The 140,060-nt window shown below is 53.2% G+C and overlaps 3 protein-coding genes and 2 non-coding genes across 11 annotated transcripts; 2 read left to right on the forward strand and 3 right to left on the reverse strand.

Moving 5' to 3' along the window:
- The first annotated feature begins 5,470 nt into the window (after positions 1–5,470).
- Positions 5,471–88,203, forward strand: GDPD5 (glycerophosphodiester phosphodiesterase domain containing 5). Of its 7 annotated transcripts, none has more exons than XM_045555443.1 (17): positions 5,471–6,251; positions 37,084–37,166; positions 47,505–47,681; positions 62,508–62,611; positions 65,955–66,048; positions 66,716–66,775; positions 73,542–73,640; positions 73,931–74,024; positions 74,414–74,559; positions 78,498–78,580; positions 79,746–79,896; positions 80,449–80,667; positions 81,219–81,376; positions 81,667–81,814; positions 83,182–83,264; positions 85,990–86,102; positions 87,236–88,203. In XM_045555443.1, the coding sequence occupies exons 3-17, from the start codon at positions 47,565–47,567 to the stop codon at positions 87,382–87,384; spliced, it is 1,818 nt and encodes a 605-aa protein (XP_045411399.1). In that variant the 5' UTR covers positions 5,471–6,251; positions 37,084–37,166; positions 47,505–47,564; the 3' UTR covers positions 87,385–88,203. The 7 variants fall into 7 exon arrangements, with proteins under 7 accessions (XP_045411399.1, XP_045411404.1, XP_045411403.1 ...); XM_045555445.1 differs by lacking the exon at positions 5,471–6,251 and adding an exon at positions 6,573–6,655; XM_045555444.1 differs by lacking the exon at positions 5,471–6,251 and adding an exon at positions 35,051–35,115.
- Positions 88,204–89,900: 1,697 nt separating this feature from the next.
- KLHL35 (kelch like family member 35) lies at positions 89,901–101,068 on the forward strand. Its single transcript, XM_045555450.1, has 7 exons — positions 89,901–90,050; positions 92,770–93,651; positions 94,810–94,994; positions 96,762–96,880; positions 97,519–97,707; positions 99,599–99,787; positions 100,704–101,068. Exons 2-7 carry the CDS (start codon positions 92,771–92,773, stop codon positions 100,890–100,892), a joined length of 1,752 nt encoding a protein of 583 aa, XP_045411406.1. The 5' UTR covers positions 89,901–90,050; position 92,770; the 3' UTR covers positions 100,893–101,068.
- A 12,039-nt stretch (positions 101,069–113,107) lies between these two features.
- RPS3 (ribosomal protein S3) lies at positions 113,108–119,065 on the reverse strand. Its single transcript, XM_045555451.1, has 7 exons — positions 118,968–119,065; positions 117,675–117,805; positions 116,802–116,895; positions 116,223–116,317; positions 114,379–114,566; positions 113,712–113,908; positions 113,108–113,182 (listed from the first exon to the last, which is right to left on the reverse strand). Exons 1-6 carry the CDS (start codon positions 118,995–118,997, stop codon positions 113,715–113,717), a joined length of 732 nt encoding a protein of 243 aa, XP_045411407.1. The 5' UTR covers positions 118,998–119,065; the 3' UTR covers positions 113,108–113,182; positions 113,712–113,714.
- LOC123643107 lies at positions 114,011–114,156 on the reverse strand. The gene has a single exon (XR_006736669.1). It is a non-coding gene; the product is annotated as a small nucleolar RNA SNORD15 (small nucleolar RNA).
- Positions 117,980–118,127, reverse strand: LOC123643108. The gene has a single exon (XR_006736670.1). It is a non-coding gene; the product is annotated as a small nucleolar RNA SNORD15 (small nucleolar RNA).
- Positions 119,066–140,060: the final 20,995 nt, after the last annotated feature.

The following is a 140,060-nucleotide window of genomic DNA, read 5'->3' on the forward strand; positions in this document are numbered from 1 at the left end:
GTTGGTTTTCCTGCTTTTCGTCCTTGGTGGGCTGCACTCCCTCCCTGGGGCCGCTCTCCCTCTCGTCCCAAAGGTTGTCCATGCCCAGGCCGTGGCGCCAAGCCTTGGCCCTTCTCCTGAACTCCAGACCTGCATAGCTCCCCCAGGGCCCTCAAACTCACATGCCCCCAAACCACGTCATCACCTTTCCCCACCCCTGCCACCTCGGGGGGCCCCCCACCCAGGAAATGGCCACCCTCCACCACCAGGCCGGGCCCCCGCTGGGCCCTGGAAGTCACCCCCGGGCTCCTCTATCTCCCTGTACCCTCCACGGACACAGTCAGTAGTTCTTGCCTCTTTCCCTGTAAATGTTCTTGGATCCCCCCACCCACCTGGACTGGGCCTAGGCTCACACCCTCGTCCCTCCTTGTCATCTGGACTCTTACAGCAGGCCCCCAATCTGTCTCCCTGCCTCAGTCTCTTCTCCAAACAGCGGCCAGGGCGATCTCTGGAAAGCAAATCTGGCCTTGTTATCCCTGCTCACACCCTCCCCTGGCGCCCTCCACCCTCAGCACAGACGCCAGCTCCGGGACCGAGACCTTGTGTGACATGTCCCCCCACCCACCTCTCCAGCCACGGACTTTCTTGACCTTTCTGCCTTGGCACTATGGAGCTGATTTTGGCCTCCAGACGTACACACTGCACCTCGAGCCTCGTGACCGAACACTGACCCTTTTACTCCTCACCATCGTTGAGGGGCCACTATTTCATTCCCTTTTACCCATGAGGAAGCTGAGGCTCAGAGAGGGGAGGGGACGGGGCCAGGATGTGCGACTGGCTCTCAAGCCCACAGAGTCACTCCCCAGTGTCCCACGTCCAATGTGTGCTCCAGCCCAGGCAAGTGATTTTCGTCACCAGCCGCCCCCCTGCCCCCATCCACGCCCCACCCAACACGCACCCTCACCAGAGCCACCGCACTTTAGGCCAGGCTGGGGCTCAGATGCTCACCCTGCCTGGGTGCCCTGGGCCCCCTCAGGGCCCCGCCTTGACCTCCTTTGGCAATAAATTGGGCCATAAAGTTTCTCCCGGGTGTGCTGGGGTGAGCGTGGCCACAGCCCCTACAGTCCCACCATACGTCAATTGAGGCCACAAGGCCACTGGGGCACGGGAAGGCCAGGGAGGAGGAGGGGCCAGCAGGCTGGGGGCCCTCTGGACCTGTGTGGGTGGTGAGGAATGGGCTGGATTCAAGCCAAGCCTCCTGCTCCCCTTCCCCCTCCCCGCTCGTTAGTGCTCAAGTCCAACGTCAAACCCCATCTAGCATGGCCTCCGTCTGCCCTCCAGCTCCGTCTTATTGTCCGACTCTCACTCAGGGCTTATGTGTCTCAACACTACCCCAAGCGCTCTACAAAAATTAACTCACTTAATCCTAAATATCCTACAGGGAAATACTGGGATTATCCCCACTTTACAGATGAGGAAACTGAGGCACACAGAGATGACAGAGCTAGTACTTGGCAGTGCCAGGATTTGAGCCCACGCCATGTGGCTCCCGAGTCTGTGCTCCAACGGTTCTGTTGTGTGACCTGTTTCTCCCTTTCTCCCGTCCCATGTCACTCCTGTTCCCCCACACACCTAGCTTTTCACCCATCACCGCCCACTTTCAAGCCTTTGTGCTTAATGTTCCCCCTGCCTAGAAGACTCTTCCCTTCTTATTTTGACAAGTTCTGCTTATCCTCAGATACCCGTGCTACCTTCCTGTGAAGTGGCCCTTGACAAAACCTGGCCTTGCCCAGCTGAATCAGGCAGCCTCCTGTTCTCAAAGCACTTGGTACACACCTCTGTGTGGAGAGCTCTGGGACTGGGAGCTCCCTGGTGACAAGGGTGGGTTCTTCCCTGACTGTCCCATCCCTCGATACCCAATGTCTGGTTTAAGACTTCACCCAGCTCAGGAAACGGTGGTGAATGAGGGCTGGAGATGCACAGTGCTGGGGCAGGGAGAAATCGGACTCCATCCTTTGCCCTCTAGAAGCTCATAATCTGGTAGGAAAATTGACCCATCAAGAGCACTCCAAGATCCAAGGGGATCAGAGTTCCAAGAGAGGCACAAAGGGCCTTCAGTGTCACAGGCTTCAAAGGAAGATGTGATGCTTCCCACTGGGTGAGTTGGGCAGGCTTCTCAGGGAAGGCAGCTCGTGTATTGAGCCTTGAAGGACGGAAAAAATCCCCACTGGCCAAGTGGGGCACATGCAGGCAGGAGAGACAGGAAGAAGATTCCAGGCTGGCAGGGACAGCGGCAGAGAGGTAGGAAAGCACAAAGCATTCTGAGGGTCCGATGAGCTCAGTGAAGCCCACCCCACCAGACAGGGAGCAGCAGGAGGGCAGGGCCATACCTGCTGTCACCTAGCACAGGGCCTGCATACATGGGCACACTGGAAGGATTTGCTGGAAGCAGATCTCGTGGGTTGTGAAGCCTCATACAATTCAGTGGCCCTCTTTAAGAAAATGCAAAATTACTAATTTAAATGTAGCACGAAAGTGAAGGTATATCTGCAACGAGAATGTGAGTAGCTGCGTTTGACAGCCTGGCGGCCCGAGCTGCAGCTGCAGAGCTTCACTGTGAAGGTGCCTCTGGAGGCAGGAGGGCAAAAGGGTCTTGGGGACAGTGGGGTACAAAGCCTCGCCTCTGAGCCCGTGACCACCCTCCTGGATGGGACAACACCATGGCCACCTCTGTCATGCTTCATGGGTCTCCCCAGCCACAGAAAGGCTAAATTCCTCCAATTCAGAAGACTCCTTCCCCTCTGGTAGGGTGGCCAGAGGGCAGATGTGGGCGTCTGATTGCCGGTCACCTTCTGGGCATGCCTCCCCCCAACTCGGGAGTCATGGAGGGTTCTTGAAAAGCTCCTTTTCATTCTGACATTCTGCTCATCTGACCCCTGCTGAGGAGCCTCTCACAGCAAGGGCGGCCAGAGAACTCCTCTCTGAGAGCCTCATTCATTCATCTCCTAATGCTGAGGCTCACAAGGGCAGGCCAAGTACCAGGCTGGGCGGTGGTGGGTGGGGGCACCTTGCCATGGAGGTGCTCCTGGCCCAGTGGGAGGGAAACTAGACATGGAAATAGATAATTATAGGACCTTCAAGCAGAGGGAGCCCACATCAAAGGCCGGGGGAGTTCAGGAAAGCTCCTTAGAGGTGCTGACATGTGATTTGAGAGATGGAGCATTCATTCAACAATTATTGGCCAGGTGTGGTGGCTCATGCCTGTAATTCTAGCACTCTGGGAGGCTGAGATGGGAAGATCACTTGACGACAAAAGTTCGAGACCAACCTGAGCAAGAGCAAGACCCATCTCTACTAAAAATAGAAAGAAATTAGCCAGGCAACTAAAAATAGAAAACTTTAGCCAGGCATGGTGGTGCACACCTGTAGTCTCAGCTACTCGGGAGGCTGAGGCAGGAGGATTGCTTGAGCCCAGGAGTTTGAGGTTGCTGTGAGCTAAGCTAACACCACGGCACTCTAGCCCGGGCAACAGAGTGAGACTCTGTTTCAAAAAAATAAAACAAAAACAAACAAACAAAAAAACTCATACACACAATTATTTTTTTTTTAATTTTATATATATCTTTTTACCTGCTCCTCTTCCCACCCACAGTTATTTACTGAGCACCTACTGAGTGCCAGGCTGTGTGCTAGGCTCTGGGGATACAGCAGTGAAGAGAATGATGGGCATTTGGCCTCAGGATTATTCCCTTCAGCCCAGCAGGGAAGCAGGAATGAACTCCAGAGAGAAGGGGAGCAGCAGGAGCAACCACATGGAGGAGACAGAACTGCATGGAGACAACTCATCTTGCTTGTGGACGGAGCGAAGCTTGGTGGAAGGGGAGAGGGAAGTAAGTGATGCGGAGATGAGGCTGGTGGGGTTGGCAGAGAGCAGTAATGGAAGGGCTGGAATGCCAGGTTAGGGACTTAGAGGCTTGATCATGCTGGCAACTCAGAACCACAAAAGGTTCTGAGCGGAGGGAAAAGTCACAAGGTTTCTTAGCACCATCACCAAGTTCAACAGGTAAGGCAAAATTGCCTCCTACCAGCCCGCAGGCTCCAGCAACCAGTGCGAGCTTCCTGCGGCCAACCTCCCCACCTCCAGCCCCTGGGCCTGGCTAAGAGAGGGCACCCCCACGCCCCCAGCCTGGACTTCAGCCTCCAGCTCACCCTCTTCCTTGTTCTTCCAACCAGTCTCTCAGCCCTGAGACTGATGCAGTTTCCCCGCCAGGAATGCCCTTCCCTCCATCCTCTGAAGCCTGGTGCCTGCCCAGCCCTCACTTGTTTCCCGGTAAAGTAGCAGCACCTGTGTTCCCCTTTTACAGATGCGGAACCAGAGGGTCCGAGAGGGAGAGTAACCTATTCAAGCCACAGGGTTTTGCCCTAGAATGCAATCATGATGGGTGGACAGAATCCTGTGCCAGCTGTGTGGTCTGGGGAACATCACTTAGCTTCTCTGTGCTTCGGTCCTCATCGGTGAAATGGGGTACCTTCCGCAGACGGTGGCGTGAGGCTTACAGAGAAGCTGTACTGTGCCGCCAACAGGCCCAGCCAGTGGCTTTCACGTCGCCCCCGCGGCACATTCACTGTTCATTCATACATCGAATCCCTCCAACGCCGGCTCCTGTGCAGGGCCCGTGCCGGGCGCCGGGGACGCAGAGACACATTGGACACAGCTCCTGCACCCAAGGCGCGGGGCGGGGCGGGAGCAGACGACACGCACATCACGATTCGAGGCGTGCGTCGTCCTCACCCGCTTTCGACTTCACATTTTTAAAACTTGTCGACGATGCTCCTCCCTGGGGACCGGCGCTGGGAAGGGGGAAGTGTGGAAGAGAGATCCGCTCTCGATTTTCAAAAACTTATGTTGCACGGCTTCCTGGAATCCGAACATTTCACAGCACCAACTCTCAGCCCGCGCGCTCAGCGCCGAGGGGCAGCACGGGGGCGGCATCCGACCACCCCCAGGTGCTCCAGCGTCCCTGGGACGTCCTACCGCGGGTGTCCCACGTCGCCCTCGCCATCCGCGACCCGGCTTCTCGCGCACGACTCCTCCACCCCCCACAGCAGTCCGGATGCCCAGTCCCAGACCTGCCAGGCCCCGCGCCCCTTCTCCCGTGCCCCTTCCCCCGTGCGGATCCGTAGGTCACCCCCGCCGGGCTCGGCTCTTTAACCCCACCGGCCCTTTGTCCCCGTCCAGCCGCACCTCCTCCGCGCCCGCCCCTCCCTCTCCGGGGAGGAGCGCGCGTCCGCAGAGCCCGCCCCGTCCCACTCTCCGATTGGCTCCTGCCGCCCGGCGGCGCGGGGCCCGGGAAGGGGAGCGGGCGCGCGCCCCGCCCTTGCCCGCAGCCCGACGGGGGCGGGGCCTTCCCTGACTCCGCCCCTCCCGGGCGGGGCCGCGCTCGCTGGCGCTCCGGCGCTGGGCGGTGCTGCCTGGGCTCGGCTCCGCTCCGGCTCCGGCTGCGGCTCCGGTGGGGGTGGGCGGTGGGGATGACAGCGGCGGTGGCAGCGGCTGCAGCGCGGGGCTGAGCGAGCGGCGAGCGAGCAGGGGGAAGAGGAGGAAGTGGAACCGCGGCCCGGAGCTCGGGAGTCAGCCGCCGCGCCGAGGTCCGCCCCGTTCTGCAGGGCGAGCCAAGTCCGGACCCGGGAAGACTTCCCCGCGGGGCTCCGGTCGCCGCGCCTCCCCGCCGGCGCCTGCCCTGCCCTGCCCTGCCGGTCCCAGCCCCGCGCTCCGCACCCGGACACTCCCAGCGCTGCTGTCCGGGACGCCCTGAGCCCCAGCCCTGATCCGGTGCACCGGGGCGGGACGCTCCTGCCCATACGGGGCCGTCCTTGCGGGTTCGTTCTCAGCCTTTCTATCCGTGAGAGTCGGAGCCCCCCGCCCTCCGCCCCGGGGTGAGCCCAGGGTGGCCCCAGGCCCTCGACTTGGGCGCAAAGGAGCCCGGACGCCCCCAGCCTCTGGCTCCACGAGACCCGAACCTTCAGCTGCCTCCGACCGAGTGCTTCGGGCTTGGACCCCGCGCGAGCGCCCGGGAAGCCCCGGCCCGGGTCCGGCGCTCCGCAAGGGATCCCAGGCGGGCAGGACTGTCGGACCGAACCACTGGCCTGGTGCTGCGAACCCAAGCTGCCACCTTCCTCCTACCCTGGCGAGGGGCTCAGCGCTTTCCCCGAAAACGACACAAGGGCCCCTCTTGCCCCTGCAGGGCGGGCAGGAGCGAGAGCCGAGGCTGCAGGTGAGAGTCCCGGATGCGGGGCAGGAGCCGTCCCTGACCCCGTCGCGGCAGCGCGGCGGCCGGCTGAGGGCGCGCAGGGGGCACCGGCAGAGGCTGGAACGGGCTGGGCGAGGGTGCGGGAAGGGGAGAGGGAGCCGAGAGGACAGGCACTTACTGAGCGCCCATTGTGTGCAGGTCCGCGCCCCACCCGTGCACAAATGGTCCCTCATTTAAGGCTCACTGCTGCTCCCTCTGATAGGTGTTGTGTATTGTTATGGGCGCTTACGGATGGGGAAACTGAGGCTCAATGGGCTGAATGACCCTCTCTTTTCGCTGCGCGGGTGAGACGGGGAGGAGGCAGAGGATGAAGAGTGGAAGAAGCAAAGAGTGAGGGGAGAAGCCGGCAAGCAGGACCGGGGATCAAGGTGGGGCCACTGGAGCATCTGAGGCTGAGGAGGTGTCTTCTCCTTGCCTCCCGCTCCCTGGCCATGTCACCTCCCAGGAAAGGCGACCCAGAGTTGAAGGCAGAGGTGGGAAGCTTCCTAGTTCCACAGTGTGTCTCCCTGTGGGCCAGGATGGGAGAGCCGCTGCTCCTGGGCCTGTGACAGACTCCAGGTCTCTAAGACACTCTGGAGGTCCTGAGCTGCCACGTATCTGACTCGCTGTAGAGGTCCCCAAGTCACAGCCTGTCAGAGCTGGAAAAGACGTGGCCCCTCAGCACTCACCCAGCTCACCTCTTCCCATTACTAACGGGAACACTGAGGCCCACCCAGGGGGGGGGTGCCAGTTGCCCCAGGTCCTAACGGCAGTGAGTTGGCTGAGCCAGAAGCAGACTTGAGAAAACCTTCACAACCCCTTTCAAGGTATCCACCCCCCTCCTCAGTTAGCATCTTCTGGGTGGGCAGCTGAGGTTTCCTCCACTCCTGATGTGAGGTCAGGGTGACCATGTATGAGGCGTCTGTGTGGTTGGTGCTGGGCCCTGAGAAATGTCAGCAGCCCCAAAGCCTTTGGCCCACATGGAAGGTCCGACCTCAATCTCTGCTGAGCAGGGGAACCTGCAGGACACCCCTGGCCCAGGAGAGGAGGGGCCTCTCAAAGTCTCAAGGCTGGGGCTCACTGAGCTGAGGGCACAGTCCCAGGTGAGGTGTCCTGATTCCCGGGCCGGGGCTCCTCCTGCTGCCCCTGGGGGCCAGCCGTATAGGGCAAAGGGTGTTGGGAAAGAGCCCTTGGCGAGGACTCCATGGGCTCTCTTCTGGGTGGGGAGGGGGAGGGGATATGGCCTTGGTCTGGGCCCTGTGGCCTTGGCTGGGACTAATTAACCCCTGCTGTGCCCAGCTCCCTGCAGTTAAGGAGAAACCACCTTGGAAAGCTCCTGGAAGGTGGCGGAGGGTGGCAAGAGGTCAGCTGAAGACTGGAAGCTGAGTCCTGGGGTGAAGGGTTTGGGGGAACCTGGAAGAGAAGATGACTTAGGGGCTTGGGATTCCTCCTCCCCTCAACCTTGGTCTGGGGATTCAAATCCTCGTAATAATCCTTGCACCTAAACAAAGCTCCTGTTTGATGAAAGTTTCACACCTGTGATCTCATTTCATGCTATGGTGGAAAGAGCCCGAAACCTGGAGTGTGGCAGGGCAGGGTTGGGGAGTCGCCAGGGACCTTTCTGATGCATCCATGGTTCCAAGCCCCACCTGTAAAATGGGGTCAAGGGAGGCTGTGCATTACCTGCTCAGATAATGGGGTAATCACATCTGGCAAACTGTCAAGTGCTAAGGGGGTTGTTGTGTTCGCAAGACTGGGCTTGTTATTAATGGCTACCTTGTGTGGGGAACTGAGGCTCAGAGAGGTGAAACCATTTATCCAGGGCCTTTGAGTTTGCTTCTGGACTGTTTGAGTGCCGGCTGCTTACCAGGTGCCATGGCAGTTACGCAGATGGGCTAAGCAGCAGCCTGGAACCTAAGTAACTGGTGAGCCTCAGTGGTTAAGTCAGTCCGGTGGGCATGAGTCTGCTCTGCTTCCCACCAGGCAAGTGGCACTGTGCAAATCACTTCATTCCTCTGAGCCCCAGCTTCTCTGTAAAATTTGAATACCTCCGTTACTAGGCTGTGATGTGAGGATTAAGTGAGATACAAATATACAGTGCCTGGCCAAATATTCCATTTCCTTCCCTGTGAAGAAAAGGAAGCTTGCATTTTGACCAGGAAGTCTGGGGAAATTCTCAGACTTGCCTTAGATTAGAATTCAGACGACTGTTGCGGGGTTAGAGACCTGGATTTGCTCAGCTCAGGCTCTGTGTGGGTCGGATTGCCCTGTGCCGCCTTCTCTAGTCTCAGGGCCTTCTAGAGTCTGCTTGGGTACACTGACAAGGGGCTCTGGATTCTGACACCACCCCCAACCCTGTTGGCTCCTGCTGGGGAGTTGTGGTAGGGGGAGCTGGTGTCCATTCCCTTGGCCCATTGTCTGGCCTCCCTGGGCACAAAGGTGCGGTGAATAATTTATTGCTCCCCTCAGCTGGGAGGCAGGCTAGGGAAATAGCTCTGTGTTCAGCTTGCGTCTGAACCCTGCCAGAGGAGGCGGTGGCTCCTATCTGTGCTGTTAGCAGTCTCCAGTGTGATATGGAGTGTATTATGGGGGGATAGGACAGAGAGAGGGTGACCGACCCATTGTCACCTCCAGCTCGCTCCTGCTGTGAGGGCCAGAGGGACCCACAGGCAACAATGGGAACCGAGCTAGCTGTGGGCCTGCCAATTTAAAGAGGTGAGGGGCAGGAGTAAGAGTGAGGATTCAGAGTGGGAAGGGGTGGGGGGCCCTTGAGGACTGGAGTAACCAGGCACGTTGGTCAAGGAGGTGGGTGTCTAGGCAGGACGAGAGGCATCTTGCTGCAGAGTAGGGGTCCTGACATCCCTTCAGTGAGAATCCTGGCTGTGCCACCTAGCCACTGTGAGACTATGGGCAGGACACCTGACCCTGCCAGGCCTCTGTTTCCTCCTCTGTAAAATGAGGGTACTGATAACCCACTTCTCAGGGTTGTTATGGATGACCACGAGGTCACATGTGTAAAACACGTGGCACAATAGGTACTCAGCAAGCGGGTGTTTCATTGTGAACAAAGACATGGATTGGCTAGGCCAGGGAGATGGTGTGACATGCCGAGGGACTGGAGAACCCCAGGGTGATGAGCCTGGGTGTGTGGGACTGGTGAGGGGTGAGGAGTAGGGAGGTGAGCAACCAGGTAGGAGAGGGCCTTGAATGTTGGGCAGAACTCACATTTCAGAAAGCATCATGTAGTCCCCATTTAGAACCTTCTGTGGCTCCTTGCTGCCTGTGAGATGAAGACCAGGCCCGTAGCCCTGGCATTGAGATCCTCGCCCACCATAGCCACTGCATGGCCCTCTGGCTCGTTGCTCCTCACTCACTGTCTCCTGAACACACCCCGTGTGGCCCATTGCTGCCCCTTTCCTGTGGGGCTTCTCCCATCAGAACCACCATCCTGCCTCCTCTGCTCACCTTGCCATCTGTCGAGGCCCAACTCAGGTCATAAACTGAATGTTCCCCCAGAAACATTCCTGGATTACCCAGGCTTCTGCTCATGTCCCCTCTGAATCTTTAATATTTAACAGTAATAGTAATAGACAATCCCTACCACCCATACCACTTTGCAATTGGTAAAATGCACTCACACACTCATTTGATACTACAATGATGATATTAACAATAGCTAATACTCTTGAGTACTTACAAGCCAAACAATGCACTAGCTTTGCAATCTCATTCACACTAACTCTCAGAGGTAGCTACTGTTATCCCCCAGAAACTGGGGTTCAGAGAGTTCCATTATCTTGCTCAAGGTCACACAGCTAGATGGTGGGGAGCAGGGAGTCAAGCGCATTTGTTTGAACTGGAATCTGTGCTTAGGAGATGTCCTGTCTCCTCAGCTCCGCCCTAGTACCTCGAAAGCATACTTTGCATGCATAAAGCCTGGACACACGCCTTCCTCTCAAGGCTGAGGAAGAGCAGTGCTGGACGGAGCATGTGGCATGGGCAGGACCCAGGGATGGGGAATCTAGGCCCTAGATCTGCACTGGCTGGCTGTGTGACCCCTCTCGGGGGTCCTGTTTGCTTGTGTCTGTGGGGAGCGGGTGGGTCTGAGCTCCCTTGTAGCTCCAGCTTTCTGCAGTATCCTGTGTGACCCTGGGAGGAGGAGACCACAGCACCAGGGCCAGAGGATATGGTGTAACAGGCAGCTGTGATTTTTGGCCTGGCCACTGTCTGGGCCAGCAGGCTCTGTGGGTAGCTGCTGCCTCACCCCAAGGAGGGTGGTGGCCTGGGCTGCAGGCGGCATGGTCATTAGCTGGCAGAGACGACCCTGTGATTGGGAGCTGGCTGGGCCAGGCCAGGTTGGCAGGACCGGAGGCAGGCTGGCCTGGCCACAGTGGGGTCACTGGCGGGGCAGCTGGCAGGACAGCCGGCTTCTCCTCCCTTCGCCTCCTTCAGGGCGGCAGCAGGCACACACCAGGCACCAGCGCTGTATAGGCCAAGGCTTGCCCTTTCTCCTGCTGCAGTGTTGGAGGGAGAGAGCAGTATGAAGAGTCCAACCAGGCCCGAAGTTGCTGCCTCCTAGGAGCCTCCAGGATTCCTCCCAAGAAGGTGGCATCCAGCCCTCCTCTGCCGCTGATCCCCAGCCCATGGCTCGCTGACTGTGGTCTGTGGTCGGGGTTGTATGGGTCTGCTTCCCTTGCTGGCTTGTCAGAACCAGATGCTGTGCCACCCCAACCCTCCCCTCCCCTCCCCTCAAGTGCCTAGCAGTGTGGCTGGCACAGAGCAGCAAGCCCTGGGTCAGGGAGGCATGGTAATAACAGTGTTGTGAGGGTTAAATGAGAAGAAGGGGTGGGTACCTGTCCAGGCTTGGCACACAGGTAGGCACTCCATCAGGATGAGTGCCCTCGTTTGTCCCTGCATTGGCCTCGTGAATGAGTGACTCAATAAGAAGCAGATTGAAGAGTCCAGTGAGTGATGCCGGGAGGGAGGGTGTGCCAGGTGGCAGGGAAGCCTTCCCTTAGGAGGACTCCTGTGTGTCAGACGGGGTTTGCACAGGTACGATTCCTGCCGCCTTCCCAGTGCACAGCAGTGTGTGAGCAGGCACTGTTGGCCAGGGAGGGACCCCTAGCTAGGCTTGGGGCAGGGAGCAGGATTAGGATGTCTGGGGACCTGGGTTTTCCTTCTTAGGCCTTAGCAGCAGAAATGACCCAGTTGGGAGGAGCCGTCTGGTGACCAGCTAGCAGATGCTGGGCAGAGTGTGTTCTTCCTTTAAGGGAAGCAGCATTTATTTGGTCTCCCCTCAACACACACACACACACACACACACACACACACACACCCTGCAAAATATAACATGATTAGAGATTCTTATCTGTGCGGTAAACAGACATTAAACAGATAAATAGGGAGAAGTGGGCTCCTGAAGCAGGGGTCCCATTGATATCTGTGGCTGGTGGTATTGGGCAGGGCTTAAGTGACTTGGGCAAGTGATTTAACCTCTCTGGGCCTCAGTTTACCCATGTGTAAAATGGGGGTATGTATAGCACCTACTTCATAGGATTGTTGTGAGGATTAAGGATAAAGCACTCAGAAAAACTCCAAGCAGAGAATGAGCACTCAGTGAACGTTAGCTGCTGGTGTCTTTATCTCCGGCACCTAGCCGAGGAGCCGAGAGAGAACAGGTGCTCGCAAAGGGAGTTTGGAATGAATCCCAGGCAAAGGGCAGCTGCTCTGTGGAATGAATGAACAAACAGCCTAGTAGGAAGGGGAGGACACAGAAGCAATGACAACGCAGACTGTGACAGGGAAGGCCAGGGGCTGGGCTTGCCCAGTGCTGGCTGGGGAGGGAGTCAGGGAAGGCTTCCTGGAGGTGGTATCATGAGCTGAGTTTGGACCGCTGTGAAGTCAGCACTGTGGATGAGCTCAAAGGAGTGGTTCCTCTCCAGAGGTAGCTGGCAAGGGGGATAGCTTTGGCAGACCCCAGCGCGGCTCAACTCCATAGGCCTCTCCCTTCCCACCACCCCACGCTGTGTCCCCATCTGTGACTTTCTGCTTGAGGGCATGAGGAAGGCAAGAAGGCAGGTGGGGAGGAAGTGTGGGGCGCTGGTCTGACAGGCCCAGCTATTCCCAGGCTTGGGACCAAATCTTCCACAGAGAAGGATAAACAGGCCTGCTTTGAGTTCTTTTATCTCCTTGCTCCCAAGGCACGCCAGCAAGCAGAGGGGGTCTTCCAGCATTAATCCTGCAGCTGTTTAGCCTCTGAACGAATGGACTCTTTAAAAAAATGCCACGAGGAATTTGTCTCACCCTGCCTCCCACCCAGGAGGCTCAAAGGGAAAGTTCTCTCCCACTAACAAGGGAGCCTGGACCCCCCAAGTGTCTTAAAGGCGGCTCACCCCAGGGGCACTCTGAAGTCAAGGGTCCCTTCATGCTGCCTCCACTTTTTCCCTCATGCTCCCCTAGGGCCCTGGGGATGCGCTTATATTTTGCCTGGCTTCTGCCTGTCTCGTAAAACGAGGTCAGGGTAATAGATCCCTTCTCTTTAAAGAGGGGGTGAGGGCCGGGCATGGTGGTTCACACCTATAATCCCAGCACTTTGGGAGGCCGAGGCAAAGAGAGTCACTTGAGGCTGAGAGTTGAGACCAGCCTAGGCAACACAGTAAGACCCCCTTCCCCCATCTCTATTAAAAAATAATAAAAATAATTAAGTAAAAAGGGGTGGGATGGGGGAGTTTCTGAGGTGGGAGGGGCTGCAGTGGTATCCAGACCCATGGCTTTCAAGCTTTGCTGTGTGTTAGAATCATCTGAGAAACTTTTAAAAGTCCTGCCTGGACTTCACAATCTCTGCAGTAAGACCCAGGCATCAGAGGTTGTTAAAACTCCCCGGGTGATTTCAATGTGCAGCCAGGTTTGAGAACCGCCTGGTTGCGGCCCAAGATGGTACTTGTGTGTCCCTAGGACAAGGAGCTCATTCCTTCCGAAGCTGCTCCTTCCTCTCTGGGACCTCCCTACTTGGAGAAATGAGGACAGTGGAAAGACTCTGCAATCCAATAAACCTGGGCACCAACACTCTGCTCCCTGGGGGTCTTCTCAGAGCCTCAGTTTCCTCATCTGAGAAAAAGCGATAACAATAATCTCTCTCTGAAAGGGACATGGAGGCCAAATGAGGCCGTGCACTGAAAGCACCAGCGCGGTGCCTGACACGTCATCAGTGTGCAGTGAAAGGTTGCAGAAACAGTGGCCGAGCCACGCTGGACTCAGACCCTGATCTCCCTGCCCCAGCACCCCGGCACAGGTCTCTGAGCCTGGGGCTGGTGGGGCAGGTGGGGCTGGTGGGGGAGGGCTGATCACCCAGTCCTGGGACCCTTCCCACCGTCCCCTTTCTCTCTAAGGGATAAGATGAGAAAGCAAGCATTTTGTTTTGCTTGGTTTTGCTTTAATGGTCAAAGTGTCAGACTGTCCTTAACAATGAAGCCTTGTCTGGATCTGCTTGTTTTTCCAATCTGGACACCCAACTGCACCGCCCACTTGGGGCCCCTGTCCCACCTGCAACTAAAGAATGTCAGAGGGTTTTTTTCCCACCCCATCTAGGGGAGGGTTTCCAGGGGACATCGGAGGCCTCTGTGCAAGCCCTTACCGATAATTGGCCCCGCTTAAGTCAGCCAACTCTCTCATGAGCCAGTTCCATAAAATTATTTCAAGGTAGTTACAAGAATAGGTTTTAGAGGCAGAAAGATTTGTGTTTGAGTCCTTGCATTGTCACATACTGCTAATACAACCCTGGGTGAGTCATTTTATCTCTTTGAGCACCAGTTGTCTCTACTGTAAAATGTATAAATAGGATGTACTTCCTTGGGTTGTCTGAGAAGCAGATGAATTTCTTGGTATGTGAAGCCCAGCGCCTACCAGATAGCAAGCACTCAAAAGCTGCTGGCAAGTGCTCTTGCTGCCTCCTGCCCCGCCCTTCATTGTCTGGTTCCTGCTCTGCAGCCTCGGCCAGGCCCAGGCTGAGATAGGGGACGCCTGCACCCCTTCAGACTGCTGTTCTTTAATAAGAGCAGAGACGGCTCTGAGGACTGTTCAGGGGAAGGGGTCACTGGTGCTGTGCTCAGTCTACTTGCTTGGGCAGAGCCAGAGAGGGTGTATTAGCCCAGGGGGACGGGCTCAGGCACTAGGGGGGTGGCAAACCAACAGGGGATAGCGCAGCACCTGAGGGCTGGCAGCAGCTGGGAGCAGTTACCACCCAGGGCGGAAGGAGCCAGGGGAGGAAGTGGTCAGCTACAGGAGCGGGCTGTGGCCTTCCATAGAGGGACCCAGTCAACTCAGGAGACCTCGCAGGGGTATAAACCTCAACTATCCTTCCTCCAGTCCCCTGTTTTTGCTTCCTATTGGGTGCACCTCCCTGAGTGGCACAGAGCTTGGTGCAGTCCCTGAAGGCCAGACCCCTGGGGCCCCAAGCAGAGTGGAGAGTGGCCCCAGAGAGGCAAACCGAAGGCATTCCTCACCCTGTCCATCCAAAGCCATGGAGTCCGCTGGACACACCCACCTTAGGACACAGTTCAAGGATCATCTGTTGTTACTCGAGCATGTCCCTTAACAAAGGGGCTCTCAGCCCCCACCTCAAAGGTGAATCGAAGCAGCCCAGCTGCCACGGGCCTCTCGGGGAGAGGAGTTCTGGAGGACCCGTCTCTCCATCTCTGCCTTCTCCCCCAAATGAAGTTGCCTGTGGCTTCTGGGGTGGCCTTGCCAGAGACAGCCTTGTCTCCAGAGGAGGGCAAAGGTCACCAGTAGGCTTGGGTCAGGTAAGCGCAGGTGCGCAGAGCAGCGGCCCCAGCCCTGCCACAAGTGGCCCTGGTGTAGCCACTTCACACACTTTCCTTAGAGCAGGGCAGTCATTGCCATGGCTCTGGGGACAGCTCTGGGCCCATGTTGGCCTCTGACCCCAGAAAGGGCCATGCCACACTGAGCTGAGAGGGCCCTCTGGGAACCTATGAAGGCCAGGTAAGAGGAGTATGGGGCTGGGCAGGCCTGGGACAGGGGGTGCCAGTGAATGCTAGAGGGCCCTGTGTTGGGGAGTCTGGGTGTGGGGTGTGGGGCCGGCATGGGGTTCCTGCCAAGCAGGGGGCAGGAGGCATCCTGGTGTCCTGGACCTCAGTGGAGGCATGGTCAGGGATCAAGACAGAAGGTGTGGCACTTTGCATGGAATGCACCTGGGAGGCCCCCACGGGGTGATGTCTGCAGGGACACAGCCAGCAGGAAGTCCATTATGCTGCAGCTGGAATCCTCTTCCTCTTGTTGGGCACTCTGCAGAGGCAGACTGAGCTCATCCTCCATCCAAATGTGCCCCATCAGTGCCTGCAGTGAGCAAAGCAGGGGATAGAGTGACCGGGTATTGATTTTCACACTGGGCTTAGGGGCCCAGCTGTCAATGGCCAGAGCCTCCTGACCAGGCAGAGTGTGGTGGGTGCATCGTCCTAACTCTTCACACTGTTCTTCTTCTCTCTACTTCATCAGTGCTCCAGAAGGGGTGACTCTGGGGCAGTGGAGACAACCCTGGGCTGGGCCTAGAAGGCCTGGGTCCTGGTACCCCCTGTCTTGCTTTATGGCCTAGAGCCAGGTGGCAACCTCTCTGGGCCACAGTGGGCCCACAAGGATGTCTGTGCTCTGGGTCCCAGGTCTCTCCAGGGAAGACATGTGGAGTTCTTTGTGAAGACCCTTTTCCTACCTCTACCCTGCTCGGACCCTGGCCAACCTGGAAAGAAGGCAGAATAGGGGTCTGCTGGCGGCTGGTGGTAGTAGGAGCTGAGTCCACCTCTCAGGCCAGGACTCCCAAGGGTGGGTCGTGAGTTCAAGGTTAGATGGGGGATGCCTGGTGGGTGGGGTAAAACCACCCTCCTCAGACCAGGGATTTTGAGAGCCTGGTCTCTTCCTACCTGCCCAGCTGGACTCATGCAACTGAAAGGCAGTCATATTTGTTGAGTCCCTCTTTGGAGGAGACCCTTTCCCACATGAGATCTGCTTTAACCCCTCATTTTGCAGTGGGAAACTTGGGGCTCACAGAGTTGAGGCGACTGGCCTGAGGTCCCACAGCCCATCAGTGGGGAGTGGTGAGGGTCCCTGGAGTACCTCTCATGGCCCTGGGGCCAGGCCGAGCCTTCTAGGTCCTCAGCAGGGGTGGAACACAGAGTCAGGGCTCATGAGCCAGGTGGTCTTCTGCTCTGGGAGGGGGTCCCATGGGTGCCATGGGGAACCCTGCTCTGTGGGCTTTGAGGGGTCAGCTGGGGCTCGTGGGATGGCCAAGTCCCTTTCCCTGGAGGAATTTGGCCAAGGAATGCCAGAGGTTGAGGGATGAGGAACCCAGGAGTTCTGGGCTGCGGCCAGTTCTGAGAGCCCTTGTGAACTTCAGCATTTGGTTTCGTGGAGGAATCAAGGCTTGTTTCTTGTTGCCTTTGGACACAGAATAGTTTAGCTTTACAAAGCGCTTTGATATCTGTGATATCACCAAATCCTCATGGCAGCCTGTGAGGACGAAGCATGGGACTGCTTGAGGGCAGGAGACAGTGAGCTCTGAAATCACACACCTGGGGTTACCTCCTGACTCAGGCAAGTTAGTAACCAGCCAAGGCTCAGTTTACTCATCTGAGAAAGGGACGGTTTACCCCACAACAAATAGTTAGCAGCACCTGCCTTGCTGGCTGTGCACAGGAGAGAGAACGTCTATAAGTGCTGGTTCAGTGCCTGGTGCCACATAGTAGTTTTTGTGATTTTTATCATCAGCCCCACTTTATAGAGGAGAAGATGGAGGCCCAGAAAAGGACGGTGACTTGTTTGAGGTCACATGGCAACTTAGCTTGGTCCTCCAGACTTCCTGTCTGTGGAATTTTTTCAGCACCACCTCCCTCTTTATACTCAAGTGACCTGACATCTCATTTATCCAGAATCTTTTATGCGTGATGCAGTCTGATGTGGCCTTGTGTCCCCAGTGCCTAGTAGTGTTTGCCTGGCACACAGTAGGCACTTTAAAAATGTTTGTCCTATGTTGATGAATTGGTATAGAGCGCAAGAAGCATTTTTCCAGGCAGCTAAGGCTTGTGTCATGCCCTAAAGGCTTCCTTCTGCTCCGTGTCCCTTTAAAAACAACTGATAGTTTTGGTTGGGAATCTTTGTGCAAGGGATCAATCACTTCCTTCTCTGCACAGTGCCAACACGGTTAACCAGGCAGGAATGGGTCTTCTGAACCCCGCCTGCTTGGCTGGAAGTGCCGAGACTCGTGGCCCCTGCACCGGATGACCCTGTGCTGCTATGTGTTCAGCTCTGGTTGCTGGCTCTTCCCACCTGTCCCTCATTCCGCTGCCCACAGACCTACCTCCAGAGCCTGGCACCTCTTTCTTCTCCCGTATTGTTGTGTGTGTGTGTGTGTGTGTGTGTGTGTGTGTGTGTGTGTGTGTGTCCTTCCTAATATGCTGCTTTTACCAGTTGGGGGCTGAGAAATGGAACAGTTGGCCTTATTGGAATTGGTTCATTGATTCATTCATGCCTATCCACCAGCCATTGGTGAGCCTGGGCCTTGCTGGGGATTCCATCCATCCATCCATCCTTACTGAGGGCCTCTGCAATGGCTTGTGATCAATCAAGACATGACCATACCCTCCTAGTAGTGCACGCAGTGAAATAATAATGCACATAGCAAATGCTGGTACAGGACTCAACAGTTTATAATCTGCCTCTGCTCACATTACCATGCCGAATCCTCACAGCAGCTGTGAGAATAACATCATCTCCATTTTGCAGGTGATGAAAGCAAAGCTCAGCAGGATGAGGTCCCAGGCCCATTGGCCAGCAGTGAGCACAAAATTGCTGTGGGAACTCACTCAGGTCTCCAGCCTGGCCTGTTCCTTTTCCCTGCTCTGTTCTGCGTTTTGCAAGCTGTCTGATGCCACATTCATTTTCTGCTTCTGTAAAATGGTCAGCACAAAGAAGTGTGGCCTTGGCTGGGTGGCAGCCACAAACACCCTTTGGTGTGCAGACCTTGTCCCGAAGTGGACCCAGGTGCATCCTTTAGTCCACACTTCCCAAACTGTGCCTTGAGGAACCCTAGTCCGTGGAATGGAAATGGGTTCTAGGACGCATGTGTATATGAATCAGGGATCTCCAACAGGTGGCACAGTGTCCCGCCAGCCTTTCCTAAACTCGTTTGAACATGCAACTCCTTTGTCACAGAGCAGGGTCTGGTACTAATAATCTAGAGTGAACACTTTGAGGAGAGCTCTCAGGTGAACCCTCACCTAGCTGTTTTGCATGTGGAAGGCTCCAGCTAGAGCTAGTTTCTTGGCCCAGGACTGTTCCGCACTTTGAGAAAGTGTCACAGGAAACACTGTCTAGCTCCAGGATAGACTTGGGAATAACGGTGGAACTTCAGGCAGCAGGGGCAAGTGGCAGGTGGAGATATTTTTATTCTTTCATCCATCAAACGAACATATCTCAGGTGTCTCCCATGTGCCAGGCACAGAGCTGACACTTGGAAATGCCAAGACAAGTCTGACTAAGACGCCTCCATTTCATTTTCCTGTGCCTAGCAAGCGTTTTTGAAAGAAAGAGAAATACAAGCCATAAAAGGAAGAAGTGATCTGTTAATTGCTGCGGGTCGTTGTGGTGGGTGGGTAACAGTCACTCAATTCGGTGGAGCGGTGCCTACTTTGTCCCAGGTCCCGAGGGGCAGAGTGAGGCAATCCCGAGGTGTTAACCCTGTGCGGTGCACACATGTAGCAAGGGAGGCACAGAGGAGGGAGGGAAGGAGGGCGGGCGCTGCCTCCTGTGACCGTCAGCCCGAGCTTGGGGGGTGAGGCTGTGCAAGGAAGAGATGGGGAGAGTAGGGGTTGCAGGCTCTAGCCAGCTGGGAAGGGCATTCTGGAAGAGCAACAGCCAGAGCAAAGGTACATCTTCAGGACACTGTAAGAGCCTGTGAGATGGGAGCAGAGGGAGGAAAAGTGGGTGGGAGACGGGCCAGGAGAGGCTGCAAGGTGGGTCACGAGGGGCTGAATGCCAACTGAGCAGGGGCCCGCCCTACTGGGGGCGCCTTGAGAGCCTCTCACATTCACCCCAGTTTCCCCAGCGCCTGCTGGTGCCCAGCACGTGTTTGTGGACTGACCGGACTCTCCCGCGGTGGGACCTCAGACAAGTCCTTCCCCTCTGTGGCCTCGGGTTTCATGCTCATGGTCAGGCGAGGTCGCCTGGCACACCCCCTCCTGCTCTGAGGAGCTCTGGGGGGTTCTGGTGTGTGTGCAGGGAGAGACCTGACCGCTTCTCTCCTTACCCCGCCCCTGCCGCGAGGGCCTCTGGCTGCCCCAGCTGGGCAGGGCCAGAGCACCCCGGCGAGGGTCGCCCGCTCTCGGCCAGTGGAACTCGCCCCTCGGGCTTTCTTCCTTTAGCAGTTGGCCCCCTGAACCCCGAACAGAAGTCCCCGGGATCCCCACTGAGGGCTCTTCTGAGGCCCCAGACTGTGACTGGGGGGCGGAGTTGAGCCAGGCTGGGCTGAGGGTCACATGTGCGCTTGGTGCAGGGCAGGGACCTCTTCCCGACGTGAAAATGGGCAGGTTTGAGCCTCCGTTTCTCTAACTTCTACATTGGACTTCGGTGAAGATTCAATGAGAGAAGGTTTGTCAACATGTTTTTTAAACTGACTTCACAAACAAACAGTTCTTGTTGTCGATAATATTTATTTGTCCAATTCCTGTTAGCACCACCCCCCCCACCCCCTGCCCAAGCTTCTGGCCCACTCACCTCCTTTTTAAGAGGTGCTCCCTGGCGGCAGCTCACTGTTCTCCATGCAGGCTGCTCCTGCCGGTCCGTCTTATCCAGGCCACGGCAGTAGGAGCCCGTGAATTATGTACCAGTTGCACACACAGGCCAAGGCCGTGTGTCTGCAGCCCCATGTCTGGGTGTGTTTGAATAGGAAGAAAGGTGGTGCGGCCCCCCCCCGACTGCTGGGCCGGGGACCAGATACCGCCCCCTCCCCAGCTGCAACCCAGAGGCCTGCGGAGTGTGGGGGCCTGGTTTCTGGGGAAGTGGGGAGCACATTTCAGGAACCACCCCATCCCCCAACTTGTCTGCTGTGCTCTCAGTCAGGGGCTAACAGGGCCTGCCCACATGCAGGGGACTCTGTGTCCTGTGTCCCTGGGTAGCTGGTAGGGGGCTGGTGGGCACAGGGCTTGAGGGACAGAACAAGATGGTCACCCCTCCAGTTCCCTCTTGTTGCTAGGAGGTGTCAGCTGGGGTAACGGAGATCTCTGGTGTAGACACTGCCTTATTTCTGCAGGGCCTGGGGTACCCACTCTGGGGGGCTCACAGCCTGTCACACAGAGTGCTTGGTCAAAGCCAGCCTGCTGGGGTGCCGGGGTGAGAGGCTGGGCTGTACCCAGCATCCCTTCCCCAAGAGTTCTGAGGGTCCCTCTCAATGTCCTGATTCCTCAGCAGCTCCCAGATGGTGTCCTGACCCCACCAGTGTGGGGGTAGGGGCAGACAGCTGATGAGGCTGGTACCCAGAGTTGTCACAGATGCTCCCTCCACTTAGATCAGTGTGGGGGACAGGGTGGGGGAGGTGGGAAGGATATTGTGGGATATCACGCAAGCTTAAGCGGATTATTGGAACAAGAATGCAGTGAACATAAGCATCAATTTACCCCTCCTCCAACTCTCCCCTTGTCTAAAAAGGCTGAGCAGGAGCTCACACACCTGTCCCAGCTCCATCCCTGTGCAACCTTGAATCTGCAACTGGGCCTCTCTGAGCCTCAGCTGGCCTCCTCTGTAACATGAGAAGGCTGGTGTGAGATCAAATCCAACAACACAGTGGGTGGCACAGCCGGTAGGGTGCCAGGTGCATGGTAGGCCACTGATTTGCGCAAGAAGGGTCTAATGCCAGACCAGAGAAAAGAAATTCGACATTTTTAGATATTTGATCTGTGCTCTTTCTAAGCAGGAAAGAGGAAATTTCTGGTAAGCTCCTCAAAATGGTCAGTACACGACTCCAGCAAAAGAGCCTCTAGGTCACCCAGGTGTGTGTTGACCTTCCTTGTAGGACCGGATGAGCCATGGAACCAGGCAGCCCTGGGCGTGAGTCCTGACTCTGTCATATTAGCCGGGTGACCTGGGTGATATCCTAGTCTTCCCTGTCCCCGTAAAATGGATGCAACAGGCACCTAACTCTAGGTGTGTTGTGAGGTTCACACAAGGAATAATCTGTGAAACTATTGGAGGAAAAAAACCAACTGACATGTAGTGGGGGCTAAGAGGAGTCTGGGGCAGGGGCTGAGGGGGCTTCCGTCCTGGCCCCGCAGGCTCTGTGGTGGCCAGCACAGAGGGGCCTCACTGGCTCTCCCTAACAGGACAGCTGGTCAGTCAGCCTCCCAGTGTCCCCGCACGTGGCAGGGTCAGCCATCCCAAGACCATGTGTGTGCTCAGCTGGCCAGCCTTGGGCATGAGGCTGTGACCTACTGTCCCACGTCCTGATTCTTGGCTTGTCCCTCAGATGACCTCATGGGACAGTCACTGTGTCGGGGGACTAAGGGCACAGGAGACAGCCTGGCTCTAGGAGCCCTGGCTCTGGGCGGATGGAAAGGAGGAATCCGGAGGAGGCTCAATGGCGGGGACCCAGCCAGGGGATGGGGGTAGTCAGTGCCCCCCATCCTGGGAATGGGGGGCACTGCCACCAGTTCCCTGTGTGACCTTGAGCACCTGACCTTCTTCTCTCTGGGCCTCAGTTTTCCCTCTAAAAGAGGATGTTGGAAGAGGTGGTCCCAGGAAGCATGGCCTAAAGCAAAGCAGTGTGAGGGGCGCGGTGATCTCTGAAGCCTGCTGGCCTGGGCTTCTCCACCTTCCAGCCTGTGACCTTGGGCAGGTGGCCCAGCCTCTCCCAGCCTGTTGGACGGGGGTGTGCGGCCCTGCAGGCATGGAGCAGACGCTGGCTGTGAACACCCTGCCCCACGGCCCCACGGCGTCTGGGGTTGGTGGGCCCCAGGGCAGCTTTGGCCCTTTCTCTCTCCCTTTCCCGTGCCTCCTGCAGTCCCCAGAAGTTCCCAAGAATCCTGCCCCAGCGGATTGAGGGCCGGATGGGGCAGCGCTGATGACCTCAGTGCCGAGCCCACCAGGCTGTATGTGCCACTGCCCTGCCTGGGGACTCCAGCCGGCCGTCTCAGAGGTTGGGGAAGGGAGGGGTGAGGGCGTGGGGTGCACACACTAGAGCCCAACGTCTGGTCTTTGCCAGCATCTTGGAACCTTGGTACTCTGGAACTGTGGACTCTTTCTGTTCCCAAATCTTGGCAGCACTGGATCATGGAACCATAGAATCTTGGCAATATGAAATTCAGACTTGGAGGTGACCTTAGGGTCATCAGATCTAAATCTCGCTCCAGTCCAGGCAGCCCCTCTGCAAACTTCCTGAAGACTCCGGCAACTGGGGGCTTACTCGGCAGGCCCCTTGTGCGGGCCAGGGCTGTCCCCCACGTCCTAGTTGTCATGACTGACTGCCGGGCCCTACCGCTGTGATAGCGCCTGGGCTGGGTAGTGCTAAGGGACAGCTGGGAAGGACCAGGCCCTCTCAGCTAAGAATAGAAGGCTTTGTGCGAATTAAGTAGCAGCCTGATCATATCAGGCCTCCCAGCCAGGCCCCAGGGAGCTTGTTAAGCTGGATCTGGGGCCACCCTGGTCCTCCTACGTGGAGGGGGTGCCAGGGCAGCCGCCGGGCTTCCCGGGATTCTCGCTTGTTTCCACGTGATGATGAGTTTTCCTTTTTCCATCAAGTAAGTCTCATCTCTTCTACCTCCTCCCTCCTCCCTCCTCCCTCCTCCCTGGGGCCTGCTGGGGAGCATCTCCAAGCGTTCCTGGGGGGACGTCTCTTCTGGGAAGAGTGCAAACAAACAAACGGGCCCCTGAGAAGCATAAGCAGGTTGATGAAAATGACTTTGTCTGAAAGGGGAGGACTGGTGATGGCAACCCCGTACCGAGCACCTGCCGGGCCTTGGGCTCAGCATTTTGAGCCCTTGCCTCCTCTAACCCGCACGAGGGGCAGGGCAGATGTGCTTACCTGTGATGCAGATGAGGACGTTGGGGTCCAGATAACACTTGGCAGAGCTGGGACTGGAACCGAGGACTGTCCCACCTCTTCCTTCTCAGGGAGAAAGTGGGGATTCCTGAGAGCCAGAATTCTTAGAGAGAGCCCTGGGCACGGAGGATTTGTCTCTCTGACTACAATGAATCATGCTTCACCTTCCGTTAGCGTCTCTTCCACTTTTGGCAGTGTGGAGTAGGAGGAACCGTGCTGGGCTGGGGAGGAATTGTGGCCCTATCACAAATATAGCAGGTGCAGGCCCATGTTGGTCGAGTTTGAGTTAACCACACTTACATGGGTCTCAGATTCCCCTTCTGTGGAGTGGGCAGGGGCTGCTTGGGCAGGATCACGTGGCCGCGGCTCCAGATTCCTGGTCTTTTGACCAAGGAGTGTCCTGGTCCCCGCTCTCTGCAGGCCCCGGGTGCCTCCCACTCCCACCCCTGCCCGAGATTATTCCCAGTGTGAGAATTGGAAGGTCACCTGGGAATCCTGGGTCACTCTCCAGTTGTGCAGATGGGAAGACTGGGGCCCCAGGAGGACATGGACTGGCCCAAGATCATGCAGTAAGTGGGCCTGGGAGCACATAGTAGGTGTTCAAGAAATCCCTTCTTCCAGGCAGTGCCTGTTCCTCTGTGGGGCACTGCTTTAGGGTGGAGATCTGGAGGGCCTGGGGGGCAGGTGGAGTCAGCTGTGTCCTCGGGGGGAGGCAGGGGCCAAAGGTGCAGCCTCTGTCTGCAGTGCCCGTCTGTGCTTGCCACGTCCTGCCCAACTCAATGCCCCCTCTCCTGTGACGCCTCCCTGGACACCCCTTACTAATCTCCCTCTTCTGCCTTAAGAGAGTGTCTTTAAAAATTTTATTATTTTATATTAAAAACACATAAAATTTACCATCTTAACCATTTTAAATATATAGTTCAGTGTGTTAACCACTGTTGTGCAACAGATCTCCAGAGCTTTTTCATCTTGCAAAACCGAAACTCTGTGCCAGTCAAACAACTCCTCATTTCCCCCTTCCTCCAGCCCCTGGTAACTGCCCTTCTACTTTCTGTTTCTGTGAACTTGACTACTCCAGGTCCTCATGTAAGTAGAGTCATACAGTGTTTCTCTTTTGCAACTGGCTCATTTCACTCAGCATGACGTCCTCATGGCTCATTCACATTGTGGCATGTGACAGGATTTCCTTCCTTTCTAGGGCTAAATACTTGCTCCATTGTACGGCTGTACCACATTTTCTCTGTCCCTTCACCTGTTGATGGACCCTTGGGTTGCTTCTACCTCTTGGCTGTTGTGGCAAGAGTGGGAGTTTTGAAGTTCAACAGGCCTGGTTGGACCCCGGCTTCCAGCATCGCTTTGGCTGTGAGCCTGAGGCCCTCCTCGCTTGCCCCTGTGCCCCGTGGGATTACTGCAAGGGGTAGAAATGTTTATATGGAAATGTCTGGCCCACAGCAAACCCACTGTGAGTAGCAGGTGGGATTCGTTTTCCTTATCCACTTTCCCTCTGGGGACACATCCCTTTTGTCTGTGGGTTATAGGACCCACGTATCCATGGCTCACCTGCACGCTGTCCACAAGGCCACCTCCACACCTGCAGAGTCTTGGAAGTATCGGAGCTGGGGGACATCTGTGCACAGAGAGAGGCAGGGACTCGTCCAAGTTCAGCCAGTCACTGGCCGGGATTAAACCCAGGTCCCCAGGATCTACAGGCCTTGTCCTTAGGAGGGATTGGCTCCCCGGGGGCCTGTGTCTAATCCTGCTGCATTCAGGGCTTGGAGAGGTGGGGGACAGGGAGATGAGCATCGCAGGAGAGTCCTCTGAGGGCCTGACTTCTCCTAGGGCTGTGGACAGTGGAGGTCCTTGCCTTGCACCTGGGAGCTCACTCTGCTTTGGTTCACGCTCATTCAGTCATTCATTTGCTTATTCCTTCCTTCAGCCTTTAATTCAGCAACCACTCCCTGAGGCCTGCTGTGGCCTGGGAGACAAACTAGACCTTGGGGGCACTTAACATGGCATAGCAGTGAATAGTGTGGATTCTGGGGCTAAACTGCCTGGGTTCAAATCCTGGCTCTGCCAGTCGCTACCTCTGTGACCTTGGGCAAATTGCTCAACCTCTCTGTGCCTCAGATCCTTCTCTAAAATGGGGAGAATGATAGTACATACTTTATAGTTGTTGTTCCAGTTACTATTGTTATATAACAAATCACTCCCAAATTTAGTGACTTTATATAAGAATAGTCATTTTATTATCTCACGGTTCTGTAGGTCAGGAGCTTAAGATGGGCTCAGCTGAGCGGCTCTGGCTCAGGCTGCCCTGTGGTTGCAGATGTCGGCTAGGAATGGCAGGGAGCTGGACGGCTGGAGTTCGGCTGGGCTGCTCTTGCTCTCCGTGTGGTCTCAGGGCTTCCTTTCTCTCCGTGGGCTCGCTGGAGCTTTCCCGCAGCAGCAAGGCAGTGGCAGAGCAGTCAGAGTCTACACAGTGGCTCAGGGCTCCAGCTGGAGTGTCCCAGGGAAGGAGGGAGAAGCTGCGTCACATTTGATGACCTGGCCTGGGAAGTCTTGTAGCGTCACTTTAGCCAATACTCCCAAGTCCTGCCAGATTCAAGTTGGGGTGACACACACCCCACCTCTCCATGGGACGGTGTCAGAGTTACACTGAAAGAAGAGCGTGTGAGATGGCAGATATTGCTACAGATGTCTTTGGAAATACAATACGCCACAGTTGTGAGGGTTAGATGAGTCAAAACACAGGAAACGTCTAGAACAATGCCTAGGCATTGTATATAAGTGGTAGCTATATATAGCCAAGGGTGATTTTGACAGTATGCAATTTACTCATGGTGTGCTGACTTTAGGACCTGACTGCCACTATGGAAGCCAGTCCACTGAACAGCAGCATTTCCCATTTGGGTCTTGAGGGATCTATAGGAGTTCACCAAGCAGAGGCAAGTGATAAGGCATTCTGTGCAGAAGGAATTAGCTGTGCAAAGGTGTGGAGCTGGAGAGTGGAGTCCCTGGAGCAGGGACTTAGCTCCAAGTGGCAGGGCTCCCACAGGTGAGGAGGGGGGATTAGAAAGGTGAGTTGAGGGCAAGTTGAAAAAAGCTTTGCAAGTGGGATTTGTACTTGATCCTGTAGGTTCCAGGGAGTCCTTTCCTGTTTCTCAGGCAGTGATATGAGGGGCTGGGGTGCCATAATGGGGAGGCCGTTTCAGAGGTGGAATCTGCAGGACTTGGGGAGGTACTTCACTTAGGGGAGTGTGGGGAGGTCGGGGCGAATGAGCTCACACCCAGGTGTTTGCCCTGAGTCATTTACATCATTTTGAATGTGATATGCATACCCCCCCCGGCTTGCTTTCCCTCCCCTTCCACTTTATTGCAAACATTGGGATCTTTCTCTGCTCAGATTGGCTCTACTGCAGGGGAGGTGGGAGAAGACTGCCTTGGCAGAGGGGTCTGGAGCAGCTGGCAGGGCCAGAGCACACCCAGTGGCCTCCTGCTCTGCCCCATCCTGTCTGAGGAGAATGGCCCCTGCACCCCTCATCTTCTCCTCTTGCAACACGGCCTCCCCATTCTGATTACAGCCTCAGGGTCCAGATGGACCAGGCTGGGCTGTCCCTGAGCTGTTGCTGCCTCTCCCTGAGCCCCTGCCCAGAGCCCTGGCCAAGCTGACCTTCACCCCTGGCCGGCGACTCCACGGTGGCCCAAGTCCATGCTGTTTCCAGGATACTCATGTCCCTGTGGGCCTGTCTTTGCACGTCTGCATGTACCTCATAAGCCAGTATGCTTGTGCCAGTGTGTCCACCTATGTCATCCGTGTCTGCCTGTGACTGTGTGCTCTGTGGATATTTGTACGTCTGCCTGTGTGTGAGGCAGGTGACCCTTTCGCTGTCTCCAAGCCCCACATGGTATCTCCTTGTAAATGGCAGGCAGGTGAGAGTGTCACCAGAAGGGGCCAAGTGCGAGGAGAGGCCAAGCCAGGAGACACCCCTTGGCCCGAGAGGCCTGTGGGCTGAGGGAAGAGCCAGACCTCACCACTGGGGCAAATTCAGCAGAAATACAAGTTCCCAGATTTGAGAAAGCTCTCTAGGGGCCCCTCAAGCCAAGCTTGAGCTGGGTGCTGGGGACCCAGGGTCAGATCAGACATTGCCCCTGCCTGCTGTAGCCAGCCCGGGGAGTGAGCTGTGCAGCTGGGCACTGGCATGGCAGCCGGGCTGGTGGCTGTACAGGGCACATGAAAACAGGTGCACAGACGAGTCTGCAGGAGCGTCAGGGAGGGCCTCCGGCAGGAGGAGTTGGAGCTGAGACTCCAGAGATGTCTGGTGGGAAAGGAGGGGAAGGAGGTGGAGAACGGAGCAGGCCTTGGTGTCAGATGGGATTTGGGGGTTTGAGGAAGAGGGAGATGGGGGGTGATTCTCATTTTCCAAGCCTGGGGGATGAAGAGAATGGAGATGCCTTGAGGTGAGCAAAAAGGGGGAGGAGCAGGCTTAGGGGAAGGTGATGAGCTCCCATCTGGTCACTGTGGGTGTGAGCTTCCCGTGGGGTGTCTGGGGGCAGGTGGCTGGAGGGTCGTAGGGTACTTGGGTCTTGAGCCTGGTCTGGCCAGAGACGGGTGGTTGAAGCCACGGGATTGGGTGATATTGCCAAGGCGGTGTGAAGGGCAAGGGAGGGGAAGAGGGCTCAGGAGAGAGAGCAGCAGCATTCAGGCAGGGCAGAGAGAGGAGCCAGCCTGGGCTGGGAGGGGGCCAGAGAAGGGGCTGAACATCCGGGCACGTGGCATCCTGGAAGCCAGGGAAGGAAAGGGGAGGGGAGGGCAAGTTGAAAAGAGCTTTGCAGGTTGAAAAAGGCTTTTTAGAAGGAGGGTGCAGTCTCCAGTGTCAGTTGAGGGTTGAGAAGTGTCCGGTGGATTTACCCTCATGGAAGCCATCGTTGAACTCAGTGGGAACGGGGCGGTGGGTGTAGCAGCGGGCGGGAGGCAGAAAGAGCAGACATGAGTGTGGACCACTCTGTCAGAAGTTTGGATGGGAAGGAAGGAGAGAAAGGGAGGCTAGCTGGAAAGGTGTGGAGGGGATGAACCGTGTGAGACCCAGGCCTGTTCACTGCCGACTGGAGGAGAGATGCAGGCAGAGGAGGGGCAGTGAACCGGTCACCAGACACCTGCTGTCCTCTGCCAGGGCGGGCGGGCTGGCTGTGGAGGGCAGAGGGCAGAGGAGGTGCCAGGGTGGGCAGCCCTCATCCTGCCCTGACCTCTGCCAGGCTCCAGGGCCATCATCTTCGGGTCTGCAGAGGCAGCCACCACACTGGGACGTGGGGAGGATCCCAGGAGGCGGAGGCCCCAACAGACTCCAAGCCTCCTCGTAAACCACGTTCCGGGTCAGGAGTTGAAGCTCGAGGCTGGGTGGGGTTGGTCTCTGCGGTTTTTTTCCTCAGTGCTCACCGAGGCTGCCTCATTGATGCTTCAAACAAGAAAGGCCTGGGAAGGTCAGGACATTGATGGCCTGCTTCCAAAGAGGACGAGCCCAACCCCATCCCTGGGCCCAGCTCCCAATTACTGGGAAGTTCTTCCTTTGGGTCTCGCCTCCGTCTCTCCTGCTGTGTGTTCTCTGCTGGTGAACTTGTTCAACCCTGCTGCATGGAGCCAAGCCTATCTCTAGGAGTGGCGGCCAGTGTTTTTACAACTTGTTTTCATGAAGCTGGTTTGAAGTCTCCCTGCATTCCCAGAGTGTCAGACCCGCCCTGATTCGCAAGGGTTGACCAAAACAGGGTCTGAGCCAACGCGAGTTCTGAGAACTTAGTCATCCCCTGTAGGTCATCCACAGATTCTCCTCCTTTCCCTCCAATAAAAAGCAAAAAAGGAAGAAGGAAAGTTAGCCTAGATGGCCATGAGGAGACAGCAGCATCTGGGGCGAGAAGAGGCTCAGACGCAGTGGATGAAGGGCTGGGGCGCAAGGAGAGGGGCTCTGCAGCTGCCAGATGGGGGATCTTTCATGGTAAATTTTATGTCTCTGAGCTTCCCGTTCTCTGAAATGGGAAAATTGATGGCCCTACCTCACAGGTGTCTGAGGACCTAACACAGACCCTGAGACCCAGATTCATGTAAGAGTGATTCATTAGGAAGTTTTCCAGGAAAAAAACTGCTAAGGGAATAGAGAAAGTAGAAGCAGAAAGAGAAGGAGAAGCAAGAGGCAATTTCTTTTCCTTTTTTTTTTTTAAATTTTATTATTATTATTATTTTTGAGACAGAGTCTCACTCTGTTGCCCGGGCTAGAGTGCCATGGTGTCAGCCTAGCTCACAGCAACCTCAAACTCCTGGGCTCAAGCAATCCTCCTGCCTCAGCCTCCAGAGTAGCTGGGACTATAGGCATGTGCCACCATGCTCGGCTAATTTTTTTCTGTATATGTTTTTAGTTGTCCATATAATTTCTTTCCGTTTTTAGTAGATACGGGGTCTTGCTCTTGCTCAGGCTGGTCTCGTACTCCTGAGCTCAAACAACCCTCCCGCCTTGGCCTCCCAGAGTATTAGGATTACAGGCGTGAGCCACCATGCCTGGCCTGCAAGAGGCAATTTCAAGCAAGTCCCACGGAGGGGACAGAAGAGCTCTGGGGACAGTGCAGGTCACACCCTAGGGTTAGCCCTAGGCAAGGATGCTGGAGGATCTATACCTCCGCCCTGCAGTCATTGGTGAAGGGGCTGCCTTGGGGGATGGCCATGCCTTCGGGGAAAGCATTGTGGGACAGCCCGCAGCAGTCCACCCCCACACGGCCAGGTGCTGGCTCTTGGGACTGACGGCACAACCCAGTATGCCCAAATGGTAAAGGGGTCCCAGGGGATGTGGGTGGAGCACGACAGTCTGCTCCAAAGGATTAGCATGGGGATCATATGAGGTGCTGACTGCCCAGAACCTGGCATCAGCAAGTGACAGCTATCACAAAGGGGATGTGCAGCAGGGGGCCCTGGGACTGTGTGGTCAGCACGCGGCAGTACCTTCTGAGCACTGCCGTGTGCCCCCACTGCTCCCCCAGCCCCAGGTCCTCCTCTCTCAGCTCCCAGGCTGACCCGGCCCCGCCCCCATTGTGTGCCCCTTAGTTTTGGGCGCCATCTCCAACTCGCCAGGGTCAAGCCCAGCCCGAGAGGCGTCCCTGGTGCCCTGCCGAAGTCCTCCCTCCCCAGCCCAGCGGGTGTCAGTGAAGAGCAGGGGGTGGGTCAGGCCGTGGAAGCATCCAACACCGAGGAGGAAATCGAGGTCCCTGTGGCCCATCCCCACCTGAACTGAGTTTGGCTTTTCTTCCCAGCCCACCCCACTGTGCCTTTTTCTGGGCTTTTTCCATAGAAGGTGCTCAGGGATCACTTGGGAACTTGTGCTGGTCAGCACGTCCCAGGAAAGAATAAACAAGTTGTCCTTCCCTGCTGTACCGACCAAATCCTAGGACTCTGATATGTGACTGTAACAGGTGATGTCAGCCTGGGTTGGCTCCGATGGCACCTGCCCTGACCCCTCTCCTCTCCCCTGTGAGATGTCACTCATGATCTGGCCTCCCCGTCAGGCCTCTGGAGTCCACCCCCGCTGCAGAGCATGATGGGCCTGAGTTCTAGTCCAGACTCCATCACCTGCTGTGTGAACTTGGCCAAGTCTCCTCCCTTCCCTGAGCCTCGGTGCCCCGTGTTACTCACCAAAGTTTTGTATGTGCTCACCTAAAATCAGGTGATTTCAACGTGGTGCTAATCCCTGCTTGACGCCGCTGATGCCCAGAGAGGTGTAGTGATTTTCCTGTGGTTACACAGCAAAGGGACGGAGATGAGAGGGCCAGGACCTGCTCGCAGCCTCGTGGTGGGTTACGAGAGCCACTTACCTTTTATCAGCTCTGCTGTGGCCCCTCCTCAATTCAGAACCTGTGCTAAGACCCCAGTGGTCGGGATGAACCGGGCCAGGCGCCAGAGCGGTCAGCCACGCTGTTAACTCATTAGCTCAGTTAGCACCCATTTATCGAACACCGACTGTATAAGAGGTTCTGTGCTCAGATAGATACAGTCCTGCTTTCACCAGGTTTAATGTCCTGTCTGTTGCAAGGCCATGCCCTATACCAAGGCCTAGAAAACCCACAGACCCCAAGGGTGGGGGAGGACATGGGGTAGTGGTCCCAGAGGAGGAAGTGGTCCAAAAAGTCTATAGCCCCGCCCCGCCCAGGAGGCGGCAGGAAGTGGCTGGGCTGGGGCAGTGGGTGCCAGGGAAACGAGTTTGCACACTCCTGGGTGTTCGTTGCTGCCTGTGGTGGGTCCAGCCCTGTACTAGGCTGGGGTGAGGCCCGGAGGCAGCTTTGATCCACCATTGAGGCCCTCCCACTTCCTCTCCTTTGTCTGCATGGTGCACTTGGTGCCTCTTTTACACCGTTAGCCCGTTAGCCCGTGGGCCTCTCCTGAGGGAGCCCCTGCTGTCCAGCGGGCACACAGGAGAGCTCAGGAAACGTGTGTTGGTGACCAGACCTACGGTCGTCTGGACTGGCTTGGGAGTCAGAGTGTGCATCCGAGAGATGCCTCCCTGCCCCTGCCTGTTTGCCGCCTGTAGAATCCCTACTGCACTGGAGGCTGAGAGGAGTGAGGCGGCGCACACAGAAGCCCTGGCCGCGAGGGGAGGGCTGGCAGCCCTGGCAAGTGGCGGGCAGTGTGAGAGCAGCTCCGAGCCCTGCGCCAGGCCCCACAGGAAGCATGAGAGAGAAGGGGGTTAGCCCCCATGGCATCCGTTCCACACCGTGCAGTTTACAAAGCCCTGCCACATCCGCTCACTGCGTCCTCCCCGTCATCCCAGGAGGGGTCTGGGCAGGCTGCAGTGTCCCCATGACAAAGGAAGATGCTGACCTGCATCCCAGTGGCTGAGCCAGAACTAAGCCCCCATCTCCTGGCCCTCAATCTCCTGCTCTCTCCTCTGCTCCTCGCCCCTTCAGAACCCGCTTCCTGCTCCCTGGAAGCTCCCGTGGAAGATGTCAGGGGGCTAAGGGTGCACTTTGGTGGCTTTTGTTCAAAGGGGGTTACTGGGACCAGTAGGTCCAGAGCAAGGGGGCAAGTGGAGGGATGGGGGAGGGGTGCAGAGGAGGAGAAAAATAGTTGTGGGGCCACCACTGCCAGGACCGTTCCCCAGCCTGGTGGCCAGGGGGCTGCCAGCCTGGTGCGGCAGAGGCTCCCAGACTCCCTCATCCCAGCCAGCTCCCTTCGCAGCAGGACGGTGGTCACAAGTGCCTGGGCTGGAAGACCCTCGGCACCTGGCTCCCCCGTGAGGTGGTGGTGTTGAAGGGATTTTAAGGGGTGCTGGGTCTGTGGGAGAGGCCAGTGAAGTCGTGGTCACGGCCCCTGAGGGAATGCCAGTGCTTACCGCTCTGGAAATACTGCCCACATAGGGGCATAAGCGTACACCCTTCCGTGTGCGGAGCATTTCCTAAGGGCGGACTCCGGGGAAGGCAGGGCTGGTTGTCAGACCAGCTGCTGCTCTCAGAGGTGAAGCGACCCCACAGGTGGCCTGGGCTCCCCAGATGTGAGAGGTGGGGAGTGGACAGGCCCACCCCTAAATTGCAGAGCCCAGAGCAAAAATACAAATACAGACCCTATATCTTTGTCAGATATTTAAAGGTTATAAAGCAAGCCAGGGGACTATTAAATAAAATAGGATTGATTTTCCCACCTTAACAAATATATCTTCATAGTGTAAATTGAAATACATGTGTAAAGTTATAGTTTTATATAACTGCAAGTGACAAAATATCAAGACGCTCTGAATTTAATTATTGCACATATCTGGGTGTTTTGTTGTTGGGCTAGTGATGTTCAGATGAGTAATAAGACTTACAATTCATTATGATGTATTTATTCCATATAATGTATTTTATTGTATTCATTTTAGCAAGATCACTAATTGTATTGTTATAATCAAGATTTTCATGTCATTTGTGTTCTGATAGCAGTGATCTCAAGGATAAAAAGTAAGAATCTGAATATATGTCCATCAAAAATGTAAAGCAAATGTAAATGCAGGAAAGTTTATATTTTAAAAATTTTTTATTCTATAAAATTATCTATTAAACTTAAAACAATATACATCCTAGTTAATGAATGTCAGATTTTAAAATAAAATATTAAATAGAGATGAAATATTAATCCATATTTTTGAAGATTTTTTTTTTTTTTTTTTTGAGACAGAGTCTCTGTTGCCCAGGCTAGAGTGCCGTGACGTCAGCCTAGCTCACAGCAACCTCAAACTCCTGGGCTCAAGTGATCCTCCTGCCTCAGCCTCCCGAGTAGCTGGGACTACAGGCATGTGCCACCATGCCCAGCTAAGTTTTTCTATATATATTTTTAGCTGTCCATATAATTTCTTTCTATTTTTAGTAGGGACGGGGTCTTGCTCTTGCTCAGGCTGATCTTAAACTCGAACTCCTGAGCTCAAACGATCCACCAGCCTTGGCCTCCCAGAGTGCTAGGATTACAGGCGTGAGCCACCGCGCCCAGCCATTTTTGAAGATTTTATAAAAATGAAACTAGTGTTCAATGTCCATCTCGTTGCCAATTTAAAGAATTAGTGTCACACTTCATGTTATATTAATTTGAGTAATATGAGTTGTTAAGATGTTCTTCGGCCAACATGTGCATATTCTGTGAATTCTACACTAATTTGTGAGTACTTTTAGAACCACTATTGGAACAGAAAGAAATGCCAAGGAAAACAAAGGTTGCTCAGCAATACTGAGATGCAGATACTTGGTTATATAAGAAGTATCACACGTTGCTATAGGAGGGAAAGGATTTGACAAGTTAGTTTGTCTCCCTTTTACACATTTTTGCCATTCTGCCGCCTCCCACCACACCCCCCTCCACCTCTCAGAGCCCCCGCCCCCACCAAAGCGGCAACACAGCCCACAGACCTTCATGGCATCTGAACAGAATCACCTTTTGTTCTTCAAGTTCAAGGGATGGAAAAGAGTTTTGGTGGGGCCTGAGCAGTGCTGGGGGGGCGGGGGGGGGGCGGATGTTTAGGATTACAGGTCACATGGATATTGCATGACAGAGGCTCCTATATGTTCTCTAATGAATTTATTTGTGAGTTTGTGTTTGTGATGTATGGGGCTCCGGGTGGTGGCCCCTTTTCCCTATCTAAGGGTGGTCCAGGGGTTAGGTCTTCTTGCCGATGAGGACATCTCTATCATATAATTAACAATTGAGAAATAATAGATCTTGTGCTACAGCTAAAGTTTAAGTCTAGGTGTCATAATTCACTCATTCATTTCATTCATATATGCATTTGTTCATTCATTTAAAGCCCTATCCTTGCTCCGATCCTGCATTTCATTGTGGACAGCCAGGCCATAGCAGACTTTGAGTGCAGGCCTTGATCCTACAGATGAGGAAGGTGAGGCTCAGAGAGGGCAATGATCTACCTAAGATCACACAGCCAGTCTGCAGCAGAGAAGTCCTCAGGCCAGGTTTTGCAGTGCCAGGTAAAATCAGGATAAGTGTTGCTATGTCCCAATTAGCCTCCCTTCCTTCACCAGCTTCTACCGCTCAGCTATCAGGGCCCTGGGGGATCCTGCAGGGGGTTTCTGCTTGAAGAGCCACTTCCTGTTTGGGGCCCAGCACTTCCCTCAAGTGACTCACAGGCTCCCACTGGCCCTGTGCTGGGAAGCCAAGGTGGGGGTGGAGCCAGACCCAGCGTGTCACCCTCTGCCTGCGACCCCAGCTGGGTGACCCTGAGACCGGGCAGTGGGCATAGGCTGGAGGTAGGAGGTGGGAACTGGAAGGAGGATGTGATCAGTTTTGCCTCCCCCAGCCTGGTGGACAGGCGCTCTCGAGAGGCCAGGGTGGGGATGGGGGCGGCCTCCATCCAGCCATCCCCACATCTGGTTTCCAGGGTAGCTGCCGGCCCAGACGGGGCTGACAGCACAGCTGAGACCACTCAGGGAGACTGTGTGGCACTTTCTCTTCCTGACAGGGCAGTGAGGGGTGGTGGCAAGAGCTCTGGGCTGGAGTCATGGACTTTGATTTCTGACACCAACTTTCTGGTGTCAGTTGGCTGCCCCTCTCTGGGCCTCAGTATCCACATCTGTCTGATGCGGGGAGGGCTTGATGGCTGTAATATTTCATGCAGCAGGATTTACATTGAGAGATCTGGGCTTGAATTCTGGCTCTGTGCCTTGCTGGGTGTGTCTACCTCTCAGAGCCCCCATTTTAAAATTTGAAATAATAATCACTTTAAGTGTTTTACATATGGTAACTAATGTAACACCCACACTAACCCTTGGGGGTAGTTTTTATTATTATTGTTTTTATTTTATACATAAGGCGATTAAGGCACAGAGAGGTTAAGTAACTTGCCCAAGATCTGGCGAGTAAGAACTTGCCAAGATTCTAACTTGGGTAGTTTGGCTCCAGCTCCCACTATGTCCTTGCTACTCAAATTGTGGTCCATGGACCTATAGCATCAGCATCACTTGGGAGCTTGTCAGAAATTCAGATTCTCAAAAACAAAACAACAACAACCAAAAAAAAAAAAGGAAGAAATGCAGATTCTCAGGCCCTGGTCTAGACCTACTGAGTCAGACTGCATTTTAGCAAGATCTCCAGGTGATTTGTGTGCACATTAAAGTTTGAGAAGCCCTGATCTGTTTATATTTCCTCTGCCACTTAGGCCTCAGGATCATTGTGGGAGGTAAAGGAAATAAATATGTTTTGTAAACTGTAATGTGCTCTGCATTCAGGGCACTGTGAGAAACCTGGGGACTGGAGGTGCAGAGAGGCAGGACTGGAGGTGCCCCAGGTTCCCATCTCTCAGTAGCTGGTGTCATTTCCAAACTGTCTCTGAGCCCAGCTCTGTCCACCTCTGGCCTAGGCTGGGTCTTGGCACGTTTCTTGCTGGTGTGTGGCTCTAGGGTCAGTTGGATTGGGGAGAGTTCTCGTGCTGGCACTGGCCTAGGCTGGGCACCAGGCCTGAGCCACCACTGCCTTGGGTCTGCGGGGCACCAGGAGCCCTGGGTCCCAGCCCTGGCTCTGCCTTTGCCTCTGTGTGACTTAGGTAGACCTCTGGCCCCAGCCTCAGGGTCCCCTAGTAGGCAAGGTGGCAGCATTTTCTGAAGCCCGCAGTGCTGACCTGAAGCCCCCTCCCCTTCCTTCCTCCCCCCATGGCCGGTTGGTCCTGTCTCCTCTCCCAGTTCCTGGATGGGGTCTGCCCTGCTGGCTGCAGGAGGTGGTGGAGGGGGAGGCGGTGCATGAGTCAGAACTCAGGCACATAATTGCGGTGCCCCAGATCCCGCCTCCTGCCCACTGGCCCTCCCTCAGCGGCTGCTTTAGAAGAACAGCTGGTTTGGCAGCTACCTCAGAGAAGCAGGTCCCTGGGCAGCATGAAAGGGCCTCTGCCCCCAGGGTGGCCAAGCTTTGGATCCTGTTTCCGTGGTTCCTGGAGTGGGCAAGAGTGGTTCAGGGAGCAGGTTGTCTGGGTTTGGGCCCGGGGCTGGTGTGTGGGCATCATGTGTAGAGGTGGGATTGCATGTGATGGGTTTCACGGCCCAGGACTGGATCACGTGTGTCCTCTCGGCTCACCCACCAGCTTCACGGCTTCCCCAGAGCAGGGACCGGGTGTGACCCATCACTGGGAGGGCATGCGCTGGGGCTCACTGAGGGTCGGCTGGGAGGGTAGAAGGCAGGATAGACTGGTGAATGATCTCACTGGGTTTGTCCCCTTGTCCCCTCAGCTCTCCCAGTGAAGTGACAGCACTGCCTTGTGGACAGGACACCCCCAGGAACCCAGCTCACAGCCACCAGTACCTTCTTCCAGGTAAAAAAAAACAAAGGAAGGGAGGGAAAAAGGAGTTAGAGATGGGGGCAGAGAGCAGCCGACTGGATTCTAATGTCTGCCTCTTCTGTGGGGACAACACTCTACCGTTTATGAGAAAAGGCAGGACGATCAGGGATTATTGTCCCATTTTATGGACAAGAAAAAGCTGAAGCTCTGAGTAGAGTTGTCTCTTGCTTAGTGTAGCATACCAGGCACTTGTCTAAGGGCCTTACATTGCATTAGCTCGTTTAATCCTCGTGACGGCCTATGAAGTTGGTGCCATTATCATCCCCGCCTTGTAACTTAGGAAACTGAGGAACAGAGACATTAAGAAACTTTCTCAGTGAAGTGTAGGGCTGGTTTCTAGCCAGGCAGGCTGGCCTGTTCAGCACCCCTATGATTTACTGCCTCTCTAGAGCCAGTAATAAGCTAAGTTTCCATGACCTCCAATTTGAGGGTTTAATGGGCTCCCAACTCCAGGGAAGATCTGTATTTTAAGAGAGAATCCTAGAGAAAGTAATGCTTCAGCCAAAGGAATGAGTAGCAAATGGTGGAATTAGAGGCCTTTAATGGTGGAATTGGCATGAACCTTCCAGGTGGGCCAGCCAGCTCCTGCTTTCCAACAGGGCCAGTTTTCTTTGGTCACCAAAGGGAGACCTGGACATTTTGAAAGGGGAAAGAAAAGTTCAGGCCCAGGTTCTCAGACATGCCTGGAAGCAGAGAGACTGCTCTTTGCAGAGTATTGTGAAGAGGAGCAGTGTTAATGACAGTGATGACATTAGTCTCCTTTGCTAAGTCTGAGGTCATCTTACACTAGATCCGGTACAGAAATGTGCAAGCAAATATCAGAGGTTTAAGAAAAATTTGTGGGAGAAAAGTACCTAATTGAGACTTTTTTTAGTAACTTAATTTTTTTCTGTAAATTGGGAAAAGGCTAATTATTATTCAGAGGCAGAATTCAGACCAGGCTCAAAAGCGACGCTGCAGTTGTGTGGTTTAAGCGTTGCTGATTGGTTCTATCTTTCCGTCCTTCTCGCTTTTAACTGGCCTTTTGACTGACAAATGGGCACCTCCTTGGTGCCAGGCCCAGTGCAGGGGGCATAGGTCCCCTACACGGTGACTCCTCTAGTGGTGACAGGGCCTGGGGTATCTGTGTCCCCCATCACCCGGTGCAGGGCCACAGACATTGTGGGTCTGCAGAAAAGCCTGGGCAAGTGGATGAGAAGTCTGAACACGGGGAGGCTCTCAGTCTGGTGGGCGAGCCACTGAAGCAGATAATTACAGAGCACCGGGGCCTGTGATCGTTCTCGAGAGCTCTGCCAGATGATGTGAGCACCAAGGGAGGAGGCAGTGGGCTTCTGGGGGGAATCACGCCAAGCTCTGCACAGGATCCGTTTGTTAGGATGGGTGGAGTTGGAGTGTGGGGAGGGCTCTCCTGGCAGGGGGCCCAGCCTGAGCAAAGATTCGGAGGTGGGCGAACTGGGTAGCGGGTGTCCTTGGAGCACATTGCTGCAAGGAGGGGATTGGGGAGGGGAGGCTGGAAAGGTGGAGGTCAAGGGGAGGAAGGAGGAGAAAGAGTCCTTAGTGGTAGGAGTTGCTTCTCTTCCATCCCCAGGACCTGCGTGGGAAGCCTATTTGTATAACGACTGTGGTATTTACATAAATAAGTGAAATGAACCATTGCTCCCCATTCCTTCAGAGGGCAAGAACTGGGCAGAGACGAGTTTGCTTCCTCCTCCTCCTCCCCTCTCATCTAGTTGGCGACCCCCCTCACCCCCATCCTCTCCAGCCCTGGAACCCAGGGACAGGCATCAGAAGAAAGCCAGCCTGGTCCCTGTGCCCGAATCATTGGCCTCCTGGGAGGGGCCTGCACATGTCAGCCGGAGGGGGAGAGGATGAGGCACAGCCAGGGGTCCTGGGGACATTGGCTGGCACTGCCTATTCCAGGGAGAACCTGTGGGTGCCAGTGGGGGAGGGGGAGCAGGAGCTGCTCTCAGGGTGGCCTGCCCACAGGCTGTCACTGGGAGTACCTGGCTCGGGAAGGGAGGCTGGATGGAATGCCTCCAGGACTTTGCTGCTGCTGACATTTTATGACTTAATAATCTGAAGCCCAGGGATAGTCCTAAGATCCCAGCTGGATTGTTCCAGGATTCCATGATTATATAAGTCTTGAGTGAGGTGATTCTAAAACTCTGGTTTAGGGCATTTGCAGCCTGAGATTTTTACGTTCTAAAATACTAAGCTCTGTTCTCTGGACAGGGCCAGGTCACTCTTGGTGACTACTGAGCCCAGGTTCATAGCCCTGACCTGGGAAAGAGAGGTCCTTTCTGTGACAAGGGAACCCAAGGCCCCTGGGCGGGCTCCTGAAGCTGGTTCCTGGCCAGCCTGTGGCCCCAAGTATGCCTCAGTCATGCGGGTCTGCCCGCCAGGGCCTTCCACGAGGGAGAGGCTCAGCAGAAACCTGGTGGGGACGCCGGGTCCTCAGCCTGGTGCTGGCGCGTCCCGACCCCACCAGCCTCAGCTCCCCCTGTGTGTGTGATGGAGATCTTGGTACTGAGCTGTGGAGTTGTGTGACGCTCCAATGCGATGGCATGTGGGGAGGCTCTGTGTAAACTGTAAAGCCCTGTGCACGCAATTATAATTGTTGGAGCTGCTGTTGCTACAATGAGGTCGTCTCCTTGAAAGGAAGGTCCACCTCTGATTCCCTGAAAACCCGTTTCAGCTCTGAGCAGTGCCTGGCACGTGGCAGTGGCTTCTCAAATGTCCACTGAATTAGCTAAAGAACATGCGATTCGGAGCGATGGTGCCCTGAGGCTGCAGGCCAAGGAGGAAGCCACCTTCCCCTGGGAGCAGCAGGGAGTGCTCCTACGCTCCTGCAGGAGGGTTGGCAGGGCAGGGCTGTTGGGACGGGTGACAGGACGGGAGAACCCACCAGCTGGGCTGAAGCAAGGCTGCCGGGGAAGAGCTGGTCTGCCGCGGGCTTCAGGCCCACCAGCCTCCTCCTGAGAGGAGAGGCAAGCGGAGTCTCCCGGGATGGAAGTGTGGGGTAAACAGGAGGCCCTGGCATCACCAAGGAAAGAGATCAAAAATGACCCTAATTATGGCATGATGGAGTCTTTGGGGCGTGGGCTGAGCCCCAGCCTCGGCCACTGAGTGACGTTTCCCTAGAGAGTGAGCAGGTGTGAGGGGCCTGGGTGGTGGGGCCCACCTGCCCTTGCACCTCGAGGCCTCCCGCCCTCTCCCCTGGCAGCTGCCCCAGTGACTTAGCCGTCCTTCCTGCCCTAGGTCTCACTACCTTCTCTGTCGAATCTAGGGCTTTCCCTGAGGCCCAGAGAGGTGGAGCAACTTGCCCAAGGCTGCACAGTGAGATGGTGGCAGCCTGGATAGACGCCGTCTATTGAAGCCGTGTGAATATATCAAATCATGAGCACACGCAGAAGGGCAGGGCTAGAGAGCGGTGGGGTGGGACCTGGTGTCGGTTGGTTCCACATTTCTCCGGGTGGGCTTTTCCCAGAATTAGCCCTGTCTCCCCACCTCCAGCCCTAGCCCTGGGGCCAGAGACTTGTGTTGTAAGCTTGGATCTGGTAGTTTGTTTGGGGAAACTGTTCAGTTGGTGAGGTGTTCGGGGGATGCTCTGCTGCCCCTGGGCCCCCAGAGGGAGGGGGAGGCTCCTGTCGGCAGGACCCTCCCCCTACCGATGCAAGCCAGTTGGGGCTGGCCAGAGCCTGGGGATGCCCTCTGTCCTGGGAGAGGCCGGCATCACTCCCCTGCCACTGAGGCTTTCTTTGTGCCATCTCCTTACCTAGTTTCCCTTTCCTTCTCCCCTCTGTGCCACACAGTCCTTATTTCTGAATTCTGCTCAGATCCCACCCTTTCCAGGAAGCCTCACACAGTGGTCAGTGCTGGGGCCTGAGAAAACAAAGATGTGAGATCCAGAAGACACCCTGACCCAGTCAGGGAGGGCTTCCTGGAGGAGGGGCTACCTGAGCTGAGCTGAGGAAGAGTTTGCCAGGCATTGAGGAGAGGCAGAGGGGCTCCAGGGCTAAGGTGGCTTCCCAGGCACACCTGGGTTGGGAACAGGGGTGGAGGAAGCAGTGAGGAAGGACCACAGAGCGGCCCTGGTCACTCTCCAAGGCTGTGTTCTTCAAGCCCTGTGGGAAGACGTCACCATGGCCCTGTGCCTTTCACACCTGGGGTTTGACTGTGAGTGTAGTTTGGGGTCGTCACTGTTTGTGAATTATCCAGGCCACGACACACCTTCACCGTGGTCCCTGTCAAAGATGGTGGAGGCTCCTGGGCAGGGGCAGAGCCCTGGCCTGGGGCTCAGGGTGACCAGGCATCTATCTAACCTTGTTACTGGCCTTTCTGCCACTTTCATCCAAGTTTAGAACTGCGCCCCAGGAGGGTGACTGTCAGTCCCCGTATTAGCCTGTGGAAGGGAGGGCCTCTTCCCCCGTCAGACCAGGGAAGGACCACAGGGTCGTCCTTCCGCCCTCCTCGAGCGGGTCCTCTCTGCCTTGCTCCTGGGGCTGAGGAGAGAGCAGGGTGCGCGAGGGTTTAGAAGTTGAGTGCTGGAAAGGCCCTCGGAGAGCACTGGAGGACGGTGAGACCCTCCCACGACGCAGATGGCCGTGCGGCACCTGCACAGCTACTGCAGATGATCTTTAATTGACTTCAAGACCTGGGCACTTTTGAAAAAAACAGTTAACTGTTTTATTGAGATACAATGCACATACCACACTGTTCATCCATCTGAGGTGCACGGTTCAGTGGTTTTTAGTGTATTCACAGGGTTGTGCAACCATCGCCACCATCTCATTCCAGAGCATTCCCATCACCCCAGAAGGAAACTCTGTCCCCATTAGCAGCCACTCCCCCTTTCCCCCAACCCTCCCAATCCCTGCCACTCACTAATCCTCTTGCTGTCTCTATATTTGCCCATTCTGGACATTTCTTATAAATGGAATCATATGATATGTGGCCTTTTTTGACCGCCTCTTTCGCATAGCATGTTTTCAGGATTCCTTTGTGTTGTAGTTTGCCTCAGTGTTTTATTCCTTTTTATTGCACTTTTGTGTGTCACCCCATCCTGCCCCCGTTTCTCAGATGGGTGAAGTAAGGCTTAGGGAGAGCCGGTGACCTGTCTGAGGTCACGTAACAAGTCAGTCGCGAGAGACCAGGCTGGAGCCCCAGCACGCGGCTCTCAGGAAGGAGAGTGGACGGGGGCCCGCAGCAGCGCAGGCTGGGGGCAGTGAGGGTCTGGCTGGCAGTGGAGGGAGGGAGGAGCAGCAGGGAAGGGGGCAGGTGCGTTCCAGGACATCAGGCTGGGGGAGGGCCTTGGAGGCGTTTGTGGGTCCCCAGCATCCTGCCTCCGCTCACAGTGGGCATTTACACCACCTCAGGCATGGACTCTGGGAAGGCCTTTCTCGGTGCAAACAGGAGGCTGTGGAATTCCACGGCAGGGGCCAGGAATTCAGACAGAAAACGGGACTTTGGGCTGGGAGCGGCCTTGAACATCAGGCGCAGAGGTGAGAGCCTTCTCTTGTTCCAGAGCCAGCAGTGGCTCTTGGCAGGAGATTTCTTGGGAACTTGGCTGATATCAGCAGCCCAGGGGCGTGGCTTGGAGAAATCGATGGGTCCTAAGTAATGCCGTTAGCCCTGCAGGAAGGGGAGAGGTGGCGATGGGCTGGTGGGGGAGGGTGGGCAGAGTCCATTTCTGCATGCTTGTCCCAGTGTCTGAGCAGCGCATCTCTGTTAGCAGAACTTCTGGGTACTTCTCTGAAGTATAGTCCAGGAAGTCCCTAGTACCTCCTCTTTTGCCCTGTGCTGGTCACTGGGGACATGGGGTTAACTCAGGTGATCCCATGGGGGACACAGGCGTGTCAGCAGTGCTCACATGACGTGCCCAGGTACGGGTGAGGGACATGCAGGGATGCGGGAGGCTGGGGAGACCTCTAACTAGGCCTGAGGATCAGGGAGGCTCCCCGGAGGAGGTAACATCTGAGTGGGGACTCGGAGGATCAGGAGGTGTTGACCAGCTGAAAGGACAGCAAGCTCTGGGTAGGAGAGGCTGGGGGAACAGTTAGGGTCAGATCCTGGTCATTTGCCTATCAAAGAGTTCACTCTGGGCCTCAGCGGATCACGCCTGTAATCCCAGCACTTTGGGAGGCTGAGGCAGGAGGATCACTTGAGCCCAGGAGCTTGAGGTTGCAGTAAGCTATGATGACACCACTGACACTCCAGCCTGGGTGACAGAGTGAGACCCTGTCTCTTAAAAAAAAATTCACTCTGGCTGCAGGTGCCAGTGTGGATTGGAGGGACAGGACTGACAGCAGGGAGTCCAGAGGATTCGCTGGCAAGGGGAGAGATGAGCCCGCACCAGCTGAGTCGCTGTGGGGATGGGGAGAAAAGTGCCTCTAGGGGTGTTAGAAGCAGGTTGGGGGTAATGGAGAGGCCATTGTGGCCTCGCTGGGGCTGCAGGGCCTGGGTGACACCCCTGGAGACAGCCAGGAGCCGCTCGCTATCTCCATCAGAGGCAGAGACTGGGTGGCCTTGGCAGTGCCTGGTAACTAAAGCCGTGGGAGTGGACGAGGTGGCCCCAGCCGGGAGAACACAGAGGAAAGAGAAGAGGTTTGCCTCTCAGAGAAGCCCCTGTGGTTCAGAGCAGGATGAAAATTCACCTGGGGGAGAGGGGACTCCAAGAGCCAGAGTCAGCTGAGTCCTGGGCCGAGGTGTGACGCACACAGTTCTACTTCCCTCTTTTCCAGGTTTGAGGTGGAATTTCCATTCCTGAGTAGATTGTGTGTGCAGTGGGGGGGGGGAGGGGCAGGCAGCGGCCACGTGGGAACCAGCCCCAGGGTCCGGAGGCCTGAGAAAGGAATGTGCAGGTGGGGAACGTGGTGTGGGCTCCTGCTTGCAGGACGTCCACCTGCTGTACCTCGGTCATTGTGGATGCGCCCACCTGGCCGCTCCTCCTCCCCGCCCCCAATCATGTGTTCTGCAGAGGTCAAGGCAAAGGCTGTCACTCCCTTTTACAGACAGAAACCAAGGTGCAGGGCAGAGCCTGAGTGGCCCCAGCCACAGAGCAAGTCAGTGGCCGCAGCAGGATGACTCCAGGCTTCTTTCTGCATTTCAGCTGCCTCCTCGCTTCCTGGGGAGGTGGGGCAGAGGTGGCGCTGCCCGGGCAGCAGAGCTCCTAGTCTGGGGGGTGCACAGGGTGAGATCAGGCTCCCTGGCTGTGGACTTTGGCCCTCTACCCTCTCCAGAAAGCTGTGAATGTGGGAGTACATGTGTGGGCACACAGAGCTCCCCAAATCTTTTGGAGCACACTAAAGCTGAGAGCACCTCCCGCCAGTCCCCACCCCCAGCCTTCCAACCCCCCGGAGCTGAGCCAAGTGTAGCCGTGTCCCCACCCCATCCTGTCACCTGGGCTTGGCTCGGCTCTGATGGCCCCCAGCAGCTGCTTCCCAGGGCTCCCTGGGACAGAGGCTGCCCCGGACACTTCCCAGCACCCAGGAGGCCCAGGGCCCTTCGGGATTCCCAGCAAGCCCCTGCAGCACGCTCCCCCTCAGTCGGCAGCTGTAACCCCTGTGCTGAGGTTAGGTTAGCATTCGGCAGTGGTGTTGGGGCAGCGGGTGGAGGGAGAGGCAGAGGCCCTGAGTAGCACCCAGAGGTGGAAGCAGTGAGTGGGCCTGAAGGCCAGCGTGCCCCTCCAGTGCAGCCCCGGGCACTAGATGGTGGCGTCTTAGGAGCTCATCTCACTGGCCCCAGGAGGCACGCTATGACCTCCCTGCACCCTGGTCAGTGCCCAGAGCGCCCTGTCCTCCCTCTGTCGTGAACCACACTTAACGGTACTAGCTCACTCTGGTGGTTGCAGGAATCTGCAAACTTTCCCTCGAAAGGGCCAGACAGTAAGCATTCTCGGCTTTGTAGGCCATACGGTCTCTGTGGCAACCACTCAGCTCTGCAGCTACAGCTAAAGCAGTCACATACAATACATAAATGAATGAGTGTGGCTGTGCCCAGTAAAACTTTATTTATAAACACCGAAATTTGACTTTCGTATAATTTTCATGTGTCGCAAGATATTTTTGGGTTTTTTTTCCCCAACCATTTAAAAATGTACAGACTATTCTTAGCTTGTGGGCTGTACAAAAATAGGTAATAGGTTGGATTTGGCAGGCCCATGGGTTACAGTTTGCCAGCCCCTGGGTTAGTACATGACCTCTGGAACCAGACTGCCTGGGTATGAATTCTGGCCCTGCTCTGTGACCTTTGGTAAGTGGCTAAACCTTTCTGTGCTTCAGATTTCTCATCTATAAAATGAGAAGATAATGATAATACTTTGGAAATGTAAAATAATGCAGCCACTCTGGAAAACAGTTTGGCAGTTCCTCAAAAGGTTAAACAGAACAGATCATATGACTGAGCAATTCTACCCCAAAGTATGTGCTCAAGAGAAATGAAAACACGTCCTCACACAAAAACTCATTCATAGAAGCATTATTCATAACAATCAAAAAGTGCTAACAACTCGAATGTCTATGAGCTGACACAATATGCTGTACCCATGCAATTGAGTATCATTCGGCGATAAGAAGGAGTGAAGTGCTGATGTGTGCTGCAACACGGATGGACCTTGAAAACATCATGCTAAGTGGACGAAGACACAAAAGGCCACATATTGTATGAGTCCATTTATCTGAGATCTCTAGAGCAGGCTATCTGTAGAGACAGAAAGTAGATTAGTGGTTGCCAGGGGCTGGGGGTGGGGCTGGGGCAACAGGGAGGGACTGCTAATGCATGTGGGGGATTTTGTGGGGTTGACGAAAATGCTTTGGAATTAGATAGTGGTGATGGTTGTATCACTTTGTGAATACACAAAAAACTGAATACTGTGTATTAAATACTGAAACGTATACTTTAAAAGGATGAATTTTATGGCATGTAAATTATATCTCAATTTTTAAAATGGTAATACTTCTTAGGGTTGCTGTTAGAGTGAATGCACAGAAGGTGCTTGGAGCAGTGCCTGGTGGTCCCCTAAGAGGGACAGGCCACTGTGTCCTGCTCACATTGTCTCCAGGGCCCAGGACAGGTCCTAGGACAGAACACAGGGCTTCAAGTTTCTGGCTTCCCACAGACCTGGGGTTGAGTCCTGACACCTCAGCATAGCTGTGCACCTCTGTGCCAATCATTTTTCTGCTCTGGGCCCCAGGTCCCTCATCTGCAAAATGGAACAATAATAATAATAACTACCTCGCAGTGGTGGTGACAATCAGGTACTACCTGATACTCGAGTGTGTTAGATGCCCCAAGCCGATTGCTGGCTGATCACACTTGACCAGCATGGCCCAGGAGGCTGAGCCCTCTGCAGGTCTCTCCAGGGCACCAGGCAGGCTGGGGCAGGCGCTCCTGGTGGCGACAGTCCAGGCTGCTGTTGCTGCACCACCCTCCCACAGACCCCGCCAGGCTGGGGGATCCCCGTGCCAGGACGAATGAACACTTTGGAACACTGGAGCAGACTCCCAGATCGACCACACCTGCCCGAGCGACTGCAGGCCAGGCATTGCCCCTTTCTCTCTCTGAGCCTCAGTTTTGTTGAACTGTCAAGTGGGTTTGGGACACAGTACCTGCCACTTCGTGTGATTGTGATGATGAGATGGAACAGGAAATGTAAAGTGTTCACACAGTGCCTGGTGCATTTTAGGTGCTCAATACACATCAGCTTTTTATGACAATTTGTCTTAAAATGTTTATTTTGAGAATCTATGTGCTGGGCACCGTTCTAGTTACTGAGGATACATCAGAGAATAAAACAGACAAAAATCCTTGTCTTCATGAAAATTACATTATAGTGGGGCAGGCAGACAAGAAACAAAATAAGTTATATTTAAGAACATAATTGAGAAAATAAAGCTGAGAATGTGAGAGGGATCTGAGGGAACGTGGGAAGAGGGTGCAGTTTTTACAGAAGGCAATCTGGGAAAGCCTCATTGAGAAAAGAACATGTGGGCAAAGACCTCAGGAGAAGAGGGGAAAGAGGGAGCCATGCAGGTTTCTAAGGGAAGAGCATGCCAGGCAGAAGCAACAGCAGCATGCCAGGCAAGGGTGAAGAACATGAAGGAGGTCAGTGTGGCCGGAGGGGAAAGAGTAGGCAGGATGAGGTCATGGGTAGGAGGAGGCAGGGGACAAGTCCTTGGGGACCTGCAGGGTGGGCCTCTGATTCCAGGTGAGACCGGGACCCACTGCGGTGCTCTGAGCAGGGATGACCCACCCTGGCCTAGGTTGCAATGACTTCTCCTTCCCGGCCTCACCGCCCTGTGCTTCCTCCCACAGGAGCAGCCGGGGGCCTCCATGGGCGCCTGAGGGCCGGGCGCCAGGGCCGCGGGCACGAGCATGGTGAGACACCAGCCCCTGCAGTACTACGAGCCACAGCTGTGCCTCTCCTGCCTCACGGGCATCTACGGCTGCCGTTGGAAGCGCTACCAGCGTTCCCACGATGACACCACACCGGTGAGCCACCCTAGGACGGGGCCAAAGGGACGCAGTGCTCCCCCGTGAGCCTGAGGGGCTCTGGAAGGCGTGGTAGTGCTGTCTGTGTGGCTCTGGCCTGGTCAAAGACCCGGCTGGGTTTCAGTTTCTCTCCCTGCAACATGGAGTCCATCTTACTGAATCCACCTGAGCAGGGGGGCGGGGAAGGAGCTCATCCCCTCACCCTCTGCACCCTCTGACCCTGGGGGGCTGGGCTGCTCCCGAGGTCTGGGCAGGGGGGGGGCGCTCCAGGAGGGAGGGGTCACCCCCAGGTGAGCAGTTCTCAGCTTCCTGGCCGGGCAGGCTGAGGAGAGGGTGAGGAGGTGGGCCCGGCCATCCTGGAGCCTGGGAGCTGGCAGGGCCATGGCTGGCAGGGGGCCCGTCACCTGAGCTGCAGGCCTGCCAGGGCTCCCAGGCCAGACCTGAGCTGCACTCCCCAAGCCCTGCTCGTCCCTGGGGCGCTATCAGCCGGTGGATCTGGTTTCTTCTCTGAAGGAACCCAATTCTTCTGTGGTGTTTATCTAAAAGCTTTGCTGTCTGGGGAAAAACTTTCCTCCTCCCTCCTGCCTGTCTGAACAAAGAAGCCAGCCTCCAAATTCAGCCAGCCCCAAAACGGCTGGAGTTGTCAAGGGGGACACAGCTGAGGTCAGAGGCCGGGTAGGCTGGCCTGTCCTGAGGGGGTGGCCGGGAAGCTTGTCCACCTGTCTGCCCTCCTCTGCCTATGCTGGTGGGGGACAGAGCCTGGGTTCGCGACCCCTAAACGGTGAGAAGCAGGAACCACCAGGGTGGGCACCAGGCCCGATTCATTGCCTTGTCCCCACTCCCAGCACAGAGGAGCAACATGGCCAAACTGAGGCCAGGGAGGATGGGCCCCACAAGGCCACAGAGCAGCCCTTGGCAGTGCAGGAACAGGAGCCCAGTCTCTCTGCCCTGAGCCTCTTCCAGGGAGCCCTTTGGGCGCCATGTGTTACAGCCTCTTCTGTGGACGCAGGATCCCCCCACGGGGTGCAGGCCATGGGCTCGGGAGCCAGGTGACTTCAGCTCCAGTGGCGCCAGCTCAGGTCTGGCCTGGGAGCCCTGGCAGGCCTGCAGCTCAGGTGACAGGCCCCCTGCCAGCCATGGCCCTGCCAGCTCCCAGGCTCCAGGATGGCCGGGCCCACCTCCTCACCCTCTCCTCAGCCTGCCCGGCCAGGAAGCTGAGAAGTGTGCTCAGGTGCCTGTGAGCTTCCTCGCCTGGGAGCTGGAGGGGCTAACTCGGCCCTCTCACAGAGCCACTGGGCTCACACGGGAGATAAGGGGTGTGAAGTGACCAGCACGGTGCCAGCTGTGACTGACCATTGAGACAAGCCAGTCCGATGCCCGAGCCTCGGCTTCTCTGTCTCTGGAATGGAAGAGGGTTGGGTTCGTGACTTCAGAATTCCGTGGCCACTTGGCTTTGCCCCCTGCTCTCTTCTCCACGGGGCAGGCGCAGGCAGCAGGCCTCCCTTGCCCTGGCCTTCCTGTGTGCGGAAAGGCAGGGGCTCAGCGGTGGCTGCGACCCTGAGCCAGCTCTGTGCTGGGCACTGACACTGGGCACTCGTGTTCCTCCCAACGAGCTGTGAGCCGGGGTGGGCAAACAGAAGCCAGGGGCAGGAGTGACTGGGCCAAGGTCACGTAGCTGCAAGGAGCAGGGCCCAGGTCTGGACCTGAGGGTACAGGTCCAGCAGCCGCTGGTGGGGATGGGGGTGTGGAGACAGCTGAGGCCGCCGGGAGGAGGATGGCTGGCGTGCTAAGCAGAAAGCCCCTCGGCCCTCAGGGCAGATGCGAGAGGAAGGCGTATCTCCCAGGATGTCTCACTCTCTTGGTGGGCCCAGGGCCAGCCAGTCCTAGGCCAGGGAGTCAGGGGGTGACAGTCTTGGCTGTGGCCCACAGGAGGTGACAGGTCTGGTTTCCAGCTGACTGGGAACCAGAGCAGGGTGGGCCCCGCAAGGCCAGGGTCTGGGGCACGGGTCTGGAGGGGCAGCAGGGGGCCACAAGCCTGGCTGGGAGAGAGGACAGGGTTTTGCAGCAGCTCTGGGTGGCAGTGCCTCTGCAGAAATGGCTGAGCTCACCTCAGGTGACCCCAAACCCAGCTGAAGATGAGCACCCTCTGCTCCCCAATTCCCCGCCCTGTTCTCCCCCAGTCACTCACCCAGCTCCCGCCCCCTTCTCCTCCCACTTCCTGGGCTCCCAGCCTCTGTCCTCACCCTTTCTCTCTCTCCCCAGCTCCCCGCAGCAGTGTCGCTGGGCTCTCTGGCCCGGCACAGTGAAGGAAGAGCGCCCTGGTTTCTCAAAGGCAGGGCTGTGCAGAGTAGGGAACTCCGTAACCTTTGCTGAACAAATACAGGCTCACCAGTAGGGAGAGGGGAGCCCCGGGCTCGGGGTGGTGGAGGGCCTGGGCCTCTCCTCATTCCCACCTCCCCTTCCCTGGGGACTCTCCCCCTGCAGCTCCCGACTCAGAGAAGCCTGGGTTCAAGGGCTTCTGTGAAGCCCGACCTCCCAGGGTCTCATCTGTGAAATGGGGTGACAGACAGGTGGGTGAGTCCCAGAGGCATTTCATTCTCATCCTCAGGCTGGAAAATGAAGTGTGAGAGTAATAGTAACAGTTACCATTTATTAAGTGCCTACTGTGTGCAGGGAGCAAATGCAGGCATTTCCCTGTTAATGGTTTAACACGCCTGTGGAGCAGTTTGTGTGACTGCGAGGCTCAGAAACCTCCCTCGGAAAGCCCAGGATGGATTTGCTGCAGGAGCCTCAGGAGGCTGGAGGCTGGGGGAGAGACGTGTGTTAAGGATGTGTGGCTTGATTAGGTTTTTTATTTTTTATTTTTTTTAGAGATGGGGTCTCACTGTGTCACCCAGGCTGGAGTAGTGCAGTGGTGTGATCATAGCTCACTGCAGCCTCAAAGTCTTGGGCTTAAGCAATTCTCCTGGCTCAGCCTCCTGAGTAGCTGGGGCTACAGATGTGCACCATCATGGTCGGCTAATTTTTAAATTTTTTGTAGAGATGGGGGTCTCACTATGTTGCCCAGGCTGGTCTTGAACTCCTGGACTCAAGCGATCCTCCCACCTTAGCCTCCCAAAGTGTTGGGATTACAGGCATGAGCCCCGGCACTCAGTTTGTTGAGGATGTGTGTGTTTCAATGAGAGCTTGCTGGAAGGAGAAGAAAGGAGGCCCAGGGAGGAGGACTTGGGAAGTTGCCTGATGGGTGAGAACAAGAATTGGACCAGGAATGTTTGGGATAAGACAGGGGGTGTCTTTGAATGCCAGGCTAGGCCCCCTCAGGGTTTCCCTGGTTGGGATCCAGCCCTGTCATGCTGAGGTGGGTCTTGGGAAGTGGGGAGGGTGGGTGGAGTGCTCGGGAAGGAGCTCCCACCTCTCCACCCATGTTGGCCTCCCCCTTCCTGCCCTGCCAGCCTGCTACAGCTCCACCTCTTCCCCGCCTTGGCCCACGCCGCCCCCTCCCCCCAGAACACACACGTGCCATGTAAGGAAGCAGGAGGTGACATGGCCTCTTCTCCTGCCCCAGCGCTGAGGAGTGGAGGAGTCTGGCGGCAGGAGGCCACCGGCTCAACAGCCAGGAAGGGGAAGCAGAGCTTTTCATAACTGGGGATAATTAATTGGTTGTTGTCTGTGACTCATTACTCTAATACTGCCAATTAAGGACTTGGTAGGACAGAAGACTGTTCTCAGGCCATCCCCACGGGTCCCCTGAAGACTGTGTGTCTGCGGGAGGCAGCACAGTGTCAAAACCAGCTTCTCTGTTGCAAGAGAGATATAGGTCAGATGCCTGGAGGAACTTCCCAGCCAGAGACATGAATGAGACAGACTCTGACGGTCAGCTGTCTCGCACTTCTACAGTATGTGTGGCATGGAGGCTGGCCTGGTCTTAATTGATCCCTCCATCTAGAGACGGGGCTCCAGGAATAGTAAGCAATGTCTTCAAGCCGAGAGGCTGAGGCACAGCCCACCCTTCCCCCTGCTTCCACTCCCAGGCCTGTGCCCTCTCCCCTATTACACACCAGTCTTGTCTGGGGTGCAGGGGTTACTTATTCAATCAACAAACCTGCCCCGCTACCTGCCCAGTTCTCCCTTCCCTTGAAGGGCTTCTAGGCTGGTGGGGGAGCAGACAGTAACAGACACACCCAGACCACCCAGGGTGATCACTGCAGAGGCCAGGGAAACCCCAGCATGGGCAAGCTCGCCTGAGCTGGCCTCCTAGAGGGTTAGCCCCATCTCGCCAGAGTGGGGAAGTATTCAGGGCAGGGGGAACTGTGTGTACAAGAGAGTGCCTTGTGTTTGGGAACTGAAAGTAATTCCGTCCAGTGCGGCTCAGGTGGGTGCCGGGTGTGTGTGTGTGTTGTCAAGTGGGCCGGAGCCCCGGATTTGTGCAGAGGAGCCTGGACTTCAGCCTGGGCGGCGGGAGCCCCGAGTCAGACTCAGGCCATGCAAGGACCACTGTGGCTAAATCGTGGCAAATGATCCCAGGGTCTTGAGTGGAGGTGGGAGGGCCAGGGAGCCAGAGGAGAGAGGCTGAGGCCTGGCGGGGGCTGCGGGGGATGCAAGGGAAGGGATTCCAGAGACACGTATAATCAGCAGACTGTGTGTTGAGAGTGACAGAAAGGAGTCTCTGATGACTCCCATCACCCCACGATTTCCAGCCTGGGTGGTGGAGGCTGTTCCTGGGGATGGAAACCTTGCTGTGCCCCAAGAGTGGGTGAGAGGAGAGTGGTCTCAGTAGAGCCCAGGAATAGCACCGTGGGGGTGGGTGGAACCGACAAATAAGCCTCTGTAGCCTCAGTGGCCTGCTTCCTATGATGAGATATCATGGGAGCCACTCCTGCCACCCTGCCAGGCAGGAAGACACCTGCTGTGGGAAATCCCTCCCCACCTCTTCTGCCCCTTGCCCCTTGCACCTCCATGCCAGCCACGCCGGGCTTCTCCCCACTCCCAGCGTAGCCCCACCCTTGATGGCACCAGGCCTTTGCTCCTGCCAGCCCTCTGGCTGGAATCCCCTTGCTCTCTCCTCTCTGCCTCCGACTCCTTGCAAATGCCGCACCCCCACCCCACACCCCAAAATCTCAGCCCTCTTTCCTTCCTCCTCTCTCTCTCCTTTCCTCTCTTCCTTGGGCTCCTGCAGCACCTTGGCCTGGGCAGCCACATGGATTGTGATTTTTCTGTGTCTCCCACTAGACTCTTAAGTGTTTTGGGGCAGAGCCTGGGCCTGCACACTCCAGGGGCCTGGCTCAGAGGAGGTCCTTGGGCGAGGTCTGCCAAGTGAGCAGCTGCGAGGATGATTGAGCGCATGGGTTCCAAAGTGAGGAAGCCGGTTCCGGAACATGCCGGCCATCTTGCTGCCTAGGTGGGAGGCAGGACCCCAATGAGCTCACAGAGGAAGCAGGCATACGTGTGTGGATGGGCACATGCGGCGTTCCTGGCACTGCCTGCTGTGCCCGGCTGTGGTTGGCAGGAAGGGTACTGACTCAGCCAGTGGGACCTGCAGGACCACCTTGGAGCTGGGATTGGGCTCTGCCCCAAGAGGGAGGGGGAGGGGAGGTTCCCAACTGGCCCCCCACTTCCTGTCCTGTCAACCAGGTAGGTTTGTGTCAGGGATTTGGGGCTGGAAAGAATGGATCCCACTCAGGAATCAGGGCAGGCTTCATGGGTGAAGCAGCCTTTGAGATGGGCCCAGGGTGCGATTGGATTCGGTCAGGTGCAACTGGCATTCCTGGGCAAGGAGCCGCAGCCTGAACTCTACCCTGTTTCCCGGTGACAGAGGGTGACCTTGGGTGAGGCCCAGACCCTCCCCGGGCCTCAGCTTGCTTATGGGTTAAATGGAGGTTCAAATCTACGTCCCAAGGGTCCAGTTAGATAATGGATACGAATGTGCCTCCTGTCTTGTACCAGAAGAGACCATTGTTCCAACCTTGGGGAAAACGTGCTGCCCTACAAACTTTCAAAGTGGTGCCTTTCTCTTCTCTGGTGCTTTGAGGAAAAGGGCCCAGCAGGGGTGAGAGAAGAGCTTTATTTTTCCTGCTTCTAAAATGGGGATGATAATACCTCTTGCTGGGTTGCTATGAGGATAAGAAAAAAGGAGATGATATTATTACATCCACGAGAGAGGGGAGGGGCGGCAGAACCCCAGTCTGTTGCAGCCCAGGGAGATGAGGATTTATCACTGCAATAAAGCCACGCTGTCTCCTGCCTTCGGGAACCCCCACACCCCACCCGGCTCCTCACAGAGCAGCATTGAGGGCACCTGGCATGTCCACACCAGGCTCCGGGCGAGTGGCTAAGCTCTCAGGGCTGACGCTCTGTGAGCACCTTGCGCAGTAGGAAGCAAGAGTGGGGCATTGGCAGGGAAGGGGGCTGTGGCCACCCACCCTGTGACCTGGGCAGGGCTCTCTGGAGCTCCCGGGGGTGGTCCTTTGGAAGGGCCCTCGTCTTCCTGAGGGGCTTATGCAACCCGAGGGATGGGGAAGGAGACAGGGTGCTCCAGGCTGGGCCTGGTTGCGTCCTGCTGCCTAGTGAACCGCTCTGAGTGCACCCCAGCAGAAGCAAGGGCAGACAGAGGCCTAATTGCCCGGCTCTCTGCAGCCCAGAAAAATAAATCCAGCCTCTTAGGCTGTCAGGAGCAGGCTGGGAGTGGGGATTCTAATCCCTTTCCCTGCTTGGCCCTAATGCAGTATCTCTCAAACCTCCCAGGGCTGCCCCCTCCCCCAAATCTCCTGGGTCAGGGCCAGGGTGATCCTGCCAGAGCCCGCCCATCTCTCCCTCCTGGCTCCCCACGCCCATCCCAGCTGACATTTCCCCGGCTTTTCCCATACATCAGTCCTCCCATTTGGAACTTGGCAAAGGTGGAACAGCTGGGGTGCCCAAGATTTGGCCTGCAGGTGGCAGACTCAGGGGTAGGCACCCCTCAACCCCTCAATCCCTCCCTCCCAGTCTCTGCAGGACTGTGCTGTGCTGAGGGCACAGCTGGGCTCTGGGACCTCAAAGCAGAGCTGGGATCACAGGGGAGACACTGGGGGCAGGGCCGGCCAAGCAGGAAGCAGCCGTGCCAGGCAGAGCCAGCACGCGGGGAGGAAAGGGCAGCCTCAGGACAGACTGGAAAACCTGGAAATGCAGCCACACACGCCGGAGAGTTTACCGAGTGGTAAACGAATGTGGAAATTATTGCAAGTATCACACATGGTATAGGGACAGCTGAAGCATCCATTTGGTGAAAGTGAAATTAGATCCCTGCCTCTTAGCTCTCACCAAAATAAATTCCAGATGGATTAAAATGTATTTTTTTCTATTTTTAAACTTTTTTCCTATTTAGAAAGCACACATTTGTTGAGCAAATTCAAACAACTTGGAAAGATGCAAAGAAAAAGAAATTCTAGTCTTCCTGCGTTAGAGATAAGGCTTTCAACCCTCTCTCCACACACGTGACACACATGGAGCTGCAGATGGACGGTGGATTACAGAGTTAAATGTAAACGCCAGACCAAGAAACCACCAGTGTAAAACATGACTTAAATCTATAATCTGCACCCACTTTCTTCAACGCGATACCAAAGGCAAAAAGTATAAAGGAAAAGATTATATAAAAAATTCAAACTTTTATACAAAAAGCATGATAAAATTAAGTTAAATGATAAAATAAGGAAAACTATACACTTTGTTTGAGGGTTTCATATGAAGCTTTTTATAAGCCCGTAAGAAATGAAGCCAGTTCCCCAAAACAAAACCTGCCTTGCTCGGTGCTTTCCCATCCTCTACCCCCTCCCTCTGTCTGGATAGGGGCTCCCCACACTTGTTCCCTTGCCCCCACAAACCCTTTCCTCCCACTTTGCTGCAGGTGTCTCCTCTTCCAGGAAGCCCTCCAGGCCACCCCTCCTCCTGGCAGCAGTGAGGATCTGGGCTCCGAGCTCCCAGGCAGCCTGTGCTTGCCCCACTCCCCACACCCACTGCCAGGACTGGTGCCGCCTATCTGCTGCTCAGTCATGGCTCAGGGTGGCCTGAGATTTATCTCCGAGTATCCAAGGCCCAGCAGAAGGGCAAAGCGCATGTGTGCAGAATGACTGGAAGAGAGTGGTGGCCAGGATGTGCAAGAGAGACACTGGGCTTTAGTTTGGGAAGTGGTGTGAGATGGGCATCTAATTGTTTTTTTCACCGAATGGATGTCCGCTGTCCAGATGTCCCAACACCATCAATGGAGAGATCTACATTATCTCTGCCCTAGTTTACTAACGTCCCAATCCTGCGTCCATGTTTCTAGGCCATTCTCCTTACCTGGATTTCACTCTCTCCATTTCTTAATTGGACCTTTAGGAGATGAGTCGAGATGATCTCTGCAATCTTGTCTAACTCTGAAATTCCCAGGTCCTTGCCCTGGCACTGCCTGTGACTCGAAGTGTGACCTTGGGCAAGGCCCTGCCCCTCTGGGCCCGGTCAGACAAGGATAATTGCACATCTTGCCCCTTGTTGCTTAGAGACAATTGGGGATGCTGGAGGCACCCAGACCTGTGAACTGTGGCTCCACCATTCTGGTTGCCCTTGTGACCTTGGGCAAGACACTTCCACTCTGAGCCTGGGTTTCCTGACCGTACCACCTCCCTTACAGAGCTGTGGGGAGGAAGGGATGAAGCAGGTGAGGGGCTCTTACCATACCTCCCCCCAGCACCGTGATGAGCTCACACAGGGCCCGTTCTCTGCAGCCAGCAACACAGCCTGTGAGTGGGATTGGGCAGCTGCCGCGCCAGGGTCTTCTTCCTCCAGCAGTGCCGGCTCCTGGGGCCGCAGCCTGCAGAGCCAGGCCTGACCTCTGCGTCTAGCTGACCATGCACCCACCCTGGGTTGGGGGGCAGGTGATCAGGCCGGCTGTCCTCAGCAGCTGGGGAAACGTGGGGTAGAGCAGGGGGAGGGGAAAGGCTTGATCACTGTCTTCACGTAATTAAAGGGCTGTCAGACTCGAAATGATAATTACAGGAAGGATCATGGATTTTGTGACTTAGAGCTTACATCTGTAATCGTGCTGGGGCCTGGCAGCCCTCCTGTGAGGTGGTGGTGATGTCATCTCTGTGAACAGAGGAGGAAGCTGAGGTTGGAGGGCCTAAGCGACTGGCCCGTGGCCACGCAGCCAGTGGGGAGGAGGGCAGGGATTAAAATCCAGCTCTTCATTATATTCCCCCCTCCCTGATCATATGACCCCAATATTTCTTCTGCTTTGGTTGGACGTGCTCTGTGTGGTATCAGAGCCAGGTGCAGGGAGCAGAGGAGGAGGCCGATTTCATTCCACCTCCGGGAGGGGCAGAGAGAAGGGCCTAACCAGACACCCTGCACGTGAGGTCTCAGAGGTCAGTGCACCGTGCGAACACTGCTGTCCCCATTTTATAGAGCCGGAAGCTGGGCTCAGAGAAGATAAATGTCTTCCCCAGGGTTACCCAGGAGTGGCCAGTCTGGGATTCAAACCGAGTATTGCTAGACGCCCCCAAGCCAGCCTCCCTGTTGGGCTACTGGTCTTGAAGAAGGGACTTTGGGTCCAGAGGAGGACCGCGCAGCGCCTGGAGGGAGCAGGCCTGGAGCCACCAGAGCAGAGCAGGGTGAGCTTCTGTCCTGGAGGCTGCAGGTCTCTGCCCTGGCGTCACAGGCAGGGGACCAGGAGTTGACAAGACAGCTCTGGCTCTGAGCGCTCTGTGAGCTGAGTCTGTGATGTTGCCGGGATGGGGCTGGCAGTGCCTGCTCCACTGTCTGGACTGCAGAGTTCAGACCCCAGGTTGTGTCTGGGGACCCAGGGGAGGTGCTCCGTGCCCTGTGGGGCCCCTGTAGTGGGAGGGGCAGCTGTGTTTATCCCGGCCTAAGGCTACAGTGTGGGGCGGCCAGGGGCCTGTGGCCAGTGGCAAAAGGCAGCAGCAGGGCCATCCCCCCCCAGCATCTGTACCCACATTTCCCATGTCAGGCTTGGCTCTGCGGCTGCAGCCGTGCGCTATGGCCGTGTGAGCCCCCACAGCTCCCAGCTCTGTCTGCACACTCTTCTCTAAGTGCAGAGGGCTCTGGGCTGGGAGGGACAGGACAGGACAGAGCGGGTGAGGAGATGTGACCATTAGCAGGAGGGAGTGAAGAGGAATGGCCTTTGGGGACACTGGCCCACCTTGTCCAGATCACAATGGAGGGGCTCATCTTCCTGGAGGGTTCAGGCAAGGATGGGGAGGAGACAAGGCAGGGCTTGCGAGGCCAGATGCCCACGGCCTCCGGGATTCTCCAGCCCAGCTGCCAACCTCAGCCTCCCTCCCCTGGGAGTGGGAATGGAGCTTTCTATCCATCCATGGCTAGGGCCACCTGCTGCCCGAGCTGTCCCCCTCCTATCTGGTCCCTGCCTGCTGCACCCTGGGCCAGCTCAGGGATTGCCCATAGGAGACGGCTGTGCCCTCAGCCCCAGCCTGGCTCAGCCTTTGTCCTGCTCCCTGAGAAGTCTGGGGCTTGAACGGTAGCACCATCCACTGGTGGCCCTGAAGCATCCCTGCGTCACCCTGTCTCACATGCATAATTTAACTGAGGGCCAGGTTGGTGGGCGCCAAGAGTCTGTGCAGGATGGTCGGAGAAGGGAGGTCTTTGGGGGCTGGGGGGATGGAAAGGCTTCCTGAAGGAGCAAGGGGTCTGCCCTGGGGGTGGACCCCAGAGAGAGGGAAGAGAGGAATCCAAGCTGGGCCTGGAATTGCTGTATGGGGTCCCAGAGGACAAGGGTGGGTTTGAGGGGGCCTGCAGAGGACTGCCCTTTGTCGGGACACTGGTCCAAATCCTGTCCCCACTCCCTCCCTACTTGGTGACCTCTCTGACTCACCACTCACCCGTGTTGAGCCTTTGTGCAAATCCCCAAAAGGCACCGCTTTCCCAGGACACCTGGCCACCATGTGTTAGAAAATTGTCATAATAAATGCGCGCATTTATGGCAACCATGACGTGAGTGGCACTTCTTGGTGTGGCGCAGTGCACTGCTCACCCAGCCGGATGTGGTGGGACAGGGATAAATATCCCTAAATAAACAATCTCCGCAGGGTGCAGACTGTGAGAGAGGAGGGAGGGCCCTCTCCGCGGGCGGCGGGCGGTGATCACAGAGCCCGTCTCCCCAGAGCAGGGCCAGATTAGCTCGTGAGCGGACGGCGTGCGCAGGCCTTTCTCTGCCCTAACGAGCCCTGACAGGGCCCATTAGTGCCGTTCGGAGCCTCTTCATCAGCGGAGCCCAGCGGCTCCACAGGCCACTTCCCCACCTCCCCTTCCCTCCCCTCCCTCCAGCCCCTGCCAGTTGTTGTTTCCTCTGATTGTTCTTAGAGTGACCCCGCTGCTCCCTTTCCCTGCAGGTGGGGCCTCTCCCGCCCTGTACAGGCTCCCTGTGGCTTCTAACTCTCAATACCTCAATCCCAGTCCTCCACCCCAGCTCACACCCCAGTTCTGATATGGGGTTCCTAGTTCCTTGTTGCTTAGGCCCTGCCCCCATCCCTGCCATGCCTGGGTGTCTCACCCACCTGCCGGTTCTCATCTTGTCACCCTGGGTGTTCCCTAGGGGTGGGGGTGCAGCCCCCCGTTTCTGCCCTGTCCCGCCCTACTGTGAGGATCCGGCCAGGTGAGAACAATGGCTCTTGGTGCACCTACCAGCCCCCACGCTGCTGTCGGCCCTGCCTAGACCTGTGGTCTCCCTGGCCACCTGTCAGTGCTGGGTCCCGCATCACACCTTGCCGCAGGATGGCTTCCTGCTGCTTGCCTGGGACGGGACCCATCCTAGGCGGAGGCTCAGCCCTCACCCGGCCCCTCTCAGCACCTGTCTTCTGGCCAGAGGCACAGAGGCCTTGCCCCTGCTGAGACAGAGGGGTCTCTGCGGACAGACGGCCCCCCAGCACTGCCGGCTCAGGGTCATAGCAGACTGAGCGCTCCTCTGTGGGGAGGGGGTGTTAAGCCCCCGGTGAAATCTCTCCTGGGTGGGAGCACTCATGCCAGGGTAGGAGAAAGGGTGTTTCTTTGCCAACCATTTCATGATCAAATCTCTCTTAAGTTCCTATGCCACCTGGAAGGTGACAACCACCCAGATTTCAAGGCACTTATGTGTAGCAGAGGTGGCCAACTTGTACAGAGACAGTTCTGGAACTGCGGGGTCTGTGCCCTGACTGAGATGGGCTCTAGGGTTCCGGGAGCCCTGAGGAGACGGGGGGCGGGAGGGAGCTCAGGGGGGATAGTCTGGGAGGAGGAGGGGTGTCCCTGGTGGGCCAGAGAAAGGGTGCTGTCTAGATGGGGACGTGGCTGCGGAAGGCATGGGGCCTGTTGGGGGAGCTATGGGCAATCTTGTGCATGGCACACAGTGCACATGTGGGGCTGTGGGCACACAGGCTTGCCTGGGCCAGGCAGGAGCTCGGGCCAGTGGGACTGTCCAGCTGGGGCATGACGTGACCAGAGCGGGGTCAGTCTGGGGGACATGGCACGCCCTTTAGGAGAGCCAAATGTCTGAGCGGGCCTGGGACTCGCCAGCTGCACTCTGTAGGAAAGGGGGCCATTGTGAGCAGACGAGAATTTGAGGAGGCAAGAGGGATTCTTAGAAGGACCACACCTGGGGTGCTGGGCCAGCCAGGGTCAGGGTGTGGGGAGAAGGTACCAGCTCAGACGTGGCAGTGTGGCCCAGCTCCATGGCCTGGTGGCAGGAAGCAGGACTGAGCTGCCACCCTTCTCTGTTCCCCCAGACAGTCCTGGTCATTCTCTGGCTGGTGGCTCCTGGGTTCACTCGCTCAGGAGGGCACATGGCCTGCCTGCCCCTAGCCAAGGTTTCTCCGTTCCTGAGCCAGACTGGGCTTTGCTGGGCCTGGACCGGGGGCTCGTGCCATGCTGGGTCCAAGTGGGGCAGACAGAATGCGAAGCCATCCCCTCAGCCCTGAACCTGCTGGAAAGACTGTGTTTCAGGGTGTCATTGCCTCTGCGTCTCTGTTTACGTACAAAGTAGGGCCAAGCAAGACAGCCTGGCTCTGCACGTGATAATGAGTGGTGGCAGCTGCTCACCCAAGCACAAGTCACCAAACTTGAGTGACCCAGGGCAGGAGGGTCACCCAAGCACAAGCCCTTCAGCCTAGGGCTATGCATGGAGTGGGGGCCCAGTGGGTCCCAAGCCACAGAGTCTCGGGGTGTGGAGGCCTTCCCTGCATGCTGGAAGGAGAGAGTGCTCACAGATGCACCCAGAGAGCAGCGACCGCTCGCCAGGCATCGTTCTGAGCACCTGACTCGTAGTATCTCATCTAACTCTCAGCAACCCCATGGCATAAGCACTGTGAATGTCCTCGTTTCACAGAGGAGGAAACTCAGCCACAGAGGTTGAGCAGCTTATCCAAGGCTATGCAGCTTGTAGGTGGTGGCAGGGAGTTGAAGTTCCCAGGCAGTCGGACCCCAGACACTGTGTATAACCCTCCACTGTGGTGTCTCTGGGCGGCGCGGGGCGGAGGTATCCTGGGCAGTGGGAGAACTTTCCCTGCGCCCCTCACGCACACCTGCCTGCAGTCATAACTACTGATGGCGTGGAGATGAGCTCAGTCCCTGTCCTTGCAGAACCCACAGTATCTAGGGGACACAGTGAGTGGGTCACAGAGCACAGAGTACTAAAGGCACAGGGACACTGATGCTCTGAGAGCACAGAGGGTGCAAGGGTGGCAGGGCAGAGTCCAAGAGGGCTTCACAGAGGAGGTGACATTCCAGCTGACTTGAAAGGTGAATGAGAATGTTGGGGGAGCCAGTGGGACAGTGGCCCTTCCAGGTTGAGGGAACCGGTTGGGGGGTGAAGTTGGGGAGGGCAGGGGCCACGCCCAGAAGGGCCTCGCATGCAGAGGGGTTGGTTAGAGCCATAGCTCTGGGCCGGCTGTCGGGGCTGGGGCCACAGGGAGCTCAGGAGTGAGGGTGCCTCCACTCCCAGCCCTGGAGGGAGGGTGTCTGGTTCGCTTCCCACACGACCTCCCCTCAAGGGCCACTTGTTCTGATGATCTCAGCACTTTCCCAGGTTGCAGGATATTCCAGGCTTTTGTGCTTCCAAGATAAGGGGACAGATGAAAGCAGGGACAAACCAGAGGGCCCAGGCGGAAGTGCCTGGAGATCTCCGAGCTGGCCCTTCAGGAAGCAGCAGCAGTGGGGTGGCGTCCCCCCACAGCCCACCCCCACCCGGCTGCAGACAGAGGGGGAACCCGGCCTCACCCCGAAGGGCTGGCGCCCAGTGGAGGCGGCAGACACTGCACTTCAAGTCCAGAGACCGGGCGCCAATCCTAATCCTCTGCTAACTTGCAGTGCAACTTGGGCAAGTTGCTTGGCCTCTCTGGGCCTCAGTGTCTATCAGCAGTGTGAGACAGAGGTGGAGGAGAAGCAGACCTGCTTCGTAGGCATGTGTGAGGGTGGAATGAGTAGGGACGGGACTTCACAGTCTGCAGGTCACTGTGCCAGCACGGAAGCTTTGGGGCAGACTTGGCTTCTGGGGGCCTTTGCCAGAATGGGAGACCAGCACACACCGGAAAGGCCGCGGCAACGAGAGCACAGCTCTGGGGTGGACCCCTGGCCTGCTCCAGGCTGCCCCCTGTTTTGAGACTTGGGGCTCTGTGAGGTTGGACAGGTCACTTCCCCTCTCTGAGCCTCAGTTTCTCCCAGTGCACAGAGGGCAGTCATTCCTGCGTGGCAGGTTTGGCTACCAAGATGGGGGGGGACATTCCAGTGGGAGGCAGCCTGAGGGCTGGCCGCTGGCCCCTTGCCCCGCGTGACCCGCGTGACCCGCTCCCTGCCGTGCTCTTGCAGTGGGAGCGCCTCTGGTTCCTGCTCCTCACCTTCACCTTCGGCCTCACACTCACCTGGCTCTACTTCTGGTGGGAAGTCCACAATGACTACGACGAATTCAACTGGTGAGTGGAGTCGGGTGGGGCAGGCAGGGAGGAGGGGGCCTGGGTCCCGGGTATCCAGTGGCTGGGACCTGGGGGCTGGGGTTGAGCCCCTCTCCCAGGTTGGCTCTCCAAGCCCTGCCACTGCTCTCTGTGTGGCCTTGGGCAAGGCCTACCCGCTGTGAGCCTCCGTCCTGCCCACCTCCAGGGCTTTGGAGGTGAGGCTGGTGTGAGACTGTGGGTGGGAAATGAGGGTGGGGGGGGTGGTTGGGGGATCACAGGCGGGCAAGAAAGATGGAGAGAAAAAGAGAGATCCATGCCTTGAGGGGAGTCCTGCTGGGGACATATGGAAGGCTTCCTGGAGAAGAGGCATGGAAACCAGGCCTTGAAGGATGGCTGGGATTGGGACCTGGGAACTGCAGCTGCTGGGCTCCTTGGAGACCCGCTGGTGTTAGCATAGGTGATTCAGGCTGCTCCTGAAGAGGCGGAGGGGCCTGAAACGCAAAGGCTTAGCAGGAGCTGAAGCCCACTGGGGAGATGCAGGATCCTCCTTCCTGGTGCCACTAACATGGAAAATAGGAACCTACACCTGGGGCAGGGCTCAGCCTGGGGCTGGGGCCTCTGGTCACCCACTTTGTAAAAAAGAAATCCAAGGCCCAGAGAGACCGAGGCCTCAGTAGAGGAGGTAGCCCCAGGCCCTGGGCAGGGCTGGCAGATGCTGTGGTTCTGGGATGGCTCAGGGTCATTTGTGGGCACCTCAGGTCCCAAGACAGGGCTGCCTGAGGCAGGTACCTGGGTACAGGAGGGGCACCTGTCTGCCTTTTTTTAACCAGTGGAAGGCCACGGGAAGAGGGGATGTCCCAGGGTTCCACCGGTAGGTGTGGAAACTGAGGCCCGAGGTCATACAGCCGGTGGGGACAGAGCTGGGGCGTGGGAGTCACCCTCCTCATGCCCCATCCAGCGCCGCTCCTTCCTTTTCATCACAAATTCAGGTCGGCGTGACCGTGCACAAGTCTTTGCTGCTCTCCGAGCCTCTTTCTTCTTCTGTGAAATGGGTAACTCTGACCTCATCACGCCTTTCCGAGGATGAAATGAGACGATAGATGCGGGAGGGCTCAGAGCTGCACCTGAACGCCAGGGCGGCTTCCCGGGAGACCGGCTCTCCAGCTGGAAGGTGCCCGTGGTGTCAGAATCAGGGATTTCTAGAACTCTGGGCTGCTGATGGGGTCTGGTTCCAGGATTCTGTGATGATCCTAAGACTCCATTCATGCAGCCGGGTGTCCACGCTCCTCTGCGCGGCACCAGGCTGTGCCTCCGTTACTAGCAAGCACAATAAAGGACGTGCTGCCCTGCCCTGCCCTGCCCTGTCCCTCCCCACACCCCTGCCCTACAGCAGTCCAGCAAGATGAGCCAGAGCTCCAGCCGAGTCTCCGAGGTGGCCTCTGGCCTTTATTAAATGCCATAAATCAATTATTCATTTTCACAGTTGTCCAAAGCATGGGCTACATTCCCTGCTGTCCCTCGACTACAGACCCTGGACAGTTCTGCTGCCTGGAAGATCATTGGGTCCACTCCCATCATGTACATATGCGGAAACTGGGCCAGGGAGGGACAGGATACATCCATGGCCACACTACCTGTTAGTGCCAGAAATGTGTACTGAGGCCAGTCTGAGGAGACAAAGGATCGGAGAGGTTAGGTAGCCTTTCCAAAGTCACACAGCAAGATACAGACAGATGTGGGCTGGGGACGCGAGCCTGCTGACTGTGTCGTGACCATTGAGTTATCCACTCTGCCTGGAGAGCGAGCGCCCTATTACTGGAGACTCGAGCAGAGGATGGGTGACTATCTTGTTGGGGAGGCTGAAGAGAAGGCCTGCCTGGGACTCGGGGATCAACTTGTCACCTCAGATTCTTAGAGTTGGTACTGGGGTTCAGGAGCCCCTGGCCCAGCCCCGTCGGTCTCGAGAGTCCCTGGGGGTGGTTCACACAGTAAGAAACTGGGAGCCAGAGCCAGGGCCGGCCCAGGACGAGGACAGGCAGGGAGGGCCGGTTGGGCTCTTGCTGTCCAGGAGGGCTCCCTGCCAAAAGGGCTCACACTTGAGAGACAAATGGAACCAGAACATCGTCCAGGAATAGCTACTGGGAGCAAGTCCTGCCCCCCTTTAGGACTCAGTTTCTCAACTGTGCAGTGAGCTGAGTACACTCAGTGACCTTCCAGGCAGCACATTTTCCCCTGGGCTCTGAGGGGAGGGCAGATGTCCGGGGGGTCCTCCTGGTGTCCCCTCCCAGGCCTCTGCCAAGGCCCCTTGCCAAGATGGAGCAGGCTGAAGCTGACTTGGATTCTCCAATGACCTTGAGAAGCTACTGCCTCCTCCGAGCCTCAGTTTCCCCAGTTGTACAAGGAGGATATGAGTGGTTCAATATTTCTGGAGAGCAACTAGGCAGTATCCATCAGGAGCCTTAAAAAGTTCATTCCCTTTGATCCTATAATTCTATTTGTAAGAATCTACCCTAAGGAAATAATTAGAAATACAGAAAGAAATGTACAACATTTTCATTTTTGTGTTAACTTATAATAGCGAACAGTTGGAAACTCTTGAGTGCCATTAGTAGGCAGTTGGCTCCATGTGAATTCCATGGAAGACCATGTGGCTGTTTAAAAATCACATTTCTGCGGGATCTTACTGGCATGAGTACCAGTGCTGGTGACAGCGAGTTCACTGAGTGCCTGCCACGTGCCTTGCCTCACCTCCCCTTCACGAGGCCTATGAAAGGCACCGTCTTCTTATCCCCATCCTACAGGGGAGCAAACTGAGGCTCAGAGAAGTCAGGCATTACATTTGATCGAGTCTCAGACCCCCTGTTTTCACATTATAATGTTGAAATGGAGATGACAGTCACAGTCGATGGCATCTCAGAATCAGTGAAGCCTGTCACCTCCCCAAGTTCCTACGAGCCAGTGAGAGGCAGAGCGGGATTTGAACCCGGCGTGTGTGCCTGCTGCAGAGCCCACGCTCTGACCTCTGTGCTGTAGCAGTGGGGCCCGGCTTTGCGGTTTATACCAATATACAGTCATGAGGGGAAACCCGCAGGAAGACAATTCAGCACAACCTTGGTAATGGTTTCTTCTGGGCAGCAGAATTATGGGGAATTGTTTTCTTCTTTACGTTTCTCGGTCCCTTGGTGTCTGCCATAAGCAGGTACGTTGGAGCATCAGGAAATGCTGCGTCGTTCCTGGGGGGGCAGGGCCTGGTGGCTGAGCCCAGCCTGTGGTCCCCCAGCTGCATGAGAGCTGAGACCATCCTGGTTCCGGGGCAGGGAGTGGCCCGGGGAGGTCTGACCCCTGCCCCTCCTCTTCCTGGCAGGTACCTCTACAACCGCATGGGCTACTGGAGCGACTGGCCCGTGCCCATCCTCGTGACCACGGCTGCCGCCTTCACATACATCGCGGGCCTCCTGGTACGCGGGGCTGCCTTGGAGGGCAGGTGACCTGCTCCCAGGGGAAGGGAGACTTGGCCTGTGCCTGCCTCATGGAGGAGCCCACCCTGGTCTAAAGGGGGAGGCTGGCTTTGCCTGGGGCCTCTGGGGCGGCTGTACCTCTGAGCCAGGGTCCCCCAAGGTGGGAGGTCATCTGGCTTTTGCCAGTCTCCCCGGCTGCCCCTGCCTGGAAGGTTTTCCTCAACCCAGTGCGGGCCATCGCGGCTATCAGGGCCCACTGCGGACTTCCTCCTCCAGGAACCTCGGCTCTAGGTTCCTGCTCCCTGAGACTCGGGGGATCCCCAGGCTGGCCTGGGAGCTCCTTGGGGGTCAAGTCCATTTCAGAATCCCGGGGCCTGGAACTCCCAGAATATTTGGTGAATCAAGTTGGATCCAAGTGCAGCAGGACCCAGTGATCTCTTAAGAGGGAAATCCAGAGCAGGAGGCGCCTAGAGCGCTGGAATAGTCGGGGAGGAGGCCAGGCTTGGGCTGCGCAGGCTGGGCCAGTCCCACTGCCTGTAAGAAGGGTTTGCTGACTCCGCTCTGGGTCAGGCCCGGAGCAGCAGTGGGGAGCAGGGTGTCTGGGGAGTGGATGAAGCCTTCTGCTCACATCTGGGGCCTTACTGTCGCCCTGTGGGCTCCTCCCCAGGTCCTGGCACTATGTCACATTGCCGTGGGACAGCAGATGAACTTGCACTGGCTGCACAAGGTAAGGGCTGCCTCCGCTGGGGCTGGGAGAGGAGAGGGGAGGCTGCGGCCGCAGAGGAAGAGCCCAACGCCTCACACCTCCCTTGCACCGTGGTTATAATTGTTCTCATAGCTAATGCTGATCGCTCGCTCTGTGCCAAGCACTGTTCTGGCAAGCTGGCCTGTACTAACTCATGTAATCCTCACAGCAGCCCTATTGTCCCATTTTGTAGTTGGTAAAACTGAGGTACAAAGAGGTTACGTAACTTGCCCAACGTTTCCCGGTTTATAAGTGGAAGATCCAGGGTCCCAGCCCTACAGCCACGCGATTCCCCAGCAGATTCATGGCTCCCGTTTTAGCCCCGACCCTCTGGCTGGCCCTCCCTTGGGTCTCACCTTCCTCCTCCTTCTTCAGTGAGCTCTTGTGAAAACCCTGATCCGGCAATGACATTCCCACCTTAAAGCCTTTCCACTCCTGCTGCTCCCAGGATGACCCAAACTCCCCCACTCGGCATGATCTGGCCCCTGCCGACATCTCCCAGCCCCTGCAAGGGACGGTCACCCTCAGCTTCTGCGTGTGAGGCATCTCAGGCCCTCCCAGTGTGTCTGCCTCTTCTCTGCCTTTAGCCCTTTGCTCTTGCCCTCTCTTCCTCTCTCTTTTGGACGCCGTCCTCGGTAACCCCCTGCATACACAGGCTTCTCTCTTGGGGCTCCCCTAGTCCCTGCAGCCGCCTCTGCCACCTGTCTGAGCATCTGTGTTGTCAATTTCCATCTGGCTCTCTGACCATGACCCACCGTCTAAGTGTTCCTTGCGGGCCAGAGTTGGCCTTGCCCGTCTCCCCGTGCCCAGTGCCCACTCAGGGCTGGGCCCAAAGCAGGAGGCCCACACCTTCCGGAGCCAGTCTCTGACTCACGTGTTGGATGTATGTTTCTGCGGCCTGCTCCTCTCGAGGCCCCGCCGGGCGCAGAGGTGGGACGAAGCTGACCCAGGCAGAGGCCCCTCCCCCCAGGAGCACCTGGGCCACGGGGAGAGGGCTGGGTCATCTCTTTTCCCAGAGCCTGGCTCAGAATGGACATGTCATTTAGGAAGGGGTAGAAATGTCCAGAGACAACCCATGAGATGGGTCTAGAGTGACTCTGAGTGCCAGGGCTCACTTCCAACTAGAAGGGGGACATGGAACGGGAAGAGGAAGAGGGACAAATGTGCTTGGGTTGGGCTGTATGGGGTGGGAGGTGGCTGTGAGCATCCGGGGGGCATCCGAAGTCAGTCTGGAGCTCAGGAGTCAGCCCCTGGTGACTGAAGTCTTGAAGGGGTGAAGAGCAGCAAGCAGCTTTTGTCCCCTCCCTCCTTCCTCCTGCTTGTCACTCTACCCTGAGGTCTTGCCTGGCTTCCGAAGTCCCCTCTGTGAGGCACTTTCTTCTCCTGGCTGCAAAGCTGGCACTTGAAAGAAGTGCACCAGCGGGACCCCGGGTGGGGCTAGCACACACTGTGCTCACCTCCTGGGGCCATCCCTAGCTCTCCGCAGGTCAGGTCACACCTGCTTGATCCTGGTAGAGAGGCCTGTAGATCCACGGAGCCAGCCAGAGGTGGCAGATCAATGCAGGGAGTCATACCCCAGCGTCCGTGCCTGTGCCGCTCCCAGGGCGCCAGTCCTGCCTTCCTCTCCCCTCTGCCCCCTCCCGAGAGGTCTCAACCAGAGCAAGATCCTTCCAGGCAGCGCTGAGCCAGGGCTGGAGCCGCCCGTGCCAGGAGGCAGGGAGTTCCCTGGAGCTCAAAGTATTCCAGCAGGGACTGGAAGTCTATTCTGTTTCCAAAATTCTGTCATTTGAATCTAAGACTCTAAGGAATCCTTCTTTTTTTGTTTGTTTTGTTTTAATTAATTTTTGGCCATGCAACACATTGATGTGGTTCAAAATTTAAAAGGCACAATGACACAATGAAAGTCTCCCTACTATCTTTCTAGAGATATTTGAAGCACACACAAATATACATATGCATTTCTTTTTCCGTTTTCTTTAAACACAAATAGTCGCCTACTACACCCTCTGTTCTGCTCCTTAACAAAACTCTCCGAGCTCCGTCTCCCCCAGCACATCGAGAGCTTCCCGGCTGGCGTCCCTCACTCTCCTGCTCCTGGTCTGGATGCTCCCTGATGCCATCGCTGTCTAGCCAGTCCCCTGTTCCTGGGCCCAGTTGACATCCCAGGTACTTTCAGTCCTTTGCCAGGACAGCATAGCAGTGACCTGGAAGAGGAATTTCTGGGTAAAGAGTGCATACTTTTATCTTCTTGATCTTGCCAAATGGCCTCCTTGTTTGGTTAGCACCTATAGACACACCCTTGCCCGTAAAGCATCAGCTGATTTCTTGACTTTTGCCAATCTGAGGGGTGAAAAATTGTACCTTACTATAGTTTGAATTTGCATTTCCCTGATGGCAAGTTAGATTTGGCATTTTTCATGTTTGACTTATTTGCATTTTCCTTTTTATAAAGTGTCCTTTATATCTTTTGCCCTTTTTGTCATGGGATTGGCTTTTTGCTCATTCATTTGCGGGAGGTCTTTATAGAGGTGGGTAATTAGCCCTTTGGCTGATAAACAACACATGGTTCTTCCTAGTTTGTCATTCACCTTTTGACTTTGCTCTTTGTATTTTTACATAGGAATTTTTTTTTTAATTCTTAAGTATTGGAATCTATTATCTCTTTTTATGGCTCCTGGGTTTTGTGTCAGACTTAGAAAGGTTTTTCCCACTCCAAGATTATGAAAACGTTCTCTGTGGTATTACTTGGTAATTAATTGCCTGTTTCTACTACTTTTAACATTTAATTTTTTTATCTTCTTGTTATTTTGGGGCCTAGTGTGATCTTGCTGTGTTCTTTGTAGATGGCTTCCTAATGTCCCCAAACCTCTCTACTGAGTGATCCATCCTTTCTTCTCTAATTTGAGATGCCGGTTTTATCATACTGAATTTTCTTTATGTATTTGGCTCTATTTCTGAACTTTTTACTTAATTTTATTTATCTCTCTGGCCTTATGCCAGTATCATATTGCTGGCAAGACTGCAGTTTTATAGCATGTTTTAGTCATGAACTCTATTTTGAGAGTCTCTCGTTCCCCTGCATCCTGGGAGGGGGATAGAGGTGCTCAGGACTGGGTGGGAGGGGCCGCTTGCGGCAGGCTGGGTCCTGTGGGTGGATGGGGTACTCATGTGGGGCCTTCCTCCTCCGCCCCAATCCACCCAAAGCTCCTGCTTCCCAGAAACCCCTCCCAGCTGAGCCTGCAGGAGAAGCCCAGGTGCCCAGGAGGTGAGGGGGAAGGTTGAAGGGTCCTTGAGGGATTCACAGTAAGTGGGAGGCCCTTTCCCTGAGGCGTCCCCCTTTCCTGCCCCACCCACTACCCAGAATCAGCTCAGCTGCCTCTGGGAGGCGCTTTGGTCACAGCTCCCACCTACCCAGGGTGTCCCCCTGAGCACACTGCGCTGCTCCCGTGTCCTCGCCTCAGTCCCCTGCCACAGTGGCAGCAGCCCCTAGCCTGCACAGAGGAGGGGGCTGGCAGTGACCCATCCTGAGCCCCAGAGAGGAGCCCTGGGTACCACACGGCCACACAGCAAATACCTGGCTGAGCTTAGGCTGGTGTTTCTGCCCCCAGCCCCGGTCCCAGCAGCCTCCACCGGCCATCCTGCCGTGTCCACTTCGACTCACCTGGTGAATTCAGGCTTTTCTCCAAACACTGGCCCCGGCTCCACAGTTCTTCCTGGTGTCCAGCCAGTGTCCCTCCAGCTGCATCTTAAGGAAGGCACATTCATGGAGCACCTCCTGTGTGCAAGGACTGTGTTCATCACAGTGACAATAACCGTTGTTCATTGGGCGCTGACTACACGTGTCAGGCACTTTCCATGGGGAGTTTCATTTACTCCTCACAATAATCCTGTTCATTTGGTACCATGCCCACTTTTTAAAATGACACCACTAAGATTTTGTAAGCACGTCCTTTGGTGCCAGCCATTGTCCTAAGCACTTCACCCGCATTTCCTCATTTATCCTCCCCAAACCCCTTCCAGGTAGGCTCTCACTGTCCCCATTTCACAGCTCTGGACAGATCCCTGGAGAGCACAGCCTCCCCATTAGGCAGCAGAGCCAGGATGTGACCAAGGAGTGTGACTCAAGTGTGGAACGTAGCACTCAGAGGTCAGGCACCTCCAAGAGGCCAACTGCCGCACCTCTGAAAGCTGGGTTCCAGCTCCTCTCCAGTCCTCGCACCCGGGCACGACTCCTCAAATGAACGAAAGTGGCTACTGTTCCCCATCCCTTCCTCTGCTGTCACAAACCACCAACCCACCGGGACAGGAAGCCCACGGCCACTTTCCCAGAGGACAGTAGTCTGTCTCTGGGCTTGTAGGGTAGGCTTCTGTGCCTCAGGGAACGGGCCTCCCACTTACCGTAAAGCCCTCCTCTAACTCCCAGCCACAGTTAAGGAATGGCAGTTGCATTGCTGGGAGTCGGTGCTGTTACTGTGGCTTAAGGCCGCAACGTAATCCCACGGACATGGACCATATGGTAATGCTACCGAGCGCATAGTTACCACCCCCGGCAACTGTAAGACTAGAGACAATAACACTTTTAATTGTATTAGGATTATGGGGAACCGGCTTTATTGCAAGTTCTTTCCACTAGCAGTTAAGTGCTGTAATGAGATGCTCTCACAAACAGCCCTGCAGAGACGCCGCTGTGTCCAGGTCCTCCTCCCACCACCCTGAGGGGGCAGCAGGGAGGCGGCCTGGGTACTGAGGGAGGGGTTCTCGGGGGTTGTCAGGAACTCCCTGAGCCCCCCAGAGGCTCCTTAGCCTCCCTGATAGCAGTGTGACGTCCGAGACAGCGCCCAGCCTCTGAGACAGGCAGAAGGGATTGTCTCTGGATCTGCCCCTTCAAAGCCACGTGGCCAAGCAGGCCCTTCTGCTCTCTGAGCCCGTGTCCCTGCACGTGGAATGAGGATGTAACAGCCCAGCTGGGACGTTGGCAGAATAAACCGGCCCAGCCCATCCCCAAGCCAGCCTGCCGGAGCCCCGAACGGCCCTCACCTATCTTAGCCTTATCACTGTTTCTCAGGGAACATTCGTTTCCAGGCTGATGGGCTGGCATGACAAGCCTCCAGAGGAAACCGTAATCCCAGGCAAGAATTAATCTCCCCTGCCCGGCAAAGAGAGTGAAGAAGGATGGGCCACTGCCTGCCCTCACTGTCTAGAACCTCCACTTAGTCCTTGTTCAGTCGTCAGAGGGTCTCACAGCGCTGCCCCGTCTGGGGAAGACGTTGCAGGGGAGCCAGAGGGGTGAGGACCCTGCGGTGGAGAGAACTTGGGGAGGGTGGCCGGGCAGTGTCGTGGGAAGATGGGCCTTCAGGAGGGAGGTAGGGGACGAATGTAGAGAAGTCCGAGGGACAGTGTGTGGTGGCCTTGACTGGCCGGCAGAGTGGGGCCTGCAGGAGGCCTGGGAGGACAGGTGTGGCCTGGGCCTCAGGGAGGCAGCCCTGCTGGTGTGGGCAGGGGGGTGGGTAGAGCAAGGTCCAGGGCTCAAGGTGGGGGCTGAGGAGCCAGAAACCTTAGCTAAGTTTCACTTAGTTTGAGGGATGCAGATCTCATCTGTCCCCAGAGATCTCTGTCTCTTGAAGGTACCGCCTAGGCCTCCAGCAGAGCTGCACCCCGTTCTTTCTGCAGGAGCCGCTAGAGGGCAGCCCCCTCCCCACACACGGGAAGCCAGGTGCATGGGGCTGTGGCCCGGGGCGAGGCTCGGAGACAGGGCGGGCAGGGCAGAGCTCTGCCTCTGCTGGCTCCTGTCTGAAGGGCCACTGTGAGCCCAGCCCAGTGTGTGAGGCGGGGCCCACGTCAGGCTCCTGCAGGGGACCCAGCTCCTCAGCCCCCTGCCCCTGTGGCCAGGCAAGTCGGTCTCCTCGTCTGTCAGGCCCAAATCGCCAGGAGGCTGTGGGGCCTTGGAGGTGACCTACCGGGGGAGGCCCCCACCTGCGGGGTGTCTTCCCTCCTCCTGTCACTGAAAACTCAGTACTTGCCCACGAGGCTGAATCAGAAGAACAAGGACAAGTGATTTGGGGAAGAGGAAAGAGAAGTTTTATTACTTTGCTGGCAAAGGAGAAAAGGTGGGAGAACTTCCCATCTCAAAATCCAAATTTCCTGGACATACAAATCAAGCAATTACAGTCGATGATTCTGATCATCCCATCTGCCCTGAAGATAATCTCGTGACCTCCCTTTACCAGGACGGGCTGGGCCGTCTCCTGTTGCACAAATAAACAAAAGACCCTGCCCCTCCCAACCAAGGGCCTGAGGCAGGGGTGCGGCTTTAGTTCTCAAACGGAGTGGAGGATGTTTTAAAGAGACTGAAAAATATTTTTGCCATTTTTTCCAGGCTATTCCCACTGTTACATATTCCCCACTGTCAATATTCACCTTCCATGTCTGTGGGAGGAGGGTGACTTCCCTGTTACACCTATAGCCCCTCCTTCTCTCCATCCTCTCCCCCGTTTCTCCGTCTTCCTCCTCCATGGGTCTGCCGGCCTCCTCCTGCCTCAGTCTGTCCCTGCCATCTCGTCTGCCTGTCCCTGGCTTCCTTTCAGCCCATGACTGTCTCTTTCCTTCCCCGCCCTGCACTGCTGGGTCCGCCTCTCTTACTCCCCGCATCCCTCCCGTGTCTGTCTCTGTCTCCCCTCTGTCCTCTCAGACGCACTGGGGACCCTCACACCTGCTCTGACGCTCTGTCTGGTGACTCTTGCCCTTCCAGATAGGGCTGGTGGTCATCCTGGCCTCCACGGTGGTGGCCATGTCGGCGGTGGCCCAGCTGTGGGAGGACGAGTGGGAGGTGCTGCTGATCTCCCTGCAGGTAAGGGGGGGGTGCTGCTCCCCCGGGACCCTTGCAACAAGGTGGCACCTCTTTATCACTCCCCTTTCTCCAGACCAAGGCCCAGAGAGGGGCAGGGAGGGCCCAGGGTCACATCGCAGGCCAGAGGCAGGGAGGATGCCGCAAGCCTGGGTCCTGAGACTCCCAGCGTCCTCAGTGGGCCAGTGGAGACAGGGTTGGCTGCCCTGTAGGTAGAGGTAGGCCACCAGGACGCTGGTGACCAGAGGGTCTGGACACAGCTGGGAGTCACCAGTCCCTCTTCCCACACACAGGGCACAGCACCGTTCCTGCACGTGGGGGCCCTGGCCGCGGTCACTGTGCTCTCCTGGATCGTGGCAGGACAGTTCGCCCGCGCAGAGCGGTCCTGTGAGTATGAACTGCCCCTCCCAACCCCCACAACCCGGCTCCTGCTGCCCTCACCTGCACTTTACCTGGGTGACCTGGGGATGTGGTGGCCCTCACTCAGCCAAGGGGATTCTGGCTCAGGGGCCCACGGATTCCACAGAGGGGTGCAGCCTCAGTCGGCCTTGCACCGCGTTCCTCCTCCACGTCTGTGTGTGTGCGCACGTGTGCATGTGAGTTAGAGGGGGGCTCACCTTCCCAGCAAGAACGAGGGCTGCTCCTCTGAGCGCCTGGGTCCTGACAGGGGGGGCAGCGGGCTCCAGCACCCGCCTGCAGCCTGCCCAGGGCCTGTGGCTGGGCCTAGCAGGAGGGGAGCGGCTCACCAGGCGGCGCTCACGGCCCTGTGTCTGCAGCCTCCCAGGTGACCATTCTCTGTACCTTCTTCGCCGTGGTGTTTGCCCTCTACCTGGTCCCTCTCACCATCTCCTCTCCCTGCATCATGGAGAAAAAGGACCTAGGCCCCAAGCCTGCCCTCATTGGCCACCGCGGGGCCCCCATGGTGAGTGCCACCTGCAGGTCCTAGCAGACGGTGGGGCGTGGGGTGCAGCTGCCCTTCTAGGGGAACATCTTGTTGGGAAATGGATACAATGTGTATAATATAATAATAGCAACTGTTTTTAGCTCCTTTGTGGGAGGTATATGGGAAGGATTGGTGAAGAGGCTGGAGAGCCCGGGTGGGACCAAGTCCTGAACAGTCCCGAAGGCACCTTGCTAGGAAGATGGAACAAGTGTCCTGAGCGCCCTGCAGAGATGCGGGAGGGTTTCAGGCCTGGGGTAGACCTGGCTGTGGGTTAGGAAGGCCCAGGAGAGAGATGCTGGGTGTGGGGCCCGGGGCTGTGACCAGGCAGCAGAAGAACCTGCCAGGCTGTGGGGGCAGGACAGCGGGCTACGTGCAGAGCCCATGGCTTGAAGTGAAGACAATTGAGCAGGATTGCGTTGGAGCGGGAGGAAGGAGTTGAAGTCGGCACCCTGTTCTGCCGAGGTGCCCTGTGACCCTGCAGGAGAGTTTCGGTTGAGAGGGCAGGCTCCAGGGCCGTGCTGCCTGGGCTGGAACCTGCCTCAGCCCCGCATCAGCTGTGGGAGCCCAGCCAGTTCCCATCTCTGCCTGGTTTCCTTATCTCGTACCATGGGAGTAGCAAGAGTGCCCGCCACAGGGTTGTGAGAAGCAGATTTGGCACGTGTGAAGTGCCCAGATACGCACCCAGCACACAGAAAGTAAGAGTTAGACATTATCGTGGCCTTGGGCCGGACCCCCCTCTGGACCAGGGTCTCCTCACCCACCAAAGCCCTGACCCTGTGCTTCTCAACAGAGCCAGTACCACCTGTGGCCCCCAGGGGATGTTCGGGGACCTCCTGTGGGCTTGGTCTCTGCTGGGAGTTCCATTGTGTCACCGGATTTCAGGGGGTAAAGGGGACCTCACCAAATTACTGGTATAAAAGGACGTGTCAAATCTGACACTGCCGTGAATCCTCCTCCACTGTGCGTGGCAGGTGTTACTTTCTAGAGAAGACCCCGGCCCCTGAGTGGACCCTGGTGCCTCCTGCCAAAGCCCAGGCTGGCCCCAGCCCCAGCCCCTCCCAGAGGCAGCCAGCTGGGATCTGGATTTGGGGTCCAGTTTGCCACATGCCTGTGTGTCTCAGGGTTCATGACGCCCATGCCACTGGCTGTTGCGAGGTTGAGTTGGAAGCATTAGAGAAGCACGGCCTTGCCAGGCGGGGGCCCAGGCTCGGTTGCGGGAGGGTGGGCTCTCTTCTCAGGGGTCGAGATTTAGCTCCTCTTCTCTCTGTGACTCAGAGGCCAGCGGACAAAAGCAGTGTGCCGATGCAGGAGGGGGAGGAGGGGGAAGAGTGAGGCGGTCCCAGGGAGGACGATTTTCTTTAACAGAAAAATGTCAAACATGCACAGAAGTGCAAAGAACAGTATACTGACTCATAATGAAGAGCAGCACGATGAGCCCAGTCCCACCTTCGACGTTTACCAGCATTGTGCCAGTCTTGCTGCATCTGTCCCCTCCTTGCTTTTTCTGCTGTAGTAAAGCAAGTCCTAGGCACCATGTCATCTTACCCACGTGTCCCTCAGGGCACATCGCTAACACATAAGGACTTTTTAAAAAATATAATCACAGGGCTGTTATTATGCCCAACCTAATTAACGATAATTCCTTAATATTATGTCAAATCCATGTTCCATTTTCATTTGTTGTCTCAAAAATATCTTTGTATAGTTCAGTTGTTAAAAATCAATGTTCAAGTGAGGTCCACAGAGTGCATCCAGTTACATGTCTCCTGAGTACCTTGTAGTCCCCAACACTCCCCTCCCTGTGCTTCCTTGTTTACTTGTTAAAGAAACTGAGTCATTTGTCCTGTAGAATTTTTCACATTGTGTATCTGGCTGATCTCATCCTGGTGGCACTTTTTGAGGTGCTGGCAAGGGCCTCCCCTGTGCGTCCCTGTGATGATACATGTGTCACATATGTCCACGTGGGTCCTCAGATGAGTACCTGTCAGGGGCGCTTCTGACTCCGTGTCCACATGTCTGTGTGTGGCAAGCGCACATCCCTGTCTCAGAGACTGTGTGTGCCCTGGATGTTTCGTTCCTGTTCAGGCATGCCGTGTGTGTGTGTGTGTGTGTGTGTGTGTGTGTGTGTGTGTGTGTGTGTGTGTTAATACTTGGTTAGACTACCTGCAAAGCTGGGACTCTCAGCACAGTGTCCTGCCCATCTAAGTAACAGCCACCAGCCCCCACACACCCACTCCCGACAACACTCCCCACCTGGACTTGCCTGCTGCGGGTGGGCGCTCTGCCATGGGGACTGAGAATTCACGCATGCTTCTGGGGCCTTCCTGGAGCCCTGAGTCTGGCCAAGGAGGACCAGGTTTCCATGCCTCTTTCTCCAAGAGGCCAGCGCCTAACCCAGGGAGATCTTAACTGTGGATAAAACCTTCCAGGCAAGACTTTCCCCCTCCCCAGGGGCATTCACAGCCTCTCCTAAGCTTCTGCCTTCTGCAGCCCCGGCCCACGTGGGAGGGAGCACTGGCACCTCTTGCGTGGTCACTGGCGGGAGGCCTGGCCACAGGACATTTGGAGGAGGGATGGGTGGGAGTGCACGCCCCTCTGTCCATGCCTCTGTGGTCCTCCTCCTCTGGGGGCCTCACACAGCCCACTGGACTGGGACAGGTAGCACGTCACCCAGGGCTGCTGTGTGCCAGGGAAAGGGGAAGAAGGGAGTTCATTACAGAGACCCTACTGTGCGCCAGGCTCCGGGCTAGGGTGTCTGACATCTGTCATCTCACCTGTAAGGGTGATAACATCAGCCCATTTTATAGCTAAAGAAACTGAGGTCCCAGGTCGCTGGCTGGGAAGTGAAATTGCTCCTTCTCAGGCAGCTCCAAAGCCCTTGTCATTCCCTGGCTGCTTCTCAGAAAAGGGGAGTGTGTCGCAGTTAGAAAACACCATGGCCAGAGGGGGAGAAGGTGGGAATGAGCGTGTCCCGGGGTCGGGAGATGAGGTCAGCCGGGGAATCCTTCCCACCCCATCTCTTCCTTGACAGGGGTCCTCCCTCCCTCCCTCTATCCTCCACCCACACGGGCCTGGTCTTAGCCCAATCCTTGGTTTGGTGCTGACCCCCAGTGGCCACAAAGGGTAGGACAGGGTCCTCAGACCACATGGAGCCCCAACGCTCCCAACCGTTAAGGACCCCCAGAGAACAGTGCGTACACACCCCTCAAGGGGCGGATGGGGAAACAAGGTGCACAGGAGGAAGAAATACACCTACAGTCACATGCTGCATAATGGCAGTCACAGCTGGAACCAGGATCGCCTGATTTGTATGCTATAGAATTAACCATTGCCAGTCATTAAGCACTTACTGTATGTATCAGGCAATGTGTTGGGGGCTTTGAATCCATGTAACAGCCCAGGGAGGGAGACAGTATTGTCATGTTTGTACATATGAGGAAACTGGTCACCCCACTGAGACTCTACCATCCCATCCGCCCCCTCCTCTCCCTGCAGGGTCTCACTTGGACTCGGCTCAGGGTGTAATCAAGAGGGAATCTCACATTCAGCCCCGGCTGTACAAATTGTCTCCCATGGCAGTGTCTGGCTAGCTCAGTGCCTGCAACACAGCAGTGACAATGTAACGATCATAGCTAGTATTTGTGAAGTGCTGGCTATGTGTCGGGCATTTGTATACAGTGACACTAACCACCCTGCCTTCCTCTCCCCACAAAAAAGCCTGTGAGGTAGGCATGATTTAGCAGAGGAGGAAACTGAACTTGAGAGAAGCTGAGTGGGTGCGCAGGTCCACGCAGCCACTCTGCGGAGGAGCCAGGATCAGAAGCAGGCCCACCCAGCCTCCCAGCGTGCAGAGCTTTCGGCTAGCAGGGAGGGCATCAGCTGGATCCTGGCTCTCCTCACCACCCTTTCCTCCCCAGCTGGCTCCAGAGCACACGCTCATGTCCTTCCGGAAGGCCCTGGAGCAGAAACTGTATGGACTCCAGGCTGACATCACCATCAGGTAGGCGTGGGGGAAAGAAGACAGCACCACTAACGCCCCCCAAGTGGCATCCACGCCCGGGTCTCTGCTGGCCGAACCGCTGGTCTCAGAGCCTCTGGGGTGGGAGGGAGGAGGCCGGGATTATTCACAGCAGGGCAGGCGGCCTGTTCGTGCAAATGGATCTCGTGCTAAGCTCCAGGATATAAAATAGAGGAAAGAACAAATGCTCCTGGTGCAGGCAGAGGTGGGGGATGGGGACCTGGAGCCCTGCCACAGACCCACTTGAAGGAAAGCCTGGATCTATGTGGCTCTGCATGATAGAACTCAAACACTCTCATGCATAAAATGAGCGAGTGGCAGCGCCATACATTCACTGTGATGCCAGTTATATTTGAAAAGACCATACCAAAGTGATATATACATCTTATGCATGTAGATATACAAGTATATATTAGTATAAATGGCAGGAAGAGCTCACACCAATCTTATAACAGAGGTTATCTCTGAGAAGGGAAGAGGGGAGGGCTGCCATATATAGTTGCACAGGTTGTGTACTAAACAAGGCCACCACATATATGAGGACACTGTTCACAGTGTAGGCATCATAGAATTGTGTATTTATCACAAATTACTAGCACATGATGGTAAAATGCCTTGGGGCAGAGGGGTACAGGTGTTTTTTACTGCTTCGCACTAAGGTGCCATATGAGCTATTGGCAGCCCTGGTGGGGTGGCGAGGGTGGGGGAGGAATCCGTCAAAGGGGCCTGTATTTGCACTGTTCTCATTATGGCATCACCTGGACTTTGTGCCAAAGCAGGTTCCACCACTTACAGGATGTGGACCTTGAGCTAGGTACTTGCCTCTCTTTGCCTCAGTTTCCCCAATATCAAATGAGGTATCACCTACCTTCCAAGTTTGCTCAGAGGATAGGCCCAGCCTTTCCCAGCCCTCTCTCCTCATCAGTCCCCACTCCCATCTGACCCTCATAGACAGCCAGAGGGCGTTGGCCCTTCGGGGTCACCCACCAGCCCACTGTCCTCCCTGTGCAGATGGGGAGCCCAAGGCCCAGAGAGGGGCAGAGCCAGCCGGGGTCCTGTGCTGGGTGGGGAGGACTGGGGGTGTGGTCACTAGTGGGCAGGCAAGAGTCCTATGTGTGGTGACTCGGTGGCCCCACCCTCCCTGCAGCCTGGACGGTGTGCCCTTCCTCATGCACGACGCCACCCTGCGGCGGACCACCAACGTGGAGGAGGAGTTCCCGGAGCTGGCCCGCAGGCCCGCCTCCATGCTCAACTGGACCATCCTGCAGAGGCTCAACGCCGGCCAGTGGTTCCTGAAGGTCTGGCTGCACCCGGCCCAGTCTTAGCCTGGAAAGCACGGACAGGCACCCAAGGAGTGACAGAGGCAGGGGTAGCCATAAGCTCCGGTGACCCCCAGTCCCAGACCATCCCTGACCCTCAGCCAGGCTAGTTAGCGCCTCCTCTGGGCTCCTGCCACTGCCACCCGATCTCATGGTTGTCACTGCTTGTTCTGAGTCCCTCTCCCTCACTGGAAAAAGTTGATGGTGATGATGACAGTTAATAGTTAGAAGTGTTAACTCTAAAACTCTAGAGAGAGGTTGGTTCTCTGGTCTCAAATGCTACTGAAGGAGAACCGTGCTGGGGTCTGGGAGACGTTCCAAGCAAGTCATCCTTCACTGAGCAGGGTGTAGGGTAGAAAGGTCAGGGTTGGGGGCTCCTAGAGCCCCCACAGGGCCGCAGCCATCAGTTTGCCTGACACACACCCCAGCAGACACTGGCGGCCCAGGAGTCTCCATGCATGGTTGCCAGGAAGGCACGTGGGGGCCCCAAAGGGCTGGTGACACAGCCATGTGTGTCCCGGTCCCTGCCAGACTGACCCCTTCTGGACGGCCAGCTCCCTGTCACCCTCCGACCATAAGGAGGCCCAGAACCAGTCCATCTGCAGCCTGGCGGAGCTCCTGGAGCTGGCCAAGGGCAATGCCACGCTGCTGCTCAACCTGCGCGACCCGCCCCGGGAGCACCCCTACCGCAGCAGCTTCCTCAACGTCACCCTGGAGGCCGTGCTGCGCTCCGGCTTCCCCCAGCACCAGGTGAGGCCCCCACAAGCGCCGGCATGGCTGGAGTCCTGCTCCCACGGACGCTGCCCTGGCCCCTCCCCAGACTGCAGCTTTCCTTGTTGTAAATTGGGGATGCATGCCCCTCGCCTCCCTGGCAGGGTCATCGTGGCGACAAGAGGGGAAGAAGAAAATCCTTTCGAATGTGCAAAGGGCAGGAGGAGCAGGTCCTGGTTCTCTGGTTACTTCAGTGAAGCGCTGCCCACAGCACTGCAGTGCAACAATTTGGGTCCAGAGGAATCTGACACCAATTCAGGGCAGTACACTCGATGCTGGGGCCACGTGCAAAGTCAGGGATGTTTGTCCATCTTGTGACAGTGGTCCAGACGGGAAGCTTCCTGCGTTGTTGCCAGGGCGCTTCACAGACTTGGCTGGGACCACGCCGTCCACTGCTAACGATTGTAGCTAAGCGCTCACCTCATGCTAGGTCCCATCTCCTGTAACCCTGACAGGTGCTCCAGGAGGGGCAGGTACTCCTACCCCCTCTGCAGAGGAGGCTCTGAGGCCATCCCCTCTCCTGCCCGCAGGTCATGTGGCTGCCAAACAGGCAGCGGCCCCTCGTGCGGAAGGTGGCTCCGGGCTTCCAGCAGACGTCGGGCTCCAAGGAGGCGGTCGCCAGCCTGCGGAGAGGCCACATCCAGCGGCTGAACCTGCGCTATACTCAGGTGTCCCGCCAGGAGCTCAGGTGCCTGCCCTGCCCCACCCTGGGCTCACCCAGAGGAGGGCAGACCGAGCCCCCCCACGCCCTGTCACCCCCGCGCAGCCGGGCAGAGATGAGACGTACAACATGGAGGGCAGACCCAGGCTCGTGGTGGAGCTTAGCTCTCTGGAGAAGACGTTCCTTCCTCCAGGGTCAGCTGTGAGGGTGGTGCGAGGTCATGAAAGGGACTTGATTTACCAGCTTCCCACTCTGTGCCTGGAGTGGCCGGAGTCCATGAACTGACCCTTCTCTGTCCCTCTGCCCCCCACTTCCAGGGACTACGCGTCCTGGAACCTGAGTGTGAACCTCTACACAGTCAACGCCCCGTGGCTCTTCTCCCTGCTGTGGTGTGCGGGGGTCCCATCTGTCACCTCCGACAACTCCCACACCCTGTCCCAGGTGCCTTCCCCGCTCTGGATCATGGTGAGTTGGGAGGGTGTCGGGGGACCCACTCAGCAGGCCCTGTGCTCGGGGCTGTCCCTGGTGGGGTCTGGGGTGCGGAGTCCGTGGTGGGGGCACGGGCTTGAGGCAGGAGGACTGCATGACCTCCGGGGTCTGCACTGCATGCCGGGAGGACCCTGGGCCTCACCCTCAGGGAGAAAAATGTCACTTAAGAGCCCTGGAGACGTAAACAACTGCTTGGGTTTTTTTGGTTTGGGGGATTGTTTATTGTATTTTGTTTCAAAGGGAGGGAAGTCATTGGAAAAAGAAAGTGCCAACAGGACAAGAACAGGGAGCACTGAAATCTGGTCAGAGGACAGGGAGCCAAGCCGCGTTGCAGTCGGCTCACCGCACCTGCACGCGGGCCAAGTGCCAGGCCCTCTTCTGCCCTGGGGGCCTGGGCCCCGATCTCCATCCTGAGCTGTGGGGTTGTGGCTCTGCTGCCACCTCCCCCAGGATGTGGAGGGCAGGTGGAAGGTCTCCTGTGGCTGAGAGGGTGCCAGTGCCCCTGAATCAGATCTGAGCCATGATGGTTACGAGAAGAGGGCAGAGGGAAGGCAGCCGGGGGAAGGGGGTGGACCCGAGAGGAGAGGAGGACGTGGGCCAGGGCAGTGGGCGCCCGACTTCGTCATGACCCCTTGAGAACCCTAAAGACCCTCTCTTCAGCTGTCACCTACCCCTCATCCTTAAACACCTCCAAAGGCTCTGCTCAGGATGGCATGAAGGAACTCACTGACTGTGGCAGCAGTGGCCAGCACACTGGGGTTTTCAGCCACAAGGAGTTGACCAACAGTGTCCCACCCCCATCCCCGCCTTTGCCTGAGATGGTGGAGGCTGCACGGGAGGCCACGCTGGCCCGGCCCCTCGGTGGCTCCCTGGAGGGGAAGCCCCCTCACTCCACACCCTCTGGTCTCTGCAAGGGGACACGTGCACTTAGCCCACACAGATGCCGAACACCTGGTCACAGGTCCCCATGCCCACCTGCTAGTTCTGTGACATCCTCGCATTCACATATCTATCTTTCATTGTCTGGCTTTTGCTTGGAGCCCTCTTAAGCACAGAGATCCTCCAGGTTAGCACACAGCACCTCTACCCTGAGCACCATACAGGTTTCTCCTACCCTGAGTGCACACACACACACACACACACACACACACACACACACACACACACACACACATACCCCAAGCCATTCCTGCAAAATATAATCATAAGCCCCCAAGCCCATTTAAGGTCCTCCCTTGCCCTTCCCCGATGGTCACGTGAGGTCCTCCAGCCCCTGGATGCTCAGCCTGGAGCCTCGGTCTGGACTGGCCGTGACAAAGCCGGCCTCGGCCGTCTGCCCACAGGCCCCGGACGAGTACTGTCTCATGTGGGTCACCACCGACCTGGTCTCCTTCACCCTCATCGTTGGCATCTTCGTGCTCCAGAAGTGAGTAGGCTCTGGCCCCTCCACAGCCTTCCCTCCCCTGAGCCCTGGGCCCTCAGCCAGGAGAAGGGCTCCCAGCCACCCCACCCTCCCTCAGCCAGAGGCAGGGTGGCTTCCGGAATAAACGCCCAGCTGGGAGCCCGGAGCTGGGCTCTGCCGTGATTTGCCGTGTGGACTTAGGTGACTCTCGGCCCATCTCCAGGCTTGCCTGCCCACCCGGCAGCCGGGGTGGGTCCAGCAGCACTCAGCACCCTCGTGCCGCGCTGAGAACCCCCAGCCCGCAGCGAGACAGCTGGGATGTGCTTGCAGCGGGGAGGTGCGGTTGGTCCCGGGAGGGTTCAGGGCCAGCCCGGGGCCCCCACTCAGCCAGGAACCCAGGGGCTGGGGTGTTATTCTTGACTGACGTTCTCTCTCTGTCCCATCCTGCTCTGATCCGGCGCATGTCCCTCCTCTCCCCCTCCCCCTCTCTCTGCTGCACTCTGGCATCTCACAGCTATCACTTGATCAGGTAATTCTGGTGTGGTCCTCCTCCTCCTCCTCCTGTTCCTCTTTCTCCCTCCTGCCTCCCCCTTCTCCAGTTCTGTCTGAAAACCTGCCGTGCACCAAGCCCCGTGCCTGGGTCACAATTGCAGACACCTCCCCCTGCCTGAAGCCTCCCCCACCCCCACAGTCCTCCTCTCTGCTCTTCCCATCTGGCCGTGTGTGTCCCTCTGCGCTCCGTCCCCACTGCGGTTTCTGCAGCTGGGGACCAGCATTTCCTTGGCAGCGTCCTGACCTGGCCTCTCCCAGCACCAAAGTGTCTCCCTCTGGGGGAGGGGACCCTGCCTGGGCACCCCGCCCCTCTGCGTCTGGCACTCACAGGGGCCTTCAGCACCTGCCCGCTGCAGACTCTACCAAGTTGCTGTCTCTTCCCATCTTCTTCTTCTCCGGGTTCGCCTCTCCCGTCATTCATACTGTTTGTCTTCCTCCCAGTGTCTCTCATCTCTTTCTATCTCTTCTTCATGTCCTGTCTCTGACTCCCCCCCAACACACACACAGCCTTTTCCTCGTCCCCCGGGGACCCCACAATGGCTGAGCGTCCTGTTCCGGGTGTTCTGGCTGCAGAAACCCTGCCTGACACCTTCCTTCTGGGTTTCATGTTAGTTTCCATGATGAGACCTGGAGCGCAGGGATCCAGGTCCCCCTTGGTCAAATGCCTGAGGCCCTTCGGGGTCAGGCAGCTTCACTGATGAGCCTCTAGGAGGAGAAACTGGGTTCCCTGGCTGTGGGACGTTCACCCGGTCACTCCTTCCTCCTTCATTCAGTCCAGACACCCACACGTGCCGGCTGGTGCTGGGCCTGTCGCAAGGAGTCAGGCCTTGTCACACGGAGCTGCCAGTGTGCTGGGCAGGCCGCCCTGTGGTGATTCCAGCAGCTGGCACAGATGTGCCCACCCTGCTCAGATACAGGGCAGTGCCATTGTCTCCTAGGGATCAGGAGAGGCACAGTGGAGGACAGACCATGGGGGACATGAGGGGGAGACTGTCATTTCCCTGTGGGCCTCACTCCATTCATTCCCTCAGCAAGTGGCTGCTGCACCCCCGTGAGTGGCGGGCACTGATGTTGGTGCTGGGGCACAGTGGGGAGTAGATGCAGTCACCGCCCTCGGGGTTCACAGGGCAGCCACCCCGCCACGGCGTGGGTGCCGTCCCCCACCTCCTGCTTTCCCCTTGTCTGTCTGCTCTGTTCATCCACCTGTCTGCCTGTCCTCCTGTCTGTCCATTTCTGCTGCGCTGACCCCATCTAGAAACTTGCAATTGAGCCTTGGCTGCCTCCATCCACCCAAGCAGGATTCAGTCCCCAGGGCGTTGGGTTCTCCTTTCGAAGCTGACCACCCACTCTTCTTGGTGGGGACAGGGGTGGGGTCCAGTGAACCCTTCTGCCTAGACCCCAGGAAAAGTCTAAGTTCAGGGGCCAGGGCTGTAGGGCTAGTTCAGAGGAACAACAGCAGCAAAAACAGTACCCGGGCTGGGTATGGGAACCTGAGTCCTCCCCACTCGGTGCGTGGCCCCTGCATGCCCTGTGCACGTCCCACCTCCCAGCCTGGTACTTGTCTCAGCCACCAGAGGCATCCGTGCTCTGGCCTGTCCCTCCCCATTAGGGGTGATGAGATGGAGAAGTGGACAGCCCCACCCCAAGCCACTCTAAGCCCCTTGCCTCAGGAACCTGTGAAGACCAGCTCTGGGCAAAGCCCCCACCACCCTCCTCCCCGCTTTCCTTCCCTGCCTCCCCGGGCTCTCCCCTCTGGCTTTGCTCAGCCTGGTCATGATGGCGGAGCTATAAGAGATATCAGCTGGGACTCCTCGAGGTTGGCATGTGCACCAGGGCAGGTCATCAGAGTCATTCTTGCTAAGCTTCTCCTGCCCCCAAATTTGTCCCATCCAAAAAGAGCCAGGTGCATAACCGGGGCACCTGAGACAACTAGCCAGCCCCGATCCTGGGCCAGGGCCGCTGATGTAGGGTTCTGGAGGTCAGAGGGAGGCAAGAGAGCCCCGGTTGAGAGTCAGTAGGCTCTGATTCAAGCCCCAGCTCCAATCCTCTCTGGGCCTCAGTTTCCCCATTTGTACAGTGGGACAAGAGTCCTGCTGGTCTCTCAGGCCACATCCAGAGAGGCTCTGGAAGTGCGCAGGATCCCTGTTCCAGGGAATGGATGGGAAGGGACCTGATGTCCATGGGGCCATCTCTGCAGGTGGCGCCTGGGTGGCATACGGAGCTACAACCCTGAGCAGATCATGCTGAGCGCCGCGGTGCGCCGGACCAGCCGGGACGTCAGCATCATGAAGGAGAAGCTCATCTTCTCAGGTGCACAGCCCCGCACACGGGTTGACGCCGGCACTGGTGTCAGTTCTTCACACCCCACGTGTGCACACAGACGTGCACGCACACACGCTCACATGAAGCATGCACAGGGAGCGACACGGGCACAGACATACACAAACCCGCCTGGGTTTGCACCCACCTACACACGAAGGCACACACGCCTCCACACAGCCTGTGGCTCGGTGTCAGTGCCGTGGGCAAGGCTGAGGTGCAGGGCTGGGGCAGGGAAGGAGGCCGTTTCAAAGGCCCATCCCCCTTTGCCTGGTTCCTACACAGATGCCACAAATACTGACCTCGGCCCTGCTCATGGAGGGTCCCCACGGACACTCCCAGTCTGACGGAGGAGGAGCGATGTAACAAAGACGTGGGAAGCAGAGTTCTCACAGATGGGGTGCTGAGCAGGGAGCGTGGCCAGAGCTGCCTGGGGCAGTGAGGAAGGGTTGGGCAACTGACATATTGAGATGTGGGGGATGGGCAGGAGGGGCCTGGGTCCCAAGTTCAAGGTGGGGGCTGGGTGAGCGAGGGAAGGAAGGGCATTCCAGGCAGGGGCAGGTGTGCTCAGAGGTGGCGAGGGAGCAGGTTTCTGGGCACGGAGAGTGAGCTTCCACTCCCCAGGGCTGAGCTCCCCGCCGCAGACCTTTCCTGAGCCTCTGCTCAATGCCTGGCGCTCTGCCAGGCACCAGGGAGATAGTGCCCAGACCCCAGCCCAGCTGGGGGCACTCTAGAGGCTTCCAGGGGGCTGAAATAACAGAGATGAGAAGACTTGAGCTAGATATCAGGAATAGAAGGTATTGATGGGGAAGTCACTCCCAAGAGAGGGGCCGTATGTGTGCAAAGGCCCTGAGAGTAAAGACATGGTGCCACACTCGAGCGGGTTCTCTGTGGCTGGGCGGTGCAATTCCAGGGAACAGCAGACCGGGTGAGGCCAGAGGGTTCAGCAGAGACCAAGCGGCCTGAGTGCCAGGCTCAATGCCAGCCAACCTGACCCCAGTGGTACCATCAGCTTCCAAGTGACTGGCTGGGTTGTCACAGGCCACCCTTCCCACCCCATCTGCCAGCCATCCTCATGCCCCCACCCCCCTCAACTCATATTCTGTCTCCCTCTGGCCCAACAGAGATCAGCGATGGCGTGGAGGTCTCCGATGAGCTCTCCGTATGTTCAGACAACAGTTATGACACATATGCCAACAGCAACACCACCCCCGTGGGCCCCCGAGGGGGTGGCAGCCGCGCCAAGACTCTCACAGACCGGAGTGGGCGTTAGCTGAAGACCTGTCTGTCCTACCCTGTACCTAACGTAGAAACCGGGGAACCCGGGAGAGCTGGCAGAAGCACGTCTGGACTCGGAGCGCTGTGGGAGCTGGCTCCCCGGCCTCCTCGTGGGCTCGAGCCCCATGTCAGCCACAGCCTCTCCTGGAGGGAGCTGCCTTCTCCCCTGAGGCCCAGCTGGGCCAGGACTCCTGCCTCTCAGACGCCCCTGCAGGCCTAGGGCTCCTGGGAAGTGTGGGGCCTGGTTCCCCTCGGGAGGCCCTCCCTAGCTTCCTGACCTGAAAGCTTTGATGGGTCCCTGGGCCATGCCATGCCCCCGGTGGCAATGGAGGTGGTGGATGCTCACCTGTGCCCACTCCATGAGGTGACTGACTTCTCCGTTGTTATCCTGCCCCGAGAGCCTGGGCCGGACCTCTACCTGAAGCAGCTCTGCTCTTCCCTTCAGCCTCAAAGCACAAGGAGGTCCGGCCCGGGAGGAAAGCCAGCGGCAGTGGTGGGGACATGCCCTCTTCCCGATCAGCCTCCCACCACCACTGGCCCCTGCCCCAGGAGAGGGCCGAGCCATGTCCCCTAGGAGCAGCTGGAGATGACTGAAAGCTGCTCGATCTCACGCCCAAGTGTCCAACAGGCCTCTGGGGCAGAAGCGCCCCTGTGGCCCAGGAGATCCCCAGACTGCTGCAACCTCAGGTTCCCACATCTGTGGCCACAGGGCCGGAGCCACCTGGGCATGGTCAAGGGCAGGTGTGTGGCTAAGTGGGCTGCAGTGGAGGGAGCCCAAGGGTCTTGGCCACGATAATTAAAGCTGCCATCTTGATGTGTGTCATCTCTCTGAATTGTCAGCAGGATGGTGGGGACAGAGCATGCTGGGTTTTGGACTCAGTTCTGGCCTCATGATTTGAGGAGGAATCATTCGCAGAAATTAATGGGACAGTGGCAGGATGACGGGCCCCTACCCTGCACCAGCCATGATACCCGGGGTTCCTGAACAGCCCTGTGGCTGGGAACCAGTGTCATATTGTGGATGGGAAGACTGTCTTCGGGAGGTAAAAGTGGCCGTCCAAGGCCACATGGCTTAGTACAGGCAAAGCCTGAATCCCGCCCAGACGCTGGCTCCAGCGCACCAGCGTGCCTCCCGTCCCAGCTAGGAATGGCACAGCAGCCGGGAAGGGCTCCTGGGTCTGCAGGGCTGGCGAGTGGGACTGGCAGGTCTCCTCATGGCTACATGGAGGCGTCTGAGCCCCCTGGCCTACGGAGGGATAAGCCGCCAGCCCAGAGATGCCTCTTCCCCGTGGCAGGAGTTTGGCTTTGACTTCTCCAGACTTTGGACCTGCCTGAGGTGGGCCCAACACAGTATAGCCCTGGGACCACAAGTGTCCCTTCCTGTCTTTCAGTCCTTGGGGATCTGCCCTCTACCCTCTGTGGGAAGGGGTCAGTGGTGGAGCCAGGGCAGGCCTAGAACTCTGACCTTTGTCCTAAGAGTCTGCATGGCCCTAGGTGTGTCCTAGGGGAAAAGGAAGAGGCTGAATCCCAGCTCCAGCCTGCACTGAATTAACTCCATTGCTTCCTGGGGGCCAAGGGATGTGTATCTTCTCCAAGCAGAGGTCTTCTGGATAGAATTTTTGGGGTCTGAGATTCTGGCACCTTCTTGGAGGAAAAGAAGAGCCCCCTCCAAATGTTAGAACCTACACTGGGCCACCCACATTGACCTTGAGGACTGCCCCTCCGGGAGCTGAGGGATTCTCCCCCTTCCCCCAGTATTGAGCCTCTGGCGAGCTCTTCCCTTCCTGGGGCAGAGACAGCTCCCGCCTCACAAGGGAGTGAGTGAAACTCAGAACCACGGTGCCCCTCCAAGGGACACACACCACCTCAGCTCATACTGTATCACACACGGACCACATGCTGTGTATACACACATGGTTCATGGATACACACACCCCTGTGACAGGGTCCACAGAGACCCAGATCCCTGACACACAGAGAAATGAGCCATCACACAGAGACAGAGACAGGGTCATGGAAGTCCCACAGTGACATGTCTGCTGTCAAGCGGGAACACAGACACAGCACAGAATCATGCCAGGCTGAGGGAGAGAAACCAAATCTGTAACTGTGGCAGTCACACACTTAATCACATCTACAGCTACACGGTCACACACACCCACATGTGCACACCCACCGCAATGCTACACCGTCACTTCGTTCCATGCACTCCCACACTCACACGTAGGGACCCGGAACACCTACACGCTCACAAGCACACGATTACATGTCCCCCCCCCAAATACACCTTCAAATCCGTAGTCATTCACAGACACAGCCAGCGCCAGGTCACCCCCAATCCCTGGCACACCAGATCCCTTACTTAGTTGCATACACAGTCAATCTCACGCTTACTCCCGCCCCCTCCTGCCTTCCCTCCCTCCCAGGGCTAGTCCAAGGGCGGAACAAAAGCCCAGTGTCCCCCTCCTCCTCGCTTCTCCCTTCCCCTCCCCCCTGGCGTCCAGCCCCTTTGTCCTCCCACAGCTGAGCCTGAGCAGGAGTCTGGGCAGAGCGGCAGGGACATTGGAGCCCGGGCTGCCAGGGGTGCGGGCAGCAGGCACAGACCGAAGTGGTCCCCGTGAGAGAGGCGGCTGCGGAGCCCCCGGGAGAGGGCGTGGCCAGGTAAGCGCCAGGTACGTGGGGCAGGGCTTGGGACGCAGGGCTGCAGGGCCGTGTGGTGGCAAGACCAAGCCTGTGTTTGTGTGAGTGGAGGTGGGTGTGAAAAAGACACAGGGATGGGGGCATGTTCCAGTCCACTTCTACAGGCTGGGTCCCTCCGTGTGCGTTCGAGATGGGAGGATGCCCAGGGAGCCCTACCTGGGATTCCCCACCTTTCATCTTCCAACTGGGTGTCCTTTGGCCCCGGACTGGGAATCCTCAGGGTGGAACTGGGTCTGACACCCCTGTGTGTCCACAGCACCAGCACGGTAGAAGCAGCAGAAAGAATGAAAAGTACCGGTGCGCTCCCCAGGAGGGAACTGCCTCCTTCCCCCGGCAGCCCCTTGTGCCGTGCGCACGCTTGCAGGGAGAAATCCCTTCCTCTGCTGATGAGACCTGCCCCCTTGGGCCTCAGCTCGGAGTGTGGCTGCTTTCTGGGCCAGCGGAGGACAGACTGGGGGTAGCATGCTCTGATGACCTGTCTCACCTCCCTCTGCTGGTCCTGGCTGCTCCTCGGGACACGCCCCCACCCTGGCAAGGGTGGCAGACCCTGGAGTCAGCAGGGTTCAGGGCCCAGCCCCGCTACTTGGCCAAAAGTATCGACCTTCCTTGTCCACCAGGGAGCTCATTTCTTGTGATGCTGAGGCAGAGACTCATTGCCTGGGATTACCAGGGCATGAGCAGAGAAAGCCAGGCTGACACTGGGCAGGTTCTGACGTCTGGAGGTGGTGGAGCAGCTGGGACCAGGAGAATGGAGGGAGAGGCAATGGGCAGAGGGTGGATCTGAGCTCCCCTAGAGTAAGCTGCCACATACAGGAGCAAGTGCCCTGTCCCTGGAGGTATGCAGAGGCTGTTATCTTCACGATGGCCAGATCATAACCAGCATGGTATGGTCCTTCCATCTGTAGAGTGCCTTCACTCCTCCTTTGATCCTTCTCTGAAGGGCAGACTTCCTCTGTGTGCTTGTTTCCTTGTGACTAAATTAAATAAAGCGGGAAGGCTGCTCTAAAGAAACTTCTCAGGGTTTTGAGGGTCACATTAAATTATGTACATAAAAGCAACTAGCACACATAGCGTACTCCCTTCCTCTTGAATAAGAACAATGTAAGGTGGCCAGGCACAGTGGCTCACACCTATAATCCCGGCACTCTGGGAGGCCAAGGCAGGAGGATCGCTTGAGCTCAGGAGTACGAGACCAGCCTGAGCAAGAGCAAGAGCATGACCCTGTCTATACTAAGAATAGAAAAATTATCTGGGCATGGTGGCACACATCTGTAGTCCCAGCTACTCGGGAGGCTGAGGCAGGAGGATCGCTTGAGCCCAGGAGTTTGAAGTTGCTGTGAGCTAGGCTGAGGCCATGGCACTGTAGCCCGGGTGACAGAGTGAGACTCTGTCTCAATAAATTAAAAAAAAAAAAAGAACAATGTAAGATAACATTTATTGAGTTTGTACTATGTACCTAGCACTTTGCATATGTTCCATTTAATAGTCACAAAGTCATAACCACCCTGTGAGGTAGGAATTATGATCCCATTCCACATGAGATACCTGGGAGGGGGGGGCAGGGTGAGACAAGTGACTTGCCCAGGCCACACAGTAAGCCTGTTGTAGAGACAGGATTAGAACCTCCATTCGTCAGCAGAGTTCCTTCCACTTCCCCAGGTGCCTCCTTGAGAACACTAAGAGAACTCAACCATCCTCAGTTTGAAGGTCCCCCGTCAGGATACCCTTCCCGACCTCCCTCCAACTGGGTTTAGTGCCCCTTTTATGAGTTCCCCTAATATCCTGTACTTCCCAGGGGCCCCTGCCAAGCTGTGAGCTCTGGGAAGGCAGGGACTGTGTTGTCTTGCTTACTGCCTAGCACAGAAAAGGCTCTTAATAAATACTTGCTTAATACATTCACTCAACTTTGAACAGGTGTTAATTGAGCACCTACTATGGTGTGATGCTGTGCTGTGGAGGGAGGAGCAGATATTAGAATGATCAGGTCATTCTAATTGGTCATTGGGAAGCACCTACCTGAGATGAGATTCACAGGACACAGGATGGGCTGAGGAGAGGGAAGTAGAGTTATTATAACGTCTCACCCGGCTACACACACACACTGGGTTTCCGTGGAGTAGCCTGAATCCCTTGATCAAGGGCTACAGCTCCCGTCGTGGGACCCTCCCTACACAGATACTCTGTCCAGGTTCCAGTAACCTCCCTGCCCTCCCCCTCAGACCTTGGGGCGGTAAAGGCTTCCTGCTGTTGGTAGCCACGGGGCACTGCTCTATCCCTGCTGGAGTCCCTAAACACCGCCTCCGTTTATAAATCGTTCCTTTATCGGACTCTCCTCAAATTACCGTATTTGAGAGCGTGCCATCTGTCTCCTGCAGATATTGACAGGAACAAGCTTAGCGGGTTTGAAGAACAGAAAGGGCAGTAGGTCTGAATGGAAAAGCGAGGGAGAACGTGGTGCCGATGAGGCAGGGGCTGGCCCTTTCGGGGGGCAGGGGCTAGACCTCCGTAGCCTTGAGGAATCTGGGTGCGTGCATGGAAGGAAGAGTAGTTGAATGACCGGAAGCACACACGCGTCAGTAAACTAGTGATCTAAGGAAGGAATAAAAGGATGAGGTCGCTCCCTGGACCCGGCCCCAGCCAGGTGGATTCCCCCACGCTGTTTGTGTTCTCTACCCAGCAGGATGCGGGAGGGCCCCGGGCCGGAGGAGTCGGAGCCGGGCTGCGAAGCGCAGTGCACGGGGTCCTGCCACGCGCAGCGCGTCCTGCAGACCCTCAACGCGTACCGGCGGAGCGGCACCCTCACCGACGTGGTGCTGCGCGCAGGCGGCCGCGACTTCCCGTGCCACCGCGCGGCGCTCAGCGCGGGCAGCGCCTACTTCCGCAGCCTGTTCGCGGCCGGGCGGCCCGAGCGCGGCCTGGCCGTGGTGCCCGTGGCGCCGGTGGCGCCCGACGCGCCGGGCGCGGGCCCGGCCGGGGCGGCGGCGGCGCTGGCCGTGGTGCTCGACTACGTGTACGGCGCGGGCGTGCGGCTGCGCGCCGAGGACGAGGCGGCCGCCGTGCTGGCGCTGGCCGAGCGGCTGGGCGTGGCGGGCCTGCGCGAGGCCTGCGTGCGCTTCCTCGAGGGCCGCTTGCGCGCCGCCAACAGCCTGGCGCTGCGCCGCGTGGCGGCCGCCTTCTCGCTCACCTCGCTGGCCGAGCGCTGCGGCCGCGTCCTGCGCCAGGCCTTCGTCGAGGTGGCGCGCCACGCCGACTTCCTGGAGCTGGCGCCCGACGAGGTGGCGGCGCTGCTGGCCGACCCCGCGCTGGGCGTGGCGCGCGAGGAAGCGGTGTTCGAGGCGGCCATGCGCTGGGTGCGCCACGACGCGCCGGCCCGCCGCGGGCAGCTGCGGCGCCTGCTGGAGCACGTGCGCCTGCCGCTGCTGGCGCCCGCCTACTTCCTGGAGAAGGTGGAGGCCGACGAGCTGCTGCAGGCCTGCGGAGAGTGCCGCCCGCTGCTGCTTGAGGCCCGCACCTGCTTCATCCTGGGCCGCGAGGCTGGCGCGCTGCGGGCCCGGCCGCGGAGGTACGGCCGCCGCCCCCTAGCCACCCACCCCCTGTTACGTTCTTCAACCACTCACTCATTTCTGCATCGTCCTTTCACTATCTTGGTCATGCCTCTTGATGAAATTGTCATTCGTTCAACATCTTATAGGCTTAGAGCTGGACGTTCTGCCCTCGAGGAGTTAACAGGCAAATGGGGAAGATGTAGGGATCCCACACCTGGCGCACATTCTTTCTCTCGCCCATGCACCCATAAATCCGAGTGCTTACTCTGCGCAGGTCCTGCACTGAGTGCCCGGGACATGGGGCTAATTTGGAAACACCCTTTGCCCTCTGGGAGTTCACAGACTAGTGAGGGACACAAAGAGGCAGGGGAATGGGGAAAACATGAGACCTATTCCCACCCCTGGAATGTCAGACTAGGAGACTATGGGTAGGTTGGTCCAAGATGGTCTGTCACTCCCACCCCAGGGACAGAAGACAGGGATGACACTGACCATTATATCTTTAACACTAAGCACAGAGCCTGGGACAAAAAATGCTCAGTGTCAAAGGAATTAGAAAACCAGTGGCTAAAGAAAGGGTTTGGAAATTCTCATGGGGTCAGTGAGGAGTCAGTGGGAGGAAAGACTGCTTTGCTGAAAGGGTGAGTACTCTGGTTCAATAGAGTTCGTGATCGGGGGCTGGCTTTAAGAGATAGTCATAGGAGGAAGGAGGCAGCAAAATTAGCAGTTGGGGATGTAGGCCAGCAAAGGGTGTTGAAGAGGATGAGTTAGCGTTAGACAAACGTGGGCTTGAATTCCAGCTCTGTCACTTATTGGCTGCATGACCTTGGGCAAGCCATAGTCCGTAAGCCTCAGTTTCCTCCTCTGTGAAAGGGATAATAAATCCCTACCTAATAAAACTGTCATAGGATTAAACGAGGCGATTTTTCTAGGCAAGGACAAGGGCTCGGTAAAGATTTTTTTTTCCTGTAATTTAGAGGTCAGTAGAATGGGATGGAATTAGTGGCATTCTTCCTATCAGTAGCCACAGGGAAGGCTGGAAGTGGCAGTGTCCGGGGGGAGGGGCAGAAGAGCATGGAAGGGCAGCAGGATCGCACTGTGGGATCAGCGACAGGGGAGAGGGAGGGCCGAACTTGAATGCGAGTGAGCAGACATCGGGCCTATCCCCACACCAGATTCATGGACCTAGCTGAAGTGATCGTGGTCATCGGCGGTTGCGACCGCAAGGGTCTCCTGAAGCTGCCCTTCGCCGATGCCTACCACCCAGAGAGCCAGCGCTGGATCCCATTGCCCAGCCTGCCCGGCTACACGCGCTCGGAGTTCGCCGCCTGTGCTCTCCGCAACGATGTCTACGTCTCCGGTGAGGGCGGGGCCGCCGCAGGAGCTCCCACGGGATTGGCGCATCACCTCCCACGTACCGCCCTCTTTGTTTTTCCCTCCAATCGGGAGATGGGGGCGGGACGTTTTCTGGTACTCTACTGTTACTGGCTGAAGTGGTATGCCAGCAGAGCCGATCACTGGTGTGGGACTTCGCACTTTATTCAGCAAGGTCCTCTTCGATGCATATTAGTATTAATAATAACCACTTCTCTTTATCTAGCTTGCTGTGTGCTGTACATTATGCTAAGGAGCTTACATTTATTTTACCCCCTATAACGCCATTTTACAGATAAGAAAACAGGCTTAGAGGCTCGGAATTTCCCCATAGTCTCAACAATGGTAGAGCTAGAAGGAACACAGGTCTGTTTGATACCAACGAACTGTGCCCTGCCTGAGATTCAGGTCCTAAAGATTCAGAGAAGAATAAAGCACAGTCTTTGCTCCCACGCAGTGCCCTGTAGAGGGGCACAGACTTCACATTACCACCAGGCAGAATGTGATCAGAGTTCTCAGAGTCCCCCAGTGATCTGAAATTCCACTCAGGGAATCTGGCCCACCTTCATGGAAGGGGTGGTATTTCAGCTGGACCTTGAAAGTCAGAGGGAACAGTATAGCCAAAGGCATGAGGGCAAGGACATGTAGAAAGGGACCCTGGGCTCTGAAGCACAGGTTGAGTATATCTTGGAGAGGCAGGAGTCAGATTAGCGAGGCTTTGACTCTGGGCCTAAGTAGACTGTACTTGATGCTGTAGTGAGCTATGGGTGCCCACGAAAAGTAAGGAGCAGCAGAATAAGCCAGGGAGGCCTCAGAGACCATCCAGACCACATAGTACCACTGGACAATTTTTCCAAGGCCACTGATGGCCCCTGAGCAACATGTGGGGACTCTGCTGGGTGCCACTGAGAATACACAGGTAGGGGCGCTACCAAGCAGATGTGGCTCTGGTCACAGGCTCAGGCTGAGCAGTGCAGTCAGGGTTGTCCCTGGGGAAGCTGCTCCTGAGAGGTGGATACCTGGTCAGGATCGCAGTTGTGGCCAGGCACGGGGAAGGAGAGTCCACAGCCTGCATCCCCAGTGCCTGGCCCCATAGGGCATGTTGTGTCCTTCAACAGCACCAATGCTGGGCTGGGGCCCCAGAAGCTCTGGTCCTGGTCATTGCTCTGATGAAAGCCGATGTGGTCTTCAACGTGTCGTTGCTGGTCTCTAAGCCTCATCTGAGTTTCCTGTATGTAACCTGGGTGTAAGAATCCCAACACCTTATGGAGGGATGAGATCAGAAATGAAATCATGAAGGTGAAGGCAGAAGTAAGGGAAGATCATTGGGTCACCCTCTACCTCTCCCCCCTCCCAGTGCAGGTGGCTCTGCTTTCCCGTGACCCCCAGCACATTCCTGATGCTTGTCTTGGGTGCTGTTTGTGTTCTTACCCTTAGTAGAATGCCCTCCCTCTTTGCTTCCCTGCTCACAGAGCTTGGCACACCGTCACAAGGCACCTAGTGAAGGTCAGCTGCTTCTTCCTGAATCTATCAGTCCTCTCCCCTCAAGAGTCCTAACTCAGACCTTCTCACCACTGGTTCAAAGCACATTGTCTGGGTCACAGGCTCAGAGCCTTACACCAGCCCAGGGGAAGTCCTTCCTGGTGTTGGTTCTTAACCCTTCCTTTGGACATGGGGCCATAGTTTCTAGCTCTTTAGGGCTGCTGGGGACAGCAAGAGGGCTTGGGGGCAACAGCTGCTTCTTTCTCCCTAGGAGGCCACATCAACAGCCGTGATGTGTGGATGTTTAGCTCCCATCTGCACACCTGGATCAAGGTAGCCTCGCTGCACAAGGGCAGGTGGAGGCACAAGATGGCAGTCGTGCAGGGACAGGTAGGCACACACTGCAGCTGCTGCCCTGGGACCCAAAGTACAGATCTGTGTTGGAGAAGGCTAAGACCTCCTCTTTGTAAGAAAGAATCTGAGAAAAGGAAAGGGACTTGCCAAAGGTCACATAACAATGCTAATAATTATAGCAATTATTGTTATTGTAACAGCTAAATGATCAGCAGTGTGGGCTCTGGGGCCAAACAGTCTGGGTCTGAATCTTGACTCTGCCACTTAAGACAAAAAAAAATCCGCCAATTGTCTTCGTAAACTGCATCCCGAATTCAGAAATGCAAATAAAAGTGCTTCTTAGAATCGATTAAGTGGGGTGGTAAACCCTTAATAAATTACTGGCTATTATTAAGCATCAGCTTGGTGCCAGGTATTTTACAGATCTAATCGGCATTCAATACCCATACTAGAGATGGGTCGCATCCGCGGTTGCTGAGAGGAAACCGGCTCAGGGAGGTTCCCTAACTGGGTGGAGGCCGCCCGGGTGGCGGCAGCGCTGGGATTCTCCACCCTCCCCCCCACGCCCACTCCCCGTTGGCTTGGTCCGGAAGCTGGGCGGGGGTGGGGCTGGTTTCCCGTGAGTGGCCTACAGCCCTGACTCCCGGCGCCCCCACACCTGTCCTCACCCGCAGCTGTTCGCGGTGGGCGGCTTCGACGGCCTGCGACGCCTGCGCAGCGTGGAGCGCTACGACCCCTTCTCAAACACCTGGGCGGCCGCCGCGCCCCTCCCGGAGGCCGTGAGCTCTGCGGCGGTGGCGTCCTGCGGGGGTCGGCTCTACGTGATCGGGGGCGCCGGGCAGGACGGCGTCAACACGGACAAGGTGGGTGCGGGCCGGGGACCGGGGAGGGTGTTGGAGGCTGCGGGGAACCAGCGGCGCCTACCATGTGCCAGGCGCAGAGCTGGGCGCTTTCGTGCTCTCCTCCATTTTCTCACTTAGTCCTGTCAACAGCCCAGAGGAGTCACCCCCACGTTTCAGGCAAGGAAATGAGTTCAGAGAAATGACCCCAAGGTCACACAGAGGGTCAGCAGCACACCTGGACTCTAATGTTTGGGCTGGTGCTATATGGATTTCATAGATTTTAAAAATTAAGTAAGGGATGGGATGAGTTAAAATGTTTTTACTCAATTCAAAAATAATGCACTCATTATTGAAAATTTAGAAAACAAAGAGAAGTAAAAAAATCACCCATAATCCTACCACCTAAGGATAACTATTATTAATATTTTGGTGCATTGCCTTCCAGGCTTCTACTGAGTTGATTTTTGCTTTTCTTAGTTTTGTGTTCTCACTGTTAGTAAAATTTTGCATTCTGCTTTTTACTCTCATTTAAGTACTTTGCACATACTTAGAAACTCTTCACAGCCATCATTTCAATGTCTGTAATATTCCCCTGGCTAGATGAACCAGTCTACTAATCTAACTCTCTGTTGTTGGACATTTAGGCTTTTTGTGAATAAAAATTAAACTTTATTATGACTGCTCCCACCCTCCCCCATGGCCTCACAAACCTGTGGTTCTGGGACCTGAATCTCTCCCAAATTAGGATCCCCACCCTTCCTTATTCCCTGCCCCATTCCTCCAGCAAATGCTTCTGGAGCCGAGGGGGCACACCTGTGGTGGGAGGCCCCATTTAGCACCATCCCATGGAGCACTGACTTCTTACAGGCTGTTGTGGAAGGTCTCCAGGGAAACAGTTGAGGAAGCCACGAGTAGGGTGAGCAGGCAGCTAGGTTACAGGTGTGCACCCTTAGAAACCATTAAGGACATCAAAACACCCATGGGCTTGAGAGGCCTGGGGACAGCTATAGGAATGGGGCTATAGGACAGTCATTGGAATCTTTTTTTTTTTTTTTTTTGAGACAGAGTCTTGCTTTGTTGCCCAGGCTAGAGTGAGTGCCGTGGCATCAGCCTAGCTCACAGCAACCTCAAACTCCTGGGCTTAAGCGATCCTACTGCCTCAGCCTCCTGAGTAGCTGGGACTACAGGCATGCGCCACCATGCCCGGCTAATTTTTTCTATATATATTTTTTAGTTGGCCAGAAAATTTCTTTCTATTTTTAGTAGAGACAGGGTCTCGCTCTTGCTCAGGCTGGTCTCAAACTCCTGACCTCGAGCGATCCACCTGCCTCAGCCTCCTAGAGTGCTAGGATTACAGGCATGAGCCACCGCGGCCGGCCATGTCATTGGAATCTTGTCATGACCTCAAAGCACCAGGCAAAGGGAAGGGAGTTGACAGTGTATGCAGCCAGGAACGCATCTCCGTGGGGGACCTGCTCTGAGGACCCTCTGGAGCACTAACACAGTGTCTCCATCTGCTGGGACGTATACCGCTCCCAGCTTGATAGGATTATCTTACAAGGCCACTGAGTTCTCCTCCATCAAAGGAGAGACTTCCTGCGAGGTGGAGGGTTGGGGAATGGAAACACCAGGGAAGGCTTTAAGGATGAGGTGGCATTCGAGCTGGACCTTGAAACATGAGGCTTTTGACAAACGGAGTCCGGGAGCAGAGGACAGAACATAGAACTAGACTGAGAGCATTTTAGGGCTGTGACAGTGGGTCTCCGCTACCCTCCCAGATGCTGCCTCAGGCCTGGTGGACACTGGCAAGTGTTGTGCTGAATGAGTGCCCCTGGGGAGAGAGGTGGCAGGGCCTGGGCACAGGAGCAGTTGGAAGGTGACTCTTCACCACTGTTTTCCTCTCGCCCCTCAGGTGCAGTGCTTTGACCCCAAGGAGGACCGGTGGAGCCTGCAGTCACCGGCACCCTTCTCACAGCGGTGTCTCGAGGCTGTCTCCCTCGAGGACACCATCTACGTGGTGGGGGGCCTCATGAGCAAAATCTTCACCTACGATCCTGGCACAGATGTCTGGGGGGAGGCAGCTGTCCTCCCCAGCCCTGTGGTAAGTGGAGGCTCCTGGGCACAGCACCTGGCACTGGTTCCATTCAGGAGAGCAGAACCCACTTCTAAGGGTCTGGATCTCAGAGGGAGTGAGTCTTGTGCGTGACTCCATGCTAGGTGGTTTTACATAGTACTCTAGCTTTGCCCTCAGTGATAACCATGCGTTTAAAAAAAAAAACCCCAAAACCAGGCATTTCAGAGAAGCGGGGGGGACCTGGCACAAGGCCATGTTAAGGCAGAGCCTAGAACCCTTGTCCCAAGCGCTATAGCCTTGAGTGGGGGGTTTGGTCTAAATGACCCTGCCCTGAAGGCCGCCAGCTGGTAGCCTATTGTGGGGTAAGGGGTGGGGAAGAGATTTGCTAAGTTCTTCTGCTTCAGTGATATCAGAGAGGGGCTGCTCTGGCCCTTGCAGTTCCTAGGCTCCCCAACCTTCCGTCCCCATCCCATGAAACTCCAAAGAGACTATATAAAGGCGTGGTTGAACTGCCAATCCTAACCTTTGGTGATCCTAGGAGCCTAAGATTTCTGGCTTCTCTGAGTCTTAAGAGATGGTGGTGGTGGTGGTTATTGTTACTGGCATGTTTACTGTATTCCAGGCACTATGTAAAATACTTTACCTGCTTAACCCCATTAACTGTTGATAGAACCACATGAAGAGGCACTATTATTCTCCCTTTACAGAAGAGGAAACTGAGGCCTAGAGAGGTTAAACGACTTGCCTAAGGCCTTTCATTGAGTAAGAGTCAAGCTAGAGCTTGAACTCAGCTCTGTCTAGTTTCCTGCCTCTCTGCCATCCAGATTGCCTGTTCATAGTCTATGGGTCAAGGTTTTGTTATCTGGGCTAGCCAGTTAGGGACACAGGGAACCCCAGGTTGGATGGACCCTATAGTTGATTGTCTTTCTGTTTGTCCACCCAGGAGAGCTGTGGCGTGACTGTGTGTGATGGGAAGGTCCACATCTTTGGCGGGCGGGATGATCGTGGGGAAAGCACCGATAGGGTCTTCACCTTTGATCCCAGCAGTGGGCAGGTGGAGGCCCAGCCATCCCTGCAGCGCTGTACCAGCTCCCATGGCTGTGTCACCATTGTCCAGAGCCTGGGCAGGTGACTCAGACTTAGCCTGAGCCAGGAGGAGAGGCAGGGGGAACACAGGCACACCTCTCTGCTCCCCTCATGGCACCTCCATGTAAATAGCCCCTTAATTTATTGTCCCCTTTTCTTGTAGAAATAAAACCTCATTGGGTCTGTGTTCCAGCTTGAACCTGCTTTGTCTAGAGAAGTAATCTGCGATATTACTTCTTTTACTCTTACAAAGCACTTTTATACCACCTTAGTCCAACTGGGCTGCTATCACAAAATACCTTAGACTGGGTAATTTATAAACAACAGAAATCTATTTCTCACAGTTATGGAGGCTGGGAAGTCCAAGATCAAGGTACCAGCAGATGTGATGTCTGGTGAGAGCCCTCTGCTGCATAAATGGTGCATCCTTGCTTTGTCCTCACATGGCAGAAGGAGGCAAGGCAGCTCCCATCAACCTCTTTTATAATGGCACTAATCCCATTCATGAGGGCTCTGCCCTCATTTCCTAAGTGATTTAATCTCTTCCCAAAAGGCCCCACCTCTTAATGCTATTGAATTAGGTATTAGGTTCTGACATTCACACCATACCACATACATTAAACTGTAAAATATTTCATGCATAGGCCAGGAGTGTTGGCACACACCTGTAATCCCAGCACTTTGGGAAGCCCAGGGGGGTAGATCTCTTGAGCCCAGGAGTTTGAGGTTGCAGTGAGCTATGATGACACCACTGCACTCTAGCCTGGGCAACAGAGCAAGACTCTGTCAGATAGATAGAAAGATAAAATATTTTATGCATAAAAAGAATATATATATATGATAACAGTTCAAGAATAGTAAACTATGTTTCCCAACATCTAGCTTAAAAAAATAGAAGGTTACGAATGCCTCTGTAGTCCCCTGAGTCTATTCCCAAAGCCATCCCTTCCCACACTCCTCCCAGAGATAGGTACTATCCTTAAATTTGAGATTATTAGTATGCACTGCTAGAAGCTGGGGCCGAAGTGGGGTTCCCTAACTCACAGAAGAGGCTGAAACAACACAGAACAAAAATGGTTGTGGATCCCTGAGCAGCCATGGGGTTGAGAATCACAGCAAACTGCAGGCCCAGGGTGGAGGATGCCAGAGCCACAGGCTTCTGAGAATCCAGCCACTCTGGCTCTGCGCCTAGACCTGTGAGATCCCCAATATCAAGGTGGGGTACAAGCCCCCTGATGCCATTATAAGCCTGGGGCTCTAGGGGCAGCAACGTAAAACTGCTGGATAGGGAGGGGTGGGCTCAGGCTCAGAGGAGGAGAGAAAGGGAACAAAAGATGCCAAAGCCAGATTCTGTGAGGCTGAGGCCCAGCCGTGCAGTGTCTGTGCCTGTGGCTCTGAGGCCTGGAGGAGCTGGCCAAGCCTCATCTGTGGGTTCCCTCTCATTTGTACTTGGATTGCCTTTTGAAGAGGAGCTATCATCTGCTCCTGCATCCCCTTCCAGCACAGGGCCAGCCTCACACCCCTCCCCATCTTCCTAAGCCCCAGGGCCCTTTCTGCATGGTCTCTTGAGCTGGGGCTGGTCCATCACAGCAGGCACAAAGGCCTGGGTCCCAGCTGAGCTCCGAATGGCAGATTATCCCAGATTAGGGAGCCTGTGACCATCTGGACACAGCTGATAATGGCTGCAAGGGGAGGGGCATGGCGGGGGAGGCCCAGCCCCATGGTAATGCTCAGGACAAAGCAAAGAAGACACTGTATTGCTTGCCTACCCAGGCAAAAGGTAGGGGCAAATCTAAGGCAAGCTCTGCCTGAGGACATGGGTATGTCACCTGGGCTGGACACCTGCATGCCAGGCAGAGTGTCCTACTTCCCCCATGCTGTTTGTGCCCCCAGTGTTCTCTTGTGCATGTGCCAATGGCTTTTCTGCTTTGTTTGCCTAGGCACACCTGACATCCTCTGAGTTGCCCACCCTCTCCTTGTGCCCCTTCCTTATCTGCCACCACTCTTCCATCACCTGGTATATGGCTAGGCCTTTACATGTAACACACCCATTGGATGCCCTTTAAGGCAGGAAAGGTGTCAGGTTCACCTCTGTGTCCCCCAGTGCCTGGAGCAAGGCCTCCCACTGACTAAAACAAAGCTTCCTGGATCTCTAGCTCCTAATACCTGTGAGGTAGGGACTATTGCCACCCACCTGACCCCTCCCAAATGAGGAAACAGAGACTCAGTTGTCAGGTGAGCCGACTGAAGTCATCGGGCTGGTGAGCACAGGCATAGCCAGGATTCAAACCTGGGTCCAGCTATCTTCAAAGCCAAGCTGTCTCACCAGGCTCTGCCAGTCTGGTAAAATGGTATTGAGTGCAACAGAGTTGTTGTTGTATAGGAGGAGGAGATACCATCATTTCTACCATGAGAAATCCCAACCCAATGGAATATTGTCCCTGCCCTTAGAGGCTTCCAAATGGACAAGGAGAGACATGATTCATGTCCCTGATGAGTGAGGCTGACAGAACACAAGCAAAAGGTGACACACCATGTGTTCTAGTCTAGACTATTGGTTAGACTGAGAGACCATACATGCAGGTTCTCCATGGCTCCTGGTCCACTGCTCTTTGGACCCCAGCCCAAATGAATGGGAAACTGCTACCATTCAGCAAGACACCAGACCACGAGTCCCTAGCACTGGCCCCCTGGGCATGCAGGTTTGCCGTCCTCTCCCAGCTCAGAACATAGAGACGAGACTTATGGTATACCATCAAAAGCCACTGGACCCAAATTTAGTTTTGGGGTTTCTTTTTTGAGCAGTTCTACATGTAAGGATTAATATTTTATGACTATTACTCCTTCTTAATGGTATTCCAAAGAACAATGAGAAAATGTACTTATTTTTTAAAAAATAGACTGAAACTCATTCTTACAATTAACATATGGATTTATTGGATTCTTTTACAAATCTAAAACACATTTTGATATCTTGATAAAACTATATTTTTCCTATATCTTGAAACACTTTGCTATTTCTTCCTCCTAAAAATTATCTTGTATTACTCATTATTCCCCAACTATGATAAACAAGACTAAGATAATAAGAAAATAGAATGATGGTATCGCCTAGAAAGAAGATGCAGTAGTGAAATAAACCATCACTATTATGGCATCCTTCAGTTTCCTTATTGCATTTCCCAAAATATTGTGTCATCTTTCAGACATCTGGAGACACTGAGAATTCAGGACTTTCCATTTTCCAACAATAATGACAAAAGAGAATAAAATTGACAAGAGGACATTTCATACTTATTAGACAAATCAAAAAATATAGACAGCAGCACTCTAGTCTCTAAGGATGATGGTGAAATTAGTCATATAAGCAAAATCTTTTCCTAAATTACTTTTCTCATATTGGTGAGTAAACAATATATTTCTAAAGACAAAAAAATGTGGTATTTTCATCCAGTTAAATCATTCAACAGGGCCGGACACTGTTGAATTACAGGTGGTTCATGCCTGTAATCCTAGCACTCTGGGAGGCCGAGGTGGGTGGATCGTTTGAGCTCAGGAGTTCGAGACCACCATGAGCAAGAGCGAGACCCCATCTCTACTAAAAAAATAGAAAGAAATTAGCTGGACAACTAAAAATACATAGAAAAAATTAGCCAGGCATGGTGGCGCATGCCTGTAATCCCAGCTACTCGGGAGGCTAAGGCAGAAGGATCGCTTGTGCCCAGGAGTTTGAGGTTGCTGTGAGCTAGGCTGATGCCACGGCACTCTAGTCTGGCAACAGAGTGAGACTCTGTCTCAAAACAAACAAAAAAAAAAATATCATTCAACAGGATTTCATCACACAATATTTTGTGACAAAACCTGGACCATCCTGTTTTGCTAAAAAGTGATGTGACAATATTCTTTCATCTTTATGGTGCCTATGCACCGAAATTTACTTGGTAGTTTTTAAGTGGAGACATGCTGAAGGCAGTTGTGTACAAAGGTGATTAAAGGGAAACAGATGCTATAGAAATTTAAGATTCATTGGATTGGTTATTATAATGTTTATAAATCTAAAATGAAAATGTTTTATAATTATGAAGTAAAGAAAATGGCTCTTCTGAACAAAATTATGAGCCAACAAAAATTTCAAAAATATTGCATATTGACAATGCAAGTACAGAAAGAAGACAAACAACAGAAGCAATGATAAACTAGAGCCTATTAGAAACGTATGTGAAATCTGGAATCAGCAGTTACACAATGAATGTTCCACATTTCACAGTTGGCTATTGATGAGCAAGCACGTTTCTATGCTTCTGGTTCTCCACAAGGGACAGTGTTCATTTTGGGTATATGCCTTCAATGCAAGGAAAATACTGGCCGGGCACGGTGGCTCATGCCTATAATCCTAGCACTCTGGGAGGATGAGGCGGGTGGATCGTTTGAGCTCAGCAGTTCGAGACCAGCCTTAGCAAGAGTGAGACCCCATCTCTACTAAAAATAGAAAGAAATTATATGGACAGCTAAAAATATATATAGAAAAAATTAGCTGGGCATGGTGGCACATGCCTGTAGTCCCAGCTACTCGGGAGGCTGAGGCAAGAGGATTGCTTGAGCCCAGGAGTTTGAGGTTGCTGTGAGCTAGGCTGACGCCACGGCATTCTAGCCTGGGCAAGAGTGAGACTCTGTCTCAAAAAATAAAAAAAAAAAAAAGGCAAGGAAAGTATGGAAGTTTGCTGTGTTTTAATTCATGTATACATACACAAGTATTTTTACATATATGAATAACAGCTCTATTAAGATATTTAGTTCACATACCACAAAATTCACCTATTTGAAAGGTACAATTCAATAGTTTTATTCAAAGTTATGCTGTTAATACTTGTTAAAATTTGAATATTTTTGAATACTGGAATACTTGTTTAAATACTTGTTAAAATTTATAATAAAACTGTTTTTCACTATCCCTTTATTCTTAGTTTTGTAATTTGTAAAATGACTTAAAACATAAAAGGGGCTGTCCACTGGACCCAAACAGTGAATGGTTGATGACTATTTTTCCTCATATGTTGAGGTAAGACCAGTGAGCAAAAGATCATCTCTTTTGGCCTCCTTCTGGCAAGAAAGCGGCCCTACTGCTGTGCCTATGCTCTCCCTTCCCCTTTGAAAAGCAAAAACATCCTTAATTTGAGGCCAGGGAACTCGACCCTCTCTAGGCAACTGAGGATTCAAAGGGTTCAGCTCTTCTGGCTCACCACACAAAGGACACAGGCTGGTCCTGGGGCAGTGGATGGCCTGCCAGTGAGGGTGGGATGGATCCATCACAGCAATGCGCCCTGCTCCATGGACAAAGGCCCAGCTGCACCTGGCCAGGCTGAGCTGTTCCTACAACACAGGACTGAGAAGCAGAGGCATGGTTCATTTGAATCTCAGGGCTATTGGTGCTCATCTTATTTATAAAACTGAGGGTCTGGGATCAGGTAAGTCATTCCCAGCCTAGGGTCTCATGTTACTAGTTCTCAAATGGGAATAGGGGATCTTGAGATATTCTAAGTAATTTTCTAAGCCTAAGAAAAACCATACGTTCTCCTAAGATATACTGTATGGGTTAATTAAACTGATCGTAAAATGGCTTAGTAATGCAATCTGTCCATTACAGGGATGCTGAGAAGATTAGAGATGTTTATAGCAGGCTCGGGGCATATAACAATTATCTTTCTCACCACGGTCATGCTGCTTATGTTATAAATGTAACTTTGATTAATAATAACAAAGAAATGTTTGGTAAACGAAATATCAAAATCTGATGTCCCAGAAGAAGAAAATGTAAGGAAAATAATCTTTGAGGTTGAAAATGTTCACTTTCCAGGATACCTAAATCCGGCTCTGATGTTGGCAGGCCCTGCTTTGAAATACAACAGCTGCATTTGTACACAGACGTTGGAGCCCAGAAACAATCACTAGGTGGAAAATTGAACAAGGCATGGTAAAAGTCCAAATTCACCACTTGTAAAATGGGGATATTGATACCTGCTTAGCTAGACCCATATCCCAGAAGCAGTGGAAAGCATGGCACCTGTGACCAGGGCAGGGCCCTTAGAGTTAGGATGGGGAGTGTGCTTTATCATGAATTTAGCTATGAATGCTATCCAAGAGGATATGCTTAAGTAGTAATAATAACAGCTAGCACTCATTAAGCACTTGCTATGGGTCAGGCAGCGTGCTAAGCACTCTACAGGCAGAAGCAGAGAGGTAACTGATGTGCCAGAGCTCATACTGCTAAGTTGTGGACCTGGTGCTGAATCCAGACTGTTCAGCTTGAAGAGCTGAGCTCTTGTTATGTTAGAATGTCTCCAAACAGAGATAACATACTAGATGATAAACACTAAAGAAACATGTATTGATACAGATCTTCTTTAAATTAACATTCACCCTAGCCCTGTGAGATGAAGATCAGAAAGGTCCAGGGTCACCCTCTCACTGAGCAATGCTGGCATCAGGATTTGAACCCAGGTCTCTGACTGCAAAGCTCAGCTTCTCCCCATGACCTCTCAAGAGTCTCCTTAGTAAAGCACTCTACAGAGGAAGGTGTCCCTACCCCCCGCCTTCACCACCAGTGCCACACCTCTGACACCCACACAGACTTTGCCCAATTTCCCAGGTAGGAGTACAGAGGATTGGCTAAGTAAAAATGGTGAGCTGGGGTCAGTGGCTGAAATTTCTGGGACCCCCCTCAGGGGTGTGAGATCACAGCTAATGGAGGCAAGCTCCACAGATTATCACACTCTGCTGTGGGCTCCAGCAGTCTTTGCAACAGAGTCGTTTGCAAGCCTAGATTCTGTCTGGGGGTAGACCTCCCAAAAAACCCTTTACTAGGGCAGGGCACAGTGGCTGACACCTGTAATGCCAGCACTTTGGGAGCCTGAGGCGGGAGGATCCCTTGAGACCAGGAGTTTGAGACCAGCCTGGGCTACCTAGTGAGACCCCATCCCTACAAAAAATTAAAAACCCTTTGCCCGTTATCACCTCACCCCAAGTTTCTGTGCTTTTCCTGGTTCTCCACACTGGCAATGCCATCTATTTTGATCCCTGACCCTCCCTTGCCCTCTGGCTCTATTCCCAAGAGATCGTGTTCTCTCCTTGCCTGATGGGCAAGCTCATCAGTCTAGCAGCTCCCAGCTTCTGTTTGAGACCTGTATCTGTCACCAGCTGCTAGGAAATCCACTGACCAGAACCTAACTCTTTAGAGCCTGACAGTAACCTTTTGGTGAAAAGCCCACAAAAAGCTTCATATTGCCATAGCCGTATTTCCAGCAGTGGGTTCCAAAGACAATTTCACAACACAGCTGCAGCATCAACACCTTGCCTATTGAGGGGGAGAGCGGCTTTGTGTGAGTCTGGGCACCAGGCTGGGCCCCACCTCCACAGTGGAAGCCAAAGGAGCCAGCTATCTTTCTCCCCACCCCCAGCAGCTGGAGTAGACACCGGGATTGGCCAATCAGATGTGAGATCTGGAACTTTGGACCTTAGGGTGACACAAAGAGCTGAAAACTGGAGAATCTGGTGGTGATGACATCCTAAACCAGACTGCTTTCAGTCATGACCTTGGCTGTGTTCCCTGATGCCAGCTTCCCTAAGATTCCATTTCAGAGCTGAGTTTTCCAGGCTTCTCATGGATTCTAAGTTCCCTGAGAGTCTTCCAATAAAGTTCTATGCTGCTTAGTTTCTTCTTTTGCTTGCAGATACAATATCTAATTTGCTGTGGACAGCATCCAGCTCAGAGGCTTCTAGCTTCCAATGTGAGAGCCTCTGCTAAAATCCTGTGTGGCAAGGTTACCCTGAGAGGGCAGGCCTGCACTTTTTTTTTTAAAATGGTTTCTGAACTGCATTAAAGCTGTCAGTACTGCAGTACTTGACTTAATAGCATCTGGAAAAAGATAAAAATACACTCAGTTGTGTATACAATAGACTGTATCTCTACAATATACAAGAAACAGCAGGGAGCACCTCTGCAGAGAGAAACTAAGGGTGCAGCTCAGCAATGGGAGGGATCTTGACTTTTATTATCCTGTACTCTTCAATGTTTTCCGTGTACATGAATAAACTGTTATGTTATTTGAGGCACATATAGTATTCCCAAGTAAAAAATAAAAACACAGTGTTGTCTTTATTTTACTGGTTATTAGATCCTTTTTCTATCTGAAGCCCTGACAGAGGAAAAATGACTCTGAAGATTTCCTATGACCCCTGGCCTTCAGTCTGAGCCTCCTCTTCTCTTGCAGAGGAACATGGGAGGGCTGGGAGTGTGTTGGGATGGTGGTAGAAATCCCCAGAGGGCAGTATGTACCCCCATCTGCACATTCAACCTCCCCCCTTCAAATGCTTAGAATTAATCAGAAAGGAATAGAGGCAGCGAAAGCCTTGGCTTGAGAACATTCAGGAGAGCTATAAGTAAATCTCTCCTCATTCAAGGTCCAAATGTGCAAGTGGGAACAGAGGGAAGTCTAGCCAGGCAAGGTCATAGGGCCATGAGAAGAGCCAAGCCAACCTTGTAACAGGAATACAGAGAACATTTGAACACTTCCCATGTGTCAGTACCTATGTCAACTCATTTGATTCTCATCATGCACCTGTACTACTACCCCCACTTAACAGCTGATGAAAATTAAGGCCCAGATAGGTGAAGCTCAGTGCCAGTTATACATGGAGCTAGAATCCTAACCTAGGCAATAGAACTCCTTAATCTGTACTCTTAACCACTCTGCTAGGCTTGTTCCATGGCAAGGTGCCTTAGCTTGGCGATCCCATTCATTGCAGTTTTAACTCTGGAGCCTTTTGACCCAAATTTAGCTGGCAGGTAGCCAGACAGTGGGCATCAGGACAGAATCTGATTAAAAGCTAATAAAAAGAAGCCCACAAAAAAAACCAAGGAGACCTACAACTTAAAAGATAGTGAGTGGGACCAGATTCAAATTAAACAGGCTGCTTACTAAATACATTACAGTAGGCCCTGGCTCAGCTCAAGTGCAGAACTCAGTGAGAACACAGGAGGCAGATCAGAGCTTAACAGAACATCTAATAGCTACAATTGCCTGGTAGTGGCCAGGATATTACCAGGTACAGCTAGCTTCTCCTCATCTCTGTTCATTTATTCAGTCACCTGACCCCATGTTTGGGGACTGAGGTCCAGAGATGCATAAGCCCTTGGTGCTCAGACTAATAGGGGAAACAATGACACATGGTGGGCAAACTTCAACTAAGTTCCACTAGAGCCAGTCACAAGGGTACAAGCAGTGTAAACTGGTACAAAGGGGGAATGGTGAGTGCTGGGGGCTGCAAGTCCTTGTCTGGCCTTTCCTTCAAGAGTTCTGTTGGCCAGGCAGGTGGATCGCTTTAGGCCAGGAATTCGAGACCAGCCTGACCAAGAGCCAAACCTGTCTCTACAAAAAACACAAAAAGCTAAAATTTCTGGCTGTGCTCAGCACCACACAAGAGGCTAAGTGCCTATCCCTCCAAGACAATAACAATGTAAGACTGCTTCACCAACAGTCAAAAGGCCTTAATGAATCAGTAAGGAGAAACAAGATCTCTCATTCTCTAATAGCAAGAATGTTCAGGGTTCAAGGAACCATTCAACTCTTTCAGGGAGCAGCTGTTCCTGTGGTCTAGCCCTAGATCTAAGAATAAAGCCATTTAGTCAAGCAATGAGCACTTTAAAGTCTCCCTTCCCACTTAAGACATGTTAAAGTTTTAAAAATGTGCAAACTATACCATCTGGGAGGCAATTACTATGATAATCAAGATTAACTTTTGGTGGGGGCTGTGTTTGGAGTGGAACACACAGAGGGACTTCTGGAGAAGCTTGCATTTCTTGTGTGGTTACTGAGTGCTCACCTGAGCTCTGCATTTGTCTTGTGCACTTGGATGAACTTTTGTTATTTAAAATGGTCACCTAGGGACATTCACTCTGATGATTCATCAAGCTATACATTAATAATCTGCATGCTTTTCTGAGTCACAATCCAGTAAATTTATTTCTCCCTCCCAAACTGCTACTCTTGCTGTACATTTCCTTTGTTACAGCACCACCTGGTGGGAAATTAATAGCACTTTCTCCCACAGACTACATTTTCAATTCTAAGGGGACTGAGGTTTGCAGAAAACAAGGAATTTAAAAACAAAACATCACCTAACCTATGAATACCTGTGACTGGCTGTGCCAGTACTAGACTCTAAGATCTTAGATGACCAGGTCTTAACCTATTTCCAACACCTGGTAATCTACAGACGCTCAAATTAAACTACTTTCACTATAAATAATCCTGTCACAAATTAACTATACCATTGCTAAGTTCAGAAATAAAGACAGGAATAAAGAAACTTAGCTCAGTTAAAATACTAACATTTTCAGTAAAATCATAAAGTGCCAATAGTTTTACCTGTAAGAGATAAATAAAATCTTACAAACCATCCTTCAGCTTGAGAAAGGACTCGTTCCTGGAAGCATGTCACCCCAGGGTTAGTGAAAGCACTGAGTATTTAAGAATGTAGTTTCTGTACTCCAGCTTTAGTTCCTAGCCACAAGATATTATACTACAAAAACAAAATAAAATAAACCCACCCCCAAACCCAACAAATTGGTCATTAATACATCAGCTATGCCACTGATTAGAGAATTCAGTAGAGTGGTGTCTCTAGTAGACTCCTGGTCTCAATTCCACCGACAAAACCAGTGACGTGATTAAGACAGAAGTCAGTACAGACATCAAAGGCTCTTGCAAAAAGGGGTGGACCAATCTGCCAAGTTGAAGTTCTGGAGGTCTGTCACACAACAATGTTAACATACAGCAGCCTTCCTTCCGTGTTAAGCAGGGGATTGGTTCTAAGACCCCCTTCATATACCAAAATCCCCAGATGCATAAAACCTAGGCAACATTACACTTTAAATCTTCACTGATTACTTTTAATGAAATAATGTAAATGCTACGTAAATAGTGGTTAAACTGTATTATTTAGGAATGACTTAGAAAAAGCCAACATGTTCCGTACAGACACAACCGTCCACTTTTTTCTGCAGAGTTTGGATCCAAAGTTGGTTGAATCCAGATTCAGAGCCCTCAGAATGGAAGGCTGACAGCATTTGTCACTATGGAACTATCCACTTAAAAATGGTTAAGATGATAAATTTCATATTGTGTTTACAATTACAATAATTAAAAAGGGAGTGGGGGCAGACAGGTTTGTCAGTGTGCTCCCAACATAATTCATTAGTTCAAATATTAAGCCCTTATTATGTTTAGCGTCTGCCATCGTGCTCACAGTCTGAGAAGGCAACCAAATAATCAAACAGCACCAGCTGGCGGTCTGTGGAGCTAAGGTTATTTCACCAGTCAGGCAACATTACCACCAGGATACAGCCACCTGTCTTGGGTCTTTCCAGGCTCATGACACCTGTCATTGCTAAATCCCCTCTCTGTGATCAATCAGAATCTGGTTTATCATTAGTCTTGAAGGAGTTTCAAGCCAACCTGTCCTTCACTAGTTGTGCCTGAGAGCATCCAATTTCTTATAAAATACAGGTACCAGTAGAAAATACTTCAAAACATTATCAGAACGTGGAACTAGCCAGCCCAGCGGCTCATGTCTGTAATCCCACCACTTTGGGAGGCTCAGAAAAAAGGAATGCTTGAGCCCAGGAGTTCGAGGCTGCAGTGAACTGTGATCCCACCACTGCACTCCAGCCTGGGCAACACAGCAAGACCCTGTCTCCAAAAGGCAAAAAAAAAGAAAAAACAAACAAAAAAACAAAAGAAAAAAAACATGGATTCTAATGGCAGCTATATACTGCTTAGACAAATTTACTTCTGAGCCTTAAATGCAGTGGCTCAAGCAAATTTCCTTTACACTTTAGACATGGTGAGGATTAAATGACTATGTAAAGGACATAGCACAGTATGATAAAACATGGCCATTGTGTTTACTTTCTATGTGCAATATAGACTTCATTATGCATCAGGGGGAAAAAATCATCTTAAGTATCCTTCTAAGCCTACAATCCTGAACTTCAGGACAATTAATCAAAGTGCTGACCCGCTAGCCATCAGCCCCATGACACAGGACATTTCTCTGGTTAACTCTGTTCAGGTCTTTTAGTTCTGGCCCTTTCCTGCAAATACCACAAGTATGGTTAAAACCAAGAGGATAAGTAATGCTCCACAAGCCAACACGACACCCACAGTCTGAATCCTGGACATACAGTACAGTCAGTCCACCTTGTGTCTTTGTACAAGACTTTATTAAAGGTCTTTATAGAGGAACATCCAGACTCCAGATACAGCTGCCAGGGAGACCCTGAAACCAAATAAAGCACAAAAGTAAGAGAAACTTTACCTGAGTTACCAAGTTCCTTCATTTACCAAATGGACACACATTTCCACTTAGGCTTTGCATCAAGATTAAATAAAATACACAGAGCACTTAGAAATGCAACACTGAGAGACAAAAAACAAGACAGCTAGGCATAGGATGCTTGGTGTTACTATTTAACAGAGGGTGCTAAAGGAAAGAATAATTACTAGCAAGAGTGCTTTGAAAATCGTGAGCAAATGAAGAGAGGACAACAAATGAAAATCCCTATCTGATACAGGGTAGTAAAAGTAGGAACTTCTTTCTTAGGAGAACAAAGGCAAACACCACCATTCCCAACAAATTTGTGGGTTAAACAGGCCCTAGGTTCCAGCCTGTATTCTCCCATAAAAAGCAAATATAATCTAATTTTTATTCACCAAATGCTTACCACAGTGTGGGATACAAGCACTCACAGAAAGAAAAAGGAATAGAAGGGACCCTATTCTGCCCCAAGAGGTTCCTGCAGACTTACCTGTTATGCTGTGGGGACTGGCTGGGGCATGGCAGGCGGCTCTGGCTTCCCACCCTTCTGTTCCGAGATGGGGGTGGTAGGCAGTATCTCATCTTTGGGTTCCACGATGCTCACGTGGTCAGGCAGGGGTTTCTTAGGGCCAATCTTACCAGTAGGGTCCCAGGGTAGCATGATCTTCACCTTGATGCCCAGCACACCTGAAGGACACCACAAACAGGATGTAGCTGGGGTTGTACTGCCCGCCCCCCCCACAAAAGGACAGAAGAAAGAAAATTTACTCAAGTACCTTGGGTCTGGTCCCTTCTCAGACAAATGCCTCTAAATCAATCAATGAACAGGACACCTTTGCAAAAGGAACCCATGCACAGCACCACAGAACGTGGTACTGACAAGGACCAAGAGCAGGATGTGACCTTTCTGACTCGTCATCGTGTCATCACTGAAGGGCACACAGAGGACCAAGACAATGACAAACCAACTCTTAGATCAGACTGATCTCAGCATTTCCAGTCTTACAGATCAATGCAGCTAATCAGTAAACCCAAGGAGTACAAACATGCCCAGCTACTTCCAAAATAAATCCCCTCAAATACCAAGGAGTCTATGGAAAACCACATCTATCCACTAATGTGCCCTTTGCTCTAAGCATTCCCAGTTAGCTGCTCACCCTGTCTTAGTAGCACATGGCGCACGGCAGTGTCAACATAGTAGTTAACAGGGTCCCCACTGTGAATCATCAGGCCATCCACAAACTTCATGGACTTAGCCCTCTGTCCTCGGAGTTTCCCAGACACCACGACCTCACAGCCCTTGGCTCCACTCTCCATGATGAACCGCAGCACACCATAGCAAGCTCTTTGGAAGAACAAGAGACACAAAGAATACCAAAATTTATTCACCCACCTCACAAAGTTTAAAAAACAAAGTAAACTTAGTCTATGTTGACTGTTTTCAATGATCCTTTAATGGAGAATAAATTTGACCAGCGTCTGTCCCAATAAGGGTAAGATTCTTTGAGGAATGTACGTCAAGTTCCTTCTAACCAAGTGCTCTCCAACCCTGGCTGCATGTTAGAGTCACCTCAGAGGCTAATATAAAAAACAAACCCTGATGCCAAGGCCGCACTCCAGGCAACCTGGTGGTCCCTTTATGGTTTACTGAAATATTCTCCAACCTCCAGAATTCATGATCACCAGGAAACCTAACCAATTTAAGACCCTGGCTACCTTGATATTAGAATGCTGGGGGCAGGCGTGGAAACACTTTTAGGTCTATAAAACTGATAATAAGCTTTAAAATATCATACCCCACTCCCCTAACTGTTTGATTTACACCCTGGCAGACGCTAATTGGATAACTAGCCACCTCCAGGCCCTTTCACATTATCTCATTTAATCCCTATACCTAAGCAGAGGTGGTATAATGATCCACATTAGAAAATACCAGATCTAAGTGTTGGAGTGCAAAAGCCACATGGAGGGCTTGTTAAGACAGATTGCAAGGCCAGTCCCAGTTTCCATTCAGTGGGTCTGGGATGGAAACTGAGATTTTTTTTTTTTTTTATTTCTAACAAGTTCTCAAGTGATGGCAGGGATACCAGCCCAGGAACCAAGCTTTTGAGAACCATTGTTCTATGCAATGGAACTGGCACTCAAATCAGGCCAGCACTCTTTTCTACATGTCCTCACCTACAGCCTTGCCTACACTACCTATCCCTACCAGGTCAACTTTCCTACACCACAGCTTTTGTGCCATTCCTCTAGGCAAGGCGTTCTAATTACTTCACAAATAGTAAAACTGCACAAAGAATTTCCTATTGAAATCTTAACCAGTATGTCCAGCTCAAAGGGTAACCAAACCTCATGTCCTTTACACCCTACCACTCCTCACGTAACTATCTGCATACAGCTCACGTAGCTAAGTGTACAGATTTTAAGCTCTTACACAGCAGGACTGTCTTACCTCCTTATGGTCTCAATAAGAGTGAACACATTAAATGGACTGGAATGATTCTAGCTTGTTCTGAATTTCACAGTATCCCAAAAGTACCAAGACACTTCTACTACTACTACTATACATCCATAAATAACACATGCCCAGTAAGAGGCTGAATTATTTCTCATTGTCCATCCCCCACAGGGCTCTTTCTAAAGCCTCATGCTCACCAAGACCAACTAGAGTTGGCCCCTCCCTGTACAGTTCTATTTCTGTTCTACTCCCCAAGCACCCAGAACATGTCTCCATTTCAGCACTGACCACTCTTTATGGTTTTTGCTTCTTCAGTAGTCTTAGTCTGTCAGTTCAGTGAGGGCATGGATTAGCAATGTTCTATTGTTACAACCCTCAGACACTAGCAGATCCTGCCACTTCCTAACAGTTCATCTGCTAAATTAACAAAATAGCAGATACACTGTATTTTGATCCACACAAAAGGGCAAGACTATATCTTCTTGGCCTTTTGACTAGGATCAAGCATAAAAGGGCATTACTATCAAGTCTCAGGACACTTACCTCCGCACAGCAAGCCCTCCAAGGAGTTTGTAACGCAGAGATTCTGCCTGGGCAATGGCACACAGACCTCTCGTGGCCACCTTTTCAGCATAAAGCTTTAAAGGAAGCAAGGCACATCCTGTTACCTTCACCACTGTTGTCAATTAAAAGGCAGCACATTTGTCATAAAAACATTTTTTTCTGTACCATCACGTTAGCATTTTTAGTATCCCTCAAGTACAAAATCACTTCTATCCACATATAGTATACAGTGACATAGGCTGAATCACTCCTCATTGCCCTCCCATCCTGACTCCTTCTATAGCCACACCAAGGAGACCAATGGGATAGTAATCAGTCCACCACATGCATCATTTCCACGCCCAAGTTGAACATAAAATCCTTTAACCACCAGACACTGGCAGAATAGGCCATAAGTTAAGCCCTCTGCCCATTACGAGTACTTCAACAAAATACCGATCCATTTGTAGTATTTATTCATCATGAATAAATAATTAAAGTCTCCAAGGTGATGTTGAGTGTTTTTAGAAGTACCATTCTAAGGAGCCATTATCTCTGACGTAAGCCAGAACCACTCACCTCTACACTGCCCTCTGGGAAGCCAAATCTCTTCTGAACTACTGCGGTCAATTCCCGGATGCGCCGGCCCTTCTCACCAAGAACATTCTGTGTTCTGAGGGGCGGGGAGTGACAATTCACAACTCTCACAAAATGCTACATGTAAGTTTAAATCTCATTCATCTGCCACAAAGTACAAATTTTAGATGACAAAACCCCAAGCTAAATTTTTTAAAATGCAGATTTAAAGAAGCAATTACATTGACTAAGGTTAGATTCCTGGTTGTCCCCTTAAGTTTATACAGAATAAACCACCTTAGTATATGAAAGGTGGTCTTACTAATAATCTATCTAACAGAGGAAAATAAACTATCAAACAGAAACAAACTCACAACCCATTTTGTTTTAATTAAAACACCTGTGACCTAACTCACTCTCTCTAAGACTTTCTTTTCTTGGCCTTGAAGAGCCTTAAGCAGACAATAGGGGTGTGAGCTCCCCACTTCAGTTCCTGCCAAAAACCAGATTCCAAGGACTCAGATAAAGCCAGCCTCACAGAGAAAAAATAAAAACAAAGAGCACCTGTTACTGCTTTGCAGCCACTTCTATTAACAGTCTGCTGAAGCAGAGAGAAAAAAAAGCCATTTTTACCCTGTAAAATCACCCAGCCACCTTTGCTCAACTGCCCAGCACTAACCTCCACATTTCTTCAGTGCTGTGGCGACATTCCCTTCCCTACCTCCCCCTTCTTTCTTTCCAGGGAAAATAAATAAACTTTGTACTTCTATCCTAAACTTTGGGAATTCTTTTTCACCCATGCCAAGAGCACCTAGTAAATTTCCACCCTTTCAGTATATACAACTATAGCTGACGGCCAGTCAAGTGAGTTTTTACCTGGTGGCTAAGATAATGATTTCTGTCCTGGTTGGTGTAACTCGGACCTCAACTCCAGAGTAGCCATCTTCAGCCAGTTCCCGAGTAAGAAACTCATTCAGTTCAGCTTTGAAGATGCCATCAGCAACAAACTAAGCAAAAAACCAAAGTTGAAAATTAGGACATGGGTGTAGGTTCACTTTCCCCTGAACCAGTCTAGTCTATCTTAGTCTATCAGTCAGTGCATCCCTTATCAAACTCAACACTTCCAACAAATGACTTAGCAATGGTATCAATACCCTTGGTTCCAACAGGAACACAGCAACCCTTCTCAGACAAATGCCTCTAGGTCATCTTTAGGAAGTTACTTCAACCAGGGCCCTTTAAACTGTGCCACAGAACGCAGCACAGAATAGGCAACCTGGACAAAGATTAACATCCCCAGTCAGACTCGTCATCATCTCTTCATTGAAGGGTTTATGAAAAGAGGAGTCGTTTATACTTATTTACACATGCAAAACAAAAGCTGCTCTAAAATGGCCCATTTACACTTTATTCAGCACAGCAGGGACACTGCACTTTTTTTTTAACTTCCGAAAGGAACCGTGGGCCGAAGACATAAGCAGTCTCACAGACACAACTTGGAGTGTCCGAAGAATCCCAGCCAGGTACCTTGCCTCATTTACCATACCTGTGGGCTTACCTCAAATAGAGCTGGCAAATCCTAACTCACAAGAGCGTTGTAGATTTAATCTTAACACCGATGTATACATATACAAAGTGACAAACCGTCTATTTCTAATAATGATTTTTACACAGTTCTCTCCCATGGAATAACTAAAAGTTAAACCCGAGGAAGCAAGCAATCACCGGTAGCCTTTCAACTGAGAGTCAGAAGGCTGCACCCGGACACGAGTAGAACCCAGAACACATTGCTACCGCCCCTTCCCAAGGCCAGGATCTAACATGTGATGGAAATGGCGCACGCCCTGCAACTACTACACGTTTACCAACTTTTTGACCAAGAAATGCTCACAAAATGCCTTCTCCGGGACCGGAGGGGCGTCCCGTACTCTGTCTGCACTCCACCGGGAGCCCGCGGAAATCTGACTCTCCCTTCCCTGGCCACACAGCGCCCGACAGGCTCGGGCCTACCACTCAATCTGCCGCCATCCGCAGCCCGCGAGAACGCCAAGCAGCTTAAGGCGCTGCCCGGAGCAGGGCAAGGAGCTGCGCGTCTCACGGTGGCACCTCAGGAAGCCCTTAGACCCGCGTGGCGCCGCAGTTCCCGGCGCCGAGACCGCAGAAGCTCACCTTCCTCTTCTTGGAGATCTGCACCGCCATCTTGCCGCTGCGCGCGACCGAGAAAAAGGAAGTAGCCCCCGGGCGGAAGTGGGTATAAAGCACGCGGAGCGACGACAAAGAGCTGCGCGGCGCCGACGTCTCTCCCGTGCGCTCATGGGAAATGTAGTTTTCACGAAAAGAAGGCCTTCGGGGAGAGAAGAGTAATGGAGACGCCTGCAGGCAGAAAGACGAAAAGGGTCCTATCAAGCCCTCTTCGGAACTGCACTCATAGTTTAAAAACGAGCAACGTGAGGCGCAGAGATGGAAATTACAGATATAAGCTCACACAGGAACAGAGTTTAACCAGTATGGAACCCCGGTCCCTACACTTCCAGATCTACGCTATAATGAAAATCCCCTGAAAGCCTCTCAATGAAATTCATTTAGACGCTCCCTTCTCCTTCAATCTATGTCCATTTCCTATTTACTAAATGATAATAATAACACTTTATGTTTATTTAGTGTCCTAGGGACTGCTCTGTGCCTTTTATGTTTTTAACTCATTTACTCCTACCACACTTTCATAAAGTCCGTTACAATTTGTAACAGAAGCCACAGAGTAGTGGCTCGTGTGCTCATAATTATTTTTCAATTAAAAAATTCCCCTTCATTTTATTATGAACATTTCCAAGCATACAGAAAAGTTGAAAAAAGTGCACAGATATGCATCACTTAGGTGCTACGATTAAAATGTTGCCTTATTTGCTTTATCACGTATCTATTCATCCCTCTAGCCACCCACCAATGCCTTTTTTGATGCATTTCAAAGTAAGTTGCAGACATCAGTGCACTTCACCCCTAACCATTTCAATCGTTTTATTTTAAATTTGAGTAGTTTCCTCTCATTTAAAAATCAGACTATTTCTCTGTATAACTATTTCAGGTTTTTCTTAAGAATATAGAAAGATCAAAGCTCTAGCAAAAGAGTAGGCCCACATTCCCTCATGGCAGCGCTCTCTATCCCTGTTAGATGAAAAGGGGCTTTCCAATGTGCCACAGTCCCTGGCAGCCTCAATCAATTATTTTTTGGTCCTAGAAGCCATTGGAGTGTTTAACTCCAGCACTAAAACAACTCTGATGCAAAGTGACCTGTTCTATAATCATGGAATTAGCTGAGTTCTGTGGGAGCTGAGCAGAAGGACCAGGGAAAAGGAAAAGAAGTAGATGAACCAAAGAGATATTAATAGACAGCTGTGGACCTCATATCTGTTGAAGACAGACTGAGGTTGAGGGAATTGAGAATGATTTCCTGGTTTCTGACTTCAGTGGTGGATGCTTGGTGACAACCCTCAATGAGATGAGGAACAGGTTTTTTTTTTTCCTCCTCCATCTGTCGTCTCTCTCTGCTCTTCATTCACTTCCTCAGCAACCTCCCTGGTCAGTGGCACCACGTTGCTGAAATCATGAGCCTGGAGAATCTGCCTGCCTGACTCTGCGTCTTCACTAGGGACGTGGGCACTGCAGGGGAGCACTCAGCCTTGCATGCTAGGGTCAGAATAAAGTAACAGCAGTGCACTTCAGCTGGACTTCTAATCTTTCTAGGTGAAATGCCTCTATTTCCTCATTCCAATATGGCTCTCATTCTCCTACAGTATCTATGATAATCTTTGTCAAAGCTTGAATCCCAGAACCTCCTCCTCACTCTCAGCAGTCAATCTGCTTTCCAACCCCTTGCCTCCCAGATACATTATTCAGTTAAGAACTGCCTCCCATCCATGCTACAGTCCTGTGTGTCCCTGGCCACCCTACCTGGAGACCCTCTTCCTGCCCAAGGTCAACCTCCCTTTTGTGCTGTTCATATTTAGCTCTGTTTCTTTGAGACTTTGCTCTGGCAATCATTCAACTCTCTTTCCTGTGATACTCTTCCTTCATACTGGCTCTTTCCCTTCCCTGCCAGCCCCCCATGTTAAATGCCACCTCCTTCAGGGTTGTGCCTCTCCTAGTTGCTTCCATAGCAACTGTACATCCTCCACCATAATACTCATCTCACCAGGCTGGAATAGTCTGTTTATGTGTTTCTCCCAGTAAGCTCTGTAAGAGCCCAGATCAAGCCTGTTTTGTTCACTGTATCTGGAGCCTAGGATCTGGCCAGGCTCAAGCCCTGTGTCGGTAAAAGTTTGATGAGCAAACAAAGCAATGCATGGATTCTGGTTTTTAGATCAGCTATTGGTAGAATGGTTCACATGAATATGCTTGCAAGTATCATATCTCATCTGGGACGTTCACAAAACCAAATTGGAGACTCAAAGCCCTGCATCAGACAGTGGCAAGTTCTCTGAGGTAAATGCCACCTCCTGAAGCTCCATGGTAGCTCATACGCTGCCCTTCCCCAGCGGAACCAGGAGGCTGCCTGCCTGGGTGTCATCTTCTGGTCCCAGGACAAAGCCTGTGAAGGAAACCTTTGTCTTTGTCATAATGCCCTTTGTTTTATCTAAGACTATTATAAGAAAAAGACATTCTGTTACTCAAAATAACACTATAAAAATAGTAGTAGTCACAATACATTGAATTCTAATTAAGAGCAGGAACTGTGGGAGTGCCTTAATCTCTCCCTGGGTATTCAAAATATAAACAGGATTTTATCTGTTTAGCCCACAATATCACAGAATTGTCCCTGGAATTGTGAAGAAAGGACTGTGTGTCTGAAAACACATACAGCTTTGTGGCCACACTTGGACTATGCCTGGGTCCCGTGAGCATCACAAAGGTACATTCCTGAAATTCCTAAAAATCAAAGGTGAGATTTACCCTGGTTGAATGAATACAGCCCACAGTTTCTGAGATAGTTTAGTGCCTTGAAAACCAGTGTAGTGGAACCTCACAGAAAGCATTTAACTTCCCTGAATCCAGCTGGAGGAGCTTGGCAAAAAAGGAGAGAGAATTTAAATAGTGGCAGTGAGGGTGGGTGCGCCTGCCTCGCTGCCATGAGTGCGTGGCTCAGAGTGAGGTGGGAGGACGGAGGAGTTTCTTCTCTTCTCTCAGATAGTCTAGCCTTGCTTCCCTGAGGAACTCTTACGGGGTGAGGATCTAGCTGAAATAGTCTTCAAAGACTTATGTTTTTTCTTACAAGACCCCCAAATAAGCTAACAACTTTATCTAGTTTTCAACCAGAGAAGAAGGGATCTGTGCCAATTGTGGATGGAAGACCAGACTCATAATGCTTCTGTTTCCACTAGGACACCTGTTAAGGGATGGCTATTCTACGGTAATGGTGACCATAATTCGGTTGTCACTTACTTTAGACTCTAACACCCCCAGTGAGACACAGTGATATCATCATTGATTTGATTTAAATTGATCATTGATTCACTCTGAGCTTCCAATTGAGTCTCTGCATATAAATAGAAGAATGCTGTAGGATAAATTTGAACAGATTTTTTTAACTGCTTGTATCATTTCTAAAAGACTCACACTTCTGAATACCCCTACTTGAAATAAAAATAGGATCCAGTATATGGAAGGGTGTGATAAAGGAAGCATCCTCACGTGGTAGGTGGGGTGTAAATTGGTACTTCCTTTTTGAAGGGCAGATTGACAGCATCCACTGAAACTGAAGATGTAGATAGCCTTTGGCCCAGCAAATACATTCCTTTTTACCTCATCCAGAAAAACACTTACATAAATGTACATGGAAGTGGGTGCAAGAATGCTCATTATAATATTGTTGCTAATAGTGAAAAATAAATTATAAATAGCCAAAAAGCTTTGCAGTAGCAAAGTGGTTATGGACTATTGTGTAGTAATTAAAAAGAATGAGATGGATCTACAAACTCACATGAAAAGAGCGCCAAGAAGTATTGTTATGTAAAAAAACCAAGTTCCAGAACAATATAACTGTATGATATTTATGTAAAATAAAATAAAACATGTACATGCAAGTAAATGAATGGAATGATGTATACCCAACTGATGGAAGGATGATAGATAGATAACTAAGGTTACTTCTGGGGGAGGTTAGGGACCAATTTACTTTATGTTTGACTTTTCTTACAATGAAAATATATTCATGTATTACTTGTGAAATGAAAACAAAGAAAAATGCAAGGAACCACAAACATGGATTTCTGATCACATAGTCACTTGTGACACAATGTGAATGTCTTTGCCATCAACAACAAATTCCATAATCCTTTTTTTCTGAAAGTTCACAGTCTCTTAATCAGACTGTAAATCCGTACTGTCCTGTACAGTAGCCACTGGCCACATGGGCTATTGAGCAGTTGAAAATGGCTAGTCCAAGTGGAAAAGTGCTGTAAATGTAAAATGCACATCAGGTTTTAAAGTATAAAAAAGAATAGAAAATATCTTATATAGATTACATGTTGAAACAATAACATTTTAGATATATTGGGCCATTAAATAAAATGTTATTAAAATTAAGGATGGATGTGTGGCTCATGCCTATAATCCCAGCACTTTGGGAAGCTGAAGTGAGAGGATCACTTGAGGCCAGGAGTTCCAGACCAGCCTGGACAACATAGCAAGACCCCATGTCTACAAAAAATTAAAAAAATTAGCCAGGTGTAGTGGCACACACTTGTAGTCCCAGCTACTCAGGAGGCTGAGGTGGGAGGATCACTTGAGCTCAAGAGTTTAAAGCTGCAGTGAGCTATAATCACACCACTGCACTCCAGCCTGGGCGAGAGAGCAAGACTCTGTCTCTAAAAAATAAAATTAAATTAAATATTTTTTAAAATAAAAATAAAAACATAATGTACATACTTTAAAATACTTTATTGCTAAAAAATGCTAATGATCATCTGAGCCTTCAGCGGAGTCATCTTTTTGCTGGTGTATGGTCTTGCCTCGATGTTAATGGCTGCTGACTGATTAGGGTAGTAGTCGCTGAAGGTTGGAGTGGCTGTGGCAATTTCTTAGAATAAGACAACAGTGAAATTAGCCACATCGATTAACTCTTCTTTTCATGAAAGATTTTTCTGTAGCATGTGATGCTGTTTGAAAGCATTTTACTTCCGGTAGAACTTCTTGCAAAATTGGAGTCAGTCCTCTCAAACCCTGCCACTCTTTATCAACTATGTTTACATAATATTCTAAATCCTTTGTTGTCATTTCAACAAATGTTCACAGCATCTTCACCAGGAGTAGATTACATCTAAGGAAACTACTTTTCTTTGTTCATCTGTAAGAAGCAACTCTACATTGTTCAAGTTCTATCATGAAATTGCAGCAATTCAGTCACATCTGCAGGCTCCACTTCTAATTCCAGTTCTCTTGCTATTCCCACCACATCTGCAGTTACTTCCTCCACTGAAGTCTTGAACCCCTCAAAGTCATCCATGAGGGTTGGAATCAACTTCTTCCAAACTCCTGTTAATGTTGATTTTTTACCTCCTCCTATGAATTGTGAGTGTTCTTAATGGCATTTAGAATAGTGAATCCTTTCCAAAAGTTTTCAATTCACTTTGCCCAGATCCATTAGAGGAACCATAAGGTATGGCAGCAATAGCCTTACAAAACGTATTTCTTAAATAATAGGCCTTGAAAGTTGAAGTTACTCATTGATCCATGGGCTGCAGAGTGGATATTGTGTTAGCAGGCATGAAAACAATATTAATTTTCTTGCGAATCTCCATCAGAGCCCTTGGGTGACTAGGTGCCTTGTCAATGAACAGTAATATTTTGAAAGGAATCTTTTTTTCTGAGCAGTAGGTCACAACAGTAGGCTTAAAATATTCAGTAAACTAAGCTGGGCATGGCAGCTCATGCCTGTAATCCTAGCAGTCTGGGAGGCTGAGGCGAGAGGATTACTTGAGGTCAGGAGTTCCAGACCAGCCTGAGCAATAGCAAGACCCCATCTCTTTAAAAAAAAAAAAAAGAAAAGAAAAGAAAAACAAAGAAGAAAAAAAATATTCGATAAATCATGCTATAAACAGATGTGCTGTCATTTAGGCTTCGTTGTTCCATTTATACAGCACAGGAAGAGTAGATTTACCATAATTCTTAAGGCTCTAGGATTTTCAGAATGGTAAATGAGCATTTGGCTTCAATTTAAAGTCAGCAGCTGCATTAGCCCCTAACAAGAGAGTCTGTCCTTTGAACCTTGAAGCTAGGCATCGACTGAATGAAAGTCCTAGATGGCATCTTCCTGGCCTCCCTATTTCTTGAGACACAATAATATTGAAATTAGGTCAATTAATAACCCTACAGTGGCTTCGAAGTGTTCGAGTGAAAGGAAGAGCCCTAGGTCTCTCACTTTAAATCAAAACCTGGATGATTGAGTTTAGTGAGGAAGACATGTCTAAAACTGAGACAGGCTGAAAGCTAGGCCTCTTGTGCCAAACAGTTAGCCAAGCTGTGAATGCAAAAGAGAAGTTCTTGAAGGGAATTAAAAGTGTTACTCCAGTGAACACATGAATGACAAGAAAGTGAAACAGCCTTGTTGCTGACGTGGAGAAAGTTTCAGTGGTCTGGATAGAAGATCAAACTAGCCACAATATTCCCTAGGCTAAAACCTAATCTAGAGAAACATCCTAACTCTCTTCAATTCTTTGAAGGCTGAGAGAGGTGAGGAAGCGGCAGAAAAAGTGTTTGAAGCTAGCAGAGGTTGAAGGAAAGAAGCCATCTCTATAACATAAAAGTGCCAGGTGAAGCAGCAAGTGCTGATGGAGAATCTGCAGCAAGTTATCCAGAAGATCTACCTAAGATCACTGATACAGGTGGTGGCTACACTAAACAACAGATTTTCCATGCAGATGAAACAGATGAAAGTCTTTTTCTTTCTTTCTTTTCTTTCTTTCTTCTTTTTTTTTTTTTTTAGAGACAGGGTCTTGCTCTGTTACCCAGGCTAGTGTGCAGTGGCATAATCAAAGGTCAGTGTAATCTTGAACTTGACATTATGATAATTCTGGAAATTATAGACTTTTAAGGCCTGGCTCAAGCAATTCTTCCACCTCAGCTTCCCAAGTAGCTGGGACTATAGGTGCATGCCACTGTGCCTGGCTAATTTTTTAATTTTTGTAGAGATGGGATCTCACTATGTTGCCCAAGCTGGTCTGGAACTCCTGACCTCAAGTGATCCTCCCACCTAGGCTTCCCAAAGTGCTGGGATTGCAGGTGTGAGCCACCACGCTCGGCCTAAAAACAGCCTTCTACTGAAAGAAGATGTCGTCTAGGACTTCAGCACATGGAAAGGATTCATTGGATGGAACAGATTTTCATTGATTTTAATGCAAACAAACAACTTGGCATTTAGGTTTACATTAATTTTCAGTGCTTGTGGTTAGTGAGTCATCTTTGACAAGTACTACCCAACACTAACAATTGGCTCACATCCCTATTTTTAGTGGAAGACCAACAGACACCAGTACCTTTCATTCTCATTCACACTGAGCACTATATGACTGCTACTATTATACTACTACTGTGGTGTATAGGGCAGAGAAAACTCCTTCAAAGGAAAAATGTGGGAATAAGTAGGCCAGAGATCAGACTGCTGGAGCAGAAAGATGTGGCCAAGGGAGAGAAAAAGGCCAAAGAGGTCCCAACTTCATCAGGCTTCGTCCAGGGGTGTTGAACCAACATCTGCTCTTGAAAGATGGGGCCCAAGGACCCCCCCAGTAAAGGCTAGGAAGGGAAAGGCAGTCTCAGTGGCCATGGAGATTAGAAAGACTGGCTGGGCCCTTCTTGAGAGGGTGTTACTGAGCCCAGGTTGAGAATGGAGAGCACAGGTGAAGTACCCAGAGACAGTAGGTTTATCCAGTTTAATTTTAGAAGGCTCGCCCAAAGCAGTGCATACTGCACTCTCTGGCAGCCACAACTATTGTAACAACTACAGCAACTTGGTCAATTTCTTTCCCAGATGGATTGGGGCTGCTGTTCTCCCCATCCTGCCACCCTTACCCCTTCAACTTGCCTACTAACCAGATGGGCATCTTGGGCAGCCCCATTCAAGGGTCTAAGAATGTGGGACAGTACATAGCTGGGCAGGGGCGGCGTGTTCTGCAGGAACAACAGGCAGGAGGCTGGCTTCCCAGCATTTGACTAGGGAAATCCACACATAAGGGCCTGAATTTGCTATGCAACTCCACTGAGGTGACTGGAGGACAGGAACAAGATGGTAGCAAGCCAGTGCGACCAACTGCCCACCTTCCTACCTAGAGCAAGGCTGTGTGTAACAGCCTGGTTAGCTTGGAGGCAAAGTGGGAGGGCACGAGTTAAGGACTGGCATGTGGTCAACATTTTCTAGGGAGGGCAGGAGCCAGGCTTTGGCTATGACAGGGACAGAGAGGGCTCTTTCTGGGAGATGAGTGCTGTGGGCTTTTGTAGAGAGAAGCCATTGGAACCATCCAATCTAGTTCTCCAGGACCTGGCTCCACAGATTGGGGAGGCCTGGGGTCCTGGCTCCAAGTAACCTCTGTTTAGCGTTGGGCTTCCCCAGAGATATGTCAGATGTGCCTGCCTCGTGGACATTGCAGACCTCCACACAGTCATCGAGTGTCAGAGACCATGCGGGGCAACGGATCTCGCCTTCCCTGCTGTGAGGAACGTAAAGTAGCACAGCTGCTCTGGAAAGTTTGGTATCCCAGAGGAATGTCAATTGTGCATCCCAACAGCTCAACAATTCCACCCCTCGGAGTACAGCCTAGAGCCCTGGACCTCACAATGTTGTGCTCACATTCTCCCGACAAGAATCTCAAGGATGTGGTTTTCTTTTGTGTACTTAAAGTTATGTAGAACCTTAACATAAGTAGAACTTTTCACCATAAGTTTAAATAAACTTGCAAAGTCTGTAACTTCCAGAATTATCGTAATGTCAACACTTCAGAGCAGTTAGTCACTCTTCGAAATGTATCCATAGGAGTATAAATGCCACAGTGATTTAATACCTACAATCATCACTTGAAAAATACACAAATAAGTTCTTCTTGAACAGTTGCACATTTTGTATTGTTTAATTTTCTCTCTGAACTTATATTTCCATCCCACGCAGCCCTGGGAATGTCTTCACGCTCCCTGGGAAATCCAGAGTCCCAGTGGAGTTGATCTGTGACCTCTCACTCATTCACGCCCCTTGCCCTGGTTGGCCGAGTTGACTCAGGTTTAGTCTAGCTGGGTAATTTTCCAGGAAGATCCTGACCAGCTGGGTGCTTTCCCAGCCCAGTGACCCATTGAAATTTAGTTCCTTTCCATTCCCTTTGTTTACCCATCAAAAAGGGTCTGAACTAGGGCCCTAACACGCAGGGGCCAATAACACTCTCAAAATTTATGAACAGTTGTTGATTATCTAAACAACAATTAATTTCATATACTAATAGCTTGTAATGTACTAACTCTCACTGTTCTAAATACTTTATGTACCCTATATACACCATAATCCTCACAATGCAGTTTAACCTGTTACCTTACTACTAACCAATTTTACTAACCACAGGAAACTGTCTTCCGAGACCAAAAATCTAGCCCCCTAAATCAAATTCCTTGTTAACATCCAGGAATTTAATGGGGTAGGCAATATGGTTTTCCAGACGTAATTGATAACTTTTCACCAACCAGAAGCCACAGTTGGAGAAGTTAAGAGATACCTAAGACATCTTAATTGTATTGAAATCTGGGATAAGAACGTTCATTAAATTCTTCATGTCAAGTGCTTCCAACGCACTAAAATCAACACAGGATAGCAGGTAGTGGAATAAGCGGTTTGGGACCGCAAAGTGTTTCAGGATCCCAAATCCAGCACAGTCCCATCTGCCAAGACGGGATGTCGCTGGTGAGCGGGCGGGCCGCCTGGAAGAGGAGCCGCTAGGGGGTGGCAGAGCGCAGCGGAGCCGGGTGGGTCGCAGGCGCCCCGCGGTGGCCCGGCAGCAGGGCCCAACCCAGATGAAAAAGCCTGGCGCGAGAACCCCGCTGACTGCCGATTCCTCACCGCCGCCACCCAGCTCCTCCCCAAGGGGAAGCGGGCGGGTCGCCTGGATGGAGGTGATGGACCAGTGCTGGCCAATAGTGAGCCATATAACGGCGTGATTTCAAGTTTTCTGGTAGCCATTTAAAAAAGAAAAAAAAAAAACAGGTGACGCAAATTGTAATAGTTTTTAGCTAACCCCATATATCCAAAATGTTATCATTTCAACCTGTCATTAATATAGAAATCATTCAGATATCTTACATTCCTTTTCCAGTAGTAAGTCTTTGAAATCTGGTATTTTCTATTTACTGCTCTTCTTAAGTGGACTAGTTACATGTCAAGGGCTCAATAGCCACTTGTGGCCATAGATAGTCCCTTTGGGTCAGGTTAGCACCTGCTGTGGGGCAAAGGGCTTCGGAGGATTCCTGTAGGATCCTGGGGAGATGGTCAGGTCAGGGCTTCTCCTGACCCCATCAACAGCCTTGACCTCCAGCCCTGCCACCGCCCATCTCCCACACACAGTTCCTCCAGGCCTTGCTGTCGCTGTCTTCACCCTCAGGCCCCCTCCTTGCTACACCAGAGCTGCTTTCCGCAATGCAGCTTAGCCTGTCCTACCCCAGCTCAGGAAACTTTCGTGGCTCCCCTGTCTCTCTGCTTCCCTCTGGTCTGAGACCAGGCTGTTCAGGATTCAGGAGGTTTGAGAGCTTAGATGGCTGAACTACAGAGGAGGACAGTGATTGGGAAGGCAACACCACCACCACCAACTGCATTCTTGATCCAGTTTCCCACCAGCAAGGCAGATCCAAAGAGAGGTAAGAGCAGGCTCTGGACTCACGGAGACTGGCGGGATCCCAGTCATGTGGCCTTGGGAAAATGCTTAAAGCTGTCCCTGCGCCTTAGTTTCCTCATCTGTAAAATGGAGATAATAAGAAGGTTGTTGTGAGGATTAAATGAGATACTTACAATAATGCTTGGCACATAGTAAGAGCTAAATGATCCTTAACTTATTAAAGTCTACATTGGCATAACAGCATTTCAACACTTAAGAACAATTATTGTTTGCCAACGTATATAAACTACTGAGAGCTGGGTGTGGAGGCTCATGCCTGTAATCCCAGCACTTTGGGAGGCCAGGGAGGGAGGATTGCTTGAGCCCAGGAGTTCAAGACCAGCCTGGTCAACATAGTGAGATCCTGTCTCTACAAAAAAATTTTTAAAATTATCCAGGCATGTTGGTGTGTGCCTGTAGTCCCAGCTACCTGGGAGGCTGAGGAGGGAGGATCACAAGCCCAGGAGTTTGAGGCTGCAGTGAGCTATGATCATGCCACTGCACTCCAGCCTGGGTGACAGAATAAGACCCTGTCTCCAAAAAATAAATAAGAAACTACCAAGAGGCTGGGTGAGGTGGCTCATGCCTATAATCCTAGCACTCTGGGAGGCCGAGGCAGGAGGATAGCTTGAGCTCAGCAGTTTGAGACCAGCCTGAGCAAGAGTGAGACCCTGTCTCTATCAAAAAGAAAGGAAAAAAAACCCCACCCAGGTGTTGAGGTGCGTGTTTGTAGTTCCAGCTACCCGGGAAGGCTAAGGCAGAAGGATCTCTTTAGAGCCCAGGAGTTGGAGGTTGCAGTGAGCTACAATGACACCCGCCACTGCACTCTACCCTGGGCAACAGAGGGAGACTTTGTCTCAACAAAAAAAACAAACAAGGCAACCGAACACCCCTCCTCACAACCCCCCGCCCCTTCAAAAAAAAAAAAAAAAAAGAACTACCAAGAGCTGTCTCAGTGGCTGCACTGCCAGGAGATGGGCCTGACATTGCTCTGTTCAAACCCTTGCCTATGGTGCCTGGCCTGGGCTGTTACGACATTGCATCCTGTCACCTCCAGCCAAACAGAGCCCACACTCTGCCAGCTAAAAACTTTTAACAACATAAAGAAAAAGATTATCAATTTTTAAAAAACTCTTTTTAAAACAATAGTTGTCTGCTAATAAATGGCTACTGCTTATTAAGAGCTTGCGAAGCGTCAAGTGTCTTTTGTTTTTTAAACGTGCTTTAACACAGTTAATTCCCACAACAACTTTATGAATGAGATTCTGTATTTCACAGCCGAGGAGACAGCTCTACAGCTAGGAAGGGGCAGAAGTAGGGCTGGCCCCACAGTCTGACTCTGCCCTGTGCCACCTCGCCAGTGCTCTGTGTCCCATGTAAGTGATCTCCCACAGAGAAGCCAGGCTCCTGCGCACAGCATGGGGGGCTCCCTCGGCCCCTGCCTGAAGCCGCAGACCAGCCTCCGCCCTGTGCACACCCATCCTTCTTTCCCCATTGGATTTTCAGGCCTCTGTGTTTTTGTTGATCCTTCTTCCCTGAGCACCTTTTTCTGCTTTTCACCAGCAAAATTTGTTCCTGTACCCCTTAGGCCTCACCTTAAAAGCTCTCACCTCTGTGAAGCCCTTTCAGCCACCCAGCCCTGCCTGAGCTGTGCTATGCTCTGCGCCTGCGTTCCCAGGCTCCATCCAGACGCTGTGAGTGACGCTGGAATCCAGTTCCTCATATCTGGGTGTCAGCGCCCTGCACGGTGACAAGGACCAGGCCCAGGCCCAAGCTGGGAAGCCCAATAGGCCAAAGCTTGGTTTCCAGCTCTGCCACCTCCTTCGTGGGTGCCATAAACAAAAGGCTTAATTCACTGTGCCTTCAAGATGCCATGAGTGTTTTTGGCAATATGTGTAAAGTTCCTGACACATATTAGATGCTTCATAAATGATGGCTTCTTATTATCAAAGACAATGACTGTGTTAGATTTTTCTCTGAATGAAAAATAAAAGATAGTTTCTTTATAATCATAAAATGACATAATCAGCACATTGATATAGAAGGCAATTTGATAATAACCTTAAACATTTTAAATATACTTGTTCTTTGTGCTTGTGGGAAATTATCCTACAGTTATATTCCCATAGATAAGAACTTATATATACACAAGAATATTCACGGCTGGGCGCAGTGGCTCATGCCTGTAATCCTAGCACTCTGGGAGGCCGAGGCGGGAAGATTGCTCCAGGTCAGAAGTTCAAGACCAGCCTGAGCAACAGCAAGACCCCGTCTCTACTAAAAATAGAAAGAAATGATCTGGACAGCTAAAAATATATATAGAAAAAAATTAGCCCGGCATGGTGACACATGCCTGTAGTCCCAGCTACTCGGGAGGCTGAGGCAGTAGGATTGCTTAAGCCCAGGAGTTTGAGGTTGCTGTGAGCTAGGCTGATGCCACAGCACAGCACTCTACCCTAGGCAACAGAGTGAGACTCTGTCTCAAAAAAAAAACAAAGAATATTCACTATAGCAAAATATTGGAAACCACCAAAATGTCCTATGCTAGGGAACTGTTTAAACAAATTGTAATATGTCCATCAGATGAGATACTGTGAAATCATGTACAATAATGAGATGCCTCTATGTATATTGGGATAAACTATTTTCCAGAATTTAAAAAAGAAAAGCAAAATGCAGAATAGTGTGAAAAATGTTACAGTTTATTTAAAAATGAAAATCTAGGCCGGGCGCGGTGGCTCACGCCTGTAATCCTAGCTCTGGGAGGCCGAGGCAGGTGGATTGCTCGAGGTCAGGAGTTAGAGACCAGCCTGAGCAAGAGCGAGACCCCGTCTCTACTAAAAATAGAAAGAAATTATCTGGCCAACTAAAAATATATATACAAAAAATTAGCCGGGCATGGTGGCTCATGCCTGTAGTCCCAGCTACTCGGGAGTCTGAGGCAGTAGGATCGCTTAAGCCCAGGAGTCTGAGGTTGCTGTGAGCCAGGCTGATGCCACGGCACTCACTCTAGCCCGGGCAACAGAGCGAGACTCTGTCTCAAAAAAAAAAAAAAAAGAAAGAAAATCTATATATGTAAGTACCTACACCTTGAATATCTCTGTCAGGAAATACCAGAATCTTCTTTCAGACATAGACTCTGAACAGGGGGCTGTAGGGCTGGGCTTCGGTTCTGTGCAGAGACTTCTTTGCACTGCCTACTCTTTTTTTGAACGTTGTATGATGTGCTGTATTACAGATGAAAATTTTAACTAATTTAAAAATAAAAATGAACACCCAAAGATAGTCAATGTCCACTGTCATAAGGAAAATGCAAATTAAAACAATGAGATTATACTTTTCACCTATCGGACTGGCCAGCATTATAAAGCCTAGTTTCAAGTATGGCTCACTCTGGGCCCGCCATACCTTGCTGGTGGCAGAGTAAAATGGTATGGATAATTTTTTTTTTTTTTAGAGATGGGATCTTACTCTGTCTGGCAGGCTGGAGGGCAGTGGTGTTATCATAGCTCAGTGCAGCCTCAAATTTCTGGGTTCAAGTGATCCTCCCACCTCAGCCTCCCAAGACCCGGGATGACAGGTACAAGCCACTGCACCCAGTGCTACAGCTAATTTTAAAACAACTTGGGAGTATCTACTTTCTATTACCTAAGGTAACCACCTTGACATTTTTTTATCCATAGTTTACCCCTGTGCAGTGTTGGAGAAAATACACACAATTTTGCATTCAATTTTTCCCATTAACTTCGTAACTTGGCATTGGTTCACCTCTGTGCCAGGTCCGTGAGTCTCTCTCCACATCTCTTACCAGCTTGGGGGTGGAAGGCAGGTGGGCTGGGGTATGATGAGGTGGAGAGTTCTCTGTGCCCCAGGTTCCCACAGGGCAGAGCTTCTCAACCTCGGTACTGTTGACACCTTGGTCTGGATGATTCGTGGTTGTGGGGTTGTCCTGTGCGCGGTAGGATGTTTAGCAGCATCCTTGATCTCCACCCACTAAAGGCCAGTACCATCCCCTCCCCAGCTGTGACAACCGAAAGTTCTCTAGACATTGCCAAATGTCTCCTGGGGGTAGAGTTACCAGATTTAGCTAATAAAAATAGGAGCCACCTAGTTAAATTTGAATTTGGATTTCAGACAGACAAATAATTTTTTAGTATAAGTATGCCCTAAAGGATGTATTGGGTAGAGAACACACTTATGCTGAAAATTACTTGTTTTTCTGATATTCACACTTAACTGGCACCCCTGGGGTGAGGGTGGAGGGAGCGCCCTCTGTGGAGAACCACTGCCAGGGTGCCAGGCACAAAGGAGCAGAGGAGGGATCCGTGGAGCTGACAGTCTCATCGTGGGAAACAAACGCATCGGGAGCCAACAGGAGGTGCAGCTCAAGGTCCTTAGGTGCCCGGCAGGGCTGAGCCTCCACCTCCTGGTTCTGCTTCTCCCTCCTCCTACTCAAACCGCTCTCCCCAAGGGTGTCTATGACCTAGTCACACTAAGTTCTCCACAGGCAGAAGTCACTGAAACCACAGGAGCAAAGTGAGCCTCCAGTGGGCAGGTGCAAAGGGTCGGTGGGCGCCTGGGGTCTGAGTCTCCCACAGGAAGCACACCTGTGAGCCTGGGGGAGCTTCCAGAAGCAGACTCACAGGGCTGTCCCCACACAGAGTTTGGGGACTCTGGAGGGTGGGCCCCCTGGGCTTGGCAGACGGGAGCAGATTCAGAAGCTGGGGGCAGCGGCCGAGACTGTCCGTCATCTGATAAATCTGTTTGCTGTGCACTCACTGTGTGCCACGTGCCGTCTGGGTGCTGGGGAGGCCTCAGCAACAGGCCGAGCTGGTGACTGCGGTGACGCGCAGGGCGGTGTAGAAGTGCAGGCAGGAGGCGAGGTCAGCGCTGTCTGGGAAGGGCGGCACGTGCGGTGGGAGTCCACAGGATGAGCCTGACTGCTCTAGGGGACAGAGGGTGATCGGTGGGCAGTTTGGCCAGCTCTGGACATATGTGGGTCCAAGGTGCCTGGCATACATCCAGGGCAGATGGCCAGGGACCAGAAGAACTGTGGGTCTGGGCTCAGGAGACACAGGTGAGCAGAAGCCCTGGAGGAGGGTGGGATGGCAGAAGCTGGCAGGAGAGAGAGGAGGGCGAGGACAGAACTGGAAGCCTCAGGGTTTCAGGCAGTGAGAGAGACTTAGAAGACAAGGCCAGAGAGTGAGGAGGGGGTTGATGTGGGGCAGCCAATGGAGAAGAGAGCTCCCAGGGAGAGCAGAGCTGTAAGCAGCTCTGCTGAGCGGGCTGAGTGGGTAGGTGAGCTGGAGGTGGTGATGGTCCCCTGGGGCCATGAGCTTCCTGTAGCTGCAGCCCCTCAGACTCAAGTGGCTGGGGTGGTAATGCTGGGACACCCTCTCCCCAACTCAGGCTGCTCCTACTCACTCTAGCCTCCTGCTGTTCCCTGGACATGTCAGATGGGCTCCTGCCTCAGGGCCTTTGCACTTGCTGTTCCTTCTGCCTGGAGGATGCCCCAGTGCATCCTCATCTCCTTCAGGTTCTTTCTCTAATGTTATCTCCTCCATTAGGCCTTCCCTAACAATCAATTTAAAATAGCAACATCCCCTCCCATCATTGCCTAATCCCCTTCCTCACTTAATGTTTCTCCATAACACCTTTATTGCCATCCAATAAAACTATACTAAAATTCTCTTAAGTTTTCATTTTGATTTGGACGGATAACATGTTCAATGGTTCAAAATTTAAAGTTGTATTCAGTCTTTTGTGATTCAAACAGTACTGCCATGAATAACCTTGTGCCGGCATCATTTCTTACTGTGCAGTTGAGGCTCTAGACTAACGTTCCAGAAGTGGGATTTATGGGTCAAGGAGTAAGTGCGTTTATAATTTCATCTTACTTTTTAATTTTTTTCCTGCTCCCTGACTGGAATGTAAGCTCATGAGAGGGCAGGAATTTTTCAACCTGGGCTTGGCACATAGTAGGTGCTTAATAAATACATGTTGAATGAATGAATGAACCCATTCCTGGAAGCCTGAGGATATGCTCCTTATGGCCGTTCCAAACTCTGTCCCTTTCCCAACCACAGGCCTATGGATCCCTAGCACTTCTGAAGGCAGCAGATGGACCTATCACCTCTTCCAGAAGTCACAGGCCTTTTTCCTGGACAGATACAGGGTTGACATTCTAAGTCCTGGCTGTCCTCGCCCTCTGCTTCCCAAATTTTACCCAGGAAGGCATTAAAAAAAAGGTCTGCTAAGCAGCATGCATCATCATCACTAAATTCCCTCATCTGACTACACTTTCCTCTTTTCTAATAATTTACAAAATCACCGAATATTATTATATTAATAGAAGAATTATCAGGTGACAGAGAAAGTGGGATGCTTTTCCAAAATGAAATTCACTCATGGGGTGAATGGTAATTTTGTGCCAGGCCCCGCGCTGGCAATGAGAATAGAGAGGGATGGAAATCATCCCTGCTGTCAAGGGAGTTCATCACTCCCAGGAAGAGAGCACTCAGGAACAGTTTCCTGGAGGGCAAGGCTGTGCCTTCTCACCTTGGAGTCCCTAGTTTTCAGCACGGTGTTTAGCATATTCAAGATATGTGTGCCGTTAGCTGGTTAAGGTTTGAGTTCCCCAGGGGTCTAGGACAAGAGTGAAAAGGTTGACCTGAATGACTCTTTGATTTTCTCTCACCTGTCAAAAGAACTTTCTGTTAGTTGGTTGGTTGACTTTGGTTTCATGTTTCTGGGTGTGTCTGTTGATAGTTGTCTGAGTCAACTCTTTAACTGCAGGAAACAGGCCATTCTGATTCCTCTCTGAGTCCCTCAGTGAATTCCCCAGTCAGCATGAGGGCTTCTCCCTGGCCTTCTAGGGTCCATGAGAGTGAGGAGGAAGGTGGACGGGTTAAAATCAGGAGCCAGACCAATCTGGGTGCAAATCCTGGCCTGACAACTTAGTGGCTGTGAGGTTTTGGGCAGCTAAGACTAAAGTTCCCTTCATCTTGTATTCCAGCCCCACCTGCCCTTCCTGCTCCCCCAGCCCCCATAACCAGCCACCCCAATAAAGAGAGGGAAAGGGTAAAGTCCAGAACCCATGACTCAGGGTTAGGCAGGTGGCAGAGCTTCCGTGATAGCAGTCTGTGTGCCCAAGGCAGGGCCACCTCCTTCATCCTCATGGTCATGGGCTCTTTATAAAGAGCAAAACCTGGGGCCCAGGGTTGCAGATTATTTCTGAGGATCTTTTGTGGCTGTAGCTCCAGGCACTTTTTGGCTCCTGACCTAAACTTCCAGGACTTTCTGAGAGGTCTAGATATAAATTAGAGCATTGTTTGGATATCTTTAATTCCATCCGGCACTCAAGTATCCATAGCCTGCGTAACCAGGGTAGCTCTTAACACACTTAGGTAAACAGAAAAAGACAGACGATTTCTAGATGCTGGACACCTGCCTCAGTGTTTATACTAGAACAGGTGATCTCAAATTTCTATATTGACTGGACCACCAAGAAAAGGTCCTTTAAGACCTAAAGAAACTGGAGATAGTCTTTTGACTGTAAAGAAGTTGAAGATTTGAGAGAGGTTGAAACAGTCTGAACTTGAAGGCTATCCACTGGTTATTTGTTTAAAAAAACAAAACAGAACAGGGTCTTGTTCTATCACCCAGGCTGGAATGCAGTGGCATGATCATAGCTTACTGCAGTCTAGAACTCCTGGGCTCAAGCCATCCTCCTACCTCAGCCTCCTCAGTAGCTGGGACTAAAGGTGTGCACTACCATGTCTGGCTAATTAAAAAAAAAATTTTTTTTTTGTAGAGACAGGGTCTCACTACGTTGCCCAGGCTGGTCTGGAACTTCTTGCCTCAAGCAATCCTCCTGCTTCAGCCTCCCAAAGTGCTGGGGTCACAGGTGTGCACCACCACACCTGGCTTCCAATAGTTATTTCAAGAGACAATAATGATTAAGACAAGGGATTTAGCCTTCAAGCAGGAACAAAATAGTAATTGCAGATTTTGGATGGTGTCTATATCAGTAGAGAAGGAAATGTAATTCCAAGTCCCTAAACTGAGGCTGTTCAAATGGAGTGTTCCACTGTAGCCCAGGAGAGATATGAGATGTACCAAGTAAATGCAATACATACACTTTACTCGGATCCAGATTCGAACGAACCAACTGTAAAAAGGAAAAAAACACGAGACATTTAGGGAAATTTGAAAACTGACTAGATGTTAAAGGTGGGCAATCTTTTTTTTTTTTTTTTGAGACAGATTCTCAGTGGTGTCATCACAACTCACTGCAGTGTCAAATTCCTGGGCTCAAGCTATCCTCCTGCCTCAGCCTCCCCAGTAGCTGAAACTACACCCAGCTAATTTTTCCTATTTTTAGTAGAGACGAGGGCTCGCTCCTGCTCAGGCTGGTCTTGAATGAGATTGACTAGATCTTAATAACTGTTGAAGCTGAGTGATGGGGACATGAAGTTCATTTTGCTATTTTTTCTACTTCTGCCTACGTGTGAATTTTTCCATAATACAGTAAAATAAAATAAGGCCAAAAAAGAAAAAATGGAATATTTCAAATGTTCAGATCAAGTACTTCTCTTTCCTTATATATCATTGATTGCTTAAAATCAGGCCACATTTTCATATTTGAATCGCAATTTTCTGGTACAATTTTGTATTTTTCCTGGAGTTTCTTGGCACCTTTCGTGTTCCGTTTTGAGAGAACAAATGTGTGCCTTCTTTACCATATGACTAAGGGCTTCCGGCTTCTTAATTGTGCTATCTATTGACTGAAATTCACCTTTTTTCTTAAAAACCTTTTAAAGACTTTGTTATAGGAGTCTTATGTTTTCCTTTTCTAATTTAAATAAAATACTTCCAGGCAAATAGTTATCAGCGTGGAGTTTCTTTTCAATGTACGTCTGGGTTAGTTCTATTGTTTCTTGGTTATTAGGTGGCTTAGGTCAAGCTTCCTAGAAGCAGCACCCTACACATGGATTCTGGTGAAAGTGATCAATTAAGGGAATAATCTCAGGAGAAGAGGAGGGAGGGAAGCAGGATAAGGCAGAAAAAGAAAGCTAAACTAGGAGGTATCCTTGGCTGGACACTGGCTTCAGGCCGGTCCCATCTTGAGTCGGGGGTGAGGGTGGGGGGCATCTTGTGCAGTAGATCTCACCAGCCAGGCAATGCCCCAGACTGGCGAAGGGGATTTGGGTGGGCACCACGCACAACTCCAGGATGCTCCAGGTTCTTGAACCTGAGCGTGCACCACCCTCACCTGGAGGGCTTGTTAAAATACAGATTGCTGGGCCCCCACCGCCAGAGTTTCTGATTCAATAGGTCAGGGATGGGGCCCGAGCATCTGCTTTTCTAACAAGTTCCTGGATGCTGCTTCTGGAACTATACTTTGAGAATCAAAGCACCACATTATATCTTCTTTTTTTGTTTTCCTAGACTATAAACTCAAGTAACTTTTTTTTTTTTTTGAGACAGACTCATACTCTTGCCCGGGCTAGAGTGCTGTGGCATCAGCCTAGCTCACAGCAACCTCAAACTCCTGGGCCCAAGCGATCCTCCTGCCTCAGCCTCCCGAGTAGCTGGGACTGCAGGTGCATGCACCACCACGTTGAGCTCATTTTTTCTATTTTTAGTTGCCTGGCTAATTTCTTTCTATTTTTAGTAGAGATGGAGGTCTCACTCTTGCTCAGGCTGGTCTCAAACTCCTGAGCTCAAGTGATTCTCCCACCCCAGCCTCCCAGAGTACTATGATTACAGGCATGAGCCACCTTGCCCGGCCAAGCTCAAGTAACTTTTTTCAGCAAGAGTGCATGGAAGGTAAATTTTATAGTTCTCACAAGTCTATTCTGCCCCTCTGCTTGTTTTGTAATTTGCAGGCCATTGTTTTATAGCTTCTAGCTTCAGAGAAGCCCAATGCTAATTTAATTTATTTATTCCCTTATAGATAATTTTTTTTTTTTTAATTTTAGAGATAGGACTTACTCTGTCACCGAGGCTGGAGTGCAGTGGCGCGATCATAGCTCACTGTAATCTTGAACTCCTGGGCTCAGGTGATCCTTGCTTCGGCCTCCCGAGTAGCTGGCACTACGAGCACATGCCACCACCCCTGGCTGATTTTTTTTTTTAAGAGATAGAATCTTACTATGTTGCCCAGGCTGGTCTGGAACTCCTGGCTTCAAGTGATTTTCTCGCCTCAGCCTCATAAGCAGCTGGGATCACAGGCACAAGGCACAGTGCCCCACCTGTTTGTTTTTAATTTCCAGCAGCTGTTATACTTCCTGAACATCGTGAATCTCTACATATGCTTTTTGTTTTCTTTAATTCTGTTCAGCACTCAATGGGCAATTTTTAACCTAAA

The sequence above is a fragment of the Lemur catta genome, chromosome 7 (assembly GCF_020740605.2).
Source record: "Lemur catta isolate mLemCat1 chromosome 7, mLemCat1.pri, whole genome shotgun sequence".
In the NCBI taxonomy this organism is placed as follows: domain Eukaryota; kingdom Metazoa; phylum Chordata; class Mammalia; order Primates; family Lemuridae; genus Lemur; species Lemur catta.

Coding starts and splice junctions, on each gene's coding strand:
- GDPD5 (XM_045555443.1), top strand. CDS start 47,565: ATGGTGAGACACCAGCCCCTGCAGTACTACGAGCCACAGCTGTGCCTC. Junction 80,668..81,218: donor CCGGCTTCCCCCAGCACCAG/GTGAGGCCCCCA, acceptor TCCTGCCCGCAG/GTCATGTGGCTGCCAAACAG. Junction 83,265..85,989: donor GGCATCTTCGTGCTCCAGAA/GTGAGTAGGCTC, acceptor CCATCTCTGCAG/GTGGCGCCTGGGTGGCATAC.
- KLHL35 (XM_045555450.1), top strand. CDS start 92,771: ATGCGGGAGGGCCCCGGGCCGGAGGAGTCGGAGCCGGGCTGCGAAGCG. Junction 96,881..97,518: donor TGGCAGTCGTGCAGGGACAG/GTAGGCACACAC, acceptor CCTCACCCGCAG/CTGTTCGCGGTGGGCGGCTT. Junction 97,708..99,598: donor ACGGCGTCAACACGGACAAG/GTGGGTGCGGGC, acceptor CTCGCCCCTCAG/GTGCAGTGCTTTGACCCCAA.
- RPS3 (XM_045555451.1), bottom strand. CDS start 118,997: ATGGCGGTGCAGATCTCCAAGAAGAGGAAG. Junction 116,318..116,801: donor TCCCAGAGGGCAGTGTAGAG/GTGAGTGGTTCT, acceptor CTTCCTTTAAAG/CTTTATGCTGAAAAGGTGGC. Junction 114,567..116,222: donor GGAGGGCTTGCTGTGCGGAG/GTAAGTGTCCTG, acceptor GTTCTTCCAAAG/AGCTTGCTATGGTGTGCTGC.